This window comes from Vigna angularis, chromosome 11 (assembly GCF_016808095.1).
Source record: "Vigna angularis cultivar LongXiaoDou No.4 chromosome 11, ASM1680809v1, whole genome shotgun sequence".
NCBI lineage: Eukaryota > Viridiplantae > Streptophyta > Magnoliopsida > Fabales > Fabaceae > Vigna > Vigna angularis.
The window spans coordinates 4342819-4450909 of NC_068980.1; the positions used below are offsets into that span (position 1 = coordinate 4342819).

A 108091-nucleotide genomic window follows, 5' to 3' on the forward strand; every position below is an offset into this window, starting at 1 on the left:
TATTTTTATAAGTTTTAACTTAAGTGTTAGTTTAAAACATTATTTAACAAATCTAAAAGAAAATAACCTTATTCACTTAAAATAATTATATTCATTCTTTTTTAAATTTTAAAAATATATCAAAGTTTTAGTAAAAATAAATTTCAATTTCACATCCAAATTTTAAAACTAAAAACATATTTATACATATTTTTCAAGTGATAGTAAAGAATAATTTATAACATTTCTAAAAAAATACGTCACAAAATGTTATATATATAGAGAGAGATATGTCCAATAGATTTATTATCAATACCACCTTAGTCAAACTTAAGAGAATAATATATCTTCGACTCAAGATTTTAAAATAATAAATTTTTAGATCTGCTATGTTATAAGATATTTTACTGTTATCGACTCAAATGTGTATTCTAATATATATATATATATATATATATATATATATATATATATATATATATATATATATATAATATGTGCAGTTTTCAGCCCGTGGTTTTGTTTGTCTGACTCAAACGTTAGATGTTTTACTTTTTTCCAAATTCCTGACGAACATGAGATGCGTACTTTCAGTGGATGTACTTTTTGAATGAATGGTAGCCAAATTAATTAAGTAAACAACTTGGTTCAATTATATCAACAAAAAGTTTGTTTATCCATTTGTTTCCTGCACAGCATTATTAAAAGAATAAAAAAAAATTGGTTATAAGGAAAGAATGAAATAATATAGAAGAAATAGTAGGTTGAGTCTGAATGATATTAAGGTGTGTGTGTGTAAATGGAAAGAAACCATGCACCAAGTTTGAAACCGCCTAGACGACGAAACTCTACCACTGAAACTTTTGTTCACACAGGACTCAGATTCGTTGAAGAAATTGAAATGGTTATTGAGTTGCATGGAGAGAAGAGAATGTGTGGTTGTTTCAGAAAGCAAGATTATTAATGATATTGATATTTGGTTCTTCAGGTGGGAACGAAGACTTGCGAAAAGGGAAACGGATAATGCCATGTTTTCATCTTTTTCTCTTTAATATGGTCCATTTGCCTTTAGTTTTTGACGCGTATCTATGGATCTACCACCCACTTTTTTATTGCAATAATCAATACGCAGTCTTTTCATATATCCGTTTTCAGATGCATAATGATACTTTAAAAATATTTTTCTTGATAATATTTTAACATTATTTACTTATAATTATGTGATTGGTCCATACTGGTGTTTATAATTATTATTATTGATCATGAAGTAATTTTGAACCAATCACACAATGACACGTAAATGATATTAAAATATTGTGAAAAAAATATTGTTAAAGTATCATTATCTTTTTCATATATATCTCCACTTTTTTTTCGCAATTCTATATTTTTTATAGCTCTTAAAACCATTATCCATGGAACACCATACATAAATATTCTACACTTGGTTACTTTTTGGACCACCACTTCTCATTATCATTATCAAGATACATTCATCTCAAATATGAAACTAAATTAATAACGAACTATTTCTTGAATGATATCAATGTTTTTCTTAAAGGAAATATTGAAAATGTATTTTCTTGTAGGAATTTATATGACTTAGAATTAGAATTGTATTTTCTTTTTTCTGGGTCAACAAGACTCCAAATTGTTGACTCTGGGTGGAAACCTAATTAATATATTATGAATTTTGAAGTTGTTTGCTATTCTATATATTAAGTATGAAATCAATGTACCAATTGCTATTAAAATGTTGGCACAACAGGTTTATCTTTTGACAATCCTGTTTTGTTTTGCTTTGTATTTATGAACAATAACTGACTTGGGGAGTTTATTTTGTACATGTTAAACTCTCTTTTTAATAGTTTCTTTGAAAAAAATTAAGTATAAAAGTTAAAATTTACATTTAATACAATGATTGATACTCTGATATTACTTTAACAAATTTAAAATCGATATAACATTATTCATTTGTATTTGGAAAAGTTTGAAAGTTCCAAAAAGTTTATAAAACTGAAAAAAAAAAGTTAGGCTCTTCATATTTTCAATTATTTTAAAAAGATATATTTGTAAGTAAAGAAATAACACTGAAAAAATTATTAATTAAACTCAATGTAGTGATAGATCATATTGGATAAACCTTCTATTAGTACTCTAAGAATATTGATTAACATGATTTTTTTCTATTTAGAAGTTTACAATAAGATTACTTGTTATCATTTTAATTACAGAATTATAATTTAATTTTGTTAAACTGTTCATGTTAAAGTATTTTCTTATGTAATCATTGTCATATATATCTTGTCCTTTGTTAATTGCATCAGTTGACTCTACCTACCAATAAGAAAACCGTGCCCATTTTTTCTCATTCATCCACAAATTGAAATTCATCCACACACACACACATATATATATACACATAATTTTTTATTATTTTTATATAGACCCAAATAATATTATACTTTTTAAAATATAATATCAATATAAGTGATATATTACATTGTTATTGTTTAACAAAATATAGCATGAATAATAATGATGATATAACATTATAATTTGATGATTGGATTGATGTGATTTAATTTAATTTATATATAAATTATTAAAAATGCAACATTTAATAAAATTTATATTATTTAATTTATGCCTCTTCTTTATAAAATAAACAGAAGGTTGTTTTATTCGTCGATAAACACTTTATAAGAAAATGATCAAACGTAACCTAGATAAGCATGTTACTTTATTCAGTCGAATTAAGTTACCTACAGTGCTAATAATTATAATTTTAAAATTACTGTATGAAAATAATTCTAGATTTCAAAAAGTTGGAGTAGTTATGTGTAATCATCAAGCCGAAAAGCTCAATGATTTATATACTTATATGGAAACTGAGAAAGGCCTCTCTTTTTTAAAATAAGTTGACAATTAAAAAGAGTGGGGAAAAATAGGTCTTTTCTAAAAGTAAATAAACATGGGCTTAACCATCCAGCATCCTTGGCCCACAATTTCGGCCCATTTGTTTCAACATCCATACTTTCCTCTGCACCTTCATAGATCCATACTTTCTTTTTTGCACACGTAACAAAAGTTGAAATTATAATTATTCATGATAACCTAGGAATAACTTTTTAGTGTATGATTTTAAATTTAACAGTTGCTCTAATTTATGATAAGTATAAAGGAAACATGACAAATTTTCATGTCCAAATCTTTGGTAATTCGAATTATTATGAATGTAAATCATATTTTAACTTAGTTTTAATCTTTTTGTTTCTGGTAATCGAATATTAAAAATTTTTATTCGAATTTCAGTACTAGTAATTAATTGCTATACTGGTGTAATCGATTACTAATGGAGTCATGAACTCTTTGCACGACTTTACCACTTTATAATTGATTATAAATGTTCAAAATGGATTACTATATGCTAAAAACATGTGAAAGTACACGACTTCACTTTTCTTATTGTGACAGTGTATAAGTCGTACATCCTTTATACGACTTTTTCATTTGAAGTCATGTGAAACTATACGATTGTCTGTTTACGTAAATAAAAAAATTTACTGTAATAGGGAAGATATTTTTGTTCAGAAACATAAAAAAAAACCAGGGACTCAAGCTTGCAACTGCATTTGGGGTGAGTCCAGAGGACATGAGGCACATGGTTAAGGCACAACAGGAAGCTGTGATTCTACCAACTCCACGAGTTGTGGAGGTGGATGCAATTTCAAAGCTTTCAAAAAAATTTAATGGTTTACGGGGTTTTTTACCTTGAATTCAGGTTGCTCATGTATCAACGCCGAGCTGACCGTGTCCTCCGAGACTGCCAGGAATAATTGCAGTGCATGCCCTGCATCAGGTCGCCCCATGACCGGTGGGCTGACCAGTATTCGTTTAACTTCATCAAAGGCTCGCTCACACTGGTCGTCCCAATCCGCTCCCGTACTCTTCTTCATAATTCTTACTATCGGCTTTATCCGTTCGGCCAACCTTGGAATAAAGCGAGATAGTGAAGTCAGTCTACCCACCAGCCTCTGAACCTCCTTCAGCTTCTGCGGGCTCCTCATTTCCAATACCGTTCGACACTTATCGGGGTTCACCTCGATGCCTCTAGTTGTTAGCAGGAATCCCATAAATTTTCCCGCCGGCACCCCGAAAGTACACTTGGTCGGATTAAGGCGCATTTGTACTTGCGAACCTGGTGGAACACTTCCGCCAAGTCTCTCACATGGTCTTCAACCGAACGGCTTCTCACCACCATGTCGTCCACATACACCTCCATGCATCTGCCGATCTGGTCTGCAAAGACCCTATCCATCAACCGTTGGTAAGTGGCTCCTGCATTCTTCAACCCGAACGGCATAACATCATAACAATAGTTAGCCCGCTCGGTGATGAATGTTGTCTTGTCGCTATCTGGGGGAAACATAGGAATCTGATTATATCCTGAATATGCATCCAGGAAACTTAACACATGGAAACCTGACGCCCCGTCCACTAACGCATCAATACTAGGTAGTGGGTAAGAGTCCTTCGGGCAGGCTTTATTCAGATCCGTGAAGTCCGTACACATTCTCCACTGCCCGCTCATCTTCTTCACCATCACAACATTTGCCAGCCAGGTTGTGTACTTGATTTCACGGATGAAATCTGCTTCCAACAACTTCTTCACCTCAACTGCCACTGCCGATCGCTTTTCTTCCCCCAATCTTCTCTTCTTTTGGGCCACCGGTCGGGCCTCCTTAAATAATGCCAGCTTGTGTGACATAACCCTTGGATGGATTCTTGGCATATCAGCTGCAGTCCAAGCAAATAAGTCTTGGTTTTTCTTTAACAAAGTGCCAATTAATCTGGCCTGATCCTCATCCAACTCACTCCCGATGGTGGTAACTTGCTCTTCCTTCTACCCGAGGCCAAAGGGCTTGGTCTCTCCCATCGGTTCTATCCGATCGTCAATATTCGTCCTTGGATCCAAGTCTGCCATAGCTACTTCCAATCGTCTCCTCCTTTGCCGGGCGGGTGGATCTGATGATGATGGTTGCACCTTCAATCCCGCCATGTAACATTCCCGTGCGATCCTCTGATCGGACCGAACGGTACAGATATTTCCATTATCCAATGGAAACTTGAGCGTGAGGTGGGGTGTGGAAACAATTGCCCCGAACGCGTTCAGACATGGTCGTCCCAACAACACATTGTAAGAAGTGCTCGCATCCACCAGCAAGAACCTGGTTTTCACCTCCTTGCTCCGTTCAGTTCCTAGGCACGTTCTGAAATCCACATATCCTCTGGTGTCTACTCTCTCCCCCGAGAATTCTACTATCTGTTCGTTGTAAGGGGCGATCAAATCTTCAGATATGTCCATCTTTAGGAATGTCTTCCAGTACAGAATGTTGACAGAGCTGCCCTGGTCCACCAACACCTTTCCCACACTATACCGGGCAATAATTGCCGTTATCACCATCGGGTCATCCTCATCTGGATCGGGAGCGTGGAAATCCTCATCTGTAAACGTGATGGGCGGCATATAACGCTTTCTCACATCTACTCTGTGGACGCCGATGACCCTCCCGCAAATCCACCCGAGATGGTGTTTATCGTTCCTCGCAGTGATCGGTCATGACTGCGACTTCTACTCCTCCTGCGGTCGGGACGCCTGTCCTCTCTCCTGTCACTTCTTTCCACCCTAGTCCTTCTGGGTGGACTTCTCGTCTTTCGTTCCTCCCTAACAAACCTCTTCAGATGACCCGCCCGGATCAATTCTTCCACCTTATCCTTCAACACCGTGCAGTCCTCGGTGTTATGTCCTATGTTCAGATGATAGGTGCAATGCTTAGTTCCATCTGCTTTAGGTGATGACCGGGAAGGTCTTACCTTTAATAAATCTGCACTCAGGGCTTCCTCCAGCACCCTTGCCCTTGGCACATTCAATGGGGTGTACCGTTCGTACCTACCCCCCCTCGGGCCATCTCTAAACTTCTGGCCCTTTGGCCGTTCGCCTAGAACGAACGGTTTCTTGCCTTCTTTTTTCTCCTGCCCCGAACTCGTACCTTGATCTTGTTGTCGTCTCTGGACCGCCCTCATTTCTTCTATTCGAATGAACCGAGCGGCCCTCTCTTGCAACTCGTCCAGGTTTAATGGGGGTTCCGCGAACAAGTTATCAGCAAAGGGGGAAGGTCTCAGCGCAGTAGCCAAAGTACTGATGGTAAACTTCTTGCCTACCCCCTTACTTGCCGAGCGGTTCTGTTGAACCTGTCCATGAAATCCCTAAGACTCTCTCCCTTCTCCTGCTTTATGTTAGTCAACTCTAGATACGTCAGATTTCGCGTTCTACCCGCCGAAAACTGTCGTTCAAACATATCCCTCAAGGTGGCAAAACTATTAATGGTTCAGGGTCTTAACGAGTGGAACCAGGCCAAAGCTTCTCCTTTTATTGACAAAGAAAAAACTCTGCACCACACATTTTCCCTGGGGGAGTAAATGGTCATCGCATCAACAAAAGACCTCAAATGCTCCTCCGGATCCCCCGAGCCATCATACTTCTCCAAGGCCGGGAATGCTCTTTCCGGAATCTGCTCCTCCATGATCACTGCTGTGAACGGATGCAATGCTCGAGCCCGACCAGCTGGGGCATGACGGTTTGCAGTTCGATGCGAGCCGACCTCACTTTGTTCCCCCCTGATAATAGCTATCAGGATTGGGATCTGTGTCCTCCTCTGAGTTCGGCTCGGTTTCCGGCATCTCTACAATTGGCAGTGTATGAGCGCGCGCGGAGGATTGGCGATTAGCTTGCGCCCCTCCTGCCGCATCACGCTCGGCTCTCAGCATTTCAATTTCCGCCTACATTGCCTCCATTCTCCTTCTCATCTCCTGTAAAAACGCTGTCGGGTCTTGCTCCATCCTTACGGTCGTAATAGGTTGTCTTCAACTATCCTCAGCCCCACGGTGGGCGCCAAAATGTTTCTGCTGAATGGGACCGGGGAAACTTCTGCTACCTCCGCCCGGAAACACTCCTCTCCCTCCGATCGGTTCCTCCTTACTTCGCTCCTAACGCTTGTTCTCTCTCTCTCTCTTTCCACGCTCGTCCTCCACGCAAAGGGGTTGACCTGCAGCAAACACTCCGACGCTCAAGTCAGAATGAGTTTTAGCAAGTCTATGTAATTATCACAGAACAGAGAGTTTACCTTCTCCTTTGACTACTATTTATATAATTTCAGAGAATATTCCCCATTAATTTACCTCTTAATGGCTTTCAATGCACACTTTAAATACTCGACAAGGACCGTTACCTCATTAACCACACATTCATGAGCATTCAACTGCTGTCTCCAGCCCGCAATTTTACACAACTGCCCGATCGGATACGTTGTGCTTACGAGCTCCGATCGGACATACCAGGTTTGGAACACCCGATCGGTTGTGTCCAAATCTTCCCGGTTGGTTGTCCACCCTCGGTAGTAACAGTTAGAATTCACTATGTTTATTTTCTTTTGTTGGGTTGAGATGATTCTTATTCACAAGTTTTACTGGTTAGTGAATAAAGTTAACCAGTTTGAATGAATTTACCTGCATCTAGTTACACATTAATCTCTATATTGTTTTATAAAAGTAAAAAGAAAAAAATTATTCACTTGAAAAGATTAAAAAAATGAGATACAAAACAAAAAGTTTTTTTTTTATCTCAAACCAATGTTCATCACTAACACATTTTTTTGAATATTTTTTGAATATGAGAGTTCTTCAATCACATGATTTAACAATTTAATATTTTCTCTAATACTATGAAATATTTTATTTACCACTTTTTAGCCATCTTGAATTATCAAAGAGTATAAACACAACATCTTACATGAAAAACTCATCATCACATAATAATTTTTTATGATCATAGAGAAGACTTTTTAGAATGTTTTACAAATTATTACTTGTAGAAGTATAGTCAAAGGTAATTCAAACTTTTTTATTATTAATACCTCATTGATTTAGGCAATCAAACACAACATTTTTTAGTTCAAACACTTGTAGGTGTGGTTTCATTCGACAGGAGGTAAGAATATTATTTGTCAATTTCCAATTTTCATCAACAAAGTGTGCAATTAGACAAATATATCCCTTAAAAATAACTGAAACCTCATAGTTAAACAAATTCTATTAGGAATTTTAAACATTTGCTTAACTTTATCCTTTTGTTCAATGTATTCCTTTTTTACGTCTGATACAGATAGTGTTCCAACATTTCATGTCAACATTAGGATGAATGTATTTTATACATTATTTGATTCCTTCATATTCAACAAACTTATAAGGGAGACTATGTTTAATTATCGCTCTCGTAAGTAACTTAGTATGAATATTTTGATTGATTTTCGTGTCTCAAACTTTCCTTCTTGATAAATATTTAAATTAACTACACTGTCTTAAACCTTCTTAAATGTGAAGTTCATAATTGTTTTTAGTAATGAGATATTTTCCAACTTTGTAGTTATTGTCACAATACTTACATCCAACATTTTCAATGTCATTCTCGTCTTTTCCTATTTTTGTGAAAAAATTCCAAATATTTAAAACTTCTTTTTTATCTGTGATAGCACTTTGAGATGACTAGGAGTTTCAGATACAAAATCATCAACCAAGATGGAAAGGTTAAGGTCTATATTTAAAGCAAATATAAGACAAAAAAAGAGAAAATCAAAACACATCCAATAGATCCAAATCATGTTATTAAATATCAATCAAATAAGTTTAAAGGTCACAAAATCAATGTTAAAATCATGATAGCTAAAATCCCATAACCCTATAACTAGATATATATTTTCGGATAGAAGAAGACTAATAGGATATTATAAGATATGAATTTGATATTAGGAAGTTGCATATGCTATAATATAATATTAAGATATGCTATAATAAAATTTTTATATTGCTAATAATATATATATATATATATATATATATATATATATATATATATATATATATATATATATATATATATATATATATATATATATATATATATATATATATATATATATATATAATCATTGAAACAACTCTTAGAAAATAAATTGTCCAGTGTGGAGAATAGAGATACTATTGTGTTGCTGTATGCAAAACTATTGTAACAACCTACAAGTCTTGTTCTAAAAGACAATTCTTTGATGGAAAAATAAAAGAAATTCAACGTATCATTGGACAACCTAAATTATACTAAACATTTCTGAATTCATGATTCCATAATAATTTCATTTCACAAAACCACGTCACTCTTTTACTTAACCACAACATTAAATTGCACATTACTTTAAAATAGCATGGAAAAGAAACAAGGCAACAAAAATAATTAAGTGTGACCAAACTAATAGGATTTAAGCTCAGTCACATTGATATTACTCTCTATAAAAAAATCTTAAAAAATTGAGTTAATGAGTCATTCATTTTTATACAGTGTTTTATTTTCTTATTTTTGTCTAATATAAATTTTGGACTCACAATTAGATTTCCAACAATTTTTCCCTCAAGGATGTCTTTTTCATATTGGTACATTCACCTCTCAGCCAAAATATTTTCAATCAGGAGTATCCCTTTGTACCGTTGTTCATCTTAAAAGAAAACGCTTATCTAGAAACCTTTGTCAAAAATATTTTTTATACAGAACTGTTATACTCGTCTAAGTCGGTCACTAAGACAGACGATCGACCCTGATACCACTCTTAATTTATCAAGAAAAAGATTTTTTAAGTTTGAAATCTCCATATTTCTTTATTAGAATACAAATGAAAATTCAATTGGAAATATTACTCAAATTATTTATTTGAAAATACTACTCAAAAATATTATATAACATTTATTTAATAGAAGTTATATAATATTTTTTAAATAAATTTATGTATGCAATTATTAATCTTGACTCAAGATGAACATAAGCTACGTTCTCTAATTTAATCCAAAAGGATAACATATTTCGAAATGTTGCAGTTTTCTTTAGAAATTAAATTTTAAGGATTTACATTGATTCTAAGGAGCGTAGGCGAAGAAGATATATGAAGCACGCGCATAGCACGTGGCTGAAAGATCTGCAGAGAAACATTTGGAGGCGGTGGAGAAGAAAGGAGTAGGGTTGATCAGAGACGACGACCATGGCCATCAGAACTCTCACTCACACTCATACTCAAACTGCAATAACCTTTCTCATTTTTCTCTCTTTCTTTCTTCGTACTCAATCCGAGGTTATAACCTTAACCTCTGATACATTTAATGATAAGGTACGCCTCCAATTCAAATTTTGCACTGTCGAGGGTTTTTTGTTTTCTTTTATTTTTGGTTTTCGTTTGTAAGATCACAATAATTTTCTGCCGTAGCTAGTTCAAGTTGTTTAATTAGGGGTTGGATTGCGTGGAAAACAGCACTGATGTAGAAATGTATACGATCTCATTTCTCAATTACTTTTTTCGTTTATGTCTAGATCAAGGAGAAGGATACTGCGTGGTTTGTGAAATTCTGCGTCCCCTGGTGCAAGCATTGGTGATTAATTCTTTTATATACTGCAATAGCCTACACTACTGAACCTGCTGGTATTGTTTTTGTTTGCTAACTTTTCAAATTATGATAATTGTTGCCAGCAAAAACCTGGGCTCTTTGTGGGATGATTTGGGAAAGACAATGGAAGGAGAAGATGAAATAGAGGTTGGGGAAGTGGATTGCGGCATGGAGAAAACAGTCTGTTCCAAAGTTGATATTCATTCGTATCCTACCTTTAAGGTTTTCTATGATGGTGAAGAAGTAGCAAGATATCAAGGTAATTCGATTTTTTTTACCCTTTGTCAAATGAGACTTTATGGATTCTGCTCTGTTAATTCCCCTGTATTCTTCAACTCAATTCACGTCCCCAAGTTTAGGCTTTTACTTTAAATGACCATCAATGACCAATTATGATTTGTGACTAGTTTGTTTTTTGGTGTGTTTACATGCCTTATTTTCTTGTGTATAACTTGTCTTGGATTAGGATAAAAATATTGGAATTCTTTTGGGTTTCTTACTTGTCAAGTTTGGAAAACCAAACAAGGGATCAACTTAGTCATTGCTCTATACAATCAATCTTTCTGTGCACGTCTTGAATGTGAAAAGTTAACCCAATACGATTGTTCTAACTTCTAACCATTGCGTATATCTTCTGCCCACGAATGAATGTTCAAGGTGACACCTTTCACTTTTGTTAAGTAATGATGATGATCTAATGAATTTGGTAGTTATCAGAAGGTTGTGTTTATGCCTCTGTGGTAATAACATAGGGTATCATGTATCCTCACAGCATGTGTATCTTAATATCTTAATATCCTATCATTAAGTTCAGTGCTTCAAATCTTTTCTACAGTAATCTTTTCCCCATCACATTTAGTAGTTATTGAAGTCACTGGTACTTGAAGATAAAGACTTATGCAACGTGCGAACTACCTTATAGAAGTGGATTTAAGCTTTTTTATGATTTATTTTTTGTTTTATTTAACAACCCGGAAGGAAGAAATATTTTCTTTAATATGCAAATTGTGGTATTTTTTTCACTGTTAGATTATTTTAGGGCCTACTCCTTTGAGTTTTATATGATTTATTTACATGAAACATGTATTAGCTACTCCTTCCGAACCAAACCTACGATGAGAAGTGGTGGTTAAGAAATCTAATCTTATTATTTGCTTGCGATCGGTCAGGTTCAAGGGATGTTGAATCAATGAAAACCTTTGTTTTGGAAGAAGCTGAAAAGGCAGCAGCAAAAGCACTTGACAGCGATAAAGAATTATAACAACTTTTGAGGTATGCTATTACCATGATAGCCACCCCTGTACCTTTATTCTTCTATTCTCTCAATGTAATTTTGTAATAACAGTGCCTAAGGAAGCACAGTGCAAATCAATGTGTTTGATAGCCATCTTTCTTTGTATTTAGCTTCTAATACTTATTTTTGTGAGAGCTGCTAGTTAGGATATTTTTTGTGAATTAATTTTGTTTAGGATGAATTAACTGGGAGAATGGTTCATTAAGTCAACTTATGAACTATTGCACCGTTTTTTTGGTAATCTTTTAAATTAGAAATACACTTCCCCACAATCTAAATTATAATTCTTCCATCAATTTTTCATATACTTATGTATTGCCTGCCAATTGATTCATTATAGTTTCTTCAGGCGCAGTCATCATCTGGATTGCAACCAGCCCTTTACTGTAGGTGGTGCACTTCCCAGATCAGCAATCACCTTCAGGTTCAGTCTGAGACATTCATTTTTCTCTGTTCTGATCAGCATTTGTTTGTTTCACCTAGCAGCTGTAACTAATTCCGTATACTACCACAATTTCTTTCTTTTATACTCCACAATTTTCATTTTTAGGTTTTTTTGTACTCTAAAAAGCTGATAGTGGCTTGTCAATGTTAAAAGTTCCATTCGATACTGTGATTGGTGAGCTTTAATCAGGAATTATACGTGAGGTTCAGGATTTGTTTATATATATCATTCGATCTTTTGAATGATATGCTCCATTTTTTTTGTGGGATTATACCATCCCACAAACCTATAATGGCCTTCTTATGTGCAAATTAAAACATAATGTAGGGATGTGTTGATTAACAGATAGTGCATGCACTTTTAGTGGTGGACAGAACAACTCAATGGATTTTGCACTAGTATAACCCCTTAAAGTAAGTTGTTATCATCTCCTTCGAGGACTGGGGAGTAGTGTATCCTCCATTTGGTCGACTTTAATATTCAAGGACCCTTATGCTGGCAGAGGAATGATTTCATAGGATGGAGCATAATCATTATGGGTCCTATTTTGGATTTACCACACTAGTTAAGTAAAACAAATAGGCCAAGTTTTAAGTTTCTGCTTCGGAAAATATGGACATTTAACCTTGACTCTTGCATCTGATAGCAAAAGATCGAGAACTTCGACATGCACCTATACGTAGACACCTCCCGAAAATCATAGTGAGCCATGGAGGGATAAGGAATTTGGGGTAACTATCAGTTGTTATAGGATGGTATGACAAGCTAATCACTTGTTATTTTGAACCTTCGAGAATTAATATTGTTTCTGCAAGTTCTTATGCCTATTTAGTTGACTAGATGGGTAATTTAGCCTTCAAAATTTCTTCTCGTAGCTTCCACATCTTAGACTTGGATGAGTTCCCCAGATAAAAATTTTAGGAAAAAAATGTGTTTTTCTATGTTAACGCTGACATTTTAGAAGAATTATATAATAAATTTTCTTACAAATTGATTTATTGATAAGTTCATTTTTAGTTTATAAAATAGGATTTTTATTTTTCTTTCTATTATGAATAAATCTTTCTTTACAAACTCTTGGTCAATAACAGTAATAAAAATAGTTCAAGATTTTTGCGTACCGAAACTACGACGCAATGCCACTTGAATCAGAAACCTATCTCTGTAGTAACTACAAATTACTTTTGGAAAACTCGTACTTTAAATACAACAAATAGCTTATGAGAATGAGAAACTAAGTTTATGAGGGCATTTTTGTCCATTTAAATGGGTGACAGACATACATTTGGTTAGTAATTGTTATCACCTGTCTCATGGATGTTTATTGTGTTTATACATTTTATGAATATCTTTGGATATTTATTTTATACTGAAATTAAATTGGAATAACTTATTCTGTATGATTAGAGACTTTTGAAATTACATGTACAACACGCAGACTTGGCTGAGGCTACTCGTCTCCTTGCTAATTAGTAGATTGGAAAATTTTGGTGTATTCTATGTACAAATATCCGTGCGCTGGATAAGAAATAATTATTAGTTTAAGAAAAAAATAAATTCGTTGGATGTTAAAGGTTTTTTTTTATATATATAGATAAAACAACTCAAATTAGTTTATTTAATTTTTATTTATTTGAATAAAGTATTTTATTTGATATTGTGTATCATTAGTGATGTTAATTGATTATAATTTTTTGTAAACATCGACTAATAATAATCACCAGAGATTTCAATTGAAAAAAATATATAGATTTATAGTCATTGATCCAGAGAATTCTCGCAACTAAAATATTTGTGTCCATACCAATTAAAAAAACATTGATTTACATCAATCATAAAGTTATAACAGCCAAAAAATACTGTTATCAATGTTGGCAAAAAAAAATCAAATTAACATTTATTAAAAAATAACTTTATTTTACGTCATGATTATAAGTACTCTAAAAACAATTCTTAGTGCCATTAATCTCAATTAATGTTAATAGAGGTATTTGACAACAACTAAAAAATATCATTGGTATTAAAAAAATTCTTACTAACAATAATTGGAAAATAATACCGGTTATATATATATATATATATATATATATATATATATATATATATATATATATATATATATATATATATATATATATATATATATATATATATAACCTCAAAGTAAAAGAAATTTCCTCCTAAATCAACTGAAAAAACAATGGAGCAAATGGCGCAAGTGAATGTCTTTCCTAGGTTAAGCCAAAAAATTATGAAAATATAAATCTAAAAGAGAAAGAAAAATACAAAATACTTCAAAAAAATTATTTTTAAGGTGAACTTCAAAATTTTATAATTTTAAGTAATAAAATATTTCTTATTTTTTTTTGTAAAAACAAAAAGAACTCCCACGTGTTGACAAATTTCTTCATGAAGATTCATTGCCTTAGTAATAATTATAACAATTCAAGATTTTCGCGTGCGGCTGCTACACAGCATACACCAGAACCAGAAATATGCAATACAAATCAGGTAATCCTTTAACTACAGATTATTTTCAGAAAACTCGTCCTCTGAAATACAGCAAAAGATATCAGGGTCCTTGAACTCCAGATCACATCCTCAGCATCACACCCCGACAATAGAAATCTCTTGGCCTGATAAATTCACAATCTCAAAATATTTCCATGAGAAAACTGAAATAAATACATTCTAGATCTTTCACATCGCCAGAAAAGACAGTAATTATGCACTTAAAATGAAACCAAAAGCGAATATTCAAACCGTGAAGACCTTAGTGTATAATTTCACATACATAGCAGTCTTAACTTTTCCTTATAGGACTCTCTGGTGGAGTTGTGAGATGTGTGTATCTTTTGAGTGAAATAGAATGCAGATATATTGCTAGCAAACTGCTTCTCTCAAAGGAAAATACACTTTCTACTTACCTCATCTTCCACTGTCACAGTTTGCATATGGAAGGTTTACTATGCAGGAGATATGATGCTGACAGGCTTTGTTCATGCATACTCAACGAAGCAAAAGATGAATGTAAGTGACAGCGTCATCTCTCCTGCGTAGCAAATCTTTCAATGCCATCACCCCTCCTTCATTCTTCACCATCATTGCGTCTGTGTATCTTCAATTCTATGCAGGTAGACCAACCAGTGTCCAATATTATATATATACACCACAACTTTTACAATTTTTTATTTTGCTTATCCAAATTTGCAGCTTTCTTGGACTCTCTCTACATATTGTGCTAACTATATTGGGTGAATTCTAACCACAGAGGTCCTGGTCATTTGCTGCATCATTATTGTTTGAATGTGTTTTTCTCAGTTATGTGGGTCACCATTCAATTGTTTGTACATAAATGTTTGATTGGCGTAGAAGGCTGCATGTGGTCTGAATTCCGATACCTTAAATAAGTGCCATTTCAGCTGTGGTCATTGTACTACCGTCATCTTCTGTCACATCAACATTCACAAAAAGCTGCTGCATTAGTGCAATAATGGTCTTGTCTATCGGTGCAACTTAATGATTGTACTCGTAATGTTGACAAAGTCTTTGGTTTTCTTTGGTCCAGTGAATTTGTGCAATGACATTTCATTTTGTTCATGAACATGGGAGGATGGAAATTTGGAAAAGAAAGAATGAAGATGTGTGTATGTGTAATATCTATCCAAAACATTTTGTTTCCATTTGTCATTTGAGGATTTCTTGTATTTGTTTTTCTTCTTAGATGAGATTAATTTATTTTGACAAACTTTTAGGTAAGAACTTTGCTGTGTTCGCTTGAACCTAAATTTCTGTTCACAAGGAATTGCGCAGACGGATTAGAAGATTAAATCCTGTTCGTTTCTGAGGATTTGGAAGCAACATAAAGATGGGATACATAATTTTTCTTATCATCATCGTTTATGTGCTCAGATTTGAAGGGATTTCACAAGAAATATCCTTTCTACTCTCCTATAATTTCATAATTCCAACTTTGATAGTAAATGTAATTATACTATAATCAATTTCAAATTAAAAGTATTCTATTTCATGTGAAAACGTAATCCTGTAATCCAAAAACGTAACTAATATGTTTTAATTAGTAATAAATAATAATAATAATAATTATACCACGGTTAAATTATATTCTTAAAATCCACTATTTAAACAAAAATAATATTTAAAGAAAAAATAATAATTTTCTAAAAGAATATTCTTTTAATTATTTTATTAATTCTTTTATTCTATTATTTAAAATTATTTTTATCAAAAAGTATTTTATTAATTTTCTTTAAAATTATATTTATAAACTTTAAAGTATCGTTTTTAAAGTACTTAATTGCAAGGTTAGCTCATAACATATCAAGAGAGGTGTGCGACAGACTTGTTTTGCATTAAGAAACAATCAGCTAAATTTTAAAAGATTTTATATGAATGAAATCTTTTACAAAGACTATTTTTTTTAAGATTTAGATTTCAAAGGTTATAAAGTATACATGAAATCATAATGTTTAAGAAAATTATGGATTTGCAATACTTTAAAGGATTTAATGCATGAATTTGTAATGTTGGATTTCATGTAGTACAAATATAGTTCATAATGAGTTTTTTTTTCTTCTAAAATATGTCGTTAAATTTGTTAATAATTTATTTTTTAAAAATTTATTGATAATTTTGTTGGTATTTTTTTAATTTCTTGGTAATTTAATTCTTTAAAATTTCGTAATAATTTTGTCGATAAATCTTTTCGATGATACTAATTTTTTGTCACATCTAACTACATATTTTTTTCATAAATTAATTAGTGTTTAACATATTTTAGTGTTTAAATTTTAATATAAATTTTGAAATCGTTCATATATTTAATAAAGTGTGATCCTCGTAAGTGTAAATAAATAAATGTAATATTTTAAGTAGTTGTATGAAATTTTTTTAACATGTTAAACGATGTTTCAAATTGATATTTTAATTATTTGAATTATTTGACATATTATTGTTTAAATGCTAGTATGAAATATCAGTTAACACGTTAAATGTTATGGGATTAAATAAACAAGATATGATCACTTTGCAAAAGTTTCTTTTTGAACTTATTTTATAACTCAAATAGTATATTTATGCAAATGATGCTTTGAGCAATAGACGGTGACATGAATTATGAGAATTTTAAAAAAAATTTAAACACTAAACCCTGAACAAATAATGTGTTGGTATGATTGGAATATAATAAATTATCTAACAAGTTAATGTAACAAGACAAGTAAGATCCTTTCAAGAAATCAATGAATTCTACCATATATTATTATCATATCTAAAATTCTAACACTATATAAATATAAATGTAATACGAGTTCAACTCACACGAGGAATTATCATAACTTTTAATTCAAATATATTAAGACAATGAGTTTATAAGTTTTATTTTTATATGGTATTTAACTTTCTCATTAATACCTTTTATAATAGTATATTTCTTTAAGTGAAAGCATACATGATGACCTTTGTTGTGTTTATTATAATAGTCTAAGTTAAACATTAAAACAAACAAAAGTTATAATGGTCTAAGTTAAACATTAAAACAAACAAAACTCTAATAACATTGACATAGGATAAGAACTTTGTTATATCGTGAGGAACATTGACCCCATAAAAATTCTACACAACGCTTGTTAAAATATTATAATATATTTTTATTATTTTAAAGTATGAATATTTAGTTCTCTTATATACTCAAATGATTATTACATTTGAAAACATAAAGAAAGAAAGATGATAACATTTATCTTAATTTTTTACTCTCACACTTTCTTAATAATTAATGATTTTGTTATTAAATATTTAATGTTTAATAAAATACCAGTTTAAAATTTCAATTTCACTATTTTATTGTGTATGTTGTTAACCATCCAGATTTGAAGAATCTATCAACTATATTTGAATTATATTGGTCAGAATAGGAAGTATATTTTAATTGAACAATTTTTTTCCCGTAATAATATATCAAAACAATATTGCAAAACAAAGTGAAGAAAAGTGTCTTATGATTATTTACATTAAAAATAAATAGTTGGAAATTTTAGTTTTGTTTTAATTATTGATGAGTTCAATAATTTGTTATAGTAGTGAAAAAGATAAAATATAAATATTTTGATTACATTATTTTGGCTCCCAAAAATTGGTGGTTAAGATCTATTAAGTTTTTTTAAAAAGAATTCATTAGAAAATTATTACATAAATGTTTTATGAGTCAAATTCACATGAAATGTTGACATTACTTTTAATAAAAAATATTAAGCAGCTATGTTTATGAATTTTTTTTATTATATTGTATTTGACTTTCTCAATTTTTTTCTCATAATATAAACTTAAACTAATACTTAAATTCATAACACACAATGTTAGTGCTCTAAAGTCTGTGTTATATTTATTCAAACAAAAATATTATATTTCTTCAAACAAAAATATTATATTTATTTTTAAAGTTTATTAATCCGATACAACATTAAATTCCTTTCATATATATATTTATATATCTATTTTATATTAGATTCCTCTTTTTAATGTCCATATTTATATGACATACCTCTTTTTATATCAACTTCAAAACCTGATTCATATGAAAATATAATAAATTACTCATTATCCAACTTGAATTATTTAACTTAATTTTCTGAAATCTGAATAAAGTTAATTATTTAGTTTTGATAAGGTATTGTATTTGTTGAATAAATGTAACTAATTTTTTTTCATATTTTAAAACCGTTTGATAAGGGAAACGATTTTCATATTATTTAAGCAGATGCCAATATATAAATTTGATACTTTTGTTTAGTTATTATATTTTTAAAAAGTGATAAGTCTTTAATATTTTATAGAAAAAAACTTACGTCTTTCTAATTAAAATGTAGGGACTACAGATAAATTATAAAATTTTAAAGGAATTAAACAAAGAAACATATTTATCATTTTTTCAAGAACACTATTTTATGTTTTTTTTTAAATGTATGAGTTCGGTTTTGGATTCAAGAGGAGGTGGATAAAAAAATAAAAAAAACGTAAAAAGTTGAATTGTCTGTATTGAGAAAAAAATGAAAAAAAATTTATGTTGATTTGATTGATATATAATAAAATAACTTTTTGTATATTAATACATTTAAAAGTAATTTGATATAATTTCTTTAAAATATAAATTATAGTTAAAATAATTTTTTAAGTAAAATATTTTTTCATAAAATTTTAATAAAATAAGTTATATTTCAAAATAAGAATATATAAAAATAAATTAATTTACTTTTTAAAAGTATTGTTCTACTATTTTCTATTTTAATTATATTTTTTATTATAATATAAAATATAAACGATTTTTTCATTTATTATTTTTATATGTTAATAAAATACCAAATTAGTTTATTTCATTTGTTATTTTAATATTTTTGGTATTTGTATATTAATATTTTTAAAAATTGATACTCTTTATAATTTACGTAATTTAAACCTCGTCATCTATTATAATTTTCACATAGCTGATTAAAAACATAATTGATAGTATTAGGTTTGTTTTAAAAAATGTTATATTTTTATAAGAGCACAATGTATCTTTTTTTTGAAGGCTTCCAAACTTTGTTATTTCATGTCATACAGAATACCCCAGTTACTTAAAAGTTATTTTTTATTAATTATAATCTCGTAACCCAAGTTTATTGAAATATTTTATAACTGTTATTTAAAAAAAAACTAAAAGATATTTTAAAAAACATTTTAATTGAATAAGAGATATATTGTAAACATTATTTAATCATTATAAAAATGACATTGTAAGTAACAAGTGCAACTATAGTATCCAATAAATAAACATACATATATTACAATTATCACTATGCATATATTTTCTTTTTGAATGTAGATATAAAAATTAGTCTAATGTCACCTTGATGAAACCCTATATAAACTGTAGCAAAGAAGAGGAACCTGAAGAAATACAGAAAAGCAGATTGTGTCCATTGAACTTAGACGCGCTTACTGAAACCTAGCGTACTGAAACCTAACCCGGACGTGTTCCGGTTGAGAAAACAGGATTGCATACGACCCGATAAGTCCGCAGTTTCAAGTGTAGAATTTGTTGTGGTTCTGAAAGAAACTCACATCAACCCAAGTAAGCTTTCAAAACCCTAATCGCTACTCTTTTTCTTCCTTTTTGTTTTCTTGTTCTGTGCTAAGATTTCGATTTGTATGTATGATGTGCATTTTAATCTGTGCTCAATTTATCATTATCACTCGCGCTTCTAATCTTTTCAATTTATTATTTAAATTCTACTGGCTGCTTTTTGTTTTGCTTGGTTTACTTAATTCGAGTAGATTGATCACTGCAGGAGTAGCATGTGCTAGCTTCCCGGGTTTTGTTTGTTGATTGCTCTTCGATCCTTGCTGAAGATTCTGTGCAAAATGGATTTGGTAGCTAGTTGCAAGGTATGTTTATATTTAATTTTTGTTTGAAAATCCTTATTTTGGTTTTTCAAAGGTACTATACTAATGCAGAATGCAGTGTTGATTTTGATGGTAATTGACAATTTTAGTTTTGGAATGGCTTCTAAGAAGAACAAGGAACCTTTTTTTTTTTTTTTTTAAAAATAAGTTTATTTATAGTGCTAGATGTTAGAATTGGAATTTTCTCTAGCAAATATGGTTTGTACCTTATTCATTGAATGTACTTGCAGTGTTTATTTATTTTTATTTCTTTATCATGATCATTGTCAAGTATGTCATGCAGCAAAGTGTTAGTATTCATTTTTGTCTTGATTTTATGCTGTATAATATTAACCATGAACTATGACGTTGTACTTTACTGATCTAGTGACTTTTTCTTGTAGGAAAAATTGCAATATTTTCGTTTGAAAGAGCTCAAAGATGTGCTCACTCAATTGGGACTCTCAAAACAGGGAAAGAAGCAGGTGAGTCCAGGGAAAAAAATTCTCTGATTACGCATGTTTTTCAATTTTAGGATTTTGCTTTGAATCTTGAGTGCTAATTGGCATCATTGAATGATGTTTATTGGTTTCTTACTTGTTATTTTTTATGACATTTCCTTTGCTCTTTAAATTGTTTTATTTGGGCTGCACAGTTTAGGCTTATACGTCTTTTTGTGATGAATTCGCTTTTGAAACTCTTAGAAAAGATGTATCTTCAATTTTAGGATTTTGCTTTGAATCTTGAGTGCTAGAGTAGTTGGCATCATTGAATGATGTTCATTTTCTGTTTACTTGTTATTTTTTATTATATTTATTTACCCCCTTTTCAAATTTTTTTATTTACGCTGCACATTTTCAACTTATATGTCTCTTAGTAACGAAGAATATGCGTTTGAAACTCTTTTAAATGATGTATATTGTCAAAGGGGCATAGACTTTCATGTTCTTTGTTTTGGTTTTTAAATTTTAACTTGGGCAATAATATTATTTTTTAATGCTTAACTTAGTACTATTTTTTGGGGTGTTTAGACAATATAATAATATGATGAATGCTTCATTTTCTATAGGATCTTGTTGATAGGATATTGTCTATTCTTTCAGAGGACCAAGGTATGGCTATTTATGCTCTCTCTATGATGTACACACACGGTGACTCAACCATTTTGTAATGTTTCTGCTTGAATTTGTCAAAGTTTATTTATTTGAATACCTACATGTTAGAGTTATTAACTTAACTCCTCAACATGCAAATGTCTCAGATGTGTTTGTATGTCAATGCCAATATCTTATTGCAGTGATTAATTGTTGTATATATTCAGCGTTTTAATTTTCTTTTATTCAAGTTAGATGTATTGTAAACTTTCCTTCTTAGGGTTTGTTTGGATAAACATCGCTGCAAACACTTATAGGAGAAGAAAACAGAAGGAAAAATGAAATAATCTTCTTTAGAAGTTAAAATTAGCTCATATGTAAGTTAATTTGTAGAAGTTTTTTCATATTAGTTTCTCCAAAATTTGTCTTTTAGCTTATGCATAAACTAATTTTAGCCTCCTGCGAAACTTACAACTTACAACTTTTGTCTTTTAGCTTATCCAAATATGCCCTTAATATGATGAGTTTGGGTTTTCTCACTTCTTTTGGCTATGTGTTTGTACAGAGAAATTCCTTTTATGGCTTGTCATTGTCCTTTTATAGTACACTTTTAAAATTCAGTCTCATCATCAACTATGCTGAAGTTCTAGCTCAATATATCGCATTGGTCAACCATAGTTGATAACAATGCCAAATAGAGACTCTATTGTGGAGTGGCTCAGGCATGCTACGAAAGTTGAATGGGCAAAGTTGTGCAAATCCTGGCTGGAGCAAGAACTGTTGGTGTGAGTGACAAGAAACCATTTTAGCCATGAAATAACGTCATTAATGGCTGTATTGGGAGATTCAATTTGGATTCCCCTCAGTCCCTGGAATCAAAATTGGAACTCTACTTTGTCAGTCAGCTGTGTGCAAGTAGCATCCACTGTTTTTATGAGGGATACCCACCTATATTTGGCAACATTTCCTTGCCAGCTGTGACAGGTGGGCATTCCCAACTTATGCAGCCTCTGCTCTCCATAGTTTCCAATCATACTGAGACATGCAGCAATTTTCTGGAAAACCTGTCATCTTTTCCATCTGACTGTCACCTTTGCTACCTTGCTTTGTTCTGTTCCTCACGGTTCTGTTCTTTTAATTCCTCTATAGCAGAAAGTCTTTCGTCCCACTATCTGCTATAGCAATTTCAGGTCAGCTGCACTGGCTGTTATTTGGAATTTGCAAATATGTCGTCAACAACTACAACACAAGCCATATACCGCTGGGAATGGGTCATATTGGTCAAACTTTATAAAATATACAAATATAAGTTATGAATAAAATGAGCTTTAGGCAATGACGTTTATTTATACCAGATCAAGTTTTTTTTTATCTGATTCAAGGCTTGAATCAGATAAAAAACCAGTAGAACTCAAGTTTTAGAACACTAGTTTAGAGTGGTGGCAATGCAACTTCTATAAAGGCATAGTTTATTGAATTGAATGTATTTTGGAATTTTTATTTTTTACGCATATAATTTTATTTTGTGAAGTTGCCTGACATGCCTCTTTTCCCCTGTAAACTGAGTTCACAGCTTGCTACTTTTTCCCAGTTTCTAAATTGTGGATCAAGAAGAATGCAGTTGGAAAACAACGAGTGGCCAAATTAGTGGAGGACACATATAGGTTAGTGTTAGAGGCAACACTATTGATGATATTTTTTTTATCTAGTTTAGTATGCTTCAGATAAATGTAAAGGCCAACAATTTTTCAGAGAATGTTTGAATACGAAGTTATAAGTGTTTTTGAGAGGTTCTCTACTGAAAAAAGCGTCTATCTTTTAGTAGAGAAACTCTCAAAAACATTTTGAACTTATCCAAATAGAGCTCATGTTTGATCAGTTTGTACTTTACTCATGGTTTGAGGATGTGTTTCTATGTTTATGTTAAGTTGATCGTGAGGGCATATACTATACTCTTGGTTTGTGTTTTTCTTGTGACTTGTGTGTTTTCATTTTGCTCAGAAAATTGCAGGTATCTGGGGCCATTGACCTGTCATCGAAGGGACAGGGCTCTGATAGCAGTAATGTGAAAATTAAAAATGAAATGGAGGATTCCTTTCTATCAGATACTAAGATTCGCTGTCTCTGTGGAAATGTATTGGATACGGACCCATTGGTCAAGGTGTAATATTCTATATATATGTTATCTATCCTGATCATTTTAATATTATATGCCTTTTTACTCGCCCGAATGATTTTATTGGTCATTTCCATCCCAATCCCCCCTCTTTTATATAATTGTTTTATTAACATCTCATATCAATTTAAGTTTGTTAATGGAAACATTTTTTCTTCTCGTCTAATTGCAGTGTGCAGATACAAGATGTCATGTGTCGCAGCACATCAACTGTGTTGTTATTCCAGAGAAACCTACGGATGGAACCCCACATGTTCCTGATAAATTCTACTGTGAAATATGTCGAGTTGATCGGGCAGACCCGTATGTTGTGTTTGTTCTTTTAGTAGACAGGGTGGAATAAATAATAGTTCAGAAGTTTTCTTTTCCCCCATTCAATGCTAAATATTTGTAATCTTTACTTGCATTTTATTTTGTATTATCAAGGGCTTGTGTTATTTCCGTTTTCATCCGATTTGTTGTCTGTGATATCCTGTAGTGATGCAATTGACTGAACTTATGGATGATAACATGTTTCATGGTGGTAACTTCGTCGTTGATGGTTCTTTCACTAGCATATTGATAGTTGTAGAGAGACTCACCTTTTGTATTTCATTCTTCTAACCTAACATTGTCGTGGCTGCTAGTTATGAATAGAAATTCCAATTTCCACTATTAGGCTTCGATTTTTGTTGAACGATGTCATTTTGAGAATATGATTATGATTCTTAGATGAATGCTATGTTTATTGGCTTTTGAAAAACTCTTCCTCTGTGTGAGATACTCCTGTATGCATTTATTATTTGCCATTTTCTTCAGCCCATCACTCAAATTTTTATTTTTATTCTCTTCTTTATATTACAGGTTCTGTGTTTCAGTGACACACCTTTTGTTTCCGGTGAAGTTGACAACAACCAATATTCCCACTGATGGGTAAGGTTGTAATTGGCTTGTGATATTGTGCTACTGGTTTTGTTTGTGTTTGAGCAAAATGAATGTCTTTTTTAGTTATTATATGCCAATAAGAGAATTTGTTGCGTAAGTTACAATTACAATTGCTTGCATGAGTAGTTATCCTTCATTCAGGCTTGACTACTTTCCATTTAATTTTAGAAGGTGAGGGTGGAGTTGTGTTATATTTAATTCTTTTCTTCTAATGCAAGTTCATGTGTCTTGTGTATAGCTTTTGGTTTCTTTCCACGCATGTTCTATGTTGGTTGTTTTATTCTATTCAAAGGGATACCGATATTAGCGCTGTTTCCTATATTTACATTGTGTGAAGTAAAATTGTTTGGGTGTTGAGTTTGCTTTTTTGAGTTGAAAGTTCTCTCAGGACATTAACCTTTCGGAACTAAAGTCCCCTCCTCTGAGTGTTTTATTTTCTTGTCTCATGGTTTTCTTAAGTCAAATCCTTCACAAATTTATTGTTTATACCACCTTTAATATAACTTTGTGCTTGAATGGTTTAACCATATTTCTATTTGAATTATTCAGAACCAGCCCAGTACAGAGTGTGGAAAGAACGTTTCAACTCACTAAAGCAAACAAGGAGTTGGTATCGAAACCAGAATATGATGTTCAGGTTGGTATGATTTAGTGCTTGTAGTTTGATGCGTAACTGGATATCTAGGTATTAATGTATGACAATTCTTTCATATTTAGGCTTGGTGTATGCTTTTGAATGACAAGGTTTCATTCAGGATGCAATGGCCACAATATACAGATTTAAAAGTCAACGGTATGTTTGCTAATCTTAATCTACTCCCTTTTGTTAGTTTCCTTTTGAGACTTTTGTTTCATGCCTTGGGTCTTACTTTAGTCTGCACATTAAATTAAAATATCCAAATTTCTTCGTGGAATTCATGATTATGGTTGAATTATATTTTTGTCATTGAATTTTAACTATATACCTGCAGGTCTTCCTGTTCGTGCAATTAACAGACCCGGTTCACAGGTGCTTGGGCCTAACGGTCGTGACTCTGGTTCAGTTGTGAGTTTCTTGTCTTCTATTGATTGTAACAATTAAGAAATTTATCTTATTTTCTATGCCTGTTTTGAATGTAAAAATTTATGTTTGAGTGCTGGTTTTAGACCAATTTTTTCTTCCATGTTAATTAAATTTTATTCATACTAGTTTAATCAATTTCTTATTTTATTTCTCCTCTGCCAGATCACACCATATTCAAAGGATGGAATTAATAGGATTTCCTTGACAGTGGTGGATGCTCGCATATTCTGTTTAGGGGTTCGAATTATTAAAAGGCTCACCGTGCCAGAGGTGTTGCATTCTAAACTTGCTTAATTTTTAAGTATAGTATTCTGGCTGACTTCTGGTTCCTTCGGTCTAGAACTTATTGGAATAGTCAAGATTATTCAATCAAGATTGCTTTCTAAACTTGCTTAATTTTTAAGTATAGTATTCTGGCTTACTTTTTGTTCCTTTGATGTTGAATCTCCTTATATGATGTCAGTCAAAAAGTTTGAGGCTGTTTCCTTTGGGTTTATTTCTGAAAAAGAAAAAGGAAATTTAGCAAAACTTGGAATGCTAATGTGATTCTCAGTTTTTGTCAATTTTAAGTTGGGGATTATTGAATTCGGAAACTTGGCAGGGTAGTTTATGTAGTGCTATGGCTTGACATTGCAGCTGTTGCTTATATTGGCATTTAGCACTCTTTTTAATTGTGAAAAGGCATGTCTTGTAATTGTCTCTGACGTGAAAATTGTATTTATCAGAGTTCTTATGCTTTCTTAGTTCCATGCTTAGGAGTTATTGGCATACTATTGGTTTTTTTTTTCGTGATGTTTAATATCCTTCCACATATATATCAAAGGCATGTTTGGGTCTCCCGAACTCTTAAAATTATATAGGAATCTTGTTCATTTGGTTTTTTATGTGATTCCCAGTTTTCTGCTTTGTAAATATGGTGAAGAAATATTGCTAACACTTGTTTTGGATTGGCTTCTTTTGGAGATTTTAACATATTGATCTTTTTTCTTTTTTTATTTGGTAGGGTTCTGTTTTGATCAAACTGCATGTCTTTGATAACCAAAAATTGTTTTTTGATGAAGTTTTGGTGTTTCCAAGCAAAGCAGAAATGTTTTATGCTGTCAATATTTTATCTATCGTTCATATATGCTTAAGTGTGATCTGAATTGTGTTTGCTCCTCATTCACTAAATGTGGAGAGTGTGCATGGATTTTAGTGGGAGTGACATTACTTTTAAGTACAAAAATTTCTCTTATGGAAAGATAAATTCGTATTAGACAAGCAAAGGAAAGCACAAGGAGTTAGATAAGGTATCCTCCAGAACATGTAGAAATACAGGGGATAAGTAAAAGGACATTAGAAGCTATTTTGCTGAAGGAAATGTGCTTTGTTTCCATTTTGTAAAAAAGGCAGTATTTTCATATGCATCCTGTTTAAAATGATTGTTCAAGAAATGGTGAAAATAAAATGACATTTTTTGTATATGTCAATGGGAACAGAACACATTTTCCTAAATCTAAGGGTCCTTAAACTCAGCAACCATCAAGGTACCAAATCTCTGGATTACAGAATCCCAAACCTCAACAGTTACTGAATGTAGAGAATTGAGAATTAGTTAGAGAAGGCAGCTTGGCATAATTATGAGTCGAAGGGGATGGATTGAGAGTTGTTAGCATTAGGTTAAAGAAAGCAATGTCAAAGTATAGTTATAAGGGGAAACCCTTGGCTATAATTCAATTTTCTATTTGTTCTGCTGTTTTTCAGTCAACCATGAAATCATTTTCCTTTCTCTGTTTCTGTTATGGGTTTCTTTTACTGAGTCGGCTACTCTATTGAAACAACACAGAGAAGTGCTAAGCATCAAAAGCAAAATATCAAACCTTTATTCCTTTGAAAGATAAAATTTAATTCACGAAGGATGTGAGATTTATATCTCTGTTGTGTTGAAATGCCCGTGGCATGTATGCTTAATTTTTGAAGTCTATATATTCATTTAATACTATTACACATGCATTATTAAATCAATTACTGGTTCTCTGGTTCTAGATTCTAAGCATGATTCCAGAGGAGCCTAATGGTGAGAGTTTTGAAGATGCTCTTGCACGTGTTTGTTGTTGTGTTGGGGGTGGTAATGCAAATGATAATGCTGATAGTGATAGTGATTTGGAAGTGGTTTCAGATACTTTTAGCATCAATCTTCGTTGCCCAGTAAGGCTTTCATGTGTTGGATTATTTTTAGTTACCATGAAGTTTTATGATTCACTTCCTGAAAGTCTTACAAATTGTGTACTTGTTAAATTTATAGATGAGTGGTTCAAGAATGAAGATTGCAGGAAGATTCAAACCTTGTGTTCACATGGGCTGTTTCGATCTTGAAGTTTTTGTTGAATTGAATGAACGATCAAGGAAGGTATGGTTCTAAAAAGTTGAGCTTGCTTTGTCGGGCACCTGTTTTTAAAAAATGTTTGATGAAGCATTAATTCTTTCTGCAGTGGCAGTGCCCCATATGCCTTAAAAATTATGCTTTGGAGAATATCATCATTGACCCTTACTTCAATCGCATCACTACTCTGGTATTGTTTTGTCTCCCTTTATCTTTGTTTCTGTCTTGATAAAGCATATACTTGAGTTTGTTGACTCGGTAGTTATTACATAACTGGTTTGCTGGCATAGATGAAAAATTGTGGAGAAGAGATTACAGAGGTCGAGGTGAAGCCTGATGGTTTTTGGCGTGTCAAGGTTAAGAATGAAAGTGAACGTCGGGAGTTGGGAACTCTTGCTCATTGGCACCGTCCTGATGGATCCCTCTTTGTCTCTACTGATGAAATCAATAAAATGGAAAATTTAAAGCTCAAACAGGAAGGTGTTTCAGATGGTCATATTGGTTTAAAACTTAGGAAGAATAGTAACGGTGTTTGGGAAGTCAGCAAACCTGAGAATACAAACACCTCTTCTGGTAATAATAGATTGAATGAGGATCTTGAAAATATTGAACATGTTATTATTCCAATGAGCAGCAGTGACACTGGAAGTGGCCGGGATGAAGATGATCCAAGTGTAAATCAGGGTGGTGGTGGGCATATTGATTATTCTACTACCAATGGTATTGAGATTGATTCTGTGTTTAACAGTAATATTGATTCAGCATATGGATATTCTGTTCATAATGCTTCTGCTCCAATTGGTGATGCAGAAGTTATTGTTATTAGTGATTCAGAAGAAGACAACGATGTATTGATGTCTCCAACTCCTATAACCGGGTACACGAATAATCAAACTAGTGCTGCAGTTGATGTTTACTCGGTGCTAGAGCCTGGAATTCTTGATTCATATACGGAAGATCCCAATCCTGGTGGAAATGCAAGTTTAGGAGTTTTTAATAGTCATCCCAGTGAAGATGATTTTGGGATGTCCTCCCTCTGGCCATTGCAATCTGGAACTCCAGCAGTCCCAGGATTCCAATTATTTAGTTCTGAAGTGGAGGACGTGTCAGATACATTGGTTGGTTTGCAGAGTGGTAACATCAATTGCTCATCGTCACTGAATGGTTATATGTTGGCCCCGGATACTGCTTTGGGATCTAGCACTCTTATGCCAGATTCCTCGGTGGCTCGACCTGATGATGATTTAAATGGTGGCTTGGTTGACAATCCACTGGCATTTCCCAGAGAAGATCCCTCCCTTCAGATTTTTCTCCCTACAAAACCAGCAGAATCATCCATTCAGCATGAATTGAGTGATCATGCGGACATATCAAATGGTGTCTTCACGGAGGATTGGATCACTCTTAGTCTTGGAGGTGGTGCTAGTGGCCGTAATGGTGATGCTTCCACTGCAACTGGATTGAATTCCAGACCGCAAATAGCATCTGGAGAAGGTGCCTCAAATTCCTTGACAGATACCGGTTCGTTACTCTTGGCCTAAAGCTTTCGTCACTACTTTTTTCTAATTTTTTAGAGGATCTCAATTGTCAATTTGAGTACTGATTTTAGCTAGGGATATCATTTTGTGCGCTTTCATATGTTTGGACTCAGAAGTTTTAGTTACACAGAAACACATGTGGAGGTTAATATCATCCATATCTTCAAGTGGGCAAACAACCATTTACTTATTCTTGACAATGATATTGTCGTGTATTATATCAATATATGAACTTGCTTAGTCATCGCAAAATACCTAAGAATTTGAGTATTTCCCTTTTCTTAATAAATGAGGCCTTTTCGGAGAACCTTCTTAATATATTTTAGGATGTGAATCACTGCATCTGAATGTTCTTGACTAGGAGAATTAATAAATTGACTTACTATGCTCACTGAAAGGTGATGTTGGAACGAATCAAAGTGAGGGAATTTAGATTACCAACTAACCATATGTATCTCCTAGGATTGGTTCTCCTTGGTTAGATACAAGTTTGACACTGGATCCATTTGTGTCCACAAACTTAGTAAACATCATTGTTTCTTTTAAAATGCCGAGAGCATATTTTCTGACATGAACAATCCATCTTTGCATTGTGCCACCTCTTTGTCAAGGAAAAACCTAAGGTGTCCAAGCTTTTTTTTCTTGAAATTTTGATCAATATATTGTTTTAGTTGTACAATACACTCTTTATCACTGCATGTGATAACAATGTTTTACTTTTACATATATATATTGAAATAGATACACTACACATGATGTGTGTAATTGGTATAAAGGGAACACTCCCATGGGATGAAAACTAGGTTTGAGTGAGGTGTGAATAGTGGATTTAATAACACTACATAGTTGAGCATCAATCTTTACCCGTTGTTCATGATTTATCTAGAAAGAAAGTAACTCTACCTCTTAGTGGGCCAAACATGATCTCCCACTAAGAGGGGGATATGAATGGGTAGATCTCAATGTTTGAGGGTATTTGTTAGGGGCTGGAAAGTATATGAGAGAAGGAGGTATAGGGGAGAGAGAGAATGGGACCGAACGGTAGACAAGGGGGAGCGAGTTGGCCGAACGGTAGACGAGAGGGAGCGACCAAGCCGAACGGTAGAAGGCAGGGAGCGAGTTGGCCGAATGGTAGACGAGGGGGAGCGACCAGGCCAAATGGTAGACAAGGGGGAGCGACCAGGCTGAACGGTTGGAAGCAACAAGGAAGCATCCTAACTGCCGCAGCGGTTATGATTGGCGGGAAATATTTAGTAATTATAGTAAATAAAGTCATATCCTAGGGTAATATTGTTAATTACGGTAATTAGCGCAGTATCTTAGGGAAATATTGTTAATTACGGTAATTAGAACAGTATTCCAGGAAATATTGTTAATTACGGTAATTAGAGCAATATCTTAGGGAAATATTGTTAATTACGGTAATTAGAACAGTATTCCAAGAAATATTGTTAATTACGGTAATTAAAGCAGTATCCTAGGGAATTATTCAGTATAACTTAATTACAGTAATTAGAGGTATATCCTAGGGAAATAATAATTATAAATAAAGCCCTGACGCAATGGTTTAGGGCATGCTTTGATTTGTGAGTTTTGTAAGAGAGGTTATGTTCTCAGGTGTCTCACGGAGATTATGCTCCCAGTTATTGTTTGTTTCCTTTGATTCAGTTATTCTTATTAATAAAAGAGGTTTATTCATCCAATTTCTTTTATCTATTTATCTGTGAGAGTGCGTGAGAGGTTGTTCTGGTTACGTTTCCTACTCGGATATGTAACAATATTTTTCTAAATATAAGTGGCCATCTTTCCTCAAGTTGTACCGCAATAGTATTTATATGTTCGAGGAGCATGTCTCTGATGACATAGTTTCGTTTGATCAAGTGAGTGTCAGTGATAATGTTTGTCATGGCCGAGAGGGTTACTCACATGACTTTATCTAATGTGGCTCCTACCCAACTTCACTCCAATGTCTGAGCTTTCCTCCAGGATTTTAGGGCTATTAGTATCCTCCTTAACATAGATCCCACCCCTCAAGTATTCCTTCATTTTTATAGTACTCTGTCCTAGGAATGGTTAGCTGGTTGTCTTTAGTTCGGCAAGCAGGATCTTGTTTACTCAACTCTTTCTCTTTATCCTTTAAGACCTATAAAACCGGTTTCTTTGAGTGCTAGTAAATCCTTCTGGTTGAGAATACTTTTACACCGACAGAAAACCTAAATTTCCTTTTTACTAGACACGAGACCCTTGAGGTATCTCAAATGGTTGAGAGATTCCATGCCAGAAGAGGATAGGAAGACGTTGGGATGCTTGGATGAATTACCTCGCTGACTTCCTACTCGACAAATTGTGAAAATCTTCCTTTCCCCGCATTCCTTTGCCAGCATGTTGGGTATGTTCTTTTTCTTTGTGAAGTTATGGCCGATGTTTTATCTAATCTGAATGTTTCTGTGTTAGCAGGAATCATGATGCTAGCTAAAGCTAAGATTGGAACGAAGAATGTCTTCTTGACATGAAAAAGATTGCTATTGAGAACAAGAAAAAAGATGGTAGTCGGGGTATTGAAAAAGGTCCAATAGTAGAAACATATCCACCCTGGCTACAACAAGGAGGCAAGGGGATAAAGAGCAACAGGTTGGCTAACCCTTGGGAGTATGCTGGGACTTCTTGGTTTGACCATAAAGACTATGGAAGTCTTGTGGTGGACGACATAGATATGTAGAAAAACATAAGCATATCCTTATCTGAGGAAGAGGCGCGTTTGGTTGGTGACAACTCTCCAAATTCGCTGATGAATGCTACTCCTAAAAAAGGAGATAGAGGATGAGGAAAAAATCAAGATGGACAATGTGTTGGCCGAGCTGAAGAATCAGATGATGGCTATGAAAATCAAGAAGGAAGAATGGGAGAACAATCGATCAGAAATCAACAAGAGGCTAAACTCTTGGAAAAATCGTTGCCTAGAGGCCGAGGGAAAATTAGAAAAGGCCAAGAAGATGATTATTGAAGGGAAGCAAGCTCGGGAGAGTGTGGTTGAGGAGTTGCTGGAAACCCAAAAGTTAGTGGTATCTAAACATGAAGAAGGCTTTAAGAAAGCACTTCGCCAAGTAGCGCTCCTCTACAACATAGATGCTGGTGACAAACGCTTTGATGTGAACAAAAATGTTAATAAAAAAACCTTGGTTCAACTAGTCAATATGTCTGTCTTAGATGCCAGTGAGGATGATGCTAAAGATGTTGAGGAAGTTGTCGGCATCAAAGGAACTCCCTCTAACTTGAGTTCGTCTCCCAAACCTGTTGCTATCGCTGAAGAAGTTAATGTTGAAACCATAGAGTAGCTATGTTTTTTCTTACTTTTTGTTTTTAAGGACCAAAATGTATGGTAAGCATGTATGTAATCATTTGCCTAGTTGTGGCTTATCAATGAAGTTCATCTTTGTCATGGAATTCAATCAGCCTATATGGATCTCAGTACGACATTTGATTGATGCGGATGTGCAATAGAGCTGGTGAGGTGCTTAATGCCGAGTGTTTAGTAGTGGACTTTAAGACTAACTCAACCCCACAAAACTGCTTTAAGACTAACTCAACCCCACAAAACCGACTTGTAAGGTTTGCACTCACTTATATACTATGAATTGGCCTTATCTCTAGTCGATGTGGGACTTCCAACACACCCCTCTCATGCCGAGGTATATACATCTCGAGCGTGAGACTAGACATTAATGGGTGGTCCGATAGCGGCCCGATAGCGGGTGGAACAATATGTCCAACAAACAACAAATATCGCTAGGATAGGCTCTAACCTGGCTCTGATACCATGTTAAGAAGTGGACTTTAAGCCTAACTCAACCCCACAAAACCGACTTGTAAGGTGAGGTTTGCATCCACTTATATACTATGAATTAGCCTTATCTCTAGTCGATGTGGGACTTCCAACACCAAGGTTGGTATAGAATTCTGCCAAATCTTTGTCAATGAACTGCCTTCTATTATCAGTTATGATGGTGTGTGGAACCCTATATCGGCACACTATGTCTTTCCACACAAACTTGTACACTTAATTGGCCGTGATGGTTGCTATCGATTCTGCCTCAATCCACCTAGTAAAGTAATCAGTGCCGACCAAAAGGAACTTTGCTTGATCCTTTCCTGGAGCAAAGAATCCGATAATGTCCATCCCTTCACAAAAGGCCATGGGGAGAATATGTGATGCAACTCCTCTTACTTGATATGTACCAAGTTGCCATTTTTTTTTTGCAAGGTAGACACTTTTTCACATACTTAGCACAATCATTGGCCATGGTAGGTTAGAAATAACCAACTCGTAGTACTTGAGTTGCCATGGTTCTTACCCTCGAGTGATATCCACAAATTCCCTCATGTAATTCTCTAATGATCTTCTTGGCTTGTGTGAGAGTAACACACTTCAACAATGGCTGCTATATCCCTCTTAAAAAGCTATTTGCCAATTAGTGTGTATCTAGCTGCCTTTCTCTGCCATGCTTTTTCTTCACTCTCAAGAAATTCATGTATTCGTAAGTATTTTATGATGGGAGTCATCCATGTCTGTTCAACCTCTATCGCCATAGACCAATCAAGCAATTCTCGAGGTCACCTACCGCTGACAACCTGGTAATGTTTCAATCAAGCCTCTTCATCTCTTTGTTTTCAGCCTAGGATTCTCTTCCCTCGATGCATCTATCTCCTTAGCACTACTCTTCTTGAACTCAACAAAGTCCTTTTGCATTGCCATCAGCATGGCCATCTCACTAAAGGGATTTCCAACTTCTCTTGCTCATGTCATCTTACTTCTCGCAGACACCATATAGTTTCTTCTTCACAAACGAATCTCGGCCCCATAGTGGGTGTCAAATGTTCTTGGAGGACCAAAAGCACATTGGGAACTAGAAGCTCCTCCTGTCTTCTGTCTTCACTCTTCAAGCTCCTAGCTGAGGTGTATCCAGATCTAGGCTTCGTCTTAAGCTAAAAGAGGGTGTACCTACAAAAAATATTTTGACGCTCAAGTCAAGGGTGTGTGTCAAGATGATCACAAATGTTGTAATAATGAATATGTAATTAATTATCTAATGAACTTTTGCTATTTATATTTGGTTTATGGGCCCTTATCTGGGCCTAGACCACATGGATAATTATCATAATTAACATGCATAATGATTTGATAATATGTTTTTGCTCTCAACCTTTACTAATTCATGGTTAATCCTTACTGTTACAATGTGATGAGGCTGATGTGATCCCGATCATCGCAGGTAATTCATGGCTGCCCGAGATGATCTTGGGTAGGTATGGGCCGAGACCATTTCGGTCATATGAAAAGAAAAATGATTCTTGGTCATGATGGGCCAAGATGATATCAAGGAAGCTTGAGATAACCTCAGTTATATAGGATGAGATGGTCTCGGATACATATAATACAATTTATTTATTTTTAGAAGAAATGAATCAATATAATTAAAGGGGGAGATTTGATATCCTCTAATGATAATTGACGGGAATAAAAAGAAAATGTTTTTAATAGTACATATATAATCTAGATATTCTTATATAGGATTGACCCTTTATTTCTATAATTATAACATTGTTACAAATAAAGGATGAGAGTGTAATTTGGGTGATTATTATTAATAAAATAATTTATTTACTTAGTTCAAGTTGGTATTGAAGTCTATTCTATTCTGGCAAAGTTTGTTGAAACTATTGTACCAGCTATTATAAAGCTATATACATATCCAGTCACATGTTAGAGATGTCTAATGCTTGACGTGATAGGGTCCATCGATTATAGATATGGTTAATTACATTACATAAAGAAGTGGAAATCCCATCTTACAAGCGATAGGGTTGAGTTACGTCTAAATCTACTTTCTAAGAGAGTTGTTATAAGGAATAGGGAAATTCTTAAAATAGCATGTCCCTTCTCGAAGACAATTCTTATGTTGTTCCTATGTTATGCAGCTTTTAACTCTTTCTGTTAATGAACAGTTGACCATCCATTTGTTAGGTTTTTTGAGAAGGAAATACTCTGAATTGTTTTGCAGATATCAGTAAGATTTTTTGTTAGCTCAATTTCAAGTTATTCTTGAGGCTGAGGGATGATTGGAAATATGTATATTTCATTTTCGTTTCATGAAGCATCTGTTGTTACTTCTGATGTTAAATGTTAGAAAGCTTGAATTTGTTTGTTGAAACTTCAGACAGATGCGTTGTTTCTAATTCTTTAGACATATAATAAATTGACCCAATAAATTTGATAGAGATCTCTCCTTAAAAGTGTCCCCTCACGTGAATAATTTATATTCTCCCGGCTAAAAAAAATAATGGTTGCTTAGTGAGCCTTGAAAACGTGGAGAAGATAACTTCTAACTTCTTGACACAAAATGTCAGCTGTGATTGTACATTTTGCTGGTTTGTCTCCTTTCTCATGTTTAAATCTATTATTTTGTCTGCAACTGTAGACATTTTGCTAGATTGATTTGATTTGACTAATATTCTAGTTCTAACTCAGTGATTCTTATATGCAATGCTCTATTTTTCTCCTCCCATTATTGACTTACCACGCCTTCTTGTGCAGCTCCTTTACACCTTGGTATCAATGATGTTAGATCTGACAAGGCGAATGGGAAAAGATCTGATTCAGACAGCCCTTTCTCTTTTCCTCGCCAAAAACGTTCAGTAAGGCCCCGCCCATATCTTTCTATTGCTTCAGATTCCGAGTAGAGGTATTAGAACCTTGGGTCTCTATTAACTCTAGACGTCCTTCTTAACCCCACATTTTGTATTTAGAAACTGAAGAAAGTTGAGCAGCATTTTTGGTCCTCAGGAAATGGAAGATGATGTGGTGAGGCACCTCTGGTATTATTTTTCCATTGGTGGTGAAGGTGTAGGCTGCAAAGTTTCTCAATTTTTTATGCTTGATATTCAAGTTGTCCATATGACATAATGAAAAGGTCAGGGGCATGCTTTTATTCCCCAGTTTTCAGCCAGGAACTGATGATACTGGTATATAGTGCTGTAAAGATTATTGTATCTGCAATTTTGTTTCTGCTGAGAGTAATTAATCTGTAAATGTTAAGCCAGCAGATTTAATAGTAAAACCAAAAGTAGTTTAATCTTATTCACACCCAGGTAGTCACCCAATTTTGTAAAATATGATTGCCAATATTTGTAATATATTTAGGCAGTAAAGTTACCTCCTGGATTGTATATCCTGGAGAGGATAAACATTTTTCCTGTCTGCATCTGCACGGCTGGAGTAAAATAGTTGAATATGATCTTCAATATAGCGGAAATTTTTTGCCCTGTTTGGGAACAGGGGAAGAAAACAAGAATCGTGTTATATAATTCTCGTTTATTTTAATTGATGTTCTAGTGTACTCAATATTTCCAAACAGTTGATGTCTAAAGAAGGAAGTACTTTATTTGTCTAAATTATACTTTGTTCTATATTATTTTCTTGCACCATTGTGCTACAGTGTTTCTCATCTTGAAAATTTAGATGTTAAATTACTTAGAAGAAAGTTGTTATAATTGTTTTAAAATAGTTTGTAATGCGTGTTGATTTTAAAAATAGATCTTTTACATTTTTCATGAATATTGTGTGGAAATATATACTATCAGGAAAAATGAAATACTCCTGTCTTTTTTTTCAAGGAAGGATTAAAGGAAGAGTTAAACGAGGTTTAGTTGAAGTGTGAAGTAAGCTTCTTGTTGACTGTCCAACATATTAAACTACTGGAGTTTAGGGTTGACGTACTTATTAAACTATTATATTTTATAACAATTTAATTTATCTTAAAACCTTAGAACTTCTTTCCTCAAGTTATGTTTGTAAATATAGTTAGCTATTAGAATAATTATTTTTGATATATATATTTATCTCGTGATTTAATTTATTTTTGAAAATCGTGAAATTCATGATAAGATTTCAATTCAGATTCTAATTCGAAAGTATTTTTATTGAAGACATACTTGGTGGAACTAGTTAATCAACATAATGTATTAAGTTTTTTACGTTAGTTTATTTTACATAAAAGTCATGTTAATTCAAAGGATATATATGTTTTTCTCCTATTTTGTAGGCATTGTCTTTTATTAGTTTGTTAATTTACATTTTCTTCCATTTTACTCATATTTTATAATACGTTGATTTACATATGAATAAACTTATGTTTTTTACATCTATATAATTCTTGATAAAAATAAATCAACAATTTTTTATATTTTTATCTAGATTGCCTCGCTTATTGAATTTAATTGTCATAAAGAAGATTTAACTCATTAATTTTTATATATTGTAAATCTTAAAATAATTTTTTTTGACATTTAAGAATTGATGTTTTGTAATGAACTTAAAATCTAAGTTATTGATAAATCAATAATTAGTGATTTTTTTAAAAAAAAATATGAGAACTAACCTGTATAAGTGATTGAGAGATAGTCGAATCTAAGTTTACTGCAGTTCAATCTGCTTCTTTATCTTTTCTTAAGTTGGTCTTGTTTTAGTACCATAAATTAATCTTTTACATTCAATCAAATCAAATTTGAAATAATCAAGAATCATGAACAGTTAATATTTATAAAATTTCTATTACTTTAATATATTATATTTAAACTAGCCGTTTGAGATCTTATTAGTTAAATAAAAGTATTCATTTTATTTTAGTATTCATGAACGTTGTACATTCAGTTTTTATTTTAACAGTTTACTCCAAAGTTACTCGGCAATGGCTTTAAATGGTAGCAGGCAATATGGTACCCTTATTCAGCAAGTTCAGAGGGCATTGTTGTAGGTTTATTTTTAGTATGCCTTTACCTTGTTGATCTCAGCTCATAAATAGTGTAATTGATGGTGGTATCAATCAACATATGTGCAAAATAGTATTTGATCATATAGCATAAGAATAGGGCAACATCACAATACCTAAGACAACCTTAAAACTAGATTCTAACCACTGTCGGAGAAGAATCTGGCTGACCCACAGAAGAAGACTTTGAAGCCTCTATCATCACTGGTGCCTGTTCCAAACAGCTCTGGGTATCATCATTCATCATCCCAATTGTCATCTTCTCAACTTCTTCTTGTGTATGGATATGAATCTTCGAGACCACCTCGCAGAACTCACTGCAGACAGAAGGAAAAAAAAGCAGTTTTTCAGCGAATTTCACCAAGAATGCTACATGGGATTACATGGTCTATGATAACTGGCTGAAAGGCGGCAAAGCTGCATTTGAAAAAATGAGTGAAGGAAGATGGTTACTTACTGCCACGGGTCATCTCCCACCACCATGATGTCATTTTCACTGTCAGTGTATAGGATTCTCCATCCCTTGTTAGGATCTCTTAGAAGGCCTTCCATGCTAAATAGTCTCTCTAGATCAATCAGCAGGTCACTGTAGCTGTTCAATCTTGAGAGATCAATGGCTCTTCCAACTAAGCTACCTTGCTTGTGAACCTTCATTCAGTGTTATGTTACATGTGTTGGCAAATTGTCAAAGAGAAAAACGCATATCACAATATAACTCTGTTGCTATCATCGCTCACCTTTGTGCAACTTCTTTTAGCTGAGTTCTGTAAATTTTGGGTGGTGGCTTCCCCGGACAAGGGAAATCCAAATAGTTTACAAGCATTTACCTTCCCATTGAAATTATCATCATTTGGAATCCTCACGTTTGTACCTAAAGAAGCAGCACCAGAAATATTGTCCTGCAGCTTCTGCTCATTTTGGATTGTGACTTCTGCTCGTCCAACTTCATTTCTCATGATCCCTGACTGAGAGGAAGGAGAGTTAAATGGAACATTCTCTCGCTGGAAATTGGTAGGTTTAGAGCACAACATGCTGGTGCCGCTACCTTGGCCAGCTTTGTGAATATCACCATAAGGAAAATATGCAGTTTGAATAACTTCTGGTCCTAAAGAGTGGAAGTTGGGTTTGGTTGCCTGTTGCAGGTTGTAATTTGTGAAACTGACACTGGGTTTGCCCCAGGCACCAAAGTTCAAATCAACCTTTCCTGTCAGAGATCTCAACTGACATATTTCTTGACTTTGCAAGACCCTTGGAAACCTGTTAGGTTCCGTGAAGCCTGCATAACTAGGAGGGTGGACCCTCATAAACTCACCAGCAGCAATCTTTCTCACTCCAGTTGATGATGCAAAATTTGGATGACTTGGAGATCTGATCTCAAATTCTGGCTGCTTAGTTACTGTGTCACATCCATAATACAGTGACATAAAACCTGACTTTTCTTGACCTTGCAAGACCTTGGATGATCTTACAGACTCCTCAGAGTCCATAAACCCACTGCCTCCTGCTGCCACACCTCCCAATGCAGAAGCAAAAAAATAAAAAAAACAGAGGACAATTAGAATGCCTGAAGTTTACTGATTTAAGGCACTTTGGCTATCTCAGCATTAGGATCTGTGATTCATACATACCTGTGATGAGGTGACTGGGTGAAGCACCCTGCAGACCTGGCCTCAGTTTCTTCAGCCTTCTGGAGGATTGAATGCTCAACGGAGGGAGAGATGCCGAAGGATCGATCTCCCAAGGCGATACTCTATCTTGATGATTAATCTCAATATCTTCATCCCATCTGACCTGTCAGATATCACAGTAACAAACTATCACCATTTGGTCTGAGTAATGTACTGTGTTAAAATTTAAAAGCACTAACTAGCTTCCTTGGGAATGTATAATCACAGCATCAAATTCCCTGAATATGATGATGCATGTCAAACAGTTTAGAGTGAAATGTAGCCGATAGGCTAGTACATTATGCGTGAAGAAGGCAATATAAACTGTGGAAGCATGTTTTATACAATGCATTGAGAGTGTAAGATTTCTTACAATCATTCAAATGTTATGTACAGTAAATCCGTTGACTTCTGTAATAGACTATTTTAAAATTTGTACATAGTATTTGAATGACTGTATCTCAGTGCTGGATGTAGCTTATGCTTTGAAGAGAAAAATATACTCAGTAGATTCACTAGTTTCTAAAGAAGACAAATAGCAATTGTACCATCAAGCACCTCCATCTTGACTTAGGCCATTTATAGGGATCCAAATCACTCATTCCAGTCACTATACCACTAGTACACCTGCAACATAGGAAGAAAATATCATATTCCTTAAGATTATTTTCCCTTTTATGTTCATGGTAGATGATGGTTAAAGTTTAATAACTATGTTGTAGTTGACCTTCTCTCGGGAGACTCATCCATTTCAAATCTCACTTTGAATCTTGTCCCAATGGTCACTGGATTCTTTATGCTTTTGACATATTTGTGGTAGGGCACAACAAAATCCGCATGACTTGCTCTGTATTATAAAGAAGTTCAAACACGTTACAATTTTTTGCTAGACTCTTGTGCCAATCATGAGTATGCTGAAATCCTTTATCAAACAAGAAACAGATAAAGCCTCCTCACATATAATGTAAGGATCCTATTGGCAAAATAACAGTCAAATAATGTTCAAAACTTTCACCATAGGCTCATTATTATTTGACAATATAATTGGTGTACTAGTGGTACTTTGTCATTTCTACCTATGAAACTTAGACTTACACTTGAATTATTCTCAATAGGTTTAGAAAGACCTTTAGCCATTTCTCATTTTCTGCTTAAACAATCTTCGCTATCCTTGCATAATCATATGCCAAAAATCTTCCCAAGAAAGGATGAAGTTAATAGTAACATGGTATGTTATGAATAAAATAAGAGATTTCTTCCCTAACTTGTGGCACTTCCTGGGTTATGCACTTCCCAATGTTGAAAGACTCCAATTCTCTCACAGTTGACAAGATGGAGAAGTAAAAGCATGTCTGTGTCTGTCAGATTCCACAGGAGGGTCAGCAGTTTCCAAAGTGCAATCCTCTCTTGGATTACACCTGATGGGAATATCCTACGGACATAATTTACCAGCGGCTAAAATGATTTCACCTAAGAACCTCAGCTGGTGTAGTTCTATTTACAGCTCACTTTTCATTCCATGTATGGTTTGTGAAATATTTTGGACATCACCCAGATGATACATAATGATATATTGGATGATAATTGATTAAGCTTTCTTGTCTGCTTCTGAACATTAAATCCCTTAATTAACAATTGGCGAGTTTGGAAAACCTTTAGCCTATTTAAGTCTCTTACTGTCTCAGTAGCATATTGGAAGAATAACAGGTAACTACAAGACATTAAATAAACATCTGAGCTATCTCTCTGGTGCTTCTATGTAAGAACCAATGCTTTTATTCGGTGCTTACTATTTTCTGGTGAGCTAGAATATACTATCATTTTAGTGTAATTATAACTGAGTTGATTAATAATTGCAGATAAGTTATCATGACATCACCAAATCAATGTTTCATCCAAAATGCCCCAACAAAATGACAACGAAAGGCTAAGTAATTTTGAGAGTTAACTGCTAACATTTTGCAAGACGAAAATTCCTGAGGCATGAATGTAGTACCTTGGACTGTAGAAAACATGAAACATGCTTTTGGAGGATATAGCATTGGCCACAGAAGAAAGGAAATTGGGATAATAATTCTGGCTACCAACAATTGATTCAGGAAGACCATTTCTTGGTCGAGCAGCTCTTCGGATTCCCAATCTCAATTCTCCATTTTCACCCCTACAAAGATATTAATGAGCAATGAAGAACAACCGTAATAATATTATTATCACTCATTCTCCATGCTTCCTCGTGAACAAAAAGCATCAGAGGTTTACCGATATGTTCTACTATGAGAAGAATTTATTTCTCTCTATGATTTCTAATGCTAATTGGTATTAGATCTAGACTCAAATATAAGTCAAATTTACTTAATTTCACCCTGATTAAAAATGTTCATTAAATTCAATTTAGTGTTCTTGATTTCATAAAGTAAAGAAGGACATTTCCTAAATTACATAACCAATTTTTTTTAGCTTATGTTTAAGTTCAGTGAGAGTATTTCCTATCGTTGTGACATAATAGACACTAATTATTCTAATAGAAGAATAACATACCATTGACTGTTAAAACAAAATATATAAAAAAAAATTCCTATCAATACCAATTAAAGTAAAAGTTTAGTAGGCATGCACGCTCAATGAAAAAGTTTGAATGCTGTTAATCAATAAACAATCACCTTTTGATATAACTTTTAAGATAATTGTTTTAAAATTTCATGACAATTTGTAATTGAGGGACTGATACTGTGACTGTGTAAAAAATCTTTACACTATCAATGTTTATATTATTTATTCGTAAAACGAAATCCTAATGAACACACTCTTGTTCATACACACACCTCAGAAAGAGAACTGCATCTCCAGAAACAAGATTCTTTTGGCTAACAAAGATACTCCAGCCAGTAGTGAGCAGATGCCTCCTTGGCTGACCTGAAAGAATTATCACAATGATTTTCTGTATCATTCATAGTCAATATGAAGCCAACCACACACAGTTGTTTATTATTCCTTTTTATTTACCTCTGTAAATATGTCGAAATTTCCACTCTACATTATGCAGGTCCTTGGCAACAAGCTCCTGAGAGGGTCTTTGCTGCTTATAATCCTGCAGTGAGCAGAAAAGCAATTCATCAAGGCAATGAACTCAACTCCTAAACAATTTCATGTGTTGGAAATTATGAATGCAAACTAGAGTATGGTGTCACACCAAAGGAGGAAAACAGTCTTCAGCAGCTCTGCGAGGGACAGAAAAACCCCCATGAGTGCTGGTGTCTGAGGCTGTGAGTGTTTTGCAGAACATGTGAGGAGTTGATTTTGTAGGTGTTGTTTCATTTCCTTCTTCATCTGCTCCCAATTCCTCAATCTCTTTTCCCTCCATATACATCCCTGCCAACTGAGCACAACCCAAGATTTCAATCCACCACTGCCCTTCTACTATAAACAATGCTCAAGGAATTTAATTAAAAAATCTCATCCTTCTGGGGAACAAAAATGAATCAAAGATGCACCAAAACAGAATAAGGACAAAAACCAACCTCAGCCTGGGGAAGCAAAGTAACCTGTGTATAAACCTCATCATTCTCCTTATTGGCCTAATCATAGTGTAAAAATAAAACAGAAAAGACAATTAAACCAAACAAATAGAACCAATGCAAGGAGGGTGTAAGTTTAAATGAATTAAGCAGGTAAAATACAAGTTCACTCTCAATTTGAGAACTCACAAGTAACTGAATATTGACAACTCTACAGAAGATCTGTGGCTGAAGATCATAGGTTGGCATGTCCATTGGTGAAAAGGGAGAGAAAGATGAAGCTTGTTCTAAGTGCCCTTGTGGAAAATACACGACCACATTCCCTTTCTTTGGGAGGGAAGTGAGGGGGCCAGCACAAGCGTGCCAGAGCTCAAGATAAGAGGAGGACACACGTGCGGAGGAGGAACCAGAAGATGAACAAGTAGGAGAGGACAGAGAGCAAACGCAAGCAGCACCTTTGTCACAGTCCCCATTGCAAGACGCGGTCTTCTCAGGCTCAGTCACTGCATAGTTCAGATCAATTTCCATGAACGCCCCAGTGTGATGGTTGTTGGTTCTTGTGGAGGAGTGGGAGTCAATGGGGGAACCAAAGAGAATAAAAAACAAGAGAGAAAGAAAAGAGGATAAAGGAGGCGAAGGGTGCAATCAAGTGGGTCTAAGAAAAGGAAATCCAGAAAGTGAGAACTGTAACAAAATGGAAATGAGGTCAAATCATGAAAAAGGAGTTCATGTTTGGAGGGACACCACAAAGGAGAAAAAAGAAACAGGGGAGAGGTGGAAGAGAGGACATGGTGGGAAGAAGAGAAGAGAATATGAGAAAAAGAGAACCCATCAAATAATAACAAGGAATTCAAAGTATGATTCCACCCCCATTTGAAGGTACTGAGAAGAGGGAGCAGAAGCAGCAGACATAGACAATTGCATAGGAGGCACAGAAACAAAAGGCAACAAAAGCCAATGTGGTAGTGGCTTTTGGAGTTGTAGTTGGAGTAGTGTTAGAGAGAGAAAGAAAGAGTGTATGTGTTTGTGAGTGAGTATGTTGTGTTGGGTGGGGGGGACAGGTAAGACAGTACAGAACCCACACTTCCCCACCCTCTTCTCCTTTGCTTTGCATTACATTGCATTGCACTTACCTTTATCTTTTCTTCTTTGTTAATAATTTCCTTCACTTCTTTGTGAGGCCCTCCACCAACACAACACAACACAACCAAAAACACCCCTTTCATTCAATTCATCAAACACCTTCTGTCACATTATTTTCTCTCAAACACAAGAAAATTCAACCTGACACTTTAACCCACCCCACATTTTATTAGGTACGTAAATATTATGGCAATCAATACCGTGCTTCAACTCTAGTCCACTCACACTTAATAGCTTATTTCCTAAACCATCAGCACAAAAAAAAATCCTACCGTTTTTCGGCTGATTTGATTTCTAGGCGTGTGATATCCGACACACTCAGCCACACTGCTTCATTTTATAAAATCAGTACCCTCTATACATAAAAATCGGTTTAATTAGCATGTATTATCAGTATATATGGAAACAGTTTTACCAATTCTAACATACAGTGATCAAAGTGGTAAAAGATAGGTTTTTACCATCTTTCATGTAAAAAAGTATAGATAAAAATGTGATCATGTGGATGGTGAGTGAAAAGATTGATGTTAGGGTCAAACATGTCCTAAATTTGCTATGCATGCATACATTTGAATGCAACAAAAACCTTTTATGTGTAGGATATGTAGTGTAGTTGGAAGCAAATGTGGTGGACGTTTTGTTAGTTGTTAGGACTCTAATCCTGATAACTTTCTCAGACTTGAGAAAGAGAAGGAAAGAGCACTCAAACAAACACACACACACTCTCTCTCCTTTACATATCTCACGTCTCATCACTCTTTCCTTTTTTCATATGTTTCTACTCATCAAGCTTTCAACTGCAACTCACGCGCCTGCAACTTTCTTACTTACTTTGTCCTTCTTTTTTCTGTTTTTTTCTATGTCAAAAATAGACCCTTCATCCCCATCACTTTGTTTCTGTACCATACCATCCACTCCGGGGGTAAAATAAAATCTAACAGCAAATGGTTTGTTTCTCACTCGTCTTTTATTCAACATGTTAGAAACCAGTTCAAAACATTTTCAGGTTATAAAACAAAAGTCTTCCACTGACACTTCACTGTATTATAATCTTACACAGTTATTTGCTTCTATTTATGATTTTAAGCTATCTGCTTATTGATAAATTTCTCACATTATATAGTTTATGATCGAATCATAGTTTGAAAAAGTATTTGTAATTTTGTTTGAAAAGAATAGTAAAAATGGGCTGAGTTAAAATGTATTATTATTATGATGATGAATAACTATATCAATGGGGCACCTATGGAATTGACTCAACAGTTGGCAAAACTTGCAGATTGAAATGAATCGAATACGACAGGATCTTTAAATGCTACTTTTCTGATGCTAAAGTATGATAGATAATATATAACTATTGCACGTTACATTCATGTATCTTTATTATATAGCAAGCAATTAAAAGGGTCAACTAGGTTTTGTTGACTAACGGTTGCTTAACTAGTGTAAAATAATAATGAAAGGTTCGAGTAATTAGTAGGTTTTGAATTCTATCCACTTTGAGTTATTAAATTCGATTCAACAATCTTCATTCTTGTAGGTAAAACGTCAAAGAGATATAAATCTCAGTAATACTAATTATCAACTGTTCAAGCATATGAAAATGGAATTTTTTTAAGAGGTTGTCATAAGTTTTATTTTGTAATGGTATCTGATACAAAAGAAGAGCTGCTATAACAGTTGGGTTAGAACAGTTTCTTCTGAATAAAATTTCTTAGATGAACATAAACTGAGACAACGCTTTTCAAGAACTTTTGAAAAACAATCAACATTTTCCACTTTCAAATGTATGACTTTGTCAGTGCACACATAATAAAAAACACTCCCATAATAAGTGATTCCTAATAATGCATTCAGTAACATCTTTTCATAAAGTAATATCAGTTAAACATTGGCATGCACGGGTTAATTCCACTTTCTTTTACTTTTACTTTTCTTAAATGGCTATTTTAAAAAGGTGTTAACGCAATCATATGTCACCATCGACGAGGTTAAAGAAGTATCATACTTGATCATATATAGATATATCTGTACAATACGCAGAATATTTATAGTGATTGGTGAGTTACAAAAGTTGGTGGTGTGAAGTAACTAAACATTTAAGATGTTAACATATATTTCCATGCTTAATGAAACCATTGGAACAAAATACAAATCACTGTTCTTCCTTTAATAGTAAAAATACACTGCATATATACAATAGCTAGGGTTCTATTCAGAACGTGTATGCATTGTGAAGTTATATTATATACACACTTCCCAGTTACCAAAAGCTGCAAGCTTGATGCTTTCGAAATTCTAACTTTGTTGTCGTATAGAATGGATTGCTTTTATCATCACATTATAGTATTAATGTTGTAAGAACATGATGAACTGATTTCTACATAGCATCATATATATATATATATATATATATATATATATATATATATATATATATATATATATATATATATATATATATATATATATATATATATATATATATATATGTAATGTATATAGTTTTGGTAGTTGTTTGAAGTGAGTTTGAAAAGGGCACAGAATATACATATATGCATATGTTCACATGGCTACAAAGGGATAGTAGACAATTAGATATGGACGTGACTTAAAGGTTTGTCTGTCCTCGTGCTAAAGTCATGCAAGTTTCATCAAAAAAGTTGGTTTAGTCGACATCAAAAGTGGGGTTATATTGACTCAAATATTGGAAATGGCTTCTTATTTTTCTCTTTTCGTATGCCAACATGAAAACATAAACACACCAATTCTATTTTGCTTTGTTATTATGTGTCACCGACAATAAACACTGGTAATTTTCTTAGTAACTGCTTTAAAAACAATGATTATGTGGTCTTGTTTCATTCATGTAAGAAAGGATAACATACATAAATCTTTATACTTATTGTTCATTTTTTGAACTAAGTTTTTACATATTTATTTTGGATATCACTCTAAAAAACGTCTTATTAATAAAAATATCTTATGTATATATTAACACATGTCTATCTCTTATTTTATTTAACGTGATATTTTGTTTGTATCCAACAATTCCTTCCTTTGTATTTCAGAATTGCTTACAAATGATGATAAATGAATTAAGGATTCTTGCTATTTGGGTAACAACAATATTATTTGCATTAGTAGGGAATAAATGGTTTCAGAAATTTGGGTATAAAGTATAAACCTAAAAGGGACGCAAATATGCACCACAAGACTCTAAACAAATACTAAAGTTAGTTATATGTAGTCTGCAATTCTTGATGTCTGCCACCAAATGAGAATAATTTTCATATATCTATCTATAGATGCCTCTATTTATTTATTTATTTATTTTTTCATGCTATTTTTATCCCTTTTTCTATTATCACATCACACAACATAACATTTTTCTTATTCTCTCTCTTACTTTTATTTTTTATTTCTTTTCCCCTACTTCTTACACCTCATTTATTGGTACTGTTCAGTTCAATAATAATTTTCTCCCTTTTCTCTGTGTGTTTGTGTTTGTGGCCTTTATCTTGATTTAGGACACTGACAGTAACAGTCTTGTTTGAGAGATTCCATCTTTTTAAGTGCATGCGCCCTTTTTAAAAAAATTTAGAATTTTTTGTTAAATATCTGGTGACCCTTTTCTAGGGTTATTAATTTTCTTGGTAAACATGGGATTAATGATGGATTGATTATGTTTGAAGTTAAACCCACTGTTAATTAATGATGAGTATTGCAATTTAAGGAATCTTTTCTTGCCGAAAGTGATGGTAATTTAATTTTTTGTTAATATAAAATAAAAGTTAGAGCCTTTCATCATTAAGTTCGTTTTAACGTTTTTATCTTCCATCTTTTTAGGTTTTATTGTGCATTTCTTCACATCATTTCTTACTCCCAACTTTTTGCATCCTAGATTTCTGGCAGGGTTATCTGTACATTTTGATTAAATACAAAAGGAGATGATACAAAAATTAGGAAACTAAATACCTAAAGATAAAAATCAAATCATGATAAAAAAGTTATTGTTTACTAAGATCTTGAAAATTAGGGACGAAAATAAACTTGTTTTATAGATATTATTTAAAATTGTTTTAATGGTGATAAACTATTTATAAATTAATTAAGTATGAATATGAGGATTATATCTTTTTTTTTTTTAAATTGGTTAAAAGAATACGACGAAATGAGTATTTATATATCTAACCCAACTTATTTTTTACGTTTATCTTAATACGTGTTTCCCATTCTTGTAGTTGTTTCTATTTAAACTTACTAAAGTTAATCTAAAATATATTTAACTTTTCTTTGGTTTTATGATTATAATTTTTTTCTTAATAATTCACATTGAAAAAAAATGGATATTATTATTATATTGAATACTTGATAATATTATATTTTTTGTTAAAATTTTTTATTTTTCGTAAATAAATTATTTAATTGATATTTAAAATAATAAATAAGTGGAAACAAACGTTTATATAGGTATATCCGTTTTTTCTATAGAAATAAAAATGAAACAAAATTTTTATACTCATTAAATAGGAAAATAGGAATAAGATAAAATTTTACTTTATAAATCAGGATAATATATATAAATCCGGACTTACTTTGCTAAATTGTCATTTATATTAAAAATATTATATTTCTAAATATATCTTATATCTCTTTATATATACAAAAAAACATCTTTTCATATGAGTACTTGGTATCTATTACTTATTCTTCTCTTTGTTACGTATAATAAAGTTAGTTTCAAAGTAACATGTATAGTACTCATGTGAGAAGATGTTGTTTGACCATAGAACAGTTTATATATACATATAAATGGAACAAATACTAAAATCTTACATAACTTAACACTTAAAAGTTCTATATTCTTACCTACTTTTCCTTTATATATATATATATATTCAAAAAGTTTATTAAATATCAACTAGTAACAAATGATTAATTATTATAGTGACTAATTTAAATATTAACTTAATTGATCACTATCAATAATCTATATACTAAATATCTAAAATAATTTTTATCATAAATAAAAAATATATAATTAATTTATTAATTAAATGTTAGATTGATCACTACTATTAACTATCAAAATTTGAATTACGGATTAAAATATGATTTGTTATTTAACAAACTTATTTATTAATAAAACAATTTAAAACTGTATTAAAAAAGTTAAGACTGTTGGAATTAATAGTGAAAAGTATGTATTAAATGAAGGGTGAGAATTATGATTATTATATTGTATATTAATAGAAAGCTGGAATCTAAAGATGGAAAGAAAAGAAAAGGGTGGAGGAAGAATATGATAGTATTTTGAGAAGATGGAAATTGTGTGGCTATTAATAAAGTGTGGTTTGCATGAGTAAGATATTGGTTGGATAATAATGTATTGAGTATATACCCTACTAAGTAGCCTAAGGGAAGGCAAAATAATTGGTGGATGGCACTGTGTTAGTGTCTAATGAGAAGTTATTATAAAGCTGCCCCCATCTTTGGCTTAGTTCCAAAAAACAAACACCTGGTGGGCACATCACACCAGACAAACTCTATCCCATCATTTCTCACTTCCATACTTCCATTTTCCATTACACTCTTCAATATAATATCAAACAACTTTTCCATATTGTACTATTTTTCACCAACCCCAATTCAAGATTAAACATTTAATTCCACTGCCTTTAGATATGTTTCACCATCATTCATTACCACCAAATCTTCACAACATTATCCTAATCAATTTCATTTATCAAAATATTCAGATTAACTTTCATTACTATAATAAGTCAGAAGATGTCATAACTCATTTTGTCTGTTACTGTTTCACTGATAAGGATTGAAAACTTAAGGAGTAATCACTCAGATTTCTCTCATGGTTTATCACAGTACAAGAATGTGTGCTTTATCTATTTTTCAGTTATTAAAGCCAGGGTATTAAAAATAAAAAGAAATTTACTTTCTTCAATTTAAGAAAACGGGAATTGGAAAGATAAAAAAAGTGATAGATATGGAAAAGTATTATTTTACCTCTTTTGTTTTTAAATTGTCTTTTTTTCTTTTTTATGAAAATCAGGTTGTTTTATATCTTAATTCAAAAAAAAAAACTTCTTTTTAAAATTACAAAGCTAAAATTGTATACAAACTTTACTTATATTATGGTCAGAGGTTCAAATCTTAAAACTGTGGTTCAAGAATGTTCTTCATACCTAATTTAAGGTTATAGTTATTTTAAACAATTTAGAAGCAAAATGTCATTTTAGAAATTTTATGGGGTGCACAAAGCAATTGTAAAGGTAAAGAAAGTAAAAGCCTAAGTTTCATTCTGCGTTACAAAATGATTCTTAAAAGCCCACTAATAAACACAAAGGAAGGGGTGCAAGAAGTAAGCATAAAGATTTAAACTAAACTGGTTTAATCGGTGAAAGCTGTAAACTACTTACAAGTAACTTATAAACAAATTTTAAGGTTTAAAAGTTTTAAACTAGTTGGGTTAAGTTTAAGAGTGAAGGCTTCGAAAATTATTATTAACTATTACTATTATAAATGAATTCCCCATTCACCAAAAAAAACATTAATATATATTGTATTACTTAATTTCAACATTTGCAGAGGTAAGTTTATTAATGATATTGTTGGAGCAACTTTATCTAAATACAATAATTAGTAAACGTAATTTATGTATTATGGTATTTATAATATGTTTATAGTATTTTTATTTGAATGGTCTAATAAATGTGGTTAATTATTTTGAGTAGTCTTTGATTAATAAATTTACTAATGATACTTTAATCATGATTTTAAATCACTCAATTTAGTCAATACTTTTGTATGTCAGTTTCTGTTGACTGATACGTAGTTGCTTAAACCATGATAATGCATACTCATATCATAAGAATGAAATATATCTAAGCATAAATGACCAAAATATCCTCAAACATATATGATACATACTTAGTTGGTCATAAATTTGTAAATTTTGTTTAATTAAGTTTTTGAAAATTTGGACTTACTTATGAAAGAAATTGATATTCTAAGTTTGATTTTATTTTAATTGTTATTGATTAAAAGATTGAGCTTGACTTGTTTAATAGGACATTAAACTTGAGTTTTCTCATTTATAACTTGATTAATTTTGTTTTATGAAAACTTTCTTGGGTAATGTTTTCACAATATAATGAGTTTAAAATATGACCGTAAAACTTTTTTTTAAGAAATATTTCGTTACTCAAATGAGAAATAATGATTAAAAAAACTTATAAATACGCACTTGCAAAAACACCCCATGTTTTTCGTATTGCACCCTTAATCTTCATTTATTGTGATGTCCAATAAAACCCTAACCTATATATATATATATATATATATATATATATATATATATATATATATAATTATTATTATCCACCCGCGTTTACTGTCGTGTTATTTACTCAACACCCCAAGTCACGTACTTCATTTCTTCTCCTCTTACAAATTTCTCGAAATCTAGTTTCAAAGTTTTTAGAATTTCGAAATCTCATTATCAAAATTCGATTCTGGATTTTAGAAAAACAAATTTTAAAATCTTTTTGATTTTTTCGGATTTTTAAATTCTATTTTATAAGATTTTGAAATCTTATTTTTGAATTTTTTGGATTTCGAAATCGGATTTTGTAATTTTATGGTTTTTGAAATTGAGTTCTGGATTTTCTCATATTTCAAAAAATCTGGTTGACCGATGACTATTTTTTTTTATTTTTTTTAATTTAAAATTTAATAATTATTTAATTTAATTTAATATTTTAATATAATTTAAATATATTAAATCAGATTTTATATAATTATTTTTATTTTTATTTTTATTATTTTTTTTTTATTTTCACTATTACTACTTTCATTTTATTTATTTATTTATTTTTAATATAACTATTATAATAATAGAAATTATATTTTAATAATTATTAAAATATAAACTTATATTAAATAATATTAATATTTTAAATTAAATTAAATTATTATTAAATTTTAAATTTAAAAAAAAATAAAAAAATTTGTTAATTGAATTTCAAAATCGTTATAGGTAATAAGGTACAAAATGACTTTTTAATAAGAATGAGAAAAAATTCAAAGAATATTTATTAAATATTAGAGGATAGAATGAAAGCCGACATTTTTTTTTTATCAACGATAAATAATTGTGTCGTCGTTAATTTTGTTCTTTTAGATGATGATTATATAAAAATTCTAATTACAGGTTAAGGAAACTACAAGAGTTTAAATAATCAATGTTTTGCTGGACTTTCTAATAACAATTAATTCAAAGAAAATTCTAAACTATGTTATAAACTGATCATAATTTTAAAATGTCGTTAAAATATTTTTTTCTTCTTCTAATGATATCATTTATAATCAAATAACAATATGTTTTTAACTTTTAAAAGTTGTTTTCTTTATAGTTAAACAACTTTACCTATAGTTGCTTATATAAGATTTTTTTTTTATAAAAATCCAAGTGGTAGCATTATGAAATTTTTTAATTTGTAAGAACTTTCATAAGCAACTTGCTTGAAGTATTATGAATAGAGTATGCAAGTAGAAACGACGAATGAATGGATGTAAAATGAAGTAGGACATTTAAAATTCTTACGTGGTTGTTGAAGCACCACTTCTTTTCATTTCCAAATTCTTTCATTGACTTCCAACTATTCAACTCTGCATTATTATTAATATTTAATTATAGTTTAAGAATATAATTTTTACACTTTTATTTCAGAGAATGTTAGATAACTAATTTTAAGTACTCACTTTCTATTAAATATTATCACGCAAAGTCATTTACTTGCGTCGGAGTGCCATTTATCCTCCCACACGGCTTGGACAAAGAGAAGAGAAAGTGAACAACATAATTGAAATAATGGAGGATCATCAAGAAGTCAATTTATTCTTCAAAACAACTTTGAATGTTTTGAATAAAGGATCTCAATCCCAACCTCAAACACTATATATTGAAATATTTTAAGTTGTCCATATTTTTAAAACATAAACCAAATAATCAATCAAACATGAAAAAAACAAAAACTGTCATACAATATCAAAAGTGCATCGATTAATTTGAATGGTGTATATTCTATTTTAGTTTGGTGCTTATATAGTAATATTCTCATCAGTGCTTTTTGAACATTTACTTAGGATTTGTTTTATTTGATTTAGATTATTAGTGGTGTATGATTTGTGTGCGTAAAATACGAGATTTTGTTGTATTATGAGTTGAGTGATGACATAGAAAAATGTTGTTGAAAGATAATTAACTTCGTAAATTTGTGAAGATATCAGATGTTAATATCTATACTTCTTGGTAAACAATGACTAAAGAGAAATTGAAATATAGTTTCAAAATAAAGATTGTTGAAGCGAGAGTCCACCATGATATTTTTATTGTTCAAACAATAATATCACATTCAAATAAAGTTCTCCTATTTCAAAATATAATTATTTATATAAGGAGTTTTAAACATTCTAAGTACAGTGTTGTGTAATTCTAATGCATTATTTCATATAAATTGTTTAAATTTGGTTTTGATTGGTAAGTATATTACAAACGTGATGATGGAAAATCAATAAAAATTGTCATCTATTCGAAAGTTAAAAGTCATATACATTAATTAAATCAATGGGCAAAAATCTAACTTGTCAACTTGAAATTAGATATGCACTTGGTTTTCATATGAATAATTCAATATTTACGTATAATGTGAATATATGATAGGTATTAATTCCAAATACTTAAATTATTTTTGGTGGACAATACATGCGCAGGAATTTCGACATAAAATAAATTATATATTTCTTTACATTTATTTTAGTCTAATTTTTTGTTGCTTATTTATATAATTGTTATCAACTATGATAATTATATTTTGACATAGAACAATAGAATTTCATGTTCATGTTTTAGACACTTGCGATGGAAGCATCTTCCGAGCACCTAACCATAAACTTTGCCACAGATTTAGTTAATTGGAAGAAAGAATTTTTAGATTCTTCTAGCACTCATTTCTACACAGAGACAGCAATGTCTTCATTTTTTTTATACTTGATTTTAGAAGTTCTTTATACATTTTTTTAGAATTAATTAAATATGATTTTAATTATTTAAAATTAGAATTAATTTATAATTTAACTAAACAAATTATACAAACTAAACAAATGCTTAAACACTTTACAGCATGTACTCTAATGCAATTATTAAAGAGTAAATATATTTATCTATAAAGATAATATATATATTCATGTCATTTTATAAATTTTCATATGTAAGCAGCGTTCTCAATTTCTTTTTAGTATCAATAAATATACATTATCAATGATCAATTACTTTAAACTAATTTTATAATCATAAAAATAGTATATATTAAGAAACTGAGTAATATGAACTAGTTTGAAAATATATCAAATGAGGGCATTTGGTCTAGTGGTATGATTCTCGCTTAGGGTGCGAGAGGTCCCGAGTTCAATTCTCGGAATGCCCCATTCTACTTTTTCATTGTGCAACACGAATATTCACAAACATTTTTTTAATACAAATAACTAGTAATAAAAGAAATTATTATGAATAGAATTAACTTGTTTGCGTGAGGAAGTTTTTTTGGATCCTTTTGAGCATTTATTAGTATTTAATTATGCAAGTAAGCAATTGCAGTGACATGCTAAATCATGGGTCAGACATTATGAAAGTTTGCCATGAAATCCAAATGGCAGTGTTGCAACAACTATATTATCTGAATGCTTTAAAATTAGTAACTCTAAACGGGGTTTGATTAAAGTAGTTTGGCACGTAATTACGGTCCCTTATCTACTTTCATTGAACTCAGTCTTCAAGAAGGAACAGTTTCTTAATTACCAAGAATAAAAGAAGACGGAACCAAAGTTGTACGTTAAACCAGAAATTTTAATTCCATCACCACCGAGACTGATCCAACGATCATATATATCATATTGTTTCTCTCTCTGGGTACGAATTGAACCACCAACAATGCTTGTTCATTAATTTTGTTTTTAATTTTGTGGCCTCCAACGTTAATTAACCGAGGAATTCCAAATGAAGTTTGGATCTGCGAATGCCAAATTGACGGAGCATTGGTCCAAAACACTCTTGAAAATAAACAAAAACACAAGGATTCATGCGGTAACCAACTTCTCACGTCGTCATTCTAGTAATTTATACCTACCACCACAACTTGTACATAGACTTCAGCTACACTAGCTTTTTGGATTTCAATATCCAAATTAATACTAATATCTTATTGTTGATACGAATTTTTCATTATCATTATCATGTATTCTAATTTATTAATAATGTAATAAAAGGAAAATTTTATTAAACTTAATTTAACTTTACAAAATCAATTTTTAATATTATATTTGCATTTATTTACCTGTTATAAAATTTTCTCAATCTCCAATAAATTTTAAATAACGACACGTCAATATAACTGAACATATATTTCATATATAAATAAAAATGTAATAATACTTGACAACAAATGGATTTTAATACGAAGTTGGAGAATTTCAGCAATTGAAGGGAATTAATGGTACCTATTTATACACCTACATTCTAAGGGACAAGAATAACAACAAATAATAAGAAAAAAAAAAGAAAGAAAAAAAAATAGGAACTTGAGAAGAATGGCAGGAAGTGGAGGAAGGAATTTAGACGAAACACCTACCTGGGCGGTGGCCACTGTTTGCTTTGTTTTGCTCTCGGTATCTATCATCATCGAATACATCTTCAATCTAATAGGAAAGGTATATATATATACATACATATCCATATTATTAGTTGTATTTTATTTAATTAAGAACCCTAATACATACTTTCACTGTCACTGTGCTATGTGTATGTTGTTGATACGAGAAGTGGTTGAAGCAGAAAAACAAAAGAGCTCTGTACGAGTCTCTTGAAAAGATCAAATCAGGTTTGAACCAATCTGAACCATTCAATTAACTTCTTTGAGTCAGAAACTAAATTATAGTTCATGTATATATATGCAGAGCTTATGTTATTAGGGTTCATATCGTTGCTCCTAACGATAGGGCAAGGTCTGATATCGAGAATATGCATATCAGAAAATGTTGCAGGGACGTTTCACCCTTGCAATCACAGAAGGGAGGAGAAAAATTACCCCCCGCCGTTAGAAGACGACTATTACCACCATAACCGCCACATTTTAGCGGCGGAAGCAGGTTACGACAAGTGTGCCGCCCAGGTATTTATGTACGTAGGGTTAGATCCTCTCCATGCATATATATATATATATATATATATATATATATATATATATATATATATATATATATATATATATATATATATATATATATATATATATTTTTAATACATCTGTTATACGTTAAATTTATTCAATATTATAATTTATTATGCCTATATTTATCTCCTTATATTTCCTTACAAAGAAAACATGAATATACATCTTTATGATAAGGACTTGTTGGCTCTAATAGTTAGTTTCTTAGCCAAAAAATTTCAACCAAAGGAACGAACACTGTCCTTTGCCGTAAACACAGGGTTATTAGAAATATCCAGCATTAATTATTAATTAATTATGCTTTCAGTTTTATACCTTATTCGTATTTTGTTTGAAGAAAATCCACTATGTGATCAATCCCTCCTCCAAAAAGAACAAAAATATTTTTTTTAAAAAACTCTTAATTAAGTACTTCCATTCATTTCATACATATACTGATTTTTAGCTTCGTTTAAAAATTTAATTTTTTTAAGTTCAACAAGGAGTGAGTAAGGAATAGGTTTCGCATGAGCTAATTATATTTATCTTTGCTTGACTTCAATCTGATTAAGACTTTAGTTATATATATACTCACATATATATAATGTTTTAGAAATTTATTTATTAAATCAAAATTTTTATTATGAATACACAATTGCTAAAAATGCATATTTTTAAGCAATTCCAATCACAACCCAAACTATTCTTTAAAATGTATTAAATCTAATTTCAAAACTCAACTTTGTGTCAAAATCAACGATTTTGAAATCTACCTAATTAAGTTGATAAAAAAGCATAACAAGACATGATGTAGATATAATCACTACTTTAATTGCATAATTTATTTATCTGTAGAAAGTTAGTTTAGGATAAGGGTGGTAGCTAATGTGATTTATATTGCAAAACTTAGGGTAAAGTCCCATTTGTCTCGTCGGGAGCCATTCATCAACTCCATATATTTATCTTCGTGCTAGCTGTTTTTCACATCCTTTACTGCATTCTCACTCTGGCTCTGGGTAGGGCAAAGGTAACCAACAAAATATCTATGTATATTAATTCTTTATCAACTTATATATACCTTTATCTGAGTTGTTTATATTATTCAATTGAAACTCAATATATAGATGAGAAGGTGGAAACGATGGGAAGTAGAAACCAAGACAGCTGAGTACCAATTTTCACACGGTTCGTCCTTTTCATACGATAATATATATATACCTTTTTTCCCCCTCAAAACATTATGTTTTAAAATTTAAGTCTTCGAAAATTTTTGTGTGTTAATTCCTCGAAAGATACACAAAAAGGAAATGCACTATTCAAATGTAATTTTCAATATTAATTTGAGAAAAATGTCACTATGAATAAAAATAACTACAATACAATGTGATTAATGGTCATTTTACTGGTACGAGTAAAAGTTCTTTAGCAATATTGTTAAGAAAATTCTTTAACAAGCAAACAAGTTTTGAATGAAATATTTGTAATTTAGACAAGTTGGAAAAGGTCAGAATTATAAGTGCAATATTTGTGTGGTTTATTTAGCGCAGATCCCCAGCGATTCAGATTTGCAAGAGAGACATCGTTTGGAAGAAGACACTTGAGTTTTTGGACCCAACATGTTGTCCTGCTTTGGATAGTAAGCACACATTCTGTCTCTGACCAATGTTGTCCTTGTGTTGGAGCAGATACATGAGATATTTCTGTGCAGGTTTGTTTCTTCAGGCAGTTTGTACGCTCGGTTCCTAAAGTTGATTACTTGACCTTGAGGCATGGATTTATGATGGTAATCACATTACACTGCCTTAATAATTTCACATCCTTATAATTTCTTATCAATCACAAAAAAAATTATCAACCATTAATAAAAGAAACGGATTTACTAACACACAAAATATGTATGTGAAAACAAAAATGTTTCAGTAATTCGACAAAAAATTGTTAATAACGAAAAATTTGTCAATAATTATCTACATTTATATAAATATCTATTAATAAATAAATATCAGTCAAAAGTTATTGACGATTTTTCGTAAGTAAATATTTGTAATTTAGTTTCCTTTCCTTTTTCTTTTTTTTTCTTCTATTCTTGATTTCATTTTTGCTTTTTCCTCTTCATTCTTCTCCTCTTTTGCAATTATTACCTCCATCATATTTGACTTCTTCTCTTTCTCTTCTCCTATTGTTGTGTGACGTTGTTGCCATCACCTCCTTCTCATTCTTTATCTTTTCTTCTTATCTATCTCTCTTTAATTTATAACACATATTTAATCAATTTTTTCAAAAAAATATGTATTTTTCAGATTTATCAATTTTAAAAATCTAATTATTAACAAATTTATTGACAATTTTTAAAAAATTTAATTATTAATGAATTTACCAACCGATTTTAAAAATAATTTATTATTCATGAATTTACTAACACATTTTACCAATAAAATTTTTCCATATGAAAATATCCACTAATAATTAAAATTCTAAAATTTATTAATAAATTTTATTCTATCAATATTTTTTCTAATCAGTATATTTTCTTGTAGTGTGTAAATAAACATATTACAGCAAATGATATAAGGATGACATACTAATAAATTTTGAGGGAGGGAGAAGTTATGAACTTAACTCCTAGAAATAACAGTTTGGAAATATAAGATTGGTTTAGAAGATTGAGGATGAAGAAATTGTGAGTTAACTTCTTCGCAATGACAAATATTGAGAACTGAAAAATATTATAAATTAACATGACGTAGCATTGTCAAAATGGGGTAAAACTCGCATGTCAATTCGGTTTACCACAGGTTCGAGTCGGGTTGAGTTTTAAAAAAATAAATTTTTTTGATCCACACTAATTTTTAACTCAACTCACTTATAACCTTGTTCACCCGTGATGAGCCAGGTTGACTCACCAACCCACCTAGTTTAATTTAATTATTTATTAAATATAATTAGCTAATATTTTTTTATTCAAGATTCTAATATTATAAATGGATAAATGTTTGCTTTTGGATTACATTTGAGTTGTATATTAATTTTTTTATTTTGAATTATTTTTGGAGTTTAACATCATTTTATAGTGAAATTATTTAAATCTGAATAACAAAAAAATTGTAATTTTTTTGGATTTAAAAAAAAACTTATAACTAAGTGAGCCAACCAATTTAATCCATCAACCCGTAGTGAGCGGAGCGAGATTGAAATTTTGTTGGCTTGCTAATAAATAAATTGGATTGGTTCACTAATGGGTCAGGTGAGATGACCCATTTTGATCACACTAACTAACTGTGGATAAAAGAAGAAAAAAAAAGATATTGGAATAAAGTTTATATTATAAACTTAACATGAAACTTATTTAACTGTTTTATGAAATTTATTGAAGTAAATTTTTGAAAAATATCAAACAGAACGATGCAGAGGAAGTTGGTATAAACTCTCTGAACTTGTCTTCTTAATGAAATATAACTTGAATTTCTTTAGGCGCATTTGGGGCCTCACAGTCACCAGAAATTCGACTTCCGGAAATATATCAAAAGATCTTTGGAAGAGGACTTCAAAGTGGTCGTCGAAATCAGGTTTTGACATCTGTGTCCTTATTCTAGTTTAGTATTTTGGAATTTCAAAGTGCCATACATATATTTATACTATATAATAACTGCTTCCTTTCAAATTTTGTAGTCCTCCAATCTGGTTCATTACAGTGTTTTTTCTCCTGTTTAACACTCACGGTGAGTGGATACATCTCATAATTCGCTAAGCTGAATCAATCATTTCATTGATCATTATGTGTATACGCACTGATCATTTGTATATATGTTCAGGCTGGTACTCTTATCTGTGGCTTCCATTTGCTCCTTTGATTGTAAGCACATGCTTGGCTTAATCAATAATAATGATATTTCATCTTTTGTAATCATAATTAACGTGGTGAAAATGCACGTAGATTGTTCTATTAGTGGGAATGAAGCTGCAAGTGATAATAACGAAGATGGGTCAAAGAATTCAAGAACGAGGAGAGGTTGTAAGGGGCATGCCTCTGGTGCAACCAGGGGATCACCTCTTCTGGTTTAACAAACCTCGACTTATTCTATACCTCATTAATTTTGTGCTCTTTCAGGTATATACGTTGAACAAATAGCATCAATCAATTTAATGTATTTGTCGGAGTTTTACATGTTTCTTTTCTGGTGTGCTGATCATTGGAACAGAACGCTTTTCAGCTTGCTTTCTTTTCATGGGCTGCGGTAAGTCCTGCAAAACACAATGACGTTATCTGAATTCTGCTCACATTTTCATCTTGTTTTCTTTTATGTTTTTCAGCTTCAATTTATGATGAAGTCCTGTTTCCTTTCCCAAAAGCAGGATGTGGTGATCAGAATCTCAATGGGGTGTGTCCCATTTTCTAGATCCATATACCTATTTAGCAACTCATTCAAACACATTGTTTTGCCAATAATATAGTCTCATGTTTATAGTATAAAATTACCATGGATAATGTGGCAGGATCTTCGTTCAATTCCTTTGCAGCTACGTCACTCTTCCTCTCTACGCTCTCGTGACGCAGGTAGTTTAATCCATTCTACGTTTTGGTGATGAAAGTAATTATAATTTGTAAGAGTTATTTATGGGTTGAACAGATGGGTTCAACGATGAAGGCAACGATTTTCAACGAAAGAGTAGCGATGGCTCTGAGAAATTGGCACCACACAGCGAAGAAGAACATAAAAGAGAAGCGTGGATTACGATCGCAGAGTCCATTGTCAACGAGGCCTTCAACACCGAAGCACCCAAAGTCGAAGGCTAATCTGCTGAGACGGTATCACAGTGAAATGGCCACTTATCCATCTTCTCCGATAAGGTTCGATTTTGAGGCACATCTTCCTTATGAGATCCATTCACCTCCTTCCTCCAAGGTTAATGCTGCAGCTACTTCTTCCATTGATCAGCATGAAATGGAGATGGAGGTGGAAATGGAAATTGACATGGATCAGGTCTCAGATCTCGCTCAACACCAGATTGATATTGAAGACAAGCAAGAATTTTCTTTTGATAAAAGATGACACCGTTTTTTATTAAATGCCAAAACGACAAAGGTGATCATGATTTTAGTAGCATTTCATCTTTGTATAACTCCAGGGAAGCAAAACATGGAGGTTATATATTGTTTGTTTTATGCGTTTTTTTTTTCTTATGAAACTTGTACTTGGTTAACTTATGTATCTCATTAAAAAGTAAATTAAATAGTTACATTTTTTTTTTTTAAAATGTCATGTTTCTAAAATGCAATTTTTTCATATATTGTCTCCTTTAGATATAAAAATAGAGAAAGAAGTTACTGGATTGGATAAATGCTTATATATATTGTTGGGAAACAGCGGTACTTGTTCCCTCCTCTGTGAACCCCAAAATGGGCACTATGCGGAAGCGTAAAAAATGAAAGCGTAGGAAAAGAGAAAATTAACACTGGAAATTTTAACGTGGAAAATCCTCTCGGAAAAAACCACGGGACCTAGTCCAGAAAAATATCTCCACTATAAAAGTAGGATTACAGTGTTTCTCTCACTCTCTGAGGATCTCTCAATAAATCTCACCCTCTCGGATGGTATACAAAACTCTCACTTTCACACTCACAGTATCTTCTATTGTACTGTGTCTACACCTCTCGGTATTTCTCTCACACACAAAAAACTCTATTTCTCTCCTTCACCGTGGCTCTCTTTTCTTCACGGTGGTATTTTTCTTCTCTGTTGGTCTGTCCATCTTGCTGCCTTAGCTTCTCCATTTAAGAAGCAAAGAAGGTGCAAGAGTCCAAATTGAAGATTGGTGGCTTGGAGCATTTTACGGAAAAGCAAGGTGGGAGACAACTTCATTTTGGCTTCAACTTTCGGTGGAGTGGTAGAGAGAAAGTGGAGGGTCCCATTTTTGTTTTATTCCAACAAAACTCCCCCATAAAACAAAAAATGGGTCTTCCATCCCTTCTTGACTTAATTTAAAGGTACCAAGATACCAGTACCTTGGCAACAATCTTCAACCTTCTTGGTTGGTATTGACTTGGTCATCATGTCAGACCAATTCAAGTCTGTATGGATTTTCTCTATCTTCAATTTCTTCTCATCCAGCGCTTCTCGTATCCAGTGATACCGCACGTCGATATGCTTCGAGCGTGAATGGAACATGGGGTTCTTGGTTAGATGAATGGTACTTTGATTATCACAATTCACCACATAATCATCTTGATCATGTCCTAATTCACTTAGGAAATTCTTCATCCATAGCATCTCTTTAGAGGCTTCAGTCACCGCTACATACTCTGCTTCAGCAGTAGACAATGTCACACATTTTTGTAGCTTTGACTGCCAAGAAACAGCTCCCCCTGCAAAAGTAATCAGATAACCTGATGTTGACTTCCTTGAATCGACATCTCCAGCCATGTCTGAGTCTGAATATCCGATTAGCTTTAGATCTCCATTGCCAAAACACAAGCTTCTTTTGGCAGATCCTCTTAGATACCTTAGTATCCACTTAACAGCTTCCCAATGCTCCTTTCCTGGATTTGACAGGAATCTGCTCACAACTCCTACAGCATAGCCAATATCTGGCCTTGTACAAACCATTGCATACATAAGGCTACCCACGGCAGAAGAGTAGGGTACCTTGCTCATTTCTTCTTTTTCTTCTTCATTCTTTGGACATTGCGACTTGCTAAGTTTGAAATGTCCAGCAATTGGAACACGAGCAGATTTGGCATTGTGCATGTTGAACCTTTTGAGAATCTTCTCAATGTAATCTTCTTGAGATACCCATAGCATTCTTCTAGAACGATCTCTGGAGATTTTCATTCCAAGTATCTTCTTTACTGCACCCAGGTCTTTCATGGCAAAAGACTTGCTCAATGCCTTCTTGAGAGCAGCTATTTTAATTTTGTCCTTCCCTACAATCAACATATCATCAACATACAAGAGAAGTATGATGGACTCACCATTTTCATAATGCTTCACAAACACACAATGGTCTGCGGAGGTCTTCTTGAAATTATGTTGAATCATGAAGGAATCGAATTTCTTGTACCATTGTCTTGGAGCTTGCTTCAGACCATAGAGACTTTTCTTCAGACGACACACCAAGTGTTCTTTGCCTGGTTCTTCAAAACCCTCTGGTTGCTTCATGTAAATTTCTTCTTCTAGGTCTCCATGTAAGAATGTTGTTTTGACGTCCAGTTGTTCAATCTCCAGGTCTAGTGTTGCTGCCAGACCGAGAATTGCTCTAATGGATGTCATCTTCACCACTGGTGAAAATATTTCGTCAAAATCTATTCCTTTCTTCTGGTTGCACCCCTTCACGACAATTCGTGCTTTGTACCTTGGGCTTGGGTTGTTCTCTTCATTCTTGAGCTTGAACACCCATTTGTTCTGCAATGCTCTTCTTTCTTTTGGTAATTCTACCAAATCATAAGTCTGATTTTCCTTTAAGGATTGCATCTCTTCTTCCATGGCTTGCAACCATTTGTCTTTGTCTTTCGTCTCCATTGCTTCTACAAAGCTTTGAGGTTCACCTTCATCAGTAAAATTAACATATTCATCTGAAAAATACCTTCTTGACGGTTGCTTCTGCCTTGTTGATCGCCTCAATTGGGGTTCTTGCGGAGCATCCTCAATTGGTTGATCTTCTTCCGTCAGATTAGGTTGATCTGTTTCTTCAGCCATTTCATCAAGTTGTAACTCTGGTTCGGCTTGATGAGTCTCTCCCCCTGAGTTGTTCATTACAATAGGGCTTTGATCACTTATCAGCTTAAGTGTTGGTTTCTCCACTTTCTTGATGTCTTGGATTGTCTGATCTTCAAAGAACACCACATCTCTGCTTCGAACAATCTTTCTGTTTGCAGGATCCCATAATCTGAAACCAAATTCATCTCTTGGAGAACCAAGGTATATGCACTCTTTCGCCTTAGCATCGAGCTTTGCTCTTTCATCTTTCGGAATGTGAACTGATGCCTTACATCCGAAGACTTTCAAGTTGCGATATGAGGCCTTTTTACCGGACCATACTTCTTCTGGTATCTTACCGTTTAATGGTCTTGACGGTGATAAGTTGATCAAATCAGCTGCTGTCACCACTGCTTCCCCCCAGAATGTCTTGGGAAGTTTTGCGTGAGACAACATGCTCCTGACCTTCTCGGCAATCGTTCTGTTGAATCTTTCAGCTACTCCATTCATCTGAGGTGTCTTGGGAGGTACTTTCTCATGTTTGATCCCATGAGTCTTGCAATAGTGCTCGAACGGACCTCTGTACTCTCCACCATTATCACTTCTCAGACATTTCAACTTTCTACCAGTTTCACGTTCAACTGAGGCGTGAAACTCCTTGAAGATTCGTAGAACTTCATCTTTTCTCTTCAATGGATAGACCCACAATTTTCTGGAGTGGTCATCAATGAAGGTAACAAAATATTGAGCACCACCAAGGGACTTTTCAGATGTTGAACAAACATCTGAGTGTACAAGATCCAAAATATGCTCTTTTCTTCTTCCACTTTCAGATCTACGGAAGGACACTCTACGTTGCTTACCTGCTAAGCAATCTTCACACAGTTCAAGTGGTTGCCCTTTTATACTTTGGAGATGATCTTTTGCGAGGATCTCTAATCCCTTTTCGCTCATGTGGCCTAGTCTTTTATGCCACAACTCCTTACTTTCTTCTTGAGCAACATTCGTCTCTCCTTTGTATATTTTTCCTTGCATGCAGTACAAGGAGCCTTCCTTCTTGCCTCGAGCAACAATCATGCTTCCTTGACAGAGTTTCCATCTTCCATCGCTGAATTGGTTGTTCATTCCAGCATCATCTAATTTGCCAACTGAGATAAGGTTTAGACGTATCTCTGGTACATGTCTTACCTCCTTCAGCACAAGTTTGTTTCCATTTTCTGTCGTCAAAGTCACTTCTCCTATGCCCACAATTTTGCTTGTGACATGATTTCCCATCTTCACTGTTCCAAAATCTCCTTTTTGATAGGATGAGAAGAATTCCTCATGAGGAGTAACATGGAAAGATGCTCCGGTATCTACTATCCAAGTGCAATCATCGAAAGCAATATTTAGATAGTTTACCTCAGTGATAAGGAACACATTCTCATCATTTGATACCACCGCTGTTGTGGTCTTTTCCTCCAACTTCTTTTTGGGATCTACCACATCAGGGTGTATAGTTCCATTCTTCTGATCTCTTTTCAGGAATCTACATTCTTGCTTCTTGTGGCCATCTTTTCCACAATAAAAGCATGTTAAACCTTTGGAACGAGACTTGAATCTTCCTCGTGACTTTTCACGTTTTCCTTTGCTTCTGTTTTCACTCCTTCCTCTATTCTCAACAACATTGGCTTCTGAGTGACTACTCGATCCCCTTTCTTTCCTTCTGGATTCTTCATTCAGTAAACTGTCTGTGATGTTATCCAGACTGAGCTTTCCATCTGGTGCTGAGTTACTGAGAGTGACCACCAACGTGTCCCAACTCTCCGGTAGAGAACTAAGGAGTAGAAGAGCTTGTAGCTCGTCATCAATCTTCATATCCGCCTTCATTAATTGATTCACAATACCTTTGAAGGTGTTGAGGTGCTCGATCATATTCTGGTCGTCAGTGTACTCCAACTTTACGAGTCGTCTGACTAGGTGAGCTTTGTTCCTGGGAGTCTTCTTTTGAATCATTGATTCAAGCTTTGTCCATAACTCATACGCATTAGTATAAGTCGATACATGCTCAAAGAGACTTTTGTCGATGTATTTCCGAATCATAGCCACTGTTTTACGATTCAGAATCTCCCAGTCTTTTTCGGCCTTCCCTTCCGGAATTTCCGGATTTGTGATCGGCTCATACAAATCCTTGCAGTATAGATGATCTTCCATCATCGGCTTCCAGTAGGAATAATTATCTGCAGTTAGCTTGAACATGTCTCCTTCCATCTTGAGTTTCACAGGACCGTGACTTTTCGAACCGGTAGCTCTGATACCACTGTTGGGAAACAGCGGTACTTGTTCCCTCCTCTGTGAACCCCAAAATGGGCACTATGCGGAAGCGTAAAAAATGAAAGCGTAGGAAAAGAGAAAATTAACACTGGAAATTTTAACGTGGAAAATCCTCTCGGAAAAAACCACGGGACCTAGTCCAAAAAAATATCTCCACTATAAAAGTAGGATTACAGTGTTTCTCTCACTCTCTGAGGATCTCTCAATAAATCTCACCCTCTCGGATGGTATACAAAACTCTCACTTTCACACTCACAGTATCTTCTATTGTACTGTGTCTACACCTCTCGGTATTTCTCTCACACACAAAAAACTCTATTTCTCTCCTTCACCGTGGCTCTCTTTTCTTCACGGTGGTATTTTTCTTCTCTGTTGGTCTGTCCATCTTGCTGCCTTAGCTTCTCCATTTAAGAAGCAAAGAAGGTGCAAGAGTCCAAATTGAAGATTGGTGGCTTGGAGCATTTTACGGAAAAGCAAGGTGGGAGACAACTTCATTTTGGCTTCAACTTTCGGTGGAGTGGTAGAGAGAAAGTGGAGGGTCCCATTTTTGTTTTATTCCAACATATATACCTACTCTTTCCTTTTTCTTTTTTCTTTTTACTTTATGCTCCCTTGAGTACTTTCAAACCTAACTTAATTCATGAAAACAAGTGCTTTTGAAAACAAGTGCTTTCAAACGTGATGAGCCCCATGTTCACGTCCATAAGCAAACGAAATCGTCGCCGAGCTCCCAAATGAATCGTTCTACACCTAGTCTTGCAATCATGGAAGAGAAGGAGTCCTCAAAGTCAAAACCGTCATCAAGTTCCATGGTTGAAAGAAATCGACACGACACACCCTCTTCATTGGACAGTTGAAACACTTGTCTCCTTCGTTGAAGATGCACTTCTTCTCTTTTAGCAGTCACGAAATATAAGTTACAATGGGAATCCATTACAAGATTCGTTCATGGTGTCCACTCACAGTCATGAAATTTCATGGAATCGATTATAAAAAAAGGTGGAATCGGTTATTGGTGGCTGGAATCGATTATAGTCCACGAACTCACACCATGAAATTGGATACAATGCTGAAATACATATATGTTGGTGGCAGAACCTGTTGTAAAAGCTTAGAATAAAACAATAAAGATCATGAACAAAAAATTTTCTGAGACATCTAGATCATTGTCCTTAACGACTTATCAACGGTGTATTGCGCAAGCTCCAGGATACAACATGAACTTTTTAAAATTTCTAGGATCTCAAAACTAATAAGGATCTCTAAAAAGAGAATAAAATAAACCCAAAATATTTTTAGGAAAAGAAGAAAAGTAAAAGAATAAAACCAAGAGAAGAGAGAATGAGAGAAGAATGGTTCTGATGATGTGTTTTTGAGTGAATGAAATGCTCTATTTATAGAGTTGGTGAATCAGGCCCATGATCCAAAAGATCCAAAATATCTAGCAAAATATTTACTAAAAAATGATTTTTTAATACAATAGGAATGTTGCAAATAAAATAAGAATGTTGGTAGCGTGAAGTTTGGGAAATATCTCCAAATCAAAACGTTGGAAGCAAAAGCTTGCGGTCCAAGCTCATAAAAATCTTCCGCATTTGAAGACATCCGCAACTGATGGCACAAAACTTTTGCAATATTATTATATTAAAAAATAATAACAGAACCAACGACACGTAACAAGTGATAAATGTCGTTCTCTCCTAAAATATTTGTGCAATATATGATAACTCTTTCTTTCATAACTTAATTAGACATTAAAGTACACAAAAACACAATAACCTTTTTTTGGTATTTTTAACAAAGAGTTGGTGTACGAAAAATTTAACATAGAATATTTACAATTTATTAAGACTATTATTCATTTACTTCATTTTCATATATTCACAAACATCTCAATTTCATCCATTAGGTGTTCAAGTATTGTTTTCCATTATACCTAATACTTCCACGTTGAGCAAGACATATAAAAGTTTAAATACATACGTTGCCTTTAATCCTCCGGGTATTCTTTTAAGAATAAAATTATCACATAATTTCAAGTTCCAAAATGAATTATATCTCAAATATGATGAGTGAGGTAAATATTCGTAATAAATTATATCAATGAAATTTAATAAATATGAAAAATCAAATATATATATATATATATATATATATTAATTTTTTTTAAAATAAGTAGGTGTGCGACAATACTAATAGTAGTTTCTAAATTAGTGAGATTAATAATATATCTAATAAAAAAACAAAAATAGCTTGTGTATTTTGAGAAAAAGAAAATTGGTGATTTTTTAGTATTATCATGGAATCTGGATGGGAATTTGCTTGGCAGGCCAAAGGTCAGTCAACTAAGTGGCAGCATTTATATAAGCCTTATACAGAAAGTTAACCCTCTAATTAAGTCATTATCGATCGCAGCAAGTAAAATATACGCCTAGCTAGATTTTAGTTTTTAATGTTCATGAATACTTATTTGATCAGTTCTATGCCTTTTTTTTTAATTTCAGCAAGTGGGCTTATAACTTATTCTGCACCTACTTGCATTCAAACGCACTTTCTTTCCTTGCTAAATTAATTCCTCGAAATTCCCAAAGAAAAATATAATTCAAATTCAACTTATCACAAAGAAGAAGAGTTGTAGCCACTTCTTGCCATTATGCGTAGCACCCTACCTATAATTATTTTTAATTTAGATCATACTAATAAGGTAAAAAAATTATATATATTAGATATTTCGGCTGTCATATTAATTATGATTTAAGTTATAATATTCTACTTGGTATATAGTCAATTTTTTTAATTTACTACCGTAAAAATTAACTATGCATTACATGAGGAAAAAATTATACTGCATAATGTTACTTATAATTTATAAACGTTGATTGAGTTTTTTTTTTCACGTAATATACACGGTTCCTTATCTAGTTTCAATTATGGTAAGAGTCAGAGTTGGCAAACTAATTAAGCAGTCATTGTCTTCAATAGAAAAGATCTAATCGAATTAACCTATAATCTAAACAATCCGAGATTAATCCAAAAAATTAAATCATCAAATATAAATTTTAATATATTAAATTCAAATTATACAATATTTATTAGATTAAATCTAAATCCAAACCGATTCTCACGTACGGGTGAATGTGTTAATTTGTTTGCGACCATAGATCCTTTGACCTTTACGGCGTCATCAGTATCCAATGCATTGGAAGATTAGGTGCGCTTGCCCACTCTGCACGTCATTCTAGTGATTTAATACACACAACATTTATTTTATAATAACTTTTTTTCCTTTTTCAAATATTACCACAAGTGGTCTACGTCAAATCATCAATCAAAATAGTACAAAATAAATCATATTTTAAATACCTTTTTAACCCCTTAATTTTGAAGTAACCGGTCTAATCTAAAATATATCTTTTATTTATATGTTTCTTTTAATTTTTTCTCTTATTTAAATCCTGTTAAAAAAATTGTTTAGATTAATTATTAATAAATAGATGTTATTTATATAATAATCTATTTCAACAATCTGTAGGATAGTGATTGGTTTTGGTCAAATTTTGTGAGTCACCAAGACCATAATTTTTCGAACTTCTCTAAGCTTTATATTAAAAAAATAATATAATGAGTAAACACTAACACAAAACATTAAAATTGCACTAACATTTTATACTGGTTTTAACGAAATTGATGTGAAATAAAAATGCTATAGCATGATTATAATTATAATATAATTTCATCTTTTTTAATCTTATTTTTGTTCAATTTTTTCCTTCGTTCTCATTATTTGTTGGTTTTTAGTATTCTTGTTTGTTGTGTGATTTTCACTTTCTATAGCAGTTCAATAACTAGTATAAAAAGTTACTTTTTCTACCGGTTAAACGCATAATTGATATAAAAAAATATTTCAAACAGCAAAATTTTTATTTCCAAATCTTTCACACAACTTTCACGCATTTGACATAGTAGATCAATTACTTGATTTATCTTGTATGCAAAATAGTCCAACAATTACAAACCTCTCGTTACAAATAAAAAATATAAGAAACTATTTTTTATATTAGTTATAAATGAAACTAATATATAAAGTTTTTTTATTTATTATAAAAATATTACCGCTTTTACTTTCTATACCTGTTATAACTGATAAGTTTTGTTATTTATTGTAAAAAAGTCATTGCATTCATTTTCTATATAGGTTATAACTAATATTGATATAAATATCTTTTTTCTTTATTCACTAGTAAAAAAACTGGAAACTAACGCGTCATATACGCTTCGGTTACGCAAAACCCGAAGCGTAAAAGACTATATGCCTCGGTTACAGCTTGACCCAAGGGCGAATGGTAATATTGTCTCGGTTAGAAGAAGACCGGAGACCTATACCTCTGTCCTGAGAACACAACTTTTTTGAAAAAGCCCTGTTGCCTCGGGTTGTCCAGACGACCGCTACCTATACACTCGCTACAATTTCTCAGTTTCTCTGAACCTTTTCATTTTCACACTCGAACAACTTCTTCTTTCTCGGTGCTCTCCCTTCTCCTCTGTGCTCTCCCATTCTTCCCATTCTCGTGCACAATCCAGACGACTGCCGCTGCCTCCGCCATTCTTCCCCTCTGTATCTTCATCTTCATCCACCGCTCAAGATCTGTCGCTTCAGATCCATCGCTCCGGATCCACCGCTCCAGATCAACTGCTCCAGATCGCCAAGCCGCTTCAGATCGGCGAGCCCTCCGTCGTCGCTACTGCGACTGCTGCTGCCTCAGCCATTCTTCCCCTCCGCGAGTGATTGGAAACCCTAAGGGAGCTTCTTGGTTCTTCTGCTTGTCCTCAAATCTACTCTTGTTCTTCTGCTTCTTCTTCATATCTGGTTTTGGATTTTCTAGTTTTGGGATTTTCTGGTTTTGGATTTTCTAGTTTTGGATTTTCTGGTTTTGGGATTTTTTGGTTGCTGAAAAACAATTTCACTTGCACCACTCCGTTTCAGGTTCCTTTGCCGTCAGAGCCACTTCTCGGGTTGAAGGTTTACACATGACCAACCGCAATGGGAATTCTCCTGTGACATGGAAATGGATTTTTGCATCTGAAGAGCACGGTTCTATTGTGTACTAAAATCTGAGAAAAAAAAAATATAATGCCTCGGTTATCTAAGAACCGAGGCATAATTCTATACTGTTTTATCTCGGCATCTGACCGAGACATAAAATGTGTCCTTTTTACCTCGTCTATGTATGCATCGGTTCTACAACCGATGCCTATAAGCAAAACTAACCGGTGTTTTTTCTTATTATTGTACTAGTGATTACAAAAATGTCACCACATTCACTTTCTATACTTGTTATAACTAGAACTAGTATAAAAAAACATAGTTATATTTATAATTATGCCATCCACAGCTTTTTATACATGTGAATTATAACTAATATAAATAATCATTATAGAAAATGTTTTCCATGTTATTTATATGATTTTGATCATAATTAACTACTATAAAAATAAGAAAGGTGTCATGTTTACAATTTATTATGAAAGGACAATACAAAGGTACATTTTTGTTCTTTTGTCCAACTTTGTGATGATACCTTCACCACACTGCACAACTAGGAAATAGATTTTTTCGTTCAAAATCGGGGAGCTAGCTAAGCTTCTACTTGTCATTCCCCTTATCACTCATAATCTACAATCTATTTATACATTCAAAGAAATTAAGAAGGCAATAACTGAAGAAGATGGAAGGAAGAAGCTTGGAGAATACTCCGACTTGGGCTGTGGCCGTTGTTTGCTTCGTTTTGCTCTCGGTATCTATCATCATCGAATACATCCTCAATATAATAGGAAAGGTATCTATGCGTACGTCATCCGTATCTGTAACTGTTTAATCTTAATTATCAATACTTTAACTAATCTCTGCACCATGCATCTTCGAGAAGTGGTTGAAGAAGAAGCACAAAAGAGCGCTGCATGAGTCACTTGAAAAGATCAAATCAGGTGTGTCAATCTGAACCTTTTGAGTTTCGTGTGTCACGGATTAAAGCTTGATTACTGAAAATTAACTTTTATTTTTTATTGGATTAACACTGTATGCATGCAGAACTTATGTTATTGGGGTTCATATCGCTGCTTCTTACGGTAGGACAAAGTGTAATATCGAGGATATGTATATCGGAAAAGGTCGCCGGAACATTCCACCCCTGCACTCACCAAAGCGACCACAAAACCGATGCCCGGATATTACTATCGGAGCTTTTCGGTTCCGATCATGACCAAAATCCACGCCGTATTTTGGCAGCCGGAGGAAGTGACAAGTGCGCGGCACAGGTATATCTTACTATGTCAGATTTTAAGAATATAACTTCAAAGTATCACTTCTGTTTATTTTTTTTAAGAATAACATACGTAGGGAAAACAAAGTAGAATGCTTTTTTTTTTTTTAAATATTGATTGAAAATTTAGAGAAAATATAAAAAAGGGATTTTATTTAGAATGAAATCGTTTTTTTTTTCTGTCAGCTTTTTCTTAAAAAATATTTAATTTGACTGCTATTGACTTCTTCATATTCGTTTAAATGTCTGCTTTCATAGAAAATTTCCATGAACATAGGCAAAGGAAAGGAGCATTTTTCTTTGTCGTGAAACTACAAATCTTTCCAGCAATATTGTTTTGACTTCTGTACCATTTTATTTTATTTTAGGTTTATAATAATAAAAAAAAGAAGAAAAAAAAATCCTATAAATCTATGAATATTTTTAAACTTTATCTTAATAAAGAAATATTGAAAAAGAATAAAAATACTGTATTTGCACTAATTATTGGATTATCCATAAGAAAATACAAAAAATATTTTTTATTAATGATGGGATTCTTATAAAAGATCATGAATATACTTTTAGCTAAAATTTTAAAACTATAATTTTGTAGATTTTTCTTCTTATACTTGACGTAAGATTTCAAAATCATATTTCAATTCCTAATCTAACTAGAAACCTAAATTTGGTCTATTAAATATAATGTGTTTTATATCGTGAAATAGGGTAAAGTCCCGTTTGTCTCATCAGAGGGCATTCATCAACTTCATATATTTATCTTCGTGCTGGCTGTTTTTCACGTTCTTTACTGCATTCTCACTCTGGCTCTTGGTAGAGCAAAGGTAACTAACAAAATATATGTATGTTTACTTCTTTTTTTTTTAACCTCTTAACTCTGGTTTACTCATTTTTGTTCAATGAATCTATAATAGATGAGAAGATGGAAACGATGGGAAGAAGAAACAAAAACAGCACAGTATCAATTTTCACACGGTTTGCCTATATACAATTATACTCTTCAAATTTCAAAATGTGAAAAATATTCATGCCTAGCTTCTTGTTCAAAACATTTAAGAATTAGGTTAAAAAGTTGGTTGATTAAATCCTCTCTTTATTATATATGTCTTTTAAGTCTTAACTTCCATTAATGAGTAATAAAGATGTTTTAATTAAAGTATAACAACATTTTATGACAGTTTGAAAGAAAAGTAGAGCATAAACTCACATTTTGTCTGTTGTTTACTACAGATCCAGAACGGTTTAGATTTGCAAGAGAAACATCGTTTGGAAGAAGACACTTGAGTTTCTGGACTCAACATACTGTCCTTGTTTGGATTGTGAGTCTTCTCATGCTTCTCTTTCTTCTTTTTTTTTCTGAGTGCATGTATACATCAAAAAGAAAATACATTTTCTATTAGTATAAAAGTATTTTATACATAATATTTCTCTTAAATGAATCAAACCATTATGAAATGTCGTGATTATTTCATTGTAGCAGAACCTTTTTTTTAACACACATAACAATTTCTTTACTTTACACTTGTTGTTGCTATGTACAGATTTGTTTCTTCAGGCAGTTCGTACGCTCAGTTCCTAAAGTTGATTACTTGACCTTGAGGCATGGATTTATGATGGTAAATCACATTACACTCCTTTACTAATTTCACCAACTAGAATTAGTCTGCAATGAACAATTTATATTCACATCCCTAACATAAGTTTTATACACAGCAAACTTAACATGAAACATATTTAATTCCCTAATGAAATTTATCGATGTTTTTTTTTCTATCAAATATGAAAAATTTATATCAAAAACTCTTTGAAAGGTCTTCTTATGAAATATAACCTGAATTTCTTTAGGCACATTTGGGGCCTCAAAGTCGCCATAAATTTGACTTTCGGCAATATATTAAAAGAAGTTTGGAAGAAGACTTCAAAGTGGTCGTTGAAATCAGGTTTTGTGCTTGATTTATCCTCACTGTCTATTCCTCCCTTCTGAATTATGGCAAAAGTAGTAAAATCATTGTTCTCACATTCTAATATTTCAGTCCTCCAATCTGGTTCATCACCGTGCTTTTTCTCCTGTTTCACACCCATGGTACTTCTTACACTAACTCACACCAAGCTAAGTAATTTCTCATGATTATGAAGTTGTGTACGTAACTTACGTTTCCTTACATAATTTTTGCATATGATCAGGCTGGTACTCTTATCTGTGGCTGCCATTTGCTCCTTTGATCGTAAGCACATGCAAATTAAGCTTTGGATTAATCAATAATAATTATATTTTACTTTCTTTAATCATAATTAACGTGGTGAAAATGCATGTAGATTGTTCTATTAGTGGGAACTAAGCTGCAAGTGATAATAACGAAGATGGGTCAAAGGATTCAAGAACGTGGAGAGGTTGTAAAGGGTGTGCCACTGGTTCAACCTGGGGATGATCTCTTCTGGTTTAACAAACCTCGACTCATTCTCTACCTCGTCAATTTCGTGCTCTTTCAGGTATGAATGCGTACACCACTTTTTCAAAAGCATCATGAAATCCAACATTCTTAATTTCCTCGCTGCTATTCAATCAGTGACTAATTAATCCAAGTCTTCTATGTCTCTTTTTCTTGCATGTTCATCGGATCAGAACTCTTTCCAACTCGCCTACTTTTCATGGACTGCGGTTAGTCGTGCTTCTTTTTTTCTACATAAAAATTTCCACACTAAAATACATGAATTCTTTTGCTATATGTAACTATTTCCACATGATCAAGACTGTCGTGTTTTTTACCGAGGTTGATTATACTTATATGAATCATGGAACTTTCTTTTTCAGCTTCAGTTTGGGATGAAATCTTGTTTCCATTCGCAGACGGAGGATGTGGTGATCAAAATCTCAATGGGGTGTGTCCCATTTTCTAGATACATATCTATTTCATAACACATCATACTAAAACTTTGCAGATATTAATCTGAAGTTAATTGTATAAAATTAACGTAAATGATGTGGCAGGGTTTTCGTTCAATTCCTCTGCAGCTACGTAACTCTTCCTCTCTATGCTCTCGTCACACAGGTAGTTTAATTAGTTGATATCATTTTATAAAATGAATTTGTTTGTGTTTAATTTTTGCAATTTAGGGTTTCTGAAAGAGGATTTAGGAATGAATGAAAATTGATTGGTGATGTGTTGGAACAGATGGGTTCGACCATGAAGCCAACCATATTCAACGAACGAGTAGCCATGGCTCTGAGGAATTGGCACCACGCAGCCAAGAAACACGTAAAGCAACAGAACCGTAGATCACAGTCTCAGACCCCTTTGTCAGGGCCCACAACCCCCGATCATTCTGTGTCTCAGGCCCATCTCTTACGCCGTTGGCACAGTGAAATGGACACCTATCCGACTGACTTTGAAGCCCATCGTCCCTGCGAGATCGATTTAGGCCCATCAACCAAGGTGCATCATCAGGAAATGGAAATGGATCATGGCCCACCGCAAAATGTCAATGACCAGACTCAACACGAGATTAATATTGAACATGGCAAGGAGTTTTCATTTGATAATAGATGATTAAGATTTTACGGTACGCGCGAGTATTAAACTTTTGTATAAAATGTGAAAAACTCAAAATAACACGACAGAGGAAATAATAATGATCTTTTATGTATAGTTTTGTAGACATAGTTGTAGGAATTCCCCCGGTTGAATTTCATTGGACAAAGCTTTTGACAAGAATTTATATAGACAAAATAAATAAGAAGGAAAAAATGAAATATTTTTTTATAAAATTTAATCCATACAGATCTTTTTATATATATTTTTTAATTTATATATCAGCTACTTATTAAAAAATTCATCTTTTAGATTTTGCTTGTTGCTTTTGTCTTTTAAAAAAATTATTATTTTTCTCCTTAAATTTTTTTTATGGACAAACAATTTGTCTTAATATGTTTAGGTCATTTATTCTATAAGTGTTTGAATTTCGTATTGGACTTACACTACAAAAAATTAGATTTTTACTGGAGTTATTTTTTCCGTTTCCGGCGGTTTTAATCCCCAGAAAATATGTTACCCGCGGTTAGAAAAACCGTTGGAAAAACCTGCGTCGTTAAGTAATTATCGGCGGTTTTTTAAAAATTCGTCACAATTAGCGGGAGTTTTGAAAAACCGCCGTAATTAGCGGGGGTTTTGAAAAACCGCCACAATTAGCGGGAGTTTTGAAAAACCGTTGGTAGTAGTGGGAGTTTTACGAAAACCGCCGGAAATAACCGGGATTAAGCAAAACCGCCGGTAATTTGTGAGGGTTTATGAAAACCGCCGGTACTTTTGAGGGTTTTCCAAAATCGCCGGAAATGTAAATAATTTAATTTTTTTTTATTATTCAAATTACTTGATTATCATTAATAAACCAAAATTAAATAATATGAAACCAAAATTAAATGTAAACATTAAATATAAACCAAAATATTATTATATAAATTGTAAACATTAGAAATACAATTAATGTTTCTTAAAAATTAAAATTAACATGTTATGAATAATAATTATAGTTTTGTACTTCTTCATTATTTTCATCATTTGGTACTTCTTCATTTTATCCATCATTTGGTACTTCTTCATTTTATCCCTCCTTTGATATGCTTCTTTTTTCAAATACCTACAATGTAAAACAATAATTAGTTAATAATATTTTAAAAAAATTATTAGACGAATTTAAGAACTATTGATGGTTGAAAAATGTTAAATTATGATATAATAGAAACTAAATCCAAGTATATCGATGAAAACAAAAGGTTAAGCATTTTATGGAAAGTAAGAGAAAAAAAAACATAGATCTTGATCTTAATATCTTCATTTTATCCAGATCAATAGTAAAGTTATTGTGCATAAATAATTTCACCAACATTGGATACCTAACTTATTGAATGTGACAAGGAAATAGTACAACCAATATAGTAAGCACAACTCTAGCCATCAAACAACAATATAAAACAATACAGAACAACAGTTAAAACATTAGTATAAAACAATGTAGAAACAATCATTAAAATAATGCAGAAACCGTGTTTTAGTGCAGAAAATAACCTAAAAGCCTTGGCAACTCTTTAAAACAGCAGGGTTTTAATCAAAGATATTGGTTTTCAACAATTAGCTATTTCGCTTAAGTGGTATTAGTTTTAGCCTTGTAATACAAATTATGATTTTAATACCCGTTTAGTTGACTTTTGTTTTGCAGAAAATAAAGTTTCAACTGAACAAGCATGGGAGTTAAACCATTCAAGTCAGCTAAAGCATAGAATTATAAACTAAAAATGACTAGAGCAAGTAACAAAAATAATTTGCATCCACATGAATATCAGCAGTATTAGAACTAAAATCCAAATATGTAACATACTTTCAAATCTTTAACACTGAAGAGTTGTTATTCTTAAAAGTATAGAATCAACTTCATTATAAAAAAATGCATCTAAATATGAACAAGAATCAACATTACTAACAGCAGTTATATTAATAGAATCAATGACAAATGCTAAACCAAGAATATTAAAATCAGGAAAAATATCATTTAAATCAATAATTGCAACAGTGTTAGCAATATTCTTCATAAAATCAAAATACATATGACCAACAACATAAAACTTATTATGAACACTTTCAAAATCATCTAAAAGTTTGGCTTTATTTCAACCCCACCAAACAGAAGGGGCATTTTAAATCTATATAGTATTACCTCATGTGTTCCCATCTAATCCTGAAACTATTACTGTTTTTCCATCATCATCAGCAGCTTTACGGCAGAATTCATAAAGGTCATCGAAGAATTGTGCTTCATCAATACCAATCACATATATTCGTGACTAGAAAAATAGGGAACTTCCAATTATGTTAGTATAAGAAAAATAGGACAACCTTGAAATTCATTGTGAAAAGGAAATATTTTTTTTAATAGTTATACAAGTCGTGTTTCACAGATTTTGTCTGTTTTACCGTGCAAGAGCTTCCATACATGCAGTAACTTGCTGCTAGCATTTGGTTTCCAGGTTGCATTGCATCTTCAACACTTACTTTAGCCTCATTCTTTACCATATAAATTCCAAAGATCTATGTGCAACAGAAAATGCTGGCAGTTATTGTAATGTTTTCAGTTTTTAAATGCAACAATTTTGTTTGACAATTTGAAGTTAAAATTCATACAGTTCAAATAGAAACTTCGCAGTCAATGTTTGAGGATCCATCCAAAGGATCAAACACAACAATGTATCTACAAAATTAAAAGGAACGTTGATCAGATAATGTATTTTATTTGCTCAAACTTGTTAACAATTGGAGGAAATCAAATAATGAGGAAGAAGAAGGGGGCAACCTGGACTTCAAATGAGGGTATGGTTTTGAGCATCCTTCAAAACACTGCGTACAGCGAAGCATCTGGGTTCACCTACAAAACCATTACTCAATTCAGAACATGAAACAAATAAAAAAATCCATTAGCCACCTTATCATTAATAAAAAAAACATTTTATTATTCAACAAAAACAAAGAACTGTATGTGACATCATGTTCAATTGAAAAAGGTAAAAATAAAAATGCACCTTAAGGCAGAATAACTTAAAAAGTAAGGTTCTAAATATAAACTTTGGGCAGCTTGAAGTTCAACGAAAACTACAATGTAAAGAATCTTTCAATTTGTTTGAAATCTTGTACCATAAAAAAGAATGCACCAGAATACAGAAAACTATAGCCAAAGATTGCAATCTAAGCTCGGATATAAATTCGGAGAGTAAGACAAAATTAACTAGAGCCACAAAATACATTTCCAAATTCAAAAGGCAACCGAAAAGATAAGGTTAAAATTTAGATATCCGTTATTTAAATAAAAAAAATCCTTCATTGAATAATCCAAATAGAATATGTATCTTTAACATAAAGTCTCTAAGAAACAATGTTATTGGCATCAATTATGTCCAACAATGAAGAAACAGTCAGTCAATTCTTAAGCCAGAAAAATAAGTTCTTGACATAGTGGATCTATGGTCAAGAAAAGTGTATTAGCATAGCATAGAATATGAAAAAGATGGCAGCCAGTGTGAGGGATCTGAAAGCATGAGAAACAGCTCAACGTCTACATTCTGCTTTTTAGGAGTTTAAAATTAAATGTCCAAAGGAATAAAATATTTTTGGTTGTGTATGTTCGTTGATGAGTACTGACCTTCTTTGATTCCAAGCAGCGTTTCTCTGAGGAACATATATTTGTTCTGGCTTTTCTGGGGGCAATCAATTGAGAGCTGGGGAGCTAGAAAACAAAAAACATCCATGTTTAGAGAAATTATTATGCGTACATTAAGTAAAAATAATAGCAATAAACTACATGTAAGAGGATATGCTAAATTTTCACCGGGTGTTGCCAGAAGCTTTGTAGAAATTTGTGGAGCCAGAGTGTGCAAGATAGGAGAACAAGAAAGTAACTCGTATCAGAAAGAGGCACTTCAGAGCAAAGCATATGAAAAAACCATATTAAGAAAAGAATTAGAGAAACTTGCTTTATTTTCAACAGAACAATATACCTAATCTAAAACCTATTCCAAAAATGAAACAGAAAAAGGGTAATAAAATTAAACCTTGATTCACAATCAAACATTCCAAGCAACACCACGGACAGATATGGAGGAGGACAGAACTCGCTCAACCCACAGATGGCTCGACGCCTCCAACTCCACGCTCAACCAAGCAGGGGAAGACGAACACGAAGGAGAGCAGGAGAAGACGAACATGAAGCCAAGCATGAGAAGATTGTGGTGCGGTGAAGGGTTTGGGGGAAAATTTGATGAAAGCGGGGAAGGAGATTAGGGTTTAGAGATAGTTTCAGAGAATTAGATTAGATGGAATATTCCTGAAATTAATGATTGAAGGCGAAGGAGAGGATATAGGTTGGTAAGTATTCTAAAAATTAAAAAAATATATTTTAGGGGCGATTTTGTTATAACCGCCAGAAATACCTGCGGTTTTAGACATAAACCGCAGGAATTATTCGGGGTTTCTAAAACTGCCGGTAAATAACTCCTCTTAAAATTAATTATTTTTGTAGTGTTATATGTTATTTATCATTATAGTTTTCCAACGAATTATACACTGATACCATTCACAATAAAACAATAACGCTTAATATGCATTTATTTACTATGAATAATATAAAAAATCAATATGCAAATAAAAGAATAATGCTTAATGTGTATTTATTTACTAGAAATAATATAAAAGTTCAAATGCAAATAAGATAATTCTTTTATCGTTCCAAATTGAAAGATTGAGTTTTATTTAATTAATAATAAGTAACATTACATTAATTATTACATATATAAGTCTTTCTAATGTTTTTTAAATAAATCTTCTTTAAATTTAAAAGGAGATAACTAATTATATAAATATATATTAAAATACCAACAAAAAGAAAGGTTATATCATGATAACCTTTTGGGAATTTTTATCAACTTTATTATGATAACCTTTTATAATGGAAATATTTATCAACTTTTACTACCTAATATCTTTCTGTGAGTCCAATATTTATTAAAGTTATAATGATCTCATTCTCAAAATTATCACTCAATATATTTTAAAATCATTTAATGTAATATTTTCTTTCTAGAAATAACTACATTCACACTAAATACATATATAGATATCAAATAACATTCTATGATGGATTTTTGTAAAACACTTACTTGGTCATATATTAGACTCTGGCAAAATCCAATGTTATATTAGATCACACACATTCAGTAAATTTTGGCAAAATCCTAAATTTTACGAGGCTACACATAAACTCACAGTAGATTTTAGTAAAACCTAAAGTTCTACCAAACCACAAAAACATTAAGAATGTTTTATTTTATTTTTAAAATCTTTCCCTTTCACTTAATGGATATAGAAGCTCACTCAATAAGACCAAACTGAGAAATCTTCAAAACTAAGACTTATTCATCAAGCACTCTCACTTGTTTAGAAAGATACCTCTGAAAATATATATACTTGATGAATCATCAATCATCTAATGTATAGTTTATTCTAAGCTCATTGTATTTTCATCAATTTATTTTCTTTTATCGAAGGAATAAGTTGTTCAACAACCAAGCACTGAAAATAATATCACATAAATTGACCAAAATAACATGTCAAGATAAATAAGCACTCCCAAGAATATTTATTTTATTTTTAAAATCTTTTCCTTTCACTCAATGGATATAGAAGCTCACCCAACAAGACCAAGCTGAAAAATCTTCAAAACTAAGACTCGTTCATCAAGCACTCTCACTTATTTTGAAAGATATCTCTCAAAAATATATATGATTAATGAATCCTCAATCATCTAATGTATAGTTTATTCTAAGCTCATTGTATTTTCATCAATTTATTTTCGCTTAGCGAAGGAATAAGTTGCTCAACAACCAAGCACTAAAAATAATATCATATAAATTGACCAAAATAACATGTCAAGATAAATAAGCACTCCCAAATTCATACAATAAAATACATTTCAATTTTATTACATATAATTCAATAATATTGATAAAAACAACTCATGTTTAGACAAATTGTCATTCTATCAACATAAAATCAAATATTTTAGCAGCAAAAATGAACAAATCACCATATATTTCTACAACAAATTTCAACCAAAACAAAATAGTAAAAAAACGAATTAGTTTTTCTTACCTATATTAAACTTTTACTAAACTATGTTATAAAGACTCTAACTCTCACGTGATACTCTATCTATATAAAAATAACTCAGATCAATAATATAAACACATTCTAATAATTATAGACAAGTAGGTATTTATCTTGAATATTTTTCAATCACACAAATTCGTAAAGACACCATATCATGCAATATTTTCAAAATAATCAGAAAAAAAAATGAATTTACTTTAATAAAAGTTGGGATCAATTAAGGTGTTAGTATTATATGCTATAACTCTTATAATAATCTTTGATCTCAAAGAAATAAGTATAAATAACATGCAATATTTTCAAAATAGTTAGAAAAGTAAAAAAAATGAATTTACTCTAATGAAAATTGTGATCAACTAAGTTGTTAGTATTATATGCTATAATTCTTATAATAGTCTTTGATCCTTTGAGATAAATATAAATATCTTAAGTTTATATAAATAATTAAAAAAAATTAATACGGTAATAAAATTCTTAAATAATAACCATTTTTTGGGAAAAAAAATATAATTAATATAGTCACAATTTAAATACTAATTTATCTAAAATATTTTCTATTATTAAAATAAAAAACCATTATAAATAAGAAAATGTGTTCATTCATTACAAAAATAACTCAAAATTTAAAAGATAAAAGAAATGAAATAAGTTGGAATTTTGATATACTTTATTTTTTGTAATAAAGTGCAAAATTCATTCATTTTATTTTTTTAATTTTATCAATCCAAATAACTTTCTTACATAAAATTCATCTCAACTTTTATCCTCTCCATGTTTTCTTCCATTCTTTTCTTAGACATCTCATATTTAAACCAAAAAAATATTTAGCGTAAATCTGATTTTAATTTTATGAAGTCTTCAAATTAATTTCAAGTATGTTTTAAGGTAATTTTTTACAACATTGAAACTCGCTAAAGGAAAATATCCAAATTTTATAACGTAGTAATAATTACTTTTCCATTTCAAAACGATCTATGATATTCATTAAATAAACTTAGTTTAAGATATACATTATTTAAAATATAAGTAAATATAACCTATAAGATTAATTATTTACAAATATTTAACTCATCCCAATTATAGAAAAATAATAAATTATTGAAATTTATGAATTTTATTTTTCAATATTTTTAGATAAAATAAATCTATTGAAGGATTATTCTGAGAGAGATAAATGCTTCTCTTGGCCGACCAACTACCCCATTTAATAATTTCTTAATCCAACTCTTTTATACTATAGAATCAAAAGAAATTCTTTAAAAACATGCAAAAAAAAACAAAATAATTAAGATAATACAGTATAATTTATTTTATCAATCTTGTTATAGAAAAAAAAAAACTAGATTTCTTATCACAACTAAAATTAAATGATTATAATATTTAAAAAATGATATATTATACCTTCTAATTTTTCTACATTTATTCCACACTAAATAAAAAACTAATATTTTTTTAGTTTAAAAATAACACGTAATTTTGTTAGTATTGAGTAGGTATAGAATAAAAAAATAAAAGTTTACACATAATTTTGTTATCACGTTATATTTTAATAACCCAGGAAAGCCCAAGTTTTATGAGACTCTTCTAATTTTACTATTGTAACCCTAATTCTTTCTTTCTTCTTCTCCTCTCGTCAAACTTCATTTCCCAATTTCTCTGCTAGCTTCTTCATCCTTGCGTTTGCGACATGGCCAGAGGTTCCTCTCAGTCTCAGTCCTCCACTTCAACGACCGCCCGACCAGGAATCGCGGCTCCCCGCGGTTCCGCTGCTGCCACCGCCGGCATGCGCCGTCGCCGTGTTGCTAGTGGAAACAGCTCCACCGCCACCAGTGTCGGCGGCGGTGGAGGCGGGAACATGCTGAGGTTCTACACGGACGATGCTCCCGGGCTGAAGATTTCACCGACGGTGGTGCTGGTGATGAGCCTCTGCTTCATCGGCTTCGTCACCGCCCTCCACGTCTTCGGCAAACTCTACCGCTCCAAATCTGGCGGCGCCTGATCTTACGATCCTCTTTCGGATCTGTTGTTCTGATCCACGTTGCTTTATTTTCGGCTTTTTATTCACATTTGCAATTTCAGTATTTTGTTCTTGTGAAGTCAAATGCCCCTTTAAATTTCAATCTATGTTGTTTCTTTATCTGATCATGTATATCAATTAGTTTGCTTGTTATCAACATTAGCTTTGTTTTTATTTTCTAGTCCGAAATCGAATTGAGATATTTTTATGCAGGAATGGTTTTCAGAACACATCGTTAAACTGAATCAAATGAGTGATTTTGAAATTAAACAGGTGGAGTCTGATCATTTCTACCTTCATTCTAGAATGTGCTGGGTGTTTGATGGTCCAATCCAATTGTCTTTCTCAATTTCGTCAAGAAACTAGGTTTTTTGGTGAAAAAATCCATATTTAGAAAGACATAGATGTTTGTCACATTGTTACACACGGATAGAGATATTTTTAGAGTTGATTTCCAGAAGATTCAATCTAACCCAACACAATGGAGATGTTTTTTCTTAATTGGGGTGAAATTCAGTATTTTTCTAATATTAATATTATACTATATTTTAAATAATTATTAAAACAACTAAAAAATAATACAAAAATCTAAAATTAATCTAATATGAGATTTATTAAAAGAAACTGTTTAGTTTCTAAAATTATTACAAAATTACACATATATATACTTCAACTAAAATATATTTTTTCTCGATTTTTTGGGTGTTTCTATTCTAAGATTTGCGTATTTACTTTTATTTAGTTTATGTGATATAAATCTTATTTCATACTTATATAAAGCTAAAATTAAAAAAGAATCTTTAAAACTAATATAGACAGCTTCCTTTGTTTGGGTCGCCGCCTTGTGCACTTGTGGACACGATGGGAGGCCATTCATGGTTGAAAACGAAGAGAAAAGATCCAATTTCTGATTGAACATGATCGAAAAATAAGAAATTTAAATTTTTTATTTACAAAGTATTGTTTCATTTTCTTTTAATATATCCTTGGTTATTTCTTTCTCTTACTTTTATTCTAAAAATCATTTTTCATGGAAATACATTCCTAAAACAACCAAACAACAAAAGAACCTTCATATACATTATTTTTCTTGGTAAAATTTATAAAAAAAAAGAAAAAGAAAAATTGAGTTTTGAATTAACTAACTTGATTAACAGTTAAAGCATTTATTAATAAAAAGGTAACGGTAACTATAATGAGGCGAAAAAGGTAAGGGAAAGACATGCATGCATTGGCAATGGTAATGCGTGGAGAAGGGTTGTGGAAGCGAATTGTGCGTTGAACGGCTGGTTTGCGTTTGAGATGGAAGAGTGGAGAGTAACAAAAAAGAAGAACTTCAACAACTTTCTCTCTCCCCATTCTGTCACCGTATCCATTGCCACTCCTTATTTTGCAGAGTTTCCCCCACAGAGAATCAACCTGAGGAGAATCCACAGCAACAGCAACAATGTCTGTCATCGACATTCTCTTCCGCGTCGATACCATTTGTCACAAATATGACAAATACGACATCGACAAGCAGCGCGAGCAAAACGCCTATGGCGACGACGCCTTTGCTCGCCTCTATGCAGCTGTCGAATCCAGCATTCAGACCGCTCTCAACGTTCCCTTCTCTTCCCTTCCCTTTTCATATCTTTCCGCGTTGCTTTTCTTCGAAATTCACTGCATCTCCCTCTTTGCTTCGATGCAGAAATCGGAGGCTGCTTCCACGGAGACCAACAGGGCAGTTGCTGCGGCTTTGAATGCGGAGGTTCGTCGGACAAAGGGTAGACTCATGGACGAGATTCCTAGACTGCGCAAATTACTGCATAAGAAGGTCCACCAACCTTCTTTCTCAACCTATTCATCACCTCTAACGTTTCTCTGTTTTGTTTCTTCACCATTTTCCCCTTTATTAAGTGCACATTTATTTACATTTAATGTATGCTACAACAAAGGACTTGTTTTTCTATCAGCATGTCAACAGGGGAGGTGATTGTGGAACATGCCAGGGTAAAATATTATTAACAGACAGAAAATCCATTCCAACTTATCATGGTTTAAACAAAAAATACCGTATTGACATTTCTTTTTTTAATGTTTTTTATGGCCTTAGAAGGAATGGCCAACCTAATTGGCCCAGTGGTGGGAGATTTGAGTAGTTTAATAAAAATCTTCATTTAGTTATTGTACACCAAATAAAGAAAGAAGGAATGACTTTTACATAAAAATCTTCAGAAGGATGAAGATATGGATGAGATGCAGATGATTCTGATCATCAATTTGAATAATCTGTCTGGTTGAACAAGCTTAAAAAATAAGTTCCATTCTTTAGTTTTGCTTTCACTACAGTCCCTTTGTCACTGGTTGAGGGTAGGCTGGATCAAGATATTGTCTTTCTGAAATCTTTCAAATGTGCTTAATGGCCCACCTTCTATTGGTGTATACGTTTCAGCGAGAAATCGATGAATGAAAATAAAATAACTGCTATTCAGATATATTTTCAGAATAGGGAAGATATGCTTCAGTTTGCTTTGTGCCTTGGGTCTATGCTATCTTCAACTTGTAATAAATGAAGCAAGGCTTTGGTTGCATTTAAAATCTAATGGTAACATTAACAGGTTAAAGGTCTCACAAAAGAGGATATGGCCATTCGTCAGGATCTTGTTCTGGCATTGCCCGAGAGAATCCAAGCAATACCTGATGGTATTTCTGGTGCTTCTATTCAAACTGCAGGATGGACTGCTGACTCATCTCAGCCATATATCAAGTTTGACTCAGGTGATCCGCATTACTAGTATTAAAAGCATTTACCGTCAGCAGCATCTGAATTAATTGTTAGTTATGATCGTCTTTCATTCACAACCTCAGAGGGACAACATGATACTGAATATTTCCAACAAAGTGAAGAATCCAGTCAGTTCCGACAAGAGTATGAGATGCGCAGGAAGAAACAGGTTTGCAAGATTTCTTCAGTATTCCAATTACCTTCTTGTCTACGTTAATAGTTAAATCAGGAACTGCCTGCGTTTATAGTCATTTTATGGTATTTTCCACAGACTGATCTATGTATAGTCTTGATGAGTCAAATTTTTATTTGTACAGGATGAAGGACTTGATATCATATCGGAGGGATTGGATACCTTGAAGGAACTGGCCCAAGATATGAATGAGGTTTGTTCTGTTATGCATCTATCTCTTTTTGGGAATTTTGTTGAAAGATGTTGGGTTTTTTAAGAGGGTAATCTTTTTCTCATATTCCCCCAACTATGTTCAGGAATTGGATCGGCAAGTTCCACTAATGGACGAAATTGACAAAAAGGTAAAACAGACATTTCTTCAGTCATGCTTTTCTCTGTTCAGATAGATAGATAGGTAGTTTTCACTGAATAATATTGTCATGAATGCATATGAATTGCGTGGTCTGATTACACAGGTGGATAAGACAACAGCTGAACTGAGAAACACTAACGTGAAGCTGAAGAAAACTCTCAACGAGGTAACTGACATGATTAATTGCACTCTCCTTTCTGTGAAAACTTTCAAATTGCAAGTTTCAATTGATTTGCAATCTTTTGTTTCCTCTCCAGATAAGGTCTAGTCGAAACTTTGTCATCGACATCATTCTACTCTGTGTTCTTCTTGGAATCGTTATGTATTTATACAAGTAAGCTGCGATTGTTTTCATCATAACAAAACTAAGCAAAAGTGTTTATTAATTTCTTTATTTATGCTAATTCTGTACTCCCTCGTCTGCTGGCTAATACAACATCTTCTCTTTATTTCAGTGCTCTGAGGTGACTTGATCTTGAATCATTTCCCTTGTTGTACTGGTATCCGGTTGTAACATGGTATTGCATCCTTGTGCTATCTGAGGGCTGTCACTGTAAATTTCCAACACTACATCATGGTTCAGCTGCTGGAGAATGGCAACATACACTTTACCAATGTGCTTTGTAATTCTTTGATGTATTAATGGCCACTTTAATATATCATCGCTCTTTTCTATAAGTCTTGCCTACTGTTTCTCTTGGCATGTAACTCTCTGCATACTAAGTTAGAAGATTGATGTTTGGGGCACACCTGTCTTCTAACGCCATTGTTACATAACCTCTCACAAAACAACTTTTGTTATTAAATATGACCTCAATTACCATTTATGTTAAATCAGTGACGGAAACAAATGGTTCAAAGTGAACTGCAAAATTTTCTGAATTCATATAAACTTTTATGCTGGTTCGACGCTAAAGTATAATAAATAGGCTCAGAGCTTGTATAATAAAGAGGTCTTCATAACAAAAATTAATTATAATAATTAAATTAATTTTTGGAGTGGTAAAAATTAAAGTAAAATTAAAAAGTTATAAAAATTGTAAATTTATAAAATTTGACCTTTCGATTAAAACATGCAGAACAAATTACAAGTGATGTGAAATGATACAAGTCATTTAAAAGTAAAATAAAAACTCCTGAGAAGGTATTACAGTACGCCAATACGCAGCAGCATGTAGATGTTCTTGTTACTTACATGTGACTTTTAAATAAGAAGCAACTCCTGTAGGTTGGATAGATACAAATGTTTCTACACGCTATGATTACTAGGTAGGATAAAGTACTAGTTGAACTGACACAGGTCACGCTCAAGAAGCTAATTGGCTGGGGCATTATTTACATTGTTTCTTAGTAATTTCACGAATACATGGAAACTTCTATACTGCCCCATGTTAGCCATGCATAAAGAAAAAGATCAATCATTCGCTTGAATATTTCAGGCTATCGTCCTTCCGGTTACATCTACGTCATACCTGTGAAGTAAAAGAACGTCGACTGTCTTATAAATTATAATAAGAACTTTCATCACTGAGGGTACCTTCCTGTAAAGACTAAATCGTTAAGCTCTTGAAAATTGATGCCAGTGTCTGGTGGGTTCCCGCTGAAAATGTCATCTTCAGACTGGCTTTGGTTATAGCAGTTCAATTCTCTACTGGCCAACACCTTGCTAGGTGATTCGTCCATTTTGTCCTCAGCGTTGAACTTCCTGTTAAAAGAGATGAGATTTCCATACTGTTCATCTTCATTGGATTTTCTTGTCAGTGGGTTGAAGTAACTGTCCAAAGAAGGAAATGTCATTTGAGAATTCACTTTAGTGAAACCATCTTCAAAAACTGAAACTAGATTGGTGCCTTTGCAGCCCTTAAAGCTCATATTTGGCATGTTTTCAGTGGGAGATACAGGTGCACCAACAAGAATAGAGGCTATGATCTGATAGTCTTTGTATTGATAATCAGTGATCATGTCAGCCCGACAGTTCATGTTTGTTGGATATCCTTCACTCCTCGGTAGTTTTGCAGAGAGGTTTAGTTCACTAGGATTCTCTTGATTTTCACCTGATATCTTCGAAGAGTAGCCTTTATGTCGAACCCGGCATAGTACCCAGTCATCCAACTGTCACAACAAGACAGATGCTTATTATTGCATGAAGTTCATGTACTATGAATAAGGTATCGTAGTTTCAGAAACACGTTTGAAAATACAAAGAATAGACCTCACAAGTTATCTTAGTAGAAAAATAATCCTAGCATTTTAGTAATCCATAAATCTAATTTACGTGCATAAAACTGAGCTCTAAATTCGTACCTTTGAGAAGTTGCCCGTTTCATGCTGTTCATCAATGGAATCTATACTATACTTTACTATGCTGTTCAAATCGCTTTGTTACGAGTTTTTAGCAGACTGGTTGAAGTTTACTTAATTATGTTAAAACTTAAAGAACTGTTCATTCTGACAATAGTTTTATATCTCCTTAAAATTGGGAGTGATATTTTTAACGATGGAATTTTTATCTCCATTTTTATAGGGACATCAGACCGACCCTTTTAGCTGGACAAACAAGTATTTAATTCGGTGAAAGATTTGAGAAGATATTGTTTTTATTTAGACTGTAATATACTGCATTTCTTTATTCAAATACTTTTAAGTTACTAGTAATCATGTCTGTTTAAACCTACTGCTAGGAAATATGAAACCAAATGGAATTGCTAGTTTGTGTGGATCTCCTGTTTGAAAGAAATTCTGCTATAAATATCCTCTTGTCTTAAACTGGTTATCTTCTTCCCATGGAACCAAAATGTTTAAGAGAATACTTACCCGCATGGAGCCTTTTAGCCTGGGGGATTTGGTAATTGTATCAATCAATCTATACTCATTCATGATCCAATCCGTCTTAGATCCCTTAGGAGGTCGACCTGAATAAAACACCAGAGCTTTCTTCACTCCTATGCGCTTTGATCCACTGGATGAAAGAATTGGCTTGTCAGTTCCTGTTGCCTTCCAGTATCCTGAGGCTGCTGCCCTGTTTGGTCTCAATCCATTTGGGTACTTTCTGTCTCTTGGGCTAAAGAAATACCACTCTTCTTCTCCAAACAAAGACTTATCTGCAAATTCACAACAAAAACAAAAAAAGGATTCATTTTTCTCAACTGCATTCATCAACATGACTTAGGAAGTCTCTCAATAAACTTTTTTCAGAAACATTTATAAGAGAAGAAAATAAAGTAAAAAATCTCATAAGCCAAGACTAGTTTATAATATAAACTTTCTCATCTCATCTTCTCCAGAAATCTGCTTTTCACCTATGCATAAGTTATTTTCTTTTGAAGAAGCTAGTTTAAGCATAAGTTTAACACATGAAGAAAAGTTCTTAAAATTTTAATTTTATTTTCTTCTCTTTGAAAGCATTTCGGAGAAGTTTATCTTATCCCATGGTAAACAGAAGGAGTGAGTGCATGGCGAAGGACAAACTGGGTAGCTCCCACGGGTTATACTTGTAGAGATCTATCTCAGCTATAATAGATGCTGGAAGTGGACGTGAACAGATTTTGTTTCGCAAGTAATGAACTATGAGTTCTTCATCAGAAGGGTGGAATCTGAAGCCAGGTGGAAAAGAGTAACCAGAGCCCAGTTGATCTCCCTCCATCAAAGAATACTTTGCTCTTAGCAAAAGAGAGAGAGAGAGAGACCAAGGGAATCAACAAGTGCCGATAATACCAATTAGGCTGCCTTTAAATAAGAGAGTAAAATGTTATCTACTTATCCGCATTATATATAATATGGCTCCAGTCCCATGCAGATATTACCAACATTGTGGAGAAAATACTAGGGACAGGAACCAATTATTTGCAAGTAAAGTTTGAGAGAAGACAGAGAAACCCATCAATTTGGCTTTACTCAATGAATTGACCTTCACCTACGTACTAGATAGCAACTTGCGCATGATAGATAAAGCACAATCTGCTTAACACCTCATCACCACAATGCATAGTTCTGCTATAAATTGAGCTTTGCGCAAAGTTAAAACTGAGATATAAAAATAATTTTGTGACATAATAAGTTAGTGTCACTTTCGCAACCTTATTGTGGACAGGACTCTTGTGCAAAAAGAAAAATGTATCCAAAACGAAGTAGATTAACAGGTTAAGATACGTTGCTTGTTTGATTGGATTACACAATGCAGACGACAAATTTAAATAGCCTCTGATACTGACTCTCTATTAATCAAAGTAAATAATAACTCCCTCTCTCTTCTAAAAAATAAAAAACCGAAAGGGTACCTAAGGCTTTTGTTTTTCTTACTGTTTGTTTGGCTAGGTTACAGAACCCTCTTCAACTCTAAACAACTATGTAGTATTTAAACTTGAGGGCATGGTGATGAATCTGATTGCATAGGTTTCTGCGCTAAGCTTGTGTCCTTGGAGAACTTCGCGAGTTGTCTTATTACAACGACATAATAAAGTTACTTCAAATGTCAAGTCTTCTAATGCCTTGAAACTTCCTCATTTCAATATTAGCCTTGTCTTCATTTCTTGTCCTTTTTTTTCCAATTTCCCAGCAGTGAAACATAAACCAAGTCTAATGGGGACTACATCAACACATGAGTTTGTGACATTGTTATTTTTTTCATTATTCAAATGCTAACGAATTAAGAAATGAAAAATAGTCGTGCTGAACTAGAATCTCGTTAACAAAAATAGAGCTAATCAAAAGCAACAGGGAAAGTATTACCTTCATTCAAACTTTTGCACAAACATTTTGGTCGCAAACAAAAACCGATGATACCCAGGTTTTTCAATTTGTTCTTCACCAGCGAAAGCAGCTTTTGATTTGGAACCTATCTCGCATAAGTTGTAAATAATCAATATTCTGGTTCACGTTGACACAAAAAACTTAGTTCCAATCGAGTTTCTTCCTCATGTTTTGTCCTTAAAGACCTCAAATCCTAGGAGTTTTTTTATGCGTCTATCACTAAGGCTGTGTTTGGATCATAACATGAATTTCGAGAAGTGAATTTGAGTTTACCAGAAGATAGACATGGAAGAATGCATTTGAGTTGATTTAAAAGGAAAAGAAGGTGACGTTTGAATTGTTTAGTTAGGAGTAAAAATGTCTCATTTAAATAAATTGGAGATGAAAATTTGTCTATAATTTATGGATATTATATATTTAAAAGAATATTATAATAAATAATATCAGATGTTTACTAAATTATCTTCGAGTGAAATTGTGATATCTATTATTATTATATTTATTATAATTATTTTATAAGTTTATTATAATTATCATTATTTTATTGTAAATACGATATAAACTAATTTATATTATCATTATATTTTTATTACTTTTTATTAACAATGTTTTAATTTTTGAATTATTGGAGAGGGAAGCGCTTTCTTCCTCATCCTTCCTATTTGTTTTCTGTACTAGGATTTGGATAGGATTTGGATGTGATTTGGATATGTGCAAAGCACGAGGTGTTTAAAAATATAATACATTTATTAGGTTAATTTAAATTTATAAAAATTTAATTATTATTTGAAAGTTATATAAATTAAAAGATTTATGTAAAAGAATTGATAAAAAATTAGAAATATTATAATAAAAATATAAAGACATAATCGTATTTGTACTTTAGTTGGAACATTTTTTTTTTTAAATTAATTATGTCCTATTTAAAAAAGTTTTAATTGTTTGTTAACTTTTGAAAAATTATTTTAACTAGGCTTTCTTCAAAATATTATTATTTTAACTGTATTTTAACTTTATGTCACGTCTTAATATGTGTATTTTTAAAATTTTATTTTTGTGAAAAAATAATTATCATATGTTAAACTTCTAATATAACACGTGATATTATTTATGTCATATAATTCAGAAAATGTCAATATCAAATATTATTATCTTTATTTTAATTTAATTTTTATTTTTATTATAATAAAATAGTTTTGTAGTCTTAGGACAATATTTATTATTAATATAAATGTTATATTATATTCTTTTTATTAAAAATAAATTTTTAATATATTACTTATATATTATTAATTCATAACATAATTAAAATTAATTAAGTATAAATATATTTAAAAATAAATAAATATTTAAAACTGATACATTATTAATGTATGTTTTCTTAAAAATAAATTAATTAATATTATTTACATAAATAATAATTTAGTTTTTTGATTGATTCAAATTTATTATTTACATAAATATTATCAGAAATATTTATATTAAAATTTAATGATTAAAGTCGCAAACAATACATAAAATAATAATATATAATAATATAATATTAAAAAAATATTTTTAATAAAAAATATCAGTATAATATTTATTCAAATAATAAATTGTGTTTTAATTTGAGGAAATATTATTTAATTTTAAAAAAATTAAAATTAAATTAAATTAAAATAGATTAAATTAAAATCAAATCAATTAACATCTGTCATGAAAGAAACTTCTAGTTTGAGTTTCTGAACATTGCACTGTCAAAGATTCCTTATAATAAACTATTGATTATATAAGAATTGAATTGAAATAGCAATAGAACTAAGAAAAATACGGGATTTTTCTGAAAAATGTAAATAAATTTTGTTATTACAAGTAATGAGACGTTTGTAAAAAATAATTATTTTGATTGTTTTACTTATTTGTATAACAATATAAGTAATTAACTGGGTGTGTAAAACACATTAAGTACTTCTGCATATATACATTTCAATATTTAAAAAATGAAATAAAGAAAATATTACAAATATAAGAGTTTACCATTTCATGATATTCACCGACAATGACTTATGATAATATTAAAATAATAATAAGTTCAAAAAATGGATTAGGTAGACATACACATAATTTTAAAAAATATATAAATTTTAATTTATAAAAATATAATTAAAATTTAATATAAAACTTCTATTTTACAAAAAGTTAAATAATAATATTATTTTTATTGTAAAATATGTTGAAGTTATTCATATATTCTTTTAATAAAATGTATCATATCATACAAATTGTTTCAAATAATATATAGTAACGAAGTCTATCTCAGTCAAAATTTTAAATCCATAAAATTTCACATGTTTCGAGAATAATTAATCATGTTTCAGTAGAATTTTTGTGAGACTGAAACACTAACTTTTGATTTTTGTGTTCTGCTTGAATTCTTTTAATTTAGACCGATCGGTCCTTTTCAGTGTTAGCCGTTACCGCTCGGTCACCCTCGTGGCAAAAAAGGGGGAAGGTGCCTACAAAAGACACTCTAACGCTCAAGTTAAGGGCCGTAAGTAGGGTGTATTAGAGTGTGAGTTGAATATGAGTTTACCTCAAACGTAAACCATATTTACGGAGTTTAAAGGAATCTAACCAATTAATTTACCTCTTAATGGTCATTAATGCAAACCTTAACTGTATAACGGTAGCTGTTACCACATTTATTTGTGCATTAACTCTGCTCAATAGTTACTCTGCTCAATAGTTGTCGGGACCTAACGGCTCAGAAGCTTTTTAGGACCGAATGACTGAGAGACTTGTTTGGACCGAACGACTGAGAGACTTTTTCCCGCATGTTGATCATTCAGTTCTTTGGGGTTGTATGTTGTTCAGTTCATAGCCGACCGATCGGTTAGGACGACATACGACCCTAAAAAACTGAACGATCAACATGCGGAAAAAAGTCTCTCAGTCGTTCGGTCCTAAAAAGCTTTTTAGCCGTTAGGTCCCGACAACTGTTGAGCAGAGTTAATGCACAAATAAATGTGATAACGGCTACCGTTAGACAATTAAGGTTTGCATTAATAATCATTAAGAGGTAAATTAATTGATCAGATTCCTTTAAACTCTAAAAATAAGGTTTAGGTTTGAGGTAAACTCACACTCTAATACGCCTTACTTACTTCCAATCAAGACTTAAATATTTAATTGTAGCAAACATTTCATAAAACCACTCTTAACTTTAGCGTCAGAGTGTCTTTTGCAGGTATCTTCCCCCATTTTTGCCACGAGGGTGACCGAGCGGTCAAGACTGAAGTTCACCGAGCGGCCAACACTAAAGAGGACCGATCGGTCTAAATTGGAAGAATTCAAGAGGAGCACACAAGTCAAAGGTTAGTGTCTCGGTCTCACAAACTCCCTACCGAAACAGTAACAAATTAAAAAAAAACTTCCATATATATGTTGACTAATTTAAATTAAATTGGAGCTCTATTTAAACATATATTGACATATTTAAACAAAAAAGTTATTGAATTAAACTTGTGACAAGAGCGGTCAAAACGGGTAATCTGATTCGACCCGGTTTGGCTCATCACGGGTTGGTCACTTAGTGAGCCAACCCAACCCGACTCACTTATTAGCAAAATGAAAAAATTCGAACCCGGCTTGACCCACCATGGGTTGGTGGATTAAACGGGTTGGCTCACTAACTCACTTAATTATAAGTTTTTTTTAAAATAAAAAAATTATAACTTTTTTAATTTAAATCTAAACAAGTTTCACTATAAAATGATGTTAAACTTTAAAGACAATTCAAAATAAATAAAAATATCATACAATCCAAGCGTAATCCACAAACAAGAACAAAAAACAAACAAATAAGTTTTTAATATTGATAATTTTTTTTATCACTTGTCCATCTATAATAGTAGAGTATTGAATAGATAAATCTATAATATTTTTCTTTTTTGAAACATCTATTTTTTTTATCAGATCTACAATATAATAATAAAAATGTTAACTAATAATATTGAAACACAAATAATACAGGTGAGTCGATTTCTAAGTAAATCGAGTCGGATTAAAAGCTAACCCGCATAAAAAGTTACATATTTTCAAATTCAACCTGATTCAAACTCGTGGTAAACTGGATTAACTCGCGTGTGTATTAACATGAACTTTATTATTATCGTTTATAGAATTTCATTAAATATCCCAATGTTATAAGTCATTCAATTCATCACACCAAATTACAACACTGTTAATTGCTTCTAAAATTTCATGTAATATCTCTAATGTGATTATTTATTATTAATTATGATTCATTATTATTTGATTTTTTTCTAAAAACTTCAATTTTCATTGGTGTTCCTCATTTTTAACATATATAAGTGTTGATATAAATCTAAAAGTTAATTTCTCAATTCAGATTCAAGACAGTATTATGGGCACATTCATACCCACCACATGATTCCAGGAAGGTGCTTGTGCTCAAAATTGATTTTGAGTTTTGTTGATATTTACAATCATTCAATATTTTATCAAATAAGTTTAAGAAATGTAAAAACATTACATAATTGTATATTTTAAACATAATAAAACAATTTATAATTAAATATTTTGCTTTATCTTTTAGTTATATTTTAAACAAATTTATTTATATTTAAAAATTAAAGAAATTTTATCATATAGTTAATTTCATAATTTCACAACATAACATTTTAAAAAGTGTAAAATATTCATCTGTTAATTAATTTATCCAAAACATAAAAGAAGCGAGAGCAACATTGATTGTAACATGGTCAAACATCAAATAGCAAAGGAAAAGAAGCAAAATTATATTAAAGTGAAATTAATTTAATTATTCATCTGTTAATTAATTCATCCAAAACATAGAAGAAGCAAGAGCAACGTTGATTGCAGGTGCAACAAAACATGGTCAAACATTAAATAGCAAAGGAAGAGAACCAAATCAAAGTGACATTATGTTGCCCACAAGCATACAAATCATTCAAAACCCTTTGATGATTCATTCATTCAAAATCGCTTAGGCTTTGTTGAAATTCCAAATCGACAAAGTTCGAGAGAAAAATATAGTCTTATATGAATATTAACTCTTGTAGGTACATCTTCCCAAAATCCTCAAAGCTACTAATGTTTACTCGTCTTCATATTAAGATGTGAATTTTTGTTTAGTACCTGGTTTTAAAAATGAAGACATTGAGTCCCTATGTTATGAAAAATGTATGAATAAGATTTTGTCCGTTAAGTTGACAGCAACGACGTTAAGTCCTGATGTGAGCGTACTTTTTTTTCTCTCTTATGTTGTTCAGTTTTTTCTATCTCTTGTTCAGTTTTTTCTTTTATGATTTGTTGAACTTGTTCTTTCTTTATGGACCTTATTCATATACTTTTCATAACATAAGGATCCAATGTCTTCATTTTTAAAATTGGGTACTAAACAAAAATTCACCTCTTAACATGAGGATAAGTAAGCATTTAAGCTTTAACAAAAATTTAAATAAAAAATAAGATATTAAATAATTAATAAAAAAACAAACATTGAACTTATATTTCTTTTTAAAAATCAGAGTAAAAGACAAAATGGTGGGAAAGAAGTGAGAAGAGAGCGGCGGTTTAATCCACGTTTTTTCATCCAAAAACCAAACACAGCCTAAGTTATTTTAGTAGCCAAACATTCTTTTTTTACACTGCAGTGAGGTAGTCAAACCTTACTTCATGGTTTATAGGTTTGATTTTATAATGATTAAAAGTATCTACTCTAATGGCATAAGAAATATGCTTCTCAAATCATTGACATGGTTTAATAGCTGTCAATTATAGATAAGTTTTATTAAGTAATTACAAATAAATTATTATTATGTAAATTATAAGAATATGATGTTTCTACGTGTTGGGTATGTAATTTGAGACATTTGAATCTAATCAGCATATGAATGGTATATTTATATATTAAATATTGGAAAGTATAGAGATATTCCATCCAAATATTAACAAAAGTATAATGGTATTACAAATTATAGATTATTAATCAATTTTGTTTCTATGAGATATTCTCATTAAAAGAATTAGTTATAACATGTGACACCCACTAATTTTTTCAATAAATACATATATACTTTATTAATGTAAAACTACGGGGTTAAAAAGTTATCTCTTAGATAAAAATAAATAAGATGAATAAATATAATGAAAGAACTCAAAGACAATTTTTAGATTGAAAATAACGTCTTATTTTCTTTTTTTTTATATAAACTTGTTCACAGGATATATTAGTATTAATTTTTTCTATTATATCTTCTCAAAAAGTGTAACATATGGAAGAAATAAATATTATTGAAAAAATCAGAGCAAAATTTTATTCCACTTATATATGTTTCAACCATTTTTTTTTAGACTTGTAAATCATATATGCACTTAAACGATTTATCTTCTTATATAACCTTTCTAGCAATATACAACACTATGAAAAGACTAAATTTCAATTCATTTTTTTTTAATTTCAAAGTTAAATCTAACTCTTTATTACAAAATCATCTAAAAGTAAATTTGTGATTTTTTTTTCTTTTTTATAGTTAACAAGGATAGAAATGTACTTAATTAGATTATGGATGATATTAGATTTGTTTTCTCAAAAAAATGTTAAAATATTACTCTTTTAGTATGGAATGTATGAATTAGGAGAATTTAATTTGGTTAAATATTGTGCCACCCTTTAAAACTTTGGTTATTTGTTATATGATTATTTGCATATTGATTTGAAGATTAAAAGAAAATGGGTATGTTTTTATATTCTATGTGTTATTTACGTGGAAATAATGTTAAATTTTTCTCCCATTTATACTTTCACATTATTCTATTGCCACACAATTGAGGAAATGGTTAAAGGAAAAATTTCAACGTAGTTTTCCTTTTTGAATTCGATTGGTCAATTTATAAAGTTTTCTTATAGTTCTTTGCTTAAAGTGGTTGTCAATATACTTGGTGATAGTATATTTTATATTCCAATTAAGGAGTTGATGCGTTGGCTAGGAATAAATCTAAGAAACATATGAATAATATTATTTCTAATATTTTGATGTCATTTTTTAATATTTAAACTAGAAGGGTAGGATGGAATTTGTGACACCCGGGCACTGACGAGGGCGGAGAGTGATCGCCGGTGCAAGAGGCACGAAGTGCAAGGGGCACAGATAAGAAGCGGCTCCTAGCAGGCTTCTAGTGGAAGGGACACATGGATGAATCGAACATACACCGGAATGAGAGGGATCTAGAGACTATACAGTTGAAGGATAACTTAAAGGGATTGATTCGACTACTTATATCATCAAAAATGCATTTGTTTTTCGGTAGTCTCGTGTTGATGTGTGGGTAAAGATTCCCTATAAGTTGCTATGGTATACCTAGGGGTTATCTTGGATATTAACTACATGTGCTAGTGTATTTTTAGAGAAACTTAGGGTGAACGTGTGAGTAATTTTAAAACTTTTAGAAGTTTTAGTTATAAAGTGATTTTGTTTTAGTTTATTCTGATTGTTAGATCAATGAGTGATTCCTTGAATTTTTAAATGAAAATGGCGCTAATGATTGCATTTTTATATATTTAGTTTAAAAATTTTCACGTACGAAATCATTTTGTTAATAAGTTAGTAATTTAACTTTTATTTATAAATAAACATATAAGTGGTTTAATGTTTAATCTGTATTTATTGAGATTTTTTTATAATAGATATAGTTTATTTATGTTTTATGAAGTATTATTTTTTATGCAATCTCTTCATACTTTGTATTTATTTATTTTCATTTGAATCAATTTTAATAAAATCACAAATAATTAATAAATTTTAAATACATAATTAAGATATTAAAGTTTATAGTAATGTCTAACATAAACTTATTTAAGTTTATATTAACTCAATATATAACTAAAAATATAAATTCATATATATATATATATATATATATATATATAAAAGATTTAATCTAAAACCTAAAAGTAAGTTACTAAAATCATTGATTTAAAATAAAGGAAAGATGAGAAAGAAGTGAATTGCTAATGAGTGAGAGTGATGTTTATAAGTTTTGTAAAAGTAATTATATTACGTATATTAATGGGTCTTTGTTTTGTACACCTTTATAATTTCTTCCCACACCTCCAATTAAAGTGGAACAATAAAAATAACATTTTAAAAATTTTACATTTCAATTTATAATTGTATTAATATATAATCTAATATACAGTGAATAGACTCTTTCTATTTCTTCAGGTAGAATGTAAAGTTTTGGGTTTAGGTTAGATTTTTTTTTCCATCTAAAGAATTATTCTTTATCATATTTAAGTGGTACTTATATTTGAGTCCTAAATAAATAAATAAATAACACGTTAATAATGATTGAACATTAATTTATGGGTTAGTGTGTGGTCTAAATTTTAAAAATAATATATACCATCCTCTTTAATCCAACTATATTAAATATCTTTTTACGTATAAAAATAAATTTGAAATTAACGTTTGAGTTGTTTAATTCATCATAGATTTAAGTTAATATGTGAATTTAAAATGTCATTTATCATATATGCCAAAAGAAAAAAAGCTCATTTTCAATTTATTTTTTATGGGAACCCATGTTCTTGTGTGCCCACACGTGGGCAACTACATCCTACACAAAAGCAATCTTATTTTCTTTGCCTAAATCATAAAACGATCGTTTCATTTCAAATTTTAATAATTTATATTCTAAATGAAGACAAAAGATGGAGAAATTCATTATCCTTTTTATCATATCCTTCCCAAAAATTATTGAAGCCCCTTGCTGTTGATATATGTTCATTCTAAGTAATAATGATATTTAGGTATTGTTTCGGATGTTTTGGGTGAGGACCCTGTTGAAACACAAACTTACTTGTCGAAGACGGGCAGGTAACGGGCGGACGAACGGTGAAGCTGCCAAGGACCGGGCGGACGCTTTCCGGGTGGACGCTTTCTCACTATCTGACGCAGATCGAGCGGCTCTGGCGCCTGGGGCACTAGAAGCTAACGACGCTGCTCCACACTCCAAGCCGGGCGGACGTCCTCCTACTCCAAACACTGCTCCGTACTCCAAGCCAGGTGGTCGGGTACCTGTCAAAGGCACTCCGACGCTCAAGTCAGTAATATGACAGAGGAGTTTGTGATGCATGTATGCATTGCATCGTAAGGAAAAGTTGGTGCAGAACTCATACCTGAGACCTTTATTTATACTAATTGTAATGGACTTTTACCTTTAGTGGGCCTGATAACGGCCCTTTTACCTTTAGTGGGCTTGATAACGGCCCAGTCACACCTTAATGAGTCACTAGCGTTTAACCGTGTAGTCAACCAAGCGCGGGTCGATTGGGAAGGATGGTCGGCCAGGGATGTCAACCTGGGTGGGCGACCATCTGGTTCTGCTGGCCGGTCACACTGGACGCTCGGTCCTGTTGGCGCACCTGGGTGGACGTTCGGTTCATGACTGACCTTGGAGGGTCACTCGGTCCGTGTGCGATCGGGCAGCGTTCTCTGGGACGCTCGGTCTTGGCGCTCGACCAGGGTGGACGTTCGGTCTTGCTGCTCGACACTGATGGACGTTCGGTTCATGATTGCGGAGTACCGGTCGGTACATAACGTTAGTTTGGACAGCCGGACGGTCATGACCTTGGTGGGCGGCATTGTGTTAACTGCTCGCGAATATCTTTCCGTACGGCGTCCGGTCCTGCTGGTACAGGTATTTATTTAAAGTTGTCAGTTTGTGATTATGAACACCGTTAATTAAATTTTAAACGTAATCAAACAATATAATAATACATTAATACCATACTGCTAAATGTGCCCCAGTGCTTAATCTTCGATTTCTAGAGATTCTGTTTGACCCGAGTTAATTTTCTTTTCCACTTGGTATTTTCTTTTTGCACTTTTATAAATATAAAAAAAATCATTTTATCTTTGAAAAATGATTTAGATTGTGCAGTCTGTAAATTTTTTTCAATATATCATCTAATCTTGTATGTGTAACCTTTTTATATGAAAAAAGAATTTCGGATTATATAATTTATAAATTATTTTTTCTTTTCAAATTGTATAATCTTAAAAAAATTTATTTTTGTGAGGACAGTTTAACCATCTCCATGATGGTGCGTATGGAAAGTATGTGGGTGCAGAAAGAAATGATATTGACCCAAATGTGGAATCCACACCCTGAAAAATGATGGCCCATATGGCCCATAAGGCCCACTTCTGTAACTAACCCAATCCTTTTCTTTTTACGAATTGAATCATCTATTGGGACGGCTTAATATTACTATTTGAGGGTTACTCCCTTCGCCACCACATGTTGCTTCTTGCACCTTTCTATTCTTATTTTGCTTTGTAGTTGAAAGTTTTTTCTTATGAGAGTTGACGTAAATCAAGATCGCATCTCTCACCCCCTCACTTTTTTAAAACCATAATTCTGCAGCCTCCATCCCCACTTTTCACTTTCAACGATTTGTTTTATTTTATAACAATTTTTTTATACATAAAAAATGTTACAAAAATTATTAAATTATGTAAAATCTACACAAATAAACATTTATAATGTCTAGAAATTAAAATCTACAAAAAAAATTAATAAACTAAAATAAAAAAAAATTAAAAGAGTTTAAATGCAAAGGCTTGAACGATGTGGGAAATTCGTTCAGCCTTCAACAGATCTTGACATCCGTGGACGGATCTCAAGATCCATTGAAGGCTGAACGGATTTCCCACATTCGTTCAAGTCTTCGCGTTCCTCTTCTTCTTCCTCTTACACAACACATCACATACATCCATTCACAGAGCACATATACAAAAAAAACAAAAAGAATGAAGCTTTAACCACAAAAATATGCAAAGGAAAAATAAACGAAGAGAAAGAGAGAGGAGGTGGGAGTTCTGTGTGTGTGAAGAAGAAAGGAAGAGAGAAAGTGAAGAGGTGAGAACTCTCTGTGTAAAGAAGAGAGAGAAAGTGAGGGCGGCAATATTAGGATTTTAAAAAAGATAAATAAAGTTAAATGATAAAAATTAAAAAATTTTAATCTAAGATACTTTTTTCCGGAGGGGTTGGGGGTAACTCTCTTACTATTTTTGGTTGATTAATGAAGGCCAGGCCATTTGATAAAATCTGATGGGTTGATTCACATTGTCATATTATAACAAAAAGGTAAAAAAGCATTTTAAATTTTTTTACTGTCCATTTGATTTGATAACAGGTTAAAAAGCAGTTGTTCTTTAGATTTTTATTTTGTTTGATATTTATAATTTTTATAGTTATCATTTTATCCACACGATTATTTTTTTTCTCAAGTCGTTATGAGAATATTTTGATGAGTTTAATTGTTTTTATACACGTTTTTAAGCACCTAATTATAATTCTCCTTCTCTTTTTATAAATCTCCCCACTACATTCTATGTCTTATTTTAATTTCTTTCTATACTTCTCTTAGTTGTAAGAAAAAAAGTTATACATACAGAATTTGTCTTTTCTTAATTATGGATTAAGAAAAAGCTCACAATCTTAAGTATGTAATTTTTAGTTACTTATTTTTCATAACATGTTTCTACAATATATTCTTACTTCTTTTTCTATCACATTATTCATATTCACACACATTTTTCACTTCTAGATATCCTCTAATTGCACAAAATAACATTAATGATAATATAGTATGAATAGTTTTAATAATAATTTATTGCATTAGTAGAGAATAATCTTAGCTAGCAAAGAGATAGGGTAGAGCTATATTATTGCGTGTTGTAGATGCTTCGTGTTGATGGCTAAAAAGAGATTTGGTGATAATGGGAAAGGATGCAAAAATAGTGATTTTAGATTTTAGGGTTTGATAATTTTGATTGTACACTCACATGGTGAGTAATTAAAATAACTTTTTAAATCCTCCTTACCATGATATTCGATCACGGATTTTAACAATTAATGCTAAATAGATTAATTTAAATTTCTTAAATTTCGAATTATTTTTTTAGATAATATAATTAAATTTTTCCTATGTTCTTTTGTTAAGATTTGGTTGGTAGGTTTCAATCAATGTCAAACTACTAATATTATAATATAGATTAACTTTACGACACATAATTTATGATTGAGTCGAGTCTTTGATAAAAAAGATAACATTTTAAGAAGACTCAAACTAATTATGCTACAATTGTAAATAAAATTTTTAAAAAAATAAAACATATATGTGAAACAGAAAAGATTATGAATAATTCCAAGATTCCATTTTTGAGTGGAATTTAAAAATTTATAATTTTAAGTAGTTAAGTTGTTTGCATAAATTTCTAAATATCCATTAAAAAAAGTTTATCCAAAAACAGATTTTAACATAAACACTTTAAAATCTGGATAAAAATCGTTTTATATTTCTACATTTAAACATATGAATAGTGTTTTTTAAGATTCAATTTATCAAAGAAAATTTGATTAATAAGTTAAATGAATAGTGAAAAAGTCATTTGAAAAAGTTTATAAATATGTTTAAGACAATTAATTCTTGATTTAAATTAAAATTTTCATTTTTCTATATATTAATCTGAACTCTTTAAACCTTTTTTCTAAGGTTTTTAGTTGATTTCTCATCCTTTTCACGATCAAATTATATTAGTGAGAAGACAATTATGATTAGTTTAAGATAAATTAATAAAAATCCTTTTTTCCTCTATAATTTTTTCCTTTTCATTTCCTGGATGTGTAAGAGTTTATTACTCCACTGTTTAAAATAACTAAGGAATACTATTAAAAGTAATATGTATTTGGAGAAATTAGTTATATAAGTTGAAGTTTTTGAATTTTTATACTAGAATAGTTTTGGAAGTTTGTGGATATTGGAGTTGTTTTTATTACAAAACAAGCTACTTATAGGTAAAAAGGGAAGTAATAACCTTCACGTGTTCAATTTTTTTAGTTCAGATGTGTTGAGAATATAACAAATGTATTGGTTAGACTTAATATTTATTTGAGATTGAAATTGTTAGTAACACAATTCATTTTCTGCATGAATAACTTAAAATTGGGAGTTTGTATTTGTTAATTTTAGTTTGAGTTTGGTCTACAACGAAGATTGTGTATAATAGAGTTATGATGATCGATACATGTTAGAGTAAAAAACTAATTATATCCTTTCATTTTAAATATTTTTTTTATAATTTTTTCTTGATATGCCACTTAATAGTTATCATGACTAATAATACGTATCATTACTTAATTATCCTAGTGATTGCTCAAACAACATAACACTTAATTAAGGAATAAATGTTAATTCTATAAATTTTAGTCTTATATCATAAATGAATGTTTGAGTAAGAAAATGTCAATAACTTTTTCTTATTTAAAATTGTCATTTATAGACAGATTTACTCACATAAATATATTTTTTCTTAATTTACTAGATTCAATTATTAGTTTTTTTCTGTTTGATAAAAATAAGTTATAGAAATTATTTTCAAAGAACACTCTCTAATTTTAATTGTTGTTTTAATTATATATCTAGCGGAAACATTTTGAACTACTTGTATTCATCTGAGTCTAGCTTGAAAAGACACAATATATATATATATATATATTAAGAAAATAACTTACTAATATTTTAAATTATTAAGATATTAATGGCTAAGAGAATAAAAACATTTTTATATTATACTATGTAAAATATTACTGAAATACAATTAAATATTAAATTGTAAATTAGGTGTAATTTATAGTTATAATATAACAGTAAAAAGTTAAGAAAATGTACTTTATTTGTTAACTTTTTCATATAAAAGATAACCAATAACTAATTGTCTGATTGCAAATTTCATAAAGTAGCTAACTATTTATGTGAATATAAGAATTTTCTTACTGACCTTCTTATATTTAATTTACTAAGATTTTTTAAAGCATCTTTCTAACTTATTGTGTGACACATCTATGCATTAAATTAAATATTTTAATTTGAACAGTGTTTAGAATGCATAAATGTGAATATTCTCTGTGGATTTGAAAAAATGGGATTTGTTAGAAACTCGTGACAGACAATAAGGATCATCTTAAGAATTAGATAGGTGCATACTATGTTTAGCCACCATTGTTAATAATATATTTATGAAGTTCACGTGCACATCTAGTGTTATGTTATGTATCATAGGTTAAACTTAACTTAGATACCTCTCCAATGTCATTAGGGTTTTTCTTTTAATACAAGATTTCGGTTTTTGATTTTCTGCACTAATATTTCCATATAATTATACCTAAATATGTGAATATTTTTTAAAATGGCATTGGATCCTCTATATTACATCTTTGCCACTTTTTATAATATTCTTATGAAGAGGACAAACCCTCAATATTCTTTGGTATGTGATTTCTGACAGCTACTGACATTTTTGTCAAAATATCTTCCTTTCTAATTTATTTAATTATTGAAATTGTTAGAATTTTAAAAAATAAAAAGGTAATAATATTTCACATATTTGATGCAAAGAAAAAAAAAGTTGCAATGCTTATAAGAGTTAAAAGTAAAAATTAGAAAAATGTGGATTGAAACACTCCTAAATTTATTTTGAAAATAACAAAAAATAAAACATTTGATTATTTACTCTAATAAACAAGCTTTACGTGTGCATGAAGAGTATAAAGAATTTGGCAAAGAGATTAGCACAAGCTTTTTCAA

At 32.0% G+C, this 108091-nt stretch overlaps 8 protein-coding genes and 1 non-coding gene across 23 annotated transcripts; 7 read left to right on the forward strand and 2 right to left on the reverse strand.

Annotated features, from left to right (window-relative positions):
• Nucleotides 1–9978: 9978 nt before the first annotated feature.
• On the forward strand, nucleotides 9979–12429 carry LOC108333326 (protein disulfide-isomerase 5-1). 2 transcript variants are annotated; one of them, XM_017568738.2, is made up of 5 exons: nucleotides 9979–10247; nucleotides 10448–10506; nucleotides 10605–10780; nucleotides 11691–11793; nucleotides 12156–12429. In XM_017568738.2, the coding sequence occupies exons 1-4, from the start codon at nucleotides 10122–10124 to the stop codon at nucleotides 11780–11782; spliced, it is 453 nt and encodes a 150-aa protein (XP_017424227.1). In that variant the 5' UTR covers nucleotides 9979–10121; the 3' UTR covers nucleotides 11783–11793; nucleotides 12156–12429. The 2 variants fall into 2 exon arrangements, with proteins under 2 accessions (XP_017424227.1, XP_017424226.1); XM_017568737.2 differs by having other exon boundaries at nucleotides 9981–10247; nucleotides 12165–12429.
• Nucleotides 12430–20173: 7744 nt separating this feature from the next.
• On the forward strand, nucleotides 20174–37101 carry LOC108333867 (E3 SUMO-protein ligase SIZ1). 11 transcript variants are annotated; one of them, XM_017569339.2, is made up of 19 exons: nucleotides 20174–20391; nucleotides 20595–20705; nucleotides 21107–21187; nucleotides 21772–21814; nucleotides 23370–23460; nucleotides 23798–23957; nucleotides 24145–24275; nucleotides 24816–24884; nucleotides 25446–25533; nucleotides 25614–25689; nucleotides 25868–25941; nucleotides 26122–26229; nucleotides 27985–28146; nucleotides 28244–28348; nucleotides 28431–28511; nucleotides 28612–29041; nucleotides 29132–29842; nucleotides 36452–36552; nucleotides 36701–37101. In XM_017569339.2, the coding sequence occupies exons 2-19, from the start codon at nucleotides 20682–20684 to the stop codon at nucleotides 36818–36820; spliced, it is 2655 nt and encodes an 884-aa protein (XP_017424828.1). In that variant the 5' UTR covers nucleotides 20174–20391; nucleotides 20595–20681; the 3' UTR covers nucleotides 36821–37101. The 11 variants fall into 11 exon arrangements, with proteins under 11 accessions (XP_017424828.1, XP_017424830.1, XP_052726343.1 ...); XM_052870383.1 differs by having other exon boundaries at nucleotides 20175–20391; nucleotides 36664–37101; XM_017569336.2 differs by having other exon boundaries at nucleotides 20175–20391; nucleotides 28612–29842; nucleotides 36452–36599.
• Nucleotides 37102–38702: 1601 nt separating this feature from the next.
• On the reverse strand, nucleotides 38703–45356 carry LOC108334395 (auxin response factor 4). 3 transcript variants are annotated; one of them, XM_017570220.2, is made up of 12 exons: nucleotides 44056–45356; nucleotides 43870–43926; nucleotides 43542–43727; nucleotides 43355–43439; nucleotides 43174–43264; nucleotides 42348–42512; nucleotides 41079–41198; nucleotides 40900–40978; nucleotides 40313–40475; nucleotides 39422–40188; nucleotides 39142–39332; nucleotides 38703–39001 (listed from the first exon to the last, which is right to left on the reverse strand). In XM_017570220.2, exons 1-12 carry the CDS (start codon nucleotides 44392–44394, stop codon nucleotides 38818–38820), a joined length of 2427 nt encoding a protein of 808 aa, XP_017425709.1. In that variant the 5' UTR covers nucleotides 44395–45356; the 3' UTR covers nucleotides 38703–38817. The 3 variants fall into 3 exon arrangements, with proteins under 3 accessions (XP_017425709.1, XP_017425708.1, XP_017425710.1); XM_017570219.2 differs by having other exon boundaries at nucleotides 39422–40197; nucleotides 44056–45355; XM_017570221.2 differs by having other exon boundaries at nucleotides 39422–40185; nucleotides 44056–45354.
• Nucleotides 45357–55445: 10089 nt separating this feature from the next.
• Nucleotides 55446–55517, forward strand: TRNAP-AGG (transfer RNA proline (anticodon AGG)). The gene has a single exon. It is a non-coding gene; the product is annotated as a tRNA-Pro (tRNA).
• Nucleotides 55518–56609: 1092 nt separating this feature from the next.
• Nucleotides 56610–62538, forward strand: LOC108333554 (MLO-like protein 6). Of its 2 annotated transcripts, none has more exons than XM_052871072.1 (15): nucleotides 56610–56796; nucleotides 56909–56966; nucleotides 57043–57257; nucleotides 58207–58323; nucleotides 58421–58481; nucleotides 58844–58932; nucleotides 59005–59079; nucleotides 60768–60862; nucleotides 60966–61015; nucleotides 61109–61149; nucleotides 61231–61404; nucleotides 61496–61531; nucleotides 61608–61675; nucleotides 61763–61851; nucleotides 61925–62227. In XM_052871072.1, exons 1-15 carry the CDS (start codon nucleotides 56677–56679, stop codon nucleotides 62089–62091), a joined length of 1455 nt encoding a protein of 484 aa, XP_052727032.1. In that variant the 5' UTR covers nucleotides 56610–56676; the 3' UTR covers nucleotides 62092–62227. The 2 variants fall into 2 exon arrangements, with proteins under 2 accessions (XP_052727032.1, XP_052727031.1); XM_052871071.1 differs by having other exon boundaries at nucleotides 56614–56796; nucleotides 61791–61851; nucleotides 61925–62538.
• Nucleotides 62539–72905: 10367 nt separating this feature from the next.
• LOC108333461 (MLO-like protein 6) lies at nucleotides 72906–77318 on the forward strand. Its single transcript, XM_017568913.2, has 15 exons — nucleotides 72906–73140; nucleotides 73231–73288; nucleotides 73392–73618; nucleotides 74331–74447; nucleotides 74538–74598; nucleotides 74854–74942; nucleotides 75165–75239; nucleotides 75469–75563; nucleotides 75657–75706; nucleotides 75808–75848; nucleotides 75940–76113; nucleotides 76247–76282; nucleotides 76436–76503; nucleotides 76613–76673; nucleotides 76797–77318. Exons 1-15 carry the CDS (start codon nucleotides 73030–73032, stop codon nucleotides 77169–77171), a joined length of 1638 nt encoding a protein of 545 aa, XP_017424402.1. The 5' UTR covers nucleotides 72906–73029; the 3' UTR covers nucleotides 77172–77318.
• A 7573-nt stretch (nucleotides 77319–84891) lies between these two features.
• Nucleotides 84892–85504, forward strand: LOC108333463 (protein transport protein Sec61 subunit beta). The gene has a single exon (XM_017568916.2). The coding sequence runs from the start codon at nucleotides 85018–85020 to the stop codon at nucleotides 85327–85329; it is 312 nt and encodes a 103-aa protein (XP_017424405.1). The 5' UTR covers nucleotides 84892–85017; the 3' UTR covers nucleotides 85330–85504.
• Nucleotides 85505–86543: 1039 nt separating this feature from the next.
• LOC108333659 (syntaxin-71) lies at nucleotides 86544–88997 on the forward strand. Its single transcript, XM_017569135.2, has 8 exons — nucleotides 86544–86950; nucleotides 87038–87163; nucleotides 87948–88107; nucleotides 88198–88283; nucleotides 88432–88500; nucleotides 88604–88648; nucleotides 88763–88825; nucleotides 88917–88997. Exons 1-8 carry the CDS (start codon nucleotides 86795–86797, stop codon nucleotides 88995–88997), a joined length of 786 nt encoding a protein of 261 aa, XP_017424624.2. The 5' UTR covers nucleotides 86544–86794.
• A 776-nt stretch (nucleotides 88998–89773) lies between these two features.
• Nucleotides 89774–93721, reverse strand: LOC108332417 (NAC transcription factor 56). The gene is made up of 5 exons (XM_052871148.1): nucleotides 93388–93721; nucleotides 92128–92385; nucleotides 91474–91760; nucleotides 90197–90771; nucleotides 89774–90131 (listed from the first exon to the last, which is right to left on the reverse strand). Exons 2-5 carry the CDS (start codon nucleotides 92300–92302, stop codon nucleotides 90095–90097), a joined length of 1074 nt encoding a protein of 357 aa, XP_052727108.1. The 5' UTR covers nucleotides 92303–92385; nucleotides 93388–93721; the 3' UTR covers nucleotides 89774–90094.
• Between the last annotated feature and the right edge of the window lie 14370 nt (nucleotides 93722–108091).

Bases quoted from the DNA above. Each gene is read 5' to 3' on its own strand.
- LOC108333326 (XM_017568738.2), top strand. From the start codon at position 10,122: ATGGCCATCAGAACTCTCACTCACACTCATACTCAAACTGCAATAACC. The intron at 10,248-10,447 runs GTACGCCTCCAA...GTTTATGTCTAG, and splicing joins CTGATACATTTAATGATAAG to ATCAAGGAGAAGGATACTGC. The intron at 10,781-11,690 runs GTAATTCGATTT...GCGATCGGTCAG, and splicing joins AGAAGTAGCAAGATATCAAG to GTTCAAGGGATGTTGAATCA.
- LOC108333867 (XM_017569332.2), top strand. From the start codon at position 20,682: ATGGATTTGGTAGCTAGTTGCAAG. The intron at 20,706-21,106 runs GTATGTTTATAT...TTTTTCTTGTAG, and splicing joins ATTTGGTAGCTAGTTGCAAG to GAAAAATTGCAATATTTTCG. The intron at 23,461-23,797 runs GTTAGTGTTAGA...CATTTTGCTCAG, and splicing joins TTAGTGGAGGACACATATAG to AAAATTGCAGGTATCTGGGG.
- LOC108334395 (XM_017570219.2), bottom strand. From the start codon at position 44,394: ATGGAAATTGATCTGAACTATGCAGTGACTGAGCCTGAGAAGACCGCG. The intron at 43,265-43,354 runs GTAAATAAAAAG...TAATTCTTTCAG, and splicing joins ATTTCGACATATTTACAGAG to GTCAGCCAAGGAGGCATCTG. The intron at 40,979-41,078 runs GTCAACTACAAC...CCTATGTTGCAG, and splicing joins GATGAGTCTCCCGAGAGAAG to GTGTACTAGTGGTATAGTGA.
- LOC108333554 (XM_052871071.1), top strand. From the start codon at position 56,677: ATGGCAGGAAGTGGAGGAAGGAATTTAGACGAAACACCTACCTGGGCG. The intron at 61,016-61,108 runs GTGAGTGGATAC...ATATATGTTCAG, and splicing joins TCTCCTGTTTAACACTCACG to GCTGGTACTCTTATCTGTGG. The intron at 61,150-61,230 runs GTAAGCACATGC...AAATGCACGTAG, and splicing joins TTCCATTTGCTCCTTTGATT to ATTGTTCTATTAGTGGGAAT.
- LOC108333461 (XM_017568913.2), top strand. From the start codon at position 73,030: ATGGAAGGAAGAAGCTTGGAGAATACTCCGACTTGGGCTGTGGCCGTT. The intron at 73,289-73,391 runs GTGTGTCAATCT...GTATGCATGCAG, and splicing joins ACTTGAAAAGATCAAATCAG to AACTTATGTTATTGGGGTTC. The intron at 76,674-76,796 runs GTAGTTTAATTA...GTGTTGGAACAG, and splicing joins TCTATGCTCTCGTCACACAG to ATGGGTTCGACCATGAAGCC.
- LOC108333463 (XM_017568916.2), top strand. From the start codon at position 85,018: ATGGCCAGAGGTTCCTCTCAGTCTCAGTCCTCCACTTCAACGACCGCC.
- LOC108333659 (XM_017569135.2), top strand. From the start codon at position 86,795: ATGTCTGTCATCGACATTCTCTTCCGCGTCGATACCATTTGTCACAAA. The intron at 88,284-88,431 runs GTTTGCAAGATT...TTATTTGTACAG, and splicing joins AGATGCGCAGGAAGAAACAG to GATGAAGGACTTGATATCAT. The intron at 88,501-88,603 runs GTTTGTTCTGTT...AACTATGTTCAG, and splicing joins TGGCCCAAGATATGAATGAG to GAATTGGATCGGCAAGTTCC.
- LOC108332417 (XM_052871148.1), bottom strand. From the start codon at position 92,302: ATGGAGGGAGATCAACTGGGCTCTGGTTACTCTTTTCCACCTGGCTTC. The intron at 91,761-92,127 runs GTTTGTCCTTCG...GTGAATTTGCAG, and splicing joins TAACCCGTGGGAGCTACCCA to ATAAGTCTTTGTTTGGAGAA. The intron at 90,132-90,196 runs GTACCCTCAGTG...TTTACTTCACAG, and splicing joins GATTTAGTCTTTACAGGAAG to GTATGACGTAGATGTAACCG.